Here is a 125,038-nt window from a genome sequence, read left to right as displayed (position 1 = left end):
AAGATGCCCCTGAGACAATCCAGCACATAACAGCAGGTTGTAAGATGCTAGTAGGCAGAGCGTATATGGAACATAACCAAGTGGCCGGCATAGTGTACAGGAACATCTGTGCCGAGTATGGGCTGGAGGTCCCAAGGTCAAAATGGGACACACCTCCAAAGGTGAGGGAGAATGACCGAGCTAAGATCCTGTGGGACTTCCAGATACAGACCGACAAACAGGTGATGGCTAACCAACCGGACATAGTAGTGGTGGACAAACAGCAGAAGAAAGCCGTAGTGGTAGATGTAGCGATCCCAAGTGACAGCAACATCAGAAAGAAGGAACATGAGAAGCTGGAGAAATACCAAGGGCTTAAAGAAGAGCTAGAAAAGATGTGGAAGGTGAAGGCAACAGTGGTCCCCGTGGTAATCGGCACCCTCGGGGCTGTGACCCCCAAACTGGGAGAGTGGCTCCAACAGATCCCAGGAACAACATCAGAGATCTCAGTCCAGAAGAGCACAGTGCTAGGAACAGCTAAGATACTGCGAAGAACCCTCAAACTCCCAGGCCTCTGGTAGAGGACCCGAGATTGAGGAAGACACACCACCCATAGGGGTGAGACGGGAATTTGTTGTATATATATATATATATATATATATTCCCAGTACGCTCAGCTGTACTTTCTGTCTAGTCCTAATTAGCAAATCTTAGCAATGCTAGGATGCTAAACTAAGATGTGTTAGCATTGTATAAGCAAAGCTTTATACACCACAGCTGCAGACATGTTTCCTACACCTTGTTTCCACAACTCTGGTGTGTTAACATGACTCAAACCCTAATCTCTAAATTTTTTTTTTTAATTCAAATCAGAATTTCCTTTTCAAGCATATTGACATGTGTGCAGCAGAAATATCCTCAAATCACGGTGCAGCCTGCCTTACAGAAGACACTGACTTGTACTAAAACGTACTTTTGTTTAAACTGTCCAAGTTATGACTCATATTTCTGTCATGTGCGCAGTACAGTCCTTAACAAAACAAAAGTTTTACAGTCACTGCTTTCATGTGTTTTTTTCCCTAAAAATTTACCAATCTCGAAAAAAATTAAACTCTTTTGGCTCTTGACTCATGTGACTCACTGAGACTTCATGGTGACGTCTGTCTCCTCATACAGCAAGGGCAGAACTGCACCAGACAAATGCAGAAACAGCTAATTTTTCTGCTTATTTCTTCAGTATCCTGTCAGTAAATTCATTATCTGTCTGGGTGTTGACTCCTGAGTATGCAGTGTAAAAAAACACTGCAAATAAAAATCACTAGTAGAAGGTTTGGCTCACAGTAACATTATATTAAGTCAAGCACCACACAGATTGGTTCGGGTGCCATCGTTTCTTTTTTCAATGAGCTTTTGAGCATTTTATTTTCCCTCTACATGCAGAATCTCTGTTTTTGTTTTGATACCACTTTATACAAATAATTCTACAGTTTTTAGAGTGAAATATGTACAAGATAAGCACATTAGAATTATTGCATGTTTTGGGGAGACATTTAAATAAGAAAAAGATGTTGCTACTAAAAAGAGGAAGTGTGTTTCTTCTGTACAGCAGTTAATAGTTGACGTCTTAAAGCTGATGGCTATAACTATGTTGTGTTCTGTGATGAACAGACCCACATATTTGTGACCTTGTACCTAGGTACTGATATGTCCTCACAGGCGACATAACTGCTGCTGTTACTGCCAATATCCTAATTTGCTATAAGTTAGGGATTACTGAGAGAGAGAGAGTGGTGAGCCCATACTTAGCTAGAGACTGATCAGAAAAGCTCTGGTGCTCTCTCCCATTTCTTCACACCAACATATGGGGTATATGTTATACTTCGATGGTCAAAAATACATTAAAAAAACAATACTGTGTGATACCAACAGAAGTCATCTACAGTGCAGATTCATTGTCTGTATAGTCTAATGTCATTTCTAGTTTGGCACAAAAAGCATGCACTGACATTTCATTTAGGCAGAGTTTGGACTTGAGCCAGCGTAGGTTAGGCCCAGCCTGCCATTATGTAAGAAATGGCAAAGACTGTGCATGCTCTAAAATGAACGACAGGTTCCCGCCAAGATCTCTTTATAGGATTGTCTTGAAATGAATGGGGCTGAGCAGCCTGTCAATTCCCCAGTCCCACACTTCCATTGCCATGTCATGCAAATACCAGGCTGACAGTGGCTATGAAGTTCATGAGCACTGATTGCTGCTCAAGCTCATCAATCAGAAATTCCTGTTACCCTCCCTGCTCTGAATGGATGGATTCTGCTGGGGGTGTGTGAAAGTCAGATGCTTACACTTAACATAGCCAAATAGCCACGGTAATAAGGGATTAATCCTTACATGCTCCCTTCAAGTATTAGCAGCCAGGACACGGCGAGTGAGCATTTGTCTTATTAGTCAGCTTTGTCAAAGACGGCAGGATCTCCAAGAAAGCTGAGTAAATATATCTGTCCCTCGTCTACACAAACCAGAGAAGTACTGCATCCCTACCTACAGCATCCTTACCTGATTTTAGTATTTTTCTAAGATACATGTGTGAGTGTTCATATAATCTTTAACTGTGTGTCTGTCTTGTTTGTATGTTTGTGTATAGCACCATATAATACTCCACCAAGGTGAACCACAAGGTTGCAAGTAGAGAACACAGTCAGCTCTGGAGAGGGACACAAACAGCGACTGCATGTGAGACAGGATTACCCTGTTTCCATGTGAGCATGTGACTAGGCTGCCCTTAGACAGACCTTTAGCAAAAGACAGGCTAAATCTGTTGAGGAAATCTTTAATGTAAACAATTGGACAAGCTTCTGTGGTAGGCACATTGGAGGACGACAAATTGTAACCTTGGAATTTTAAGCTTCTGTTTCTGCCAGTGTTTTACAGAAAGTAATGATTTTCTTTAAGGATGTCTGTTCCTTTAAAAGAACAAAACAAAAGAATTAAATACTGAAAGGCCTGTAATATCAGATATTTGGGCACAGGCAGTAGTTTATGTTTTAAATTTACATTTGGTCACATCAGGGATTGTCAGTGAGAGAGATAAAGCTTTGGTTTTTCTGTGTGTGTTCAGGTACTTTAGATTCAAGGTTGGTTTTTGTCACAGTTACAAGCAGTGACAGTCCAAACTTGCATTTTTTTGTCAGCCACTTTCCTGTTTCCTGGCCAGTTCAACCCCAGGCATCAGAAAGCAGTTGTCCTGCTGACAGAGCCTTTGTTCCATGCAGAGTGAAACCATCACTGAAACTCAGGGAGACTTGGCTTTGAAACACACTTTGCTTTAGCAGACTGAAGTGAAATGTTGCTTCTAAGGCTGATGAGGAAATATGCAAGTAAAAACATAGCCTGCATAGAAATAAGGAATAAAATGTCTTTTGCTCTCTGGTTATTTCAAGTGTGTATTTCTTTAATAAAATTGCACAACAAAATCATTTGCTTCATTTCTGGATCCATGTAAAAACAACTCTTTTGGTTTGGTAATTCTCCACATTAGTCAGTTTGCTTTCACTTCCTATTTCTGAAACGATATTATAGCTGACCCTGAAGGACTATTCTAACCGTTTAGTCAAAACAACACTGTTGTCACTGTTGCCAGTACATGATTTATCTACACTATCACTCCTAATAAACACACTGTGGTCTGTATTCTGGAACACCTAGACTAACACTTCACCTGCATTAATCTACCTGACAAACAAACATGTCTGTATGATTGATGCCCTGGATTAAGACAATACTGCACTACAGTGACTTATTAATGCAAGTCAAGCAAGCATGAGCTCCACCAGCTTAGATTACAAATATTTATCTTACATGATGTTCCTCTGCATGGCACAGTTGTGCAGTGCTTTGCTTTGAATATTGCTTTTCACTGCCCGTGTGTTTGAATGTTTGTCTGTGTCAGCCTTGTGATAGACTGGTGATCTGTCCAGGGTGTAACCTGCCTCTCACCTAATGTCAGCTGGGACCAGATCTTAATTGTAGTGTATTAATTACATGTCACTAAACTGCGGTCAAATTCTGCAGCCTTGAAAAATGATACTTTATGTGGCATGTTTATGTAATCAGCATATTAAACATTTACATTGAGGAGTTATACAAAAAATGTTGCAAGTGAATGTAGAACAATATATGAAAGTCAGGTCAAAAACATCACGTGAGTCATCAACCATTAAGCCAGTTATCATCAGTGAGAGAGACTATGACTTTAAGAAGTTGTTGCATGGAGAAGCTATTAATTTTCCACTAAAATTGGGGGGTTACAAGAACAAAAACATATAGCTAATATCACATTTGCTTTCTTTTTCATTGGCCTGATACTGTATCCTAATCATAGTGATAGTTCTGCTACAAAAATAAATCCTGCATTTCAACACTGCCTTAAAAACAACTGTGAGTAAATAATGTTTGGGTTATAAAAAACAGTGTTGGCCTTTGAACCCAGTTTCCTGTGTTTATAGTTGATAAGACCCTGTTCCTAGAGTCTGATCATTTCTGGACAACTGCTGTGATGCATTCAGGCTAGCCTGACTTGACAGTGACATACAATGTTGTTTTCTCCTTCAGGCTCCAAGTGGACCTTCTCTCGTCACACCAATAGGGCATCAGTTAACTGAATGATTGACTCAATGAGTGCTACACACACTATACAGGAGATGCTGCTGAAGTAGGTCTGGTGAATTAAGACGTTTACTAGCTTATATCTTGTGCTTGCTGGAACATACTTAATCTACTTCTGTCTGCACGCTGTCCAGTGTATGACTGACTAATGTGCGTCCTTTGATAATCCCAATCCAGGCCCTCAGAAGCATAAACATGGAGGAGTCACTGATCCATTTTGAGCTGTGGGACGTGTCTTACATAGAAAATATTAGTTCTCAAACTGGGGGCCCCTTTCAGCAGTCTCCTAAGTTCCATCTGCAAAATAAGGAGTGGTTGTGAAAATGTGACTTTCCCACTTAATCTTTTAATATTTTAATATGAAATTAGTTTATGGTGCTTATCCACTGCAATAATGCTGACAGCATGTTTTAACATATTAATGAAGTAAAACCTGTAAAAGCCTTTTTTTTTTCTGAACAAATTTATAATATAGAATTATAGCACTGTGATTTCCTAAAATACATTATTTCTGAAGTACACAAATCTGCTCCATGCTTACAATTTATCTGATTATCACTGACTTAAGATGCACAGTCAAATCAAATATTAGAAGTCAAGACAAAATAAAACTAAAAACACTATAGTTTGAAGGTAGAAGATGATGTCACTTAAATTATGTTCACAAAGATGAGATGACTCATGAAACAGACAGATCTAAATTAAATCTATTTATCAAAGGTTTTAAATATATTTATCAAAGGTTATATGAACAAAATAGTATACAGAGCAAGATACCATTGATCAAAATACAATAGATTATGGTGTTATGCAAAGTTAGAAGAGTTAAATGTTTGTGTGTATGTTTGTATGTGTGTGTGTGTAACTTGTTATCAGATGAGCTTCATCACTCATCCAAATATGAAAATCCTGCAGGGGACTGCATCAGGTTTTGCAGCATTTGTCCAGCCTTTGGAAGCTCTCTCAGTAGCAAATAGTATCTAAACAGACCATAGACTATCAGTGGAGACAGATTTCCTTATTTGGTGTTGTTAAAGGCTGATTCTGTAATGGTTTACATTTTCTAGACAACAAACTACATGTCATGAAAGAATGGCAGACTGATTCACTGAAATCCCACGACACACACACACACACACACACAGACATACAGACACACACACAGACACACACTCACAATCAGTGCTCATTGTTGGCATCAGTTCATCCATTTGTATCAGACCAAACCCCCTGACCAGCCCAACTTTTCTTTTTCTCTGACTTGTACCAAGTGTGTGTTTGTGTGTGTATATGTGACATGTCCTCATCTCTCAAAACTTGGCTGTGTGTGTTTGTGGGCAGGGCAGTGGGAAGTGGAAATTTACTGTGTCTCACATTGGTACCTGAGTTGTTTGTCACAGTGAGGCTGTGTCCAATGTCCACATTGCATTTAATTGTCTTTAGCTTAGGGGCGGGCCCTGCTGTCAAGTCCATTTCTTGTGATCTGTATCGGCATAACAGCATTCAGTACAGAGGAATGGTGACAGCTGACACAGAGGAGCTCTAGAGACAGAGACAGCCATGAAGGAAATGTAAGTTTTCTGAATTGCTTTGCTAGAAAGGAGATTTGATTTTTTTCAAGGTTTTAATGAGTTTAGTTTTTCCTCTATGAATTGGTTTAAAATAGTCAAAAGCTTATTAGTGCTTTGGTTGATACTGTAAAAGTTCCGTGGCATGTTACATGGTTAAATAGAGAAAGAACTAAGCTTATAGTTGTCTTTTGAAGTTAAAAATGACAAAGAAGAAAGTACTTAAAATGCTCACAAATGAGGATTTTAGCATTCAGTAAGTGATGTGCTGAGATGTTTTTTATGAGGTTAAGTAATTCCTGGTGATGTATGTCTGGGTTAAATCCCAAGGACAGTTTGCATTAAGTCTTATCAGACAACCTCCTAACACCGTGCAGTCAGGTGAAAGCATTTGCTGAGCCAATTAAAAGGAGAAAAGAGAGAGAAAGAAACAAGATATAAAAAAAAAACATAATGAGCAAGAACGGATCCAGTTATGTAAGGCGGTTTTAGAATTGAAAGCAGTTCAAGTTGACTTGTTATGCATAACAGGGAGAGAGAAAACCTGGAAAATGATGGGGGGTGTGCACACAAAGGGATGAATGGGTTGCTGTTCAAGCATTGATTAAGTGAGGAGACACACAGTTCCCAGCAGGAATGTCAGTGGTGTCAGGGAGTCTTTTTCTTCATGTTATGGGAAGAAATGCCCAATCCTTAGAGGTGAATGTTATTCTTACTGATGTAATGATTATTATTCTGCTCTAACTTGGAACTAAGTAATTATTGTAATTGCCAACGAGAGCAAAACCCATGCATGGCTCTTCTTTTCAACTTGTTCTTTTATCTGAGCTTCAGTGAACAGGTAAGTTTGAATTCATTTTCATGAAAAGCAAACAATAACACAACACAGCAAACCTTTCCCACCCATAAAACCCATATATACACAAACACAGTGTTTTATTACAGCTTTTTTATTGCCCACTTCTGTTCATTATCGTATGTCAGCTGGAGGCTTAACTCACATTTATTCTTGACGTGTCTTACGTAGTTTTTCCTGCCCGGTTAGAGGGCTGTTCTTCTCCTTAGCTCATGCACAGGAATCATACACCTCAGTAAGTGGTTTACATTTTAAAAACTGCACTTAAGCCGTTGTTTAAGCATCAGAGAATGCTAAAAGATAAATGTTCCCTCAGAATCAGGCCAGGTCTTAAAAGCATGTATTGTTAAATGACGTTCCCTTCCTTTTCCTTCAGTGTGACAATGTGCCCCCCTCTGAGCAGAAAAGAACACGCTGTGACACAGAGTAAAGCTGGAAAACACAGAGCTACATATTTAAAAAACACTGCTGTGAATATTTGGAAGAAGTACAGTGGCTACATTCCCTGTTTGATTGTCTCAGTATACTGTAAAATTACACAAAATGTGTCTGTGTATTTTATCACTAACTTCCATTACTAAAGTCTTTGATGTGTGTTTGATACATTTGTTTTATTCTATGTTTCAGTAAAAATCAGCTTCAAACATTTCTCTCGTCTGACATCCATGAATCGTTCTTTCAGATTAGCATGATTAGCAACCTGGTACAATATGTCATGTCATCACACAGCACACGTAACCCAATTATGAGGCAGCATTATCACACTAATGCACCTATGTCTTATTTCTCTCACCTCTCTCTCTCTCTTTGCCTCTGCCTCTCTCCATCTTACATGTCCTTTTCTTTGTTGCCATCCACAGCATGGCACAAAAAGAGAAGCTCCAATGCCTGAAGGACTTTCACAAGGACACCCTGAAACCTTCACCAGGGAAGAGTCCAGGCACACGGCCTGAGGATGAGGCTGAAGGCAAGGTTCCTCAGAGGGAGAAGTGGGCCAGTAAGCTCGACTTCGTCTTGTCCGTGGCTGGAGGCTTTGTGGGATTAGGAAATGTCTGGCGGTTTCCCTATCTTTGTTATAAAAATGGTGGAGGTAGGCACAAGATACACATGCCAGAGCCAAAACATTGGTGGCTATAGCAAGACGATTACACTTAAGTTAATTCCTGTATCCATCTCCCAGGTGCTTTTCTCATCCCTTACTTCATCTTCCTGTTTGGGGGTGGCCTGCCTGTGTTCTTCCTTGAGGTTGCACTAGGCCAGTACACCTCTGAGGGAGGGATCACCTGCTGGGCCAAGCTCTGTCCCATCTTCACTGGTCAGTCCAAACACATAAACACTGCACACATTAATAGACGCAGTCAGAGAAATAGAAGGTCTGCACCACAGCACAAATCCTCCCACGGATCATTTAATATTTCACACTGAGGAAAAGTCTCACTTGTCACAAGAGCAACCCTGATGTTCGTCCTGTTTCAGTCCATATTCAGCACAAAGACATTATGTTGTGTTGACCTGTGTAAATGGACCAACTTTACTTCATTGGCCTGCTCTCTGTTGTTTAAAGACAGCAAAGTGTAATATGGAGGATCATGGACAATAAATGATTTTAATATACTGCAAAGGGAGGTTCAAGTGCAGTAGAATTCATACATGCATACATGTACACACATTTACATTAAGATAAGTATGCAAATACAAACATTATGCTTGAAGGTGCTTCCAAAACAGGAACCACTCTGGATTGCAGAGCTGCCTTGTTTTAGCTCAAAGGATCTAGAAAATATGCCCTTTGTGACAGTTGTGTCACAGTGCAGTTCTTTCACTGGTCTCTTGACCTGAACTCACCAGGAGCTAATGATTCTCATAAGCACCACAGGGCCTCTAATGACAGCTGTACACAAGTGTTGGGGAACCACACCCTCTGCAGCTGCTGAGACACCATTACTCATGTTCACACGAGAGATGTCACATGAAAAGAGCGGAAACTGTGTGGCATCGGATCTCTTGCAGCTGCCAGTAGTCTTGGCTATTCAAAAAATGCTCAGGATGCCGTCTGTCCACCTGCCACAGTGTCTGACAGGGGCTGCAAAACTGGCCAATCACAGATCTTCACATTGTTCCTCATGATTTCAGATTTTTATCAGTGAAAGCATGAATGTATTCAATGCTCACTGCCACAAACATGACCACGCACACACCTATCATAGCATTTAGCTGTCTATCAGTTTACGTTTGGTATGCGGGAATGACGAGGTGGCATGACAGAAATGAAGAGTTTAAAAATACTCTGCAGCAGTGTAAGAGTACCAGGGATTTCTATGTCCAGGTTCAGGGCAAAGTCGTCTATAAATAGCAATAAAAGCACTAAGGCCATTATAACAGTAGATAGCAGAGTAAAACTGCAGTAGTTTACATCAAGGCTGAAAATCAATGTTTTAGTGGCTTCTGCATCACTTCAGCAAGTGCAGAAGATAAACTACACAATGTCAGAAAGTCAAAGCTTTAGAACAATTAGTTTTACAACAGTGGATCACACAACTCCTCTGATGTGAAAAAGTGTTCCTCACAGTGATGAATTATCACCCGAGTGCAGTGTCTTTTAGCTCACTATCTTGGTTTTCTGGTCACAGCGTTATTGTTACTGCAGTTTAAAATGAAACTATCACACCAGCAAAAGCTTATCTGTAGAATGTGACATTTTAAACGAACAAAAACCAAAATGCTATCTTGGGTGAAAATCTTGAACTGTTGTTGAAATGTGCCCTCTCTCTTCCTTCTCTTCAGGTATTGGCTACGCTTCTATTGTGATTGTATCTCTTCTAAACATCTACTACATTGTGATCTTGGCCTGGGGACTGTACTACCTGTTTCAGTGCTTTCAGCCAGGGCTTCCCTGGGCAAAATGCAAGCAGCCCTGGAACACAGAGCACTGTGTGGAGGACACTGTCCGCAAGAATAAGACCCTTTGGCTGGCAGCTAACATTACCAACTTTACCTCCCCTGTCACTGAGTTCTGGGAGTGAGTCACTGACAGCATGCTCACACACATATGTTTCATGTGATTATACTAAAATAACTCTCTTTATCTTGTTTACGTAAAGACACTGTTTACTTAAGTTCACTGCCAATTTACTAGAAACCTCATTTGTGCGGCATCTTTTGTCCCTGTAAGTCAAATGTAACATAAAGTTTGAATTTAGTTGTCAAACTAAACTGAAATACCACATTAAAATCCAAGTGTTTTTCATGCTAATGCCCTTTATATATTTAAACCTGACAATTAATCACATCAGCATTAGAATTGTTTATGCAGCACCAGACACTTAAAGGCTCCAGCTTCAAAGCTTTTCCAGGACTGGTCACAGTTTTAGTGTATTCAGACTCTGGACAAGCCAGAGCCACAGAGCAGCCTGGAAAAGTTATATGCCTGTTTGATTTAATTGTCCTTTTAATTGGTCTTTCATAGTCAGGGTCTTGTTTCTCAAATGATTTACTTCCTTGGGTTTATTTAAAAATGTGCAAGATAAGTTTCGCACCCCAAAAACTGCCATTAACATCTTTCATGCTTCTCCAGACGCAACGTCCTGAGCATCTCCTCTGGGATTGAAGACGCAGGGCCCTTGAAGTGGGATCTGGCCCTGTGTCTCCTAATAATGTGGGTTATCTGTTTCTTCTGCATCTGGAAGGGAGTCAAGTCCACTGGGAAAGTGAGTGCCCTAACAAGCTTGTAACCAAACCCTATCACTCAGAGAAAACCCACATGCTTTGAAAAGGGGTTAATTTAGTTGGTTTGAGGCACAAGCCTCTGTGCTATCCTGGAAGTTACATCTAGACCAGACTCTCTGTCGACTGTAAACATATGACTGTTGCCCTTTTTACTCCTCTCTCTGTCTGTTAGTGAGACTGAAACTGGGCTTGAGCAAACAGAACGAAGTCTGTGTGGAAAATCATTAACTCTTTAATATGCCATTTGTGTTTATTTTTAATATTTAACACAGGGTTCATTGTTGTAAAGAGGGTGCTTTAAATGATCACCTTTAACATTTGATCAGATCGCAGTTCAGAAAGTAAGAAGTCTTCATGCAGTGTAGAAATGGCTTCATGATATATCGTACACAGCATGCATCAGGGTTTACACACCCAGGCATAAGAAGAACTATTTCTCCTGCCCTTCACTTACAAAAGAGAAGCTAGAAAGGAAATAGTGTTTAATATATCTCAAGGTTGGTGAATCATAAGTTAATATTTCCTCTGTTTTTTGTTGTCCTGTCTAGGTGGTGTACATAACAGCAACTTTCCCATTTGTGATGCTGATTGTGCTGTTGGTGCGTGGAGTGACCCTGCCTGGTGCAGCTGAAGGAATCAAATTTTACCTTTACCCTGACCTGACTCGCCTAAGGGATCCAGAGGTAGGACTGAATGCATTAGTTTGGTAAATCTGTTTACTTGTAGGGATTAAACAAATGACACATAATGTGTTACATTAACAGTTTGAAATCATCAAATCTGGAAAACACTGTAAAAATCATCAACTGCTTCTGTGTCCTTAGGTATGGATTGATGCGGGAACCCAGATTTTCTTCTCTTATGCCATTTGTCTGGGAGCCATGACGTCACTGGGGAGCTACAACAATTACAAATACAACTGTTACAGGTGAGCCGTGTTTGCCTCGGGGGGGGGGGGGGGGTACCTGAAGTAGTGACAGCAACTCGTGTCAGAGACGGTTGCGTGAAAAGAAAATGGGAACTTCGGTTCCACCTGTGTTCATTAACAACCTCCATGACATATGTGTGACATAGGGACTGTTTGCTGCTGGGAGGCCTCAACAGCGGTACCAGTTTTGTGTCTGGCTTCGCAATATTTTCCGTCCTGGGCTTCATGGCACAAGAGCAAGGGGTGGACATTGCCGATGTAGCAGAGTCAGGTACGAGGGTCCAAGGTGGTGACAGCAGTGATGGTGGGCGCTGCTGTCAAAGAAAAAAAAAGAAAAAAACCCCGACAATTTGTATCGGCAATTGCACACTCCTTGAAAAAAAAAAAAAACTCATAGAAACACAGTTGTTAATCTAGTGTGAAGGTTGTGCCACCTTTTCTGAGGTCAGTTTGTATCGCCTCGGCCAAATGCTGTGTGTTTCAGCTACATCACACATTGATGTGTGGTTTAAACATTTCTGTATTGGACCATCATCATTATTACAGGTGTTCAATGGCACCTGGTGTCCTAATGTCCCACATTCAACCTGCTCATGTCATTTAGCAGCTTTACAGCTTTTTGACCTGGGAACATTGCAAAGAAGATTGGCATCCTTCTGTATAACTGTGTGCACTGGCACACTGAGGTGGTATTCCTGCACTGCACTGCGAGGCGCACACCACTGTTTCTGCCTTCCTTTTATACTCCATGTTCATTTTGAAGCATATCTTCTTTCAGCTGGCTCACTCTGTTCAGTCAAATCTAAACTCTTGCTGTCCTTAAGACTGCAACTTGAACATAATCATGTGAAACCAAACCTCAATTGTATGACAGTAATTTTGTGAAGCATGTCAGTGTTTATATACATGAAAACTTAATTGAAGCATATTTTTCAGAGAGAAATGACCTGCCTTTACCACAGCTTGGTAAGCTGAGGGACTGTTTTATGTTTGCAACTTTAGTTTATGACTTTATGTCACATACTTACTGAATTAGCTTTGCAACAATCCCTATCTGCCTTGTTTACATTAGATTTGATTTTACTTCCACAGTTAGTACAAGAATATGACGTCTACTATCATAACAGACAATGCAAACATTAGCAAAAGTGGGTTAGTGTAGGTAAAACAGTATACAAAATAAAGCAGCTATACTACTGTATGTGCAGTATGGACAGTACAGTAGTATGTGAACTACAATGGTCTGGTTATGCTATCCAAAATATAAACATGTATCATTGTGTATTGTCATTTTCAGTGTACAGGAGACAAAATGCACAGTTGAAAGTGACTGTCAATATTTGTCCTGTAAGAAAACACAAACATGAAAAAAATACTCTAAGGGGATATTTCCTTCATTCCAGTCATTCAACAACTATGACCAAAGAACGTAAACACAGTCCACGTTAATTTATCACATCTTTCACTGGCCAAATGGGATCATATTTCCTGTAGATTACTGGGAGTGTCAGACCCCACTCTGCCTCTCTAGCTCGAACTCAACATTATTTTTCCGATCCCATCACAGTATGCTTTCCAAGCTGAAATCAGATACAAGTGTTAATTCTGTCCTCTGCCCCTTCTCCCCATCCCAATCTGTTCTCCTTCAAGGTCCCGGCTTGGCCTTCATTGCCTATCCTAAAGCTGTGTCTATGATGCCACTGCCAACCCTGTGGGCCATCCTTTTCTTTATCATGCTGCTGCTTCTGGGCCTTGACAGCCAGGTCAGTGTTTTCACAATGACTCTGTTGTTGAGCTATTTAAAGGGAGTTGTTGGGCATAGTGCCCATTATTTTCACAAGGACACCTCCCAGATTAGTTAGCTCCTGACAGCCCAAACATTTAGCGTTGCTCTGATCCAGATCTAACATCTCTAAGGTATCAGATCACTGACAGACAAGTAAATCTGTTGCTGTTCCCACAAAGGTATTTCACTATTATACTGAACAGGACTGTGAGGATTATAGCCCTTTTGATGCCCTATAACATGAAGTAAAGTTTGTAGACGTTGATGGACGTTTGCCAAAAATTTAGGTAGTAAAAGTCATTATATAGTAGCTTGCAGGCAAGCTATTTGCTAGCTTTGATATGAGGCAGAGCTTTGATCAAGACATGATAATATGAGTAGACAGAACACAAGAGTGCACACAAGGGATTGTACAGTTATATCACATTTCCTGCCTCCAAGTGTAATTCTACTCTTGTGCTAACTCTTGGCTCAACCAACCACAAGATCAGGCAGATGCTCTAAATTTGAGCCCATGTAAATACCCATGCAGGCTACTGAGACATACTGTCAGTATATGTTTGTGTGGAACTTTTGACCAGAAATCCCACGCAGATTTATAGTCCTGAATGCAACGTATTGTCATGGCTCATACAGAACATACATGCCACTATTATATAAGAGCTTTTTGTTTGGTTTTCTGTGCAACAAAGGAGCATATTCTTGGTGCATGAAACACTGCACTATGATAAATAGGAACAATTTCATAATTTTGTTTTGACCTTATGTAGCTTATGATGCAACAGAGAGGCTTAGGGGATCCAGAGACAAGACAGAGAAATGGAGACACATTTTCACTGTTTTGTTTCTGTTGTGTTCTAGTAGCAACAAACCAGCGTTGGAGAAAAGAGCCTTGTTTAAATTCTCATTACTGTCCAACAAAGACAGCTCTCATTCTCTAATCACTGGTTTATAGAAGCGAAACAAGAGCTGGATGCACACAAAGAGACATCGATTTTTTTCCCTCTGAGAACTTAATAGTTGCTTTTGTCCCCCACAGTTTGTTGAAGTGGAAGGACAGATCACCTCCATTGTGGATCTGTATCCTTCCCTCCTCAGGAAGGGCTATCGGCGAGAGATCTTTATAGCTGTCATGTGTTTCATAAGCTATCTCCTGGGACTCGCCATGGTGACGAAAGTAAGTTCACCAACAGCCTCTTCATTCTTACTGCACTCATCCTGTTTAGAAAAAGAAAAGACACGCGGTATATTTGGATCAACAGCAGAGATAACACCACAGACTTTCCACTCGCTAGTTGGCTGCTGTATTTTTACAACCAAATATGGCTTCGTACCACATTCACAAATCACATCCTGAATGTTGGACTGGAACAATTTGGAATGCTGTTTTCCAGTTAACAGTTAACCAAGCTTCAGTGACCCTGTAGCACCTGCTGAACTCTGTCTTGGTAGATTGCCAGTATTCTTGCGTAGGCTACTGCTTTCACCACCATCTGCCCACTCAACATCCCCTTTCTTTCCACACATAACACTTAATTAATGCAGCTTTCTGTCTTTTCTTTTTCCAGGGCGGCATGTATGTATTTCAACTCTTTGACTACTATGCAGCCAGTGGTGTGTGCCTTTTGTGGGTTGCATTCTTTGAATGCATTGCTGTAGCCTGGGTTTATGGTAAGTGAAAACAGCTCTCTGTGATAGGTGCAGTGTGTGTTAAAAAAAGCACAAATAATCTCTGCAGTGTTAACAAAGGTGTCCTTGTGGTCTACCCACATCAGCAGTAAATACATTTTAGTGCATGCAGGGGCATGGTGATGTTGAGGTGGAATGGACATGATACTGGTCTCTTGGCCAGTTGTAACTGGCTATTCCCTGTGCCTCCCATCCTATCAGTGTCAATGAAGAAGAGCCTTCAGACAAATGAGAAAATCTCCAGTTGAAATGAAACCAACACCACATCTAGAAAACACTAGACTAAACTAGTTTATTTAACATGTAACTGTGAGAAGCCATCTAATTTTTTTATACTTCCAATAAATTATGCATCTCTCATAATATGTATAATGTTGGTTATGTATTGTAACCTAAGATTCTGTGAATTGGACGCAGCCCTATGAGCTATCGTTAATTCCTCATTCAAGGGACTGAAGAGGTGGGCCCCCCTTCATCCAAATCAAATGACTGCATCCCCTCCACACTATATATACATATATATATATGTGTATGGTTCAAACATGTTTGATATTTACAATCAAGGCTTTGACCTGATCAGGAGCAGTAAAACAATCGTGTTGACACCCAACGGAGCAGGGATCATCAGCCGGACCCTGGGCACCACTGAGACAGAACCAATGTTTGTACTAGAGACACAAAAAGGCCCTTCTGTTCAAACAGTGGCTGGTGATTGCCTGTGATAACGGCATTGCACCTGAATCACTCAGAATAATAGCACCATCAGTTTACAGTAATGTTTTTGTTTGTGAAAAAGCAGTCTTGTCCCAAACCAGTGTTGGGGGCTGCAATTTATGGAAGACCCTGAAAACATATTTTCTTTTTCAGCTCAATCATTTACTCAGTTGTACTTTTAATTTTAACAAGGAATGATTTTTATTAAGTTCTCCACATATTTAATTTGCAAAAATATTAATGTACAGTATCTAAAGCTCTCAAATCAATTAAGAGGAATAAAAAAAAATTGTAGTGATATAGAAGTATAAAGTGGTATAAAAAGAAATGAAGTATGACCACTGCATAAGGGGAACACCCTATAGAAGCTTCCATTTTAGAGATGATCTGACTGACTATTACAACGTGGCCATTGTCTAAATTTGGCCCATTGCAAATTTGCAAAGATATTATAGATTTAAAATTCATTTTACAATAATAACTAATAAATCATATAGAGACTGACAACTTATACAATAACTTTGATTAAACAGATACAAAGGTATTTAAGTTACTTATGTTGTTTTTTTATTCTTTTTGTGTTGAACAGGAGTTGATAATTTCTATGATGGCATTGAGGACATGATTGGCTACAGACCAAACCCATGGATGAAATGGAGCTGGATGATTATCACTCCTGTCCTCTGCATGGTGAGAGACCACAGTGTCACTTGAGTTTGTGGGGGGATTTGAAGATTTTGTTAGTGACAACTGACAAAGCTTGATAGCTGGACTTTTAGGGTCTTAGAGTGTGGAATGACTTACGCTATAAGCAGTATGTGTTTGTTCCCCAGGGCTGCTTTGTTTTTTCCCTGGTGAAGTACAAACCCTTGACCTACAATAAGGTGTATGAGTATCCCGACTGGGCCATAGGCCTGGGCTGGTGTTTGGCCCTGTCCTCCATGATCTGCATCCCCATGGTGATGGTCATCAAGATCTTACAGTCTGAGGGGCCCTTGATTGAGGTGAGCACACACAATTGAGGTGAGCACTATAGTTTGATATTCTGGGAGCACAATGGTGACAAAATCTTTGGACCAGCAGTCTTAAAGCTCACCAAAGATCATGCCATAATTTTTTCCATGGTCTGTACAAAAAGCAAAGTATAAAAGTAGTAGTAGTAGTAGTAGTATAGTAAAGCAGGTAAGCAATGAGGACACAACACAACTGTCTTTGGAATTTTTTCTTATGCAACTCAATGTTCATTTTTCTACTGTGATTTAAACATTGCAAAAATGTAAAATATAAGTTGTATGACAAGTTCATGGTAGTTTATGTTATCTAATATTATCTAATTCATTTTGAAATATGTGCACTGTGTATTTTCAAACAATAACTCATAAACAACATTATTAAATGCACAATAAATGTGTTTTATCAGAAAACACTGTAACAGCTCCCACAGCCAGTGGTGGTTACACAACTATAACATGCTAGCTGATTAGCCCATTATCACCAGTGGTAACTTATCCCTGTGGGTCGTCTTGAACCATTGAGAATCTTCCTTTGTTGTGATGTTGATCTTGTCATCTAATTCTTGGCAAGAAAGCAAATTAGCAGAATCCCCATTGAATAAACAATAACTTTTACATTTCATAAGTTTCACTTTGGGCCCTAAACTGCCCCATCTGTCACCTCCTTCCTGCAGAGGATCAAAGCAGTGGCAGCCCCTGCGAAGTCAGGCGTGAGCTCTCGCCCAAAAGAGTACAACGTGAAGGGCAGCGAGCTAATGCAGCCCCTGGACCCAAATGGGAACAATGGCTTAATCAAGCCCACCCACACCATTGTAGAAACAATGATGTGAGCGCTCTCTGTGAGAGGATTAAGAATGATGTGCTTTCTGTGTTATTCTCATATTTGCTAACTTAGATTGTCTTAGGTCGACATTGTTCAGTATATTCACATTAGAGATATTCTGGTTTAATTACTTTGAAGAGAGGCATATATTATTGTGATTGTCTTCTGTATTAATATTATTGATATTACAATTGTTGCTATAGTTGGCACTCACTTTCAGCAATACTTTGAGATAGCCCATGCTTAATGTTTACTATCTATCTGTTGATTATGGAGAGATGGTGAAATAGAAAAAAATATGAAGTTCTGTAAACTTAAGTCATTAACCACACAAAAAGCAGAAAACACCTAAACAGCCTCATGTGAATGTGGCAGTGTTGTTGCCCAAGTTCTTATCTCTTGTCGTCGTTTATTGTGCAGTGAAAATGAATGTAGGCCTATCTCCACTTGTGGTAAAGAGCAGCGTATGGAGTTAATCTTGCTTGACATCCTTTAAATTACAAGTTGAACAAGGCCAAATACTTTGAGAAATGCATTCGATACATCCCTTTCTCAAAAGTAACTGAGACAAAATGTTTTTAGATGTTTTTTGGCTGGTCCCGTCAGGGGTCGCCACAGCGGCTCATTCGATCTGCATGATTGATTGACGTGTTAAGCCAAATGCCCTTCCTGACTCAACCCTCCTCATTTACTCAGACTTGGGACCGACACTAAGACTGTACTGGCTTGTGGAACCTTAGTGGCTAATGGCCCCTGGTCTTCCAAGGTGGTCTCCCATTCAAGTACTAACCAGGCCCAGCTCTAACTGAGGCAAAATAATAAGAGATAAAAAAAATATGAGGAAGAAGCAAGGAGAAACAGGAAGTGACATTTTTAGAGTATTTGTACATTGCCTGTGTGACTACTATGGTCAGTCCCAGTGCATTTATTTAAACTTCTCTTTGCACTTTATATTTCATTTCACCTTTATTAGTACTATTTTTTTGTATTTGTTGTACTTGTATTGCAAGTACATCTTCAACACATTTCAGGAGGACATATTTTTAGCTTCTGACTTTTTGATATTGTAAACACAGTATCTAGTCTAGTCTCCTTGCTAAGACAGCACCAAAATAGAGTAGAAACCACACATCAGGTTCTGGTTCATAAGCATCAGTAGGATCTATGAGCTTTTTGTAAGCATCCTAACAGGTCTCCTCATTGTGCTTATTATAGCAGCAGAAATATCACTGGACTCTGGTTTCTAATGTTTGTTTTAAACATATTTGTAGAGGATGAACTGTTTATAAATCACATTTGCCTTTTTGTAATAATTTTATACTGTACATCATGTGAACACAATGACTATTTTACAGAAAACTAACATTTTTGTTTTCTAAATATTGATTACATTATGAGCCTGAATTGCTATTTCTCATTGTGCAAAATTCATTGAAGCAATGAAATTTTCTGCTTGTATAAATTACATAATCAAATTTAAATTATATGTCATGACAATATGTCATTATAATGTTCAATAATGACAGAACATGCACAGTTAAATTTAAAATTTAAATGAGTTGTTTCTCATGTACAACCATTATGCTGCTTTGTCCACACAGATCTTGCGCTACTAGGAAATTCAAGTGTACCAAAGTATTTTTCTCATAGTTTTCCCCTTTGAGGCACATGTTGGATCATTTCTATAAAGATTACAAATAAAAATCTTTTTCTTTGGACCCATTTTGTGTTAACAATTCTTTTCTTCTCTACATTTATACATGTACCTGCAAAACGGAAAGAATCGGATGCAAGTCAGTACAAGTGTTCTGTTACAAAGTCAACTTCAAAGAAGCCTGTAATCTTTTAGATTTTGTTCACAGTCTCATGGAGATGTTAATTTGTTTTATGCTCAATGAGTTGAGCATAGTGATGATGTCGCACTGAACTGCATTATATATGCTGTAGATACATTTCTGCCCACCACCTACATCATGTGCATCATCTGCACTGAGTTCCCCTACCCTCTCCTCCTCTCCTCCCTCCTCACATGTATATTCCACCATTGAATGTCACTAACCTTGTGCTCTCTCTCTCCCCTAGTTTGTGCTCTCTCCCTCTCTCTCTCTCTCTCTGTACCTTCTGCAGGTGTCCCTGGTCCTGGAGCTGTATATCGCTGATGTGCAGTTACTGGCCCCACCAACCTGCAGTGTGTATTTGTTGTTTATTGTTGCTGTTCTTTTCTCTCTGCTCTATCCACTCACCCCAACTGGTCGAGGCAGTTGGCCGCCCAAACTGAGCCCGGGTCTGCTGGAGGTTTTTTCTTCCGTTAAAGGGAGTCTTTCCTCTCCAGTGTCACCAAGGGCTTGCTCATAAGGTTTGCTGGGCTTTTTCTTTTTCGTAAAGTACCTTGAGATGATTGAATTGTGATTAGGTGCTATACAAATAAAAATAAAAATTGAACATCAATTGAAAAGACAATGAGAAATAGATTTTTTACGTGACAGTACAGCCAACAATCGACACTGTAATATCAATCAGGAACCAGCCAAATGTTTACCAGTTCCTAGTGGTAGCTAAAATTTAACCTGTTAAGGATGTTACCGTACACCCTAAAATGATTAATTGGTCTTTATCCCAAGCTCTGCAAGTGTCCTGACCTAATATTACATTTGGCAGTGGACCCCACTATTGATAACCCATATATCTTACTGTATGTTGTCCAGCTGGCCCTGTGAATTTTTCCCACTCATAACCAGGAGATTTTTCATACCTTACTGTACCACGGGGTTTTAGGTCACGTGTTGGGAAATATATTATATTCTGGAGAATACTGTCATTTTTTTCCCCTCACTGCACCTCTAAGGCACCAAGTATTTACAAAAATATTCAATATGCTTTATTTAGGGCTTCCTCTTGAAATTTGTAATTGCTTCTGCTGATCTTAGTTTCATTCCTCCAGAATCTGTATATCATTGTAGGTATTAAATTTCAAGATGATAATTAATTACACAGGCCAGGTAATGTGTGCACAGCTTTTGATTAGATTTCCATTACAACATCCTCAGTGTGAGTAACCTAACACTGACCCAAATGGAACACACTGTTTACAAGAGTCAAACTAACTGCTTTTGTAACTTTAATGTCATAAAAAAAAAATTACATTTGAGTTAATAAATTAAATAACAAAAATAAAATAATGCAACAAATTTTTCAAGTTCCTTTGACCTGACTCTTGCTATATTCAGGGAAGATGTGGAATTTAGCCAAAGAAATGTGCCCCTGCATTCAGTATCACAGCTTATATGAAGATACTACAATGTATGTGCAGTAAATAAAAAAAGCACTGCATACCATGCTATACAGTAAAATACACGCTACAATATGGTAAATTAACATAAAACCTAAAAATAGGCCTCATTATACAAGATGACATGCATCAAATTTAAAAAAAAAAAAGAAAAAAGTCTGTCCAGGATAAATCAGTCTCTAAGGCTGCACACATATATCTCACATCTTCAGATCAGCCAATATATGAAATGAAACAAATGTCTATGGAAGCAGCTTGAGCAGCCAGGATTGTTACACAAATGCTATAAAGACACAATTTCATGATAAAAATGGGAGCACTCTCAGAGATCCCACTGGAGTAAACATACATTAGTCCAATATTTTCATGTTATGAGAATGAGCTACTTGCTGTGGACAAGTGTTGTGCATGCTTAACATGCTTATTGAAAATAGCAGGAAAACCACTACTGCAGAGGAACAAACCGCTGATCAGTCCAGTCAAATGCAAAGTAAATTCATTCATCACCAGAAACTGAAAGGCATGTGATCCCTTATCTGGGAAAGGATGCGATTCATTTATGGAAGCACCAATGACAAACCACAAACCATCTTATAAGCTATTATGGTGCAATATCACACAGGTTTTAACTCTTAGATCATAATAGAGAAATGTGGGTCATGTGCAAACGCAGTGTTACAAAATAAATGTGCACAATGTGAAACTGGAACGTTTTTAAAATTTGCCCAAGAACAAATCCAGAACACATGTCTGAACACTGGAGTCCCTCTAAAAGTATTCAGAAACTATTTACCCATCAAGGGGCACCACTTTTAACAAAGGGTAGAGTGTCTTCACAAGCATTTGTGGCATTGAAATATCTAGATGATATTGGCAAGTAGCAGAGACCATTGTGTCTCTTTGGAGGTGCATTCCCTTCTCTAGGGCTGACAATGAGAGACTGACAATGAGGGCAGAGAACCAAGATGTTGCTGAAATAACTCAATGTGCCTTGAACCTGGTGTCCACCAACACCATCTGTGCCAATTTTTGTGTTTGATTTGCATATGAAGGATTCTATGGGCATCTTTTGTATACAAGCGAAAAAAATCCACTACACCCAGTGGTGTTAGTTATTAAAAAAGAACATGAAGACCATTATAGAAAAAGAAATTTATGCAGTGCGTATGTGCAGTGTTGGACTCTCCAGAACTGAGGGGTGTGTGTGTGTCGACATCCTGGCTCCGTCTGAAGCTATGACTCTCCTGTTATATAACCCTGCATGTGGCTTTGCCTTTGGAGATGGAAAGGGTGCAGGGAATGTGCCCGAAAGCCAGAGCGTGCTGTGAACTACGTCATGTGAACAGTGACTAAACTGGGCAAGAGTGAACACATGCATTTGTAACGTTGTGAGTGAGAGATGCTTTCAGGCCATAACGAGTGGATGTTTGTGTTCGTGCAGATGAGTGGATGCTGTATGTTCTGAACATGAGTGTGAAGGTCTCTCTGAGAGGTACAATGTGACAAACTAACCATGTGTGACATCTGTGTCCCAGGTCCCAGGACTAAAGCGTTTCAACAGCTAGTGTCTGTCATTGCGGTCACAGAGCGATACTGTTGGTCCTGTGTTCAGGAAAGCAGAACAGTGAGTTTAAGGGGTCGTCGCAGTCGTCAAACAGGCCGGTGTCTGCTACTGTCAGTGGATTCCTGCTAATGACCAAGTCCAGGCTGTCACCAGCCTCCATGATTAGAGGCACAGTTAGACAGCAGTCCAAGTCCCTGGTCCTCGCACGGTTCACCTGAAAGATTACAAGCAGTTAAATCATTTACCAATTACTCTACATGTTTTCCATATTGGGAAATTTGCTTATTGGCAAGAGATACATTTAATATAGATGCATTATATAAACATTTAAATCTGTCTACACTATACTGTAGGTGTAAGCAGATATAAAAAAAATATTTTAACTCCTACTGTGGGTACCTATAAAGTTGCAATAACAGAAAATATATTTTCTGAGATGTTATAATTTGTTCAGGTTATTGACAAACACTAGACATTAACAGCATGTCCTTACAATACTTCATTACTTATAAACATAAGACAGGTGGACTTTTACTTATGCATACAGGCCTAATTATTGAACTTTAGAGATGCTGGTAGCTGCAGGCTAACTGTTTCCCTCTGTTTTTCTAGAGACTTTATGCTAAGCTAAGGTAACTGCATTCTGGCTTCAGCTTCATACTGACCAGACAGATAATGTCAGTGACATTTTCTCATTTAAATGATGGAAATAAAGCTGAACTGAACTGTTGAAAGTGGATAAATATTCTGTGAATGATGTGATGTATAAGAGTGAAGAGTACCTGAAGAAGGCGGTCAAAAGGTTTTAAGCCTGCCTGGTCAGCTGGGCCGTCCGGGCGGATCATGTTGACATAGACACCTTTCTCCAAGAGTCCGTCAGATACACTAAAGCCAAAGTCATGGCTCTCAAGGTCCTTCTTTATAGTCACCTGCAAACACAGAGGCCTTTGAGATACACTATATATATAACAATAAAGGTTCATAAATACCTAAAGGGTTTTACTCATGAGCTTTGATTATGTCACTGCTGTATTCCAGCAATTTTGAATTGAACTTTTGAGAGAAATATTTTAAAGATATTTGAAAATGAATATAGCTGAGGGCCAGATATGACATTTGCTCTGAATAACAGTAAAAAAAAACAAAAAAAAAAAAACAGCAGTTCTTCCTAAATCCTAATAATCAGGGCAATCAAAAGATTCTTTCTTTTCCATCCTGAGGCTCAGATGACATTGTAGGACTGTTTTCACTGCCCTAGCAGGACTCCGTAAAACTGCTACAACAAACTGTAGTAGGATAGGACTGTAGGAGGATATCTGTATGTTCCACATCTGAAATGAACCAGGATATGATTTGTGGTTTGTTTAGCTGAAAAAAGGGAGAAACACACGTTTTTAAACATTTATCTTGTTTGGTTTTTCCATTCACATTGACACTGAGCATTTTCTATGATCTTTGGACTGAGCCTGGCCAGTGTCTAGATAAACTGCCAGGTTGATACTGAACAGACAGACATGAGCGTGGGATTGCTCTTCTCACCTAATAAAACAAAACAAAGGCATACCAGGCATTACCTCAGGTAATGTAGTATAATGAGTGATGTGTGTTTGTCATACACAGTACAAGTCCAGACAGGCCAGGTATCCACTGGGACCAGTTACACTGCACCAACAGAAGCAGCGAGTCAAATGAAGGAGGCAGTAATGGGCCAATCCTTTGGGACACTGTATTCATCAAGCTGTGAGTGCACCTGACAGATCAGTGAATTATCAAATTTTTACCAAGGGGTTTTTGCGACACAGTAAATTATACCTCACAACTCACAGGGGAATTGTGTGTTACATATCTTACTATACTGGATGTTATTTTGCTGTAACTTCCAGCAGTTGTGCATATGCGGGAAACTCCCAGTGTCTCTGACTGACATTAAAGGTCAGTGGCTGATCAGCTTTTCCCTCTTGGTGGCTCATAATTGCAATTTGAACCGTATGAGGCGAATGCACCATAAACCTAATAGTCCCCTGTAATTACTGGGTTATTTAGAAAACTCTTAGAGTTTCATTTCACTCTACATCCCTCATACCTGGGTGCCAAGCATGTATTTCATTGGTGCCTGTTCCATGCTAAAATGATACTATCACATGTCTGTAATGTAAAGCATCACTAAACTACCTTATGCAATGCCAGAGTTGTAGGAGACAAAATAGCACTGGGGTCTTCTTTGCCCCTGGATGACACATCTCTGGTCCCAGTCGACATATTCAAGTTCCTTTTGTTGTTAGACTCAGTCCGGACTGTGTTCATCTTAATAGGACTAATTTCAGATCTAAAAACAGAGTCTTCATTGGTCTTGGTCTCCTCCAGATAGAGACTAAGAGTGCTACCTGTCATGGATGCCTGAAACAGCACAAAAATGAAAGAGGTTATTAGAGTATCATGTATACAGGGGAGGAAAAACAACTTTGATTTGAACAAGCAAAAACAATCATATATAATCTCTCAGGCAGTCTACACAGAGCCTGATGAGAGATAGAGCCATTGCATGAAAGCCTTACTCAGTCAAAATGGCAGCAGGTGAACGACCTGTCTTGTCAGATTAAAAAAAAAAAAACAGATTACACTCCAATGCTTCATCTGACATGATGATTTAGGCCCTGGGCTATGAATACATGAGTAGGATGAAGTGGATTGAGGGGGAGAAGGAAAAAGGGCAGCAGGAGCACACATACCTCCAGCTTCCTGAGAATCTCTGACTGCCCGCAGGTCTCAAGGTCCTGCAGAGCCTGGGACCAGAAGCTGTCTTCCTGGTTCAGGGTGCCGTGGCAACGAGGGGGGCTGGCAAATCTATGACAATGCAGGAACCACAACATGAGAGCAGCCCTTCACTCTGGAAGCCGGTGCTGCATACAAAAGCAGCATGGGAAATGCAGTTTTTGGGCTGCACGCAGGAGAGTCCCTTTGAGAATCCCACAATGAGGGTTTACTGTCAATTCTCCCTGTTGTGGCAGCTCAAACACTGAGGGGTCCAACAGATCAGACAAAGCCTTTAAAATGGTTGAATTTTACAAAAGTAACGTCACCCCAAAAAAAACAAAAGTAAAAAGCAAAATCGAAAATCATGTGACACAAAAGTTCAGAGGGGGAATAAAAAAAAGAAGTCAAGTGTGAAGTGACAGAAGGCTGATGTATCCTTTGGGCGCTCTAGGTGCTTTCTGAGGAAACGTTTTTGGTTTGGACAGGGGGGTGACAGAAAAAGATGCATCTATGTGAAAACACCAAAAGAGCTTGTGGGCATTTAGTAAAGCAGATGAGAGAGAGAATACCTAAGAAAGAAGAGAAAAGTAGAGTTTGGAAAAGCACAATACATGAAGGCATTCCACAGAAAATAAAAGAGACACCTAATGCAAAGAGTGTAATTTGCTCTGTCAATGAACCCAAAGAGCAAAAGAAAGAAATTTTTACATATATACAGTGGTGGAAATACTCAGATCCTTTACTTCAATGAAAGCGTCAATACAACAATTTCAAAATACTCCATTATAAGCAATATGTCTATATTCAGAAGTGAAAACACGAAGTATCAAAAGTAAAGTTCCTGAGTAATTTCCTACCATTGTGTGAACACATAGTATGATTTATATAAAAAAGTACTATTTGCTTTAAAAGCAAAAACACTTAGAGCTGCAGTGACTTCAGACAAAACTGACAAAGGCAGACCTGTGCACTTACCCAGGCATCTTGTCCCACTCGTCCTCAGTGAATCTCCCATCATACAGCGCTGTGTGGTGACCTAAACCTGCAGAGCTGGAACTGGTTTGACTCTTGTGCTTTGTGCGCCTCCATTCATTTGGATTAAGCAGGATATCAGATGCTTTGTGGAGGTATGTCCCTACAGAGAGAATAAAAGCCCCAAATATCCACTGGTTTAATTGGGTACAATGGCTCTTTTTTAAGATAGCAAGTGTCCAGTGGACCTCACCTTGGCTACTGTAGCCTGCATCAAACGCAGCGCTATCCCAAGAGCTCATGGCAGAGTCTATACTGGGCACATTGGCAGAGTAGATCTCTGAGTGTTTACTGGTCTTCTGCGAGTCTGTCAGCTCATCCTCTGTGTCACTTAGAAACCCTGCTTCTCTGTCTGGAGGCCGCGGGCCATCGGACTCTGGGAAGACACAGTGACTAATGTCAGCATTAAATAAGGGAGAAATCTAAGAAAGGCACGTTCTCTCTTTTTTTTTTTTTTTACCAGATTAAAACATTTAATCACTTCCACTGCGACAAATGACAGCAAAGGACAATGGAACACATAACTGGACACTGGTTCTTATCACAGGAGAATGGATGAGCAACTCACTGGGAAGGAATTAAATGGAAAAAAATGACAGACTAAAACTACTGACCAACATGTCTGGAAATAAATAGCATCAACTCAGAAATAATCTCCCAGGCAAATGGAACACAAACTGAAACAGAAAAGTGGATGTTAATGGGTCATAACGCATAACATTATGATCCATCTACTCTTTCTTTTTTGACCGGTTGCTCTTTTTTAAAAAAGTTGGAGATTCAATGAAATAAACATACGTTCTGCTTGTTTCTTGATCTTAAGGGTGACAGACTCCCCAGCCATCTGCAGGAGGTGGATGGCCTCACTCAATGGCTTTCCTTTTAGACTGACCCCATTGATGGCCAGGACCCGATCCCCAATATGGATGGCTCCAGTCCTGCAGGTTTATGAGAAAAGAATAGACAGATATACCAGATTACAGACAGTACCAACAGGCACGCTACGAAACCTGTCAGGCTGCCCAGTGGCAGAAACAAAGAGGTTTCTTGTAATAGAAAAGGATGAGATGGCCTTTGTTTGCCATCTCATTTATTTGAGAGAGAAAAAGTTTCCAAAAAGGGCCGTAAACAGTTTACTGGTCCTAGCATATTATTAAAACCTTCTCAAATGACTTCCTTGACCTGCCATTCTTCACCTCACCCCCTGCCCTTCTCTCACCTCTCTGCCAGACCTTTTTTGGTAAGGCCAGAAATGACGATGGGGTCAAAGGGCTCCTCTGTGCCAGAAATTGTGATGCCCAGTGGTCCATTGTATCTTTTCAGCTCAACTGTGTAGATTATAGAACCTGAGATCTCCAACTCATCTGCAGCACATGGGGAAACAGTAGAAACCATGCATAGGATTTTATAAGATGAAGTGAACTTTATTAGAAAACGTGTACAATAATTTGTACACATACCAGGATTGTACAGACTGATTAAGCAGTTAGCAAATTATTATTATTGTAAATATTTTATAATCAATTAATAAAAAAAAGCAATTCTTAAGAAAAATTAACATTTGCAGGTCCGTCTGAAAGCATCAAATGGAAAATACTCACATAAATTTCAACTCCCTCTAAATGATTCTTAAGTACAGAGCTTGAATAAATGTAGTTAGTCACATTGCATCATTGCTTGTATACTAGAGTGACATTTTATATCGTGAGTGATTTATGTACCAATGTTGTCCTCATCCTTTTGGATTCGAAGTTTGACCATGTCCTCTGCCTGCTGCAAGACGTGCATGGCGTCGTCCATGGTGCAGTTCTCAAGACGTACATTGTCGATGGCCAGCAGCCTGTCTCCAGGCTCCAGAGTGCCTGTTCTACCGGACACAAGAGCAAGAGGATCACAACTATTAACTGGGACTAGTGAGCTGCTCCTTCTGACTCAGTCAGAATCCTATTAGCCTGGTGTTCCAGTGGGATCTGTGTGGGTGACCGTAACCTCACCCTCAACCTAATCAACACTGAGCCCTTCTGAAATGTATTTGCTCTGCCCTACTGATCCAGTTTTGACAGCTCAATCCAATTAGGCTTAAATTACACAGTGGACTCACAAGACTATTTTATGGTGTTTATGAATAATCTAACATAAGCCTAGAAAACCTAGCTCACCCTGAACTTTAAAGTGCTGAGGAATATCGCCCTACTAATGCGACTGGCACCAGTACTGACAAACAGTTTTTGTATTAATGCTGTAAAATGACAGGACTTACCTGTGTGCTATGCTTCCCTTTCTAATGTCAGAGATGATGAGGGGCTTGCCAGGTTTCTTACTTGCTGGAAAAAAAGGAAGAGAGGTTTAAGTGTTTTGTATTTTAGGATGCATGATATGAAGATAAATCCATATTCACACATTGAAAATCACACAGTTCTGTTTTTGTTTCATGACTTGGCTTCCTATTTGTTTTTTCTTTTTTTCCTCCAGAGCTAGTTAGAGCAGAAAGGGTAATGATGGATGCTGGTACAGGCCAGTTTTATTCAGTGGTAATGAAGTATGTGCTCTCATGCTTTTGCCAACCTGATTTTCATGGATCACAAAACACTGGTTCAAAGGAGATGTACAGTATAGATGTCTGTGGAGTATTACTGAGCAACACTGCCCCCTGCTGTCAATCTCACAGCCAACAAAACTCACCACTGATGGTGATGCCCAGCTCCACTCCTCTCCTTTTGGGTAGTTTAACGTGGAAAGTGCCACTGCTGGGAACCACTGACTCTGAGATTTAAAGCAATATAATTATATACAGGGTTATATAATCGTTCATGATCTGACAATAAGTGAGTTTTCTTTTCTATATGATACCTGCAACATCAAACTCTATCTCCACTGTGACCTTGTTGGCCAGAGCAGAGTCTCTGAGCAGCTGGTGGGCTTCCTCCAAAGTGCCTTCTTCAGTTGGGATCCCATTAATGGACAACAGTCTGTCTCCAACCTGCAGCAACCCACATCTACACACAGAAACAACAAAACAATACATCATTCAAATATGTAGATATCTGGTGAAAAAGTTGTGATACTTGGATTAAATAAAAATCGTGTTTATTTTTTAGAAATAAAGCTGTTTGTTCCGTCCGTCCAACAGTTTTAAAAACCCAAACACACTTGATTAAAAGTGATAAAAACCACCTTCTCTCATTTGAGAGGCTGAAAAATTCCCACACAAGCAACAGCAAGTTTTCAAATTTACACTTTCAGTGAAATTATTCTGACCAGTGACACAGTGTATTAACTTTAACACCACATGTCACACTGACTGAATGTTTGAAATGCCATCCATAAAATGAAATATAGCCCCAGGCTTGATGTAAACACTTTTAAATTGACCTTATTTCAGGTTGAAAAACACCTCAGCGAGAAATTGTATACATGCGAAAGGAAATAAACACATGACACATTTAATCATACCACTAATTGTGAGGGCAAACACTGAAGCACTGTCAGCTGATATTAATTCACTAACCGGTGCTGTTCATTAACCTTGTGTGGAGGCTGAGACACCAACATACAGTCAGATGTTGTGCTTGAGTCACTCCTGTCCAACTGCTTCTGGACTAATCATGTTACAAGACCCTAGGGAGACGGCCCTGGGCTGCCAGCACAGACACCATCATTAATCTTGCCAGACAAGGACAGATACTATGCACTGGCCTGATTAGAGCTGTGTGTTAATTAGACTAACACGTAGTCTTGATCAATACAATACATACCAGTGTTTGGCGGGGGGGGGACTACCCAAACTATTTTGTATGAAGAAAAGTTGCAATTTCAGTGACTAAGAGGGAACTAGAATTTTACCTAGAAAAGGTTCGTATTAAGATGGGTGCTGGGTATAGAATTTACCGCTACATATGCCCCCCACCCAGTGGACGTTAAAGCTCCAACTTTAAAAAAAAAAATTTAAAAAAGTGGAAATGGTAGTTAGGCAAGCAAGTTTAGCATCAGACCCTGGGCCTGAAGCCTTGTCCTCCAGGCTATATAAAAATTCTCCAGACATGATGTATTTTTTGTGGAGGCTTGTTGGGGTTACACAGTTTACTACAGCATGGCAATACTTATTTTTACCATGGTTATAGAAGTTATTATTGGGGCATCTAAATGGGTCATAGGATGAGAGAGGCTTCAATCAGAACAGCACTTATCACCCATAACTGCATACACAGATGACGTAACCATCATTACCTATGGCACCATGTGCCAATAAGTGAACATTTACTTATGATTAGATCAAAAGACTAAAATAATAGGCAAAACTTTACACAGATGTGACCACTCAAATTTATCTTCTGACTCATTCAGTGGGTCTAGTTTTGGAATCACTGCTACATTAGACAAACGCAGCGCCAATGATCCTGCCTTTAGACAAAATGTCATTGAGACACCAGGCTAAAATTAGACTATTTACATGTGCTATTTCATTGCCAGGCTGAATGACTAGCACTAAGGCTCTCTAGTTCAAGGTGACTATATGATATTTGTTTACTTGTTAGGTGTCTCAGCACGTTACCTTTCAGCTGGGCTGTCAGGCTCAATAAAGCGGATGACTGGAGGAACGGACAGAGTTTCTGTGGCAAAGACACCCCCCTGCAGCTGGATCCCAAAACCTGTGAGCGGATCCCCCCTCAGGACAATCTCACTCGTTTCCACATGAAAAACCTGACCCCCCGGGCCAACAGAACTGGATGCCAGAGATACTGAGGGAAAGAAGGAAAGGGAAAGGACACAGAGAGAGAGATCAGTAGAGAAAGGGGCTGATAAACGTAACAAGAGCAGGATTGTGTGAGACAAAAGAGAAAAAAATGCAGGAGGGTAAGAGGAAGAGACATGCACCCACAGAGACATCATGGGAGTGGAAAGGGAATGAGTCACTGAGCAGAGTTTACATTATCATCATGTCCACGTTAGTAATCGGTCAAAATCTGTTCACACAGTGAGGAGGCATAAGTGTGTGAACAGCTCTGCTGCAATATTTTAAAAGGGTCAGTTCACTTAAATTGCACCAAAAACATTGACTCATGTAAACCAGTCATATAAAATGTTCCACTTGAGTCTTGTAAGAATTATAATTATTTTTCAAAAACATGCATTAAAATGTCTCACACACATCAGTTTACTAAGATGCTTAGCTCTGCTGTAAGTGCAAGCCACTTGAAGTAAATGGGCTGAAGCATTCAAATCCACCAGTGAATGAAAGACAGTAATAAGTAATTGAATGGCCCAATCCTCATTGGTTGACCATAGTCATAAAAGTAAACAAAAGCTTTCATGGTCATGTTACACATCATTCCTACTGATCTGAAAATGATAATTTTAAGGTCAGACTGGTTTCATATCTGACCAAAGGTATCTTCAGGTTTTTACATGTCAGAACTCAAATAATTACAGTCTTCAATCACAAGATTGTGAATAAAAGCCCTCGGCCTGGAATAGTCTGCATATCAATCTGAAATTAAAGGAGCTGGTCTCATTAAATACATTCAAAGAAAGATTGCATAACTTAATTGGAAATTCTGGCTGTAGATGTTTTAACTGATGGATGCTTTAGGAACACTGCAGACTACACTTGTTGGTACCTTGTATTGCATGTATGTTTTATTGTGATGTTTTAGTCATATGTTTTGCACTGTGCTTTATTGTATGGGTGAATAGTTATGTCTTTTTGTAACTGATCTCTGTAATGCTGCTGTCTTGGTCAGGACACACAAATAGGTTTTTAATCTCAGAGTTTATTTCCTGGTTAAAGTTAAATAAATCATTTTAAAAATAGCTGTGTTGTCCAATCACTCACAGATTTCTAATAAAGGGCAGAGACAGACCATTAAAAGATGTCTGTGAAGGATGGTCTTGTGAATCCTCACTCATGGCTCCTAAGAGTGCCCCCCTCTCTCCTCTGAGCAGAAATAAAAGCTTTGGACCTGCTTTCGAAATGGAAAACTGAAACAAATGTCTTTGCTGTGTGGTGTTAGGTTTGTGACTAAAGACTTACATTTATACTATAAGACTTCATTATTTTTATTGAAACTGTTTTAGACATGATTCAACTATGATCATTTTAGGAGGCTGCTGTGTGTCATGCAGTTCATTACATTTTGCCTTATACAGAGATGTGTTTATTTATGTAAATGAAGTAGACAAAATAACAAAAGCCATGAGAAACATTAGCTTTGGTTAGAAGTACCTAATAAATTGGCAGCAGAGAAAATCACTCACATGAGGACATTAAAAAAAACAAAAAACAAAGACTACCTGCACACAATACTAAAAACTAATGAGGAAGTGTTTATTTGTAAACTGCCCGAAATGAGCCTTTAATAAGAAGGAAAAGAAGGCATGCGGTTTGTCATACGTGAGCTCTTGTGGTCCTTCTTCCTGTTCCTCCTCTTGCTGGTTGAGCTGCGGGGGCTGGTAGGAACGATTGGAGGGATGGGGCAGGGCAGTGTGCTGCTACCCTGGCTGCTGAAGCCTGAGGTGGCTGTGGAGGAAGGAGAGAAGCCACCACTCACCAGAGCTGAAAGGAGACATAGCACTGCATGAATCAAAAGGATGGTGCAGTAAGGAGAAACCACATCACCATGACAGTTTAATCACATCCACAGCAGCAGCAGCACTCATGGGAACATGCAACAAAAATAAGAAATGCGGTAACAGTGTTGGAGTAAACCTCTTGGAAAAAGATTTAACAAATGCTCCTCCTGCTATGGTGTCTCGCCAGCAGCAGTGCTGTCACAAGTGATAACTTACATTTGCAGTGGTCCTGCTGGTTGTGTGGGTGGCTTGGGCTGCTCCATGTCTTGCTGTGGCTGGCATGTGGGGGATGGCAGTAGCTGCTGCTTTGGTCCCAGTGATGATGGTTGCTCTTCAGCACTTTTACTGCAGCACCAGGGAGGCAAAACACATCCATTTAGAAAACCATATCCCCTCCTCTGCCGTACATTTTTCTAAATTCTACCCATAAAAATCACACTCCCATTCCCACATCTAAATTTGTACCACACCACGTAGCGCCTGGAGGATAATTCAGAGCGGAGTAATTGATATTTAATGTTTTCGTCACGCTACACTAGATTAAATCCTGTGGTTTAATGTATTTTGATGAAGATCTGAGAATCAGAGCTGAATGGGAAGTGGTACAGGATCTTAAAAAAAAAATCTTACTTCTGCTTGCAAGCTTCCAAAAAGCTGAGGGCAAACTGGAGATCATTTTGATAATTTCATTTTCAAAAGAGCCTGAAGGTGCAACAACACTGAGTAAGTTGAGCACAGGCTGTGATCAGTGATATGGGCCATTGACCTTGATTGGGCACAGCTGAAAGCCAGATTGTTGATGATGCAGGATGTGTCTGGGCATCGGATTGACAGACACTTTGGTCTAAATGTTTTGGAATCTTTCTTTTAATCTTTCATATCCTTGTTGTTTTATTATTTCATTTACATTGACTTTTCCAACTTTCAGTAAAATGAAGACCAGAGATTGTTAATTCTGAGAGACATCTTATCCTCATGTTAAAGCCCGTGTTACAAAGTGCATTCAGTCAAACAGTTTTCCTGAAGCATTCAAAGGAAAATCACTGACCTTCTGTTTGACACACACCTTCATAATTAACTTTCTTTTACAGCTAAATTTGTCACTGATGTTACAGTTATCCTCACTGCTTCATTTGCAGGGGTCTAATCTGACAGCTTGGATGGGTGGAGGATTTGCTAGAAACATGGATAACTACAGTAGCGCCTTGGATGTGCCAAACTCACAAAACCTAGTTAAATCAAACCATGTGTAATCATAATAAAAGCAGAACAGCCTCCTATTGGTGAAACCTGTAAAGCTCTGGCTCGGCTGGCTTATGTTAAGATCACCTAGGGGAAGCGCTCCTAGAAATGGTGTTTTCAGTCTGTGCTGGTGGAAAGAAACATTAACTCCTAATCTCTTAGTGGCTGTATCAGTTTTATTAAATCCCAAGAGGAGATTAGACAAATTGCATCTTATAATCATGACTTATCCTTGGGGGAAAAGGAGCTGTAAAAAAATAATCTTATGATAATTTCACCATGCAATATTCAAGTAGTAAATCATTGTTGAACTGAAAATTTGAAAGACAAGATATATGTCTGTAATTTTGTATGTAAGTGATGCCTGTGCTGTACTTTGAAATGAGACGAAGTATTTCTCAGAACAGGCTATTAAATTATTTATTTGTGTCTTTAGCCATAGGGGTATGTATCATTACAATCACTCAAGTACTTCGGTACAAATTTGAGGTACTTGCACTCGAGCATACTACAAACTACAAATTACAGTGTGTCTTTATACTTTTCATTATTTTATATTTCTTTGACACATTTAGTCACTATTCATTTTCAATGGAAGATTTTTACATACAAAACATATAAAGAGCTTAAAAAGTGATGTTTTGTTATAAATTAAAGTACCTGTCAGTACAGACAAGTGTAACTGAAAGGATTTGTCAACTGATCAATCACTAGCAGAAAGTTGATTGGCAGCTGATAAATCTTCAACTCAATATTTATGCAAAGTGTCATTTTCTGGTTCTGCAGTCTTGGATATAAGAATTTGATGCATTTCCTTTTGATAGTTAATTTTGTTTTTTTCTTTCATTATTATAAAGTTTGGTTTATTAATTGAGCAAACAGGCATTGTGAGCGCAGGCCCACTTTAGATAATCCATTGAAATATTTAGCAGATTAATCCCTAATGGCAATTATCATTAGAAAAGATATTAAAGATGTTGTAAATGTAATAGTTTGAGTTTTTTGACATTTGGTTGGACAGAAACAGGTCATTTTCATGATGCAGTGTCTCCATGGACTTTTTGCGTCACCTGCAGGACATACCTGTGTCTTGTGGCCTGACAGGAAGTTTGCTCTGACTGGCTGGAAGAATCTCTAGTTTGACAGTTTCTGAAGTGTTGGCTACAAGCTGCGTGGCCTCCATCAGGGAGCAGTGCTCTGTGCTGGTCCCATCGATGGCCAGGAGGATGTCACCTATGTGCAGGGCTCCACACCTGTGAGGGTGAAACAGGATTGGCTTGTGTCAGGAAGGTTTCTGTTAAGAAAATGTCTCTAGAGCAGTAAACTACTAAAACCTTTTTCACCTTTCCACCACGCTGGCTGGCTTTATCTTGTCAATAATAATAACTTGTTTGCCTCTGTATATTGTTGTTGTGAGGCTGATCCCCAGGGTGGAAGAAGAACCTTTCACTATTTCCACCAGCAGAGGGCCCGAGGCTTGCTGCACTGCCTCTGAAACAGATTTTAATGACAGACACCAACAAGATTACTCTATGCATCTAAAAACAAGAACACAACATACATCATTTACAATCTTGAACTTCACATGTGGGCCCACTGAGTTCATATCTACATTGTTATACTTTATATTAGTTACCGAGTCACAGTTACTGAATGCAAGGCATTCAGTGCGGTTCTCAAACTCACAGTTCATTTCCTCAGTCTTCAATTCATATTAGTCAAGTCTTCTTGCTGCTCTAATGGTTTATATTACTCTCAATCACATTTATAAACATACTATTTTGTGTTTTTTTATTTGATCTGATTTTATTGTTATTTATTTTATAGTTTCAGATTCTTTCAGGAACATGTTAATCCTTATTTTTTTCATGGACCTTATCATACAGAGATAACAGATACAACTAGGATTGGGGTCTATTAGTCAGTTTCATTACGTTTCTGGTTTCAAGTTGGTAATACCCAGTTTTGTTAAGCTCCACTTTAAACAAATCCCTTAACAAATTTTTCATTCATGTCCTTTGTTTAGACACTGGTGTCAGACAGAGAGGTAAGTTTGCATAACCAAATTTTCAGTTGACTGATGAGGGTATTTGACTTCAAAGTCTCACTGAAAAATTGGATGTTGTTGTTTACTGTCAATTTTACACAGTGACCAACACATGATAATGGGACATGGTATTTTGGATGCAGTTATAAACTGGAGGTTGGGGTTTACAGTGTGTGATGGTCTTCTGAAGGACAAATAAAGTGCTGTCCTGCTCAGTTTGCATACAGTATACATGTGATAGTTGCTTCAAGTGTTTTCAGTATTGTTACCATGTTTCAGTGAAGGGGCTTAAACATTTGTGGTGTGTAACCAGAAGGCAGGAAGTCTGAATCCTAAATTTCTGCACGCAGAAAGATAATGTGTGCCAACTGTCCTGGGTGACCTAGCCCATTTTCACAGACCACTGGAAAGTGTGCAATCTTGAGAATTAGTCACCATGTTATAATCAGGCTTTTAGTTATGTAGCGAGCTCCTGCGTTTTATGACATATTTTGCTACATTCTGGCCCAGAGGTTGCAGATATTTTGATATGATTCACTCTGTATTACCACAGTAGGTCTGTGTCAAAATGGCCTAAAGAAACAATATATAGGAAGAACAATGGTACTGGCTAAATTGCTTGACATGATACTGATATGCACATATGTTTACTGTACTGTGTTGCATCCACAATTTGGCATCCACCAATTTTACACCAATTTTGTCTGTTTGGTGCTCACTTATAAAGGATATCACAGGTCTACTCAGGACTGTGTCTCAGTATGTACAATAAGTGGATCCAAAATGACCTGAACAAATGTGGTATCAGCTTTGATCACATGACATTTTATCATCACTGTGGGGATAATTGTGTATTTTGAGGCACATCAAGGACTGTGATTTTTTTTAAGGGAAGAGAAGCCAAGCTTACGGTTTAATAAAAGAATATGGACCCTGAAGGGGTGGCATGGTGGAGGGGTGTTGACACTGTTGCCTCACAGCAAGAAGGTTCTGAGTTTGAATCCCAGTTGACCTTTTGGAAATATTTAAGCTGGTAAAAGATAGGTACCCTCTCCATTGTTTATCAGTTTATTTATTGCCCTGAATGTTTTATTGTTGATGCAAAAGATTGAAAAGGACTTCAGTCGTTTCTCTTCTGAGCCAGACAGGCACACTCCCACAAGGTCCAACTTTTTTATAGTTTGACCCATGCAATACTAAATTGCTGGAGTGCCTCTTTAATGCACTGCACTGAAGATTTGTCATCTTGTCCCTTAAAATATGTAGCATCATCAGGGCTTGGGGACATAAAATGTTTCTCTATTGCTCATGTCCAACCTTGTTTTATTGAGGTCATGTTAAAAAAAATCCTTGTCTAAAAAGACTGTTCCTGAAAGTTGTCCTGAGTGACATTCTCTGCCCGAAAAAATATAGTCAAGCAGTCAAGTACCGCAATTATTCTGGTACAGAGACGTCATACACGTCTTAAGAAGACTAAACCTACCATATGATTCAGGAGAGAAGAAAGAACTACACATAATGATAAAATGCAAAATAACATCCATATACCCTTTCCTTGTTGAAGTGTGCTCTCAGGCCCATGTGACTCCCCTGGTGGGGTCTCAACCACCTCATATCCACAGAGCCAAACAGCCACATTATTTACCCTCAGAGCAATGCTGCCCTAACATGCTACCACATATTCCCTGTGTTAGTGTGTGTGTGTGTGTGTGCTCACCCATGACAGAGACGTCATACTCTATCAGGAACAGAGCTTCCTGACCGCTCTGCATCAGCATGGTCAAAGCTTCAGCGTGCTTCTCTCTGTTTAAAGGCATCCCATCTATGCTCAGTACTCGGTCTCCTGCCTTCAAAGTGCCCTCTCTGAAGAATCACAAAAGAAGAAAGAGAAAAAAAAAAAAAGAATAAATATGACTGGCCATACAAGCCTTGAAGCACCAGTCACAGTACATCATTAAACAGTTCCACATGAGTGGTAATCCCAGGTAAGATGAAGATGAAGGATAAATCAGATAAACGGCTGTAAAGTCTTTGATGGTGAATTATGTTTGCTCCAGTATTTGGGTACTTTCATTTTTCATGTGGAAAAGTGCAATGTTGTATTAGCCTAGGGATGAGCAGTGCCCTTTTGCTTTGAAGAGAGTCAGTTTTGTGCAGTGTACTGAGAACACACTAAGGCAAAAGAAATAATAATATGCACATAAAATGTTGATTGTAAATGCTTCAAATGCATTAATTTTTAAAGTTTTCTTCCATATAAGTGTCAGACTAATATTTTCATAGACAAAATATGAGGCAATTAGTAAAACACATACCCATTAGGCTATAAATCAATATAGGCATTATATGGAACACACAAGCCAAATAAATAGCTATAGTTGTATATACGCACACAAAAGTCCATGTCCTCACCTGTCAGCAGGTCCCCCGGGTCTGACATAGGTAACCACTAAAGGACGAGACCTGCGCCAGTCTTCATGGAAACCTCCTAAAAACCCAAAACAAAAAGGATAAATTATTGCTAAAAGCTAAAGTTAATTATTTTTTCCGGTTAGGTTTATAAAGAAAACATCAACCCACCTCTCATAACAAATCCAAAGCTGTTTCCTTCCTTGTGTAAACACACTTCAATGGTTTTGGTTATGACTCCTGATGGTGTCTGGACTATGAGTAGTAAGAAAATGACATATTCAGAAAATTATAACTATAATTTAAAAAGAAATGTTTACAAAGGAAAGGCTTTCACAAAAATGTGATTTTAGTGTCATCTGCATGCCATAAGTGCCTGATCATGCTGTAATTCATGTCAATGGGAAAATTAATTCTCTGTATCTGAAGATAAGCTTTAAAATCTATAAATGAAAATGACAGTTTTATGTAACTTAGAGGTGTACAAAAAACCTTTCAAACAAAGTAAGCCCAATTTAAACCTAGAAATCTAGACATTCTCTGTTTTGACCTGCAAATCACAAAATCAGGGTATTTCACCAGACTTCACCTACCGAATGGAGGCAGCTCGTACTCCACCTCCAGCACCACTCGTTCCCCGATGTTCTTCAGCAGGCTAATAATCTCATCATGGCGAAGCTTTGACAGGTTAATGCCATTCACTGATTTGATGTAGTCTCCTACATTCAGCTGGTCACTCCTGTGGAAAGTGACAGACAGACCACCAGGATTAACAAACGCTCTGCATCTAAATATATATATATATATACATATATATTTACTAGTGCTACCAATCAGCACTGACAGCAGACAGAGAGATGTCTTAACCTGCAGGGCTGACCGGCCTGTCATCCAGTCCAATCTGTTTTTTGTGTCTGTCTAAGTGTCTCTCCACCCACTAAATTAACAAGCATGAACTCAACTGTGCTTTAATGAATTAGTACAGTGTCTGTTTTTAAACCTCCATGGACTTGACAAGCAGTGGCCAAGACATTTTCAGAGGGGCTGTGTCATTCTTACCAAGCAGTGTGTGTGTGTGTGTGTGTGTGTGTGTGTGTGTGTGTGTGTGTGTGTGTGTGTGTGTGTGTGTGTGTGTGTGTGTGTGTCTTCAGTCACACGTTGCTTAATCATCATGAAACGTGAGTCTTTCACTACATTTTCCTTTCATGAGGTTGATGTTGAGGAAAATTACTTTAACAATTTTGTCTGTTAGGGAAAATACATTTCAAGCCTTAAAAAAGCTCACAATAATAATTGCCACTATACAGTGACTTAAGCATAAAATGATAAAAAAAACATATTAAATTAAGATCTAAATTTTAACATATGATCATGTCTTCTTTACTTTACCTAAAAATAAGCCCTGTTGGGTATTTTTCTGTGGGTCAGCATCATGGTGACCTAACGGCCACAGTTAGAGCGAGCTGGTGTAACTTTGCAACATGTGCATGCTTGTGGAAGCAGAATAACAAGTCTAGACAGCTTTGTGTGGTTGCCAGATTTTAACCACATCACAGAGCAGAGATCTCACCTGGCAGCTAGCCCACCTGGCCGTAGGTTTGACACTCTGGGCTTGCCATCCTTATCAGACCCTCCGGAGATGGTGAGCCCGAGGCTGCTGCCTTCCCTTTTCATTAGGTCCACTGTGGTCACTCCTCGGTACTCTTCTGCTGACAGATGCAGACATAGGCACAGATTCGCAGTCAGCACTAGTATCTGTTTGACAGGATCACCCTGTCTGAGATGCATCACATTTCTTTCTTGAATATTTCACTGTAATGTTGACTGACACACAACCACATACTTTATTTTGTCGCTTTCATGTCCTTTCCTTGGTCCATCAACCTCTCATCTCAGTGAATCATTATGACAGTGTCAGAAAGAGGAGGAGGAGGATGGAGTTGTTTTATTAAACCAATTCTAAACACTGGTACTACAAAGAAATGCAATACATAGTATTTAGTATTGAGTATTGTTTCAGACCCATATAGTAAAATTCTATCCAACTGAATTCTTAAGTGAATGAAAATGGGTTTGACATTAAGTCTGATGGAAATGTGGTTATATAGTGTCATCAGAGGACTCATTCTGTCTTGTGGTCTGTGTTATGCTGTGCTGATAGAATCACTCTACATGAGGTCTACTAAGTGCAGTTTAGTACCAATGACAGGTATACCAAACAAGCATTTTTTTCATCTTATCTAAGCATTCAAAACAGTGCAACATCAAGCAAAACACAGCAGATGCATGACCCCACATATTCATCTTTCCATTATCTACCCCTTATCTTGGTACGTTCAGGGTTGCAGGGGCACTGGAGCCAATCCCAGCAGACACTGAGTGAGAGGTGGGGTACATCCTGGATAGATCACTAGTCTATCACAGGGCTGACACTCACATTTGCACCCACAGGCATTCACCCACACAGTCGCCATTTACCCTAAACCAATCCTGCATGCCTTTGGACTGTTGGAGCCAGCTGGAGAACCTAGAGAAAAACCCACACAGACACGAGGAGAACATGCAAACTCTTCACAAAAAGGACCCTGGGTCAAACGGGATCCAAACCCAGAACTTTCCTGTTGTGAGGTGACAGTGCTAACCACTTCATAACCATGCCACCCATTCCACATACACACACAGACAAAAATCTTAGTCAGCTGCATGCTGTTCCTTCTTTGTTTAGAAGAATTGGATGCAGTATGAATCAGACAACAGATAGAAAACAAAATGAGGCAAAGTCAGGTTTGACTGTATTGTACCTGAAAGGCTGCGCCTCCTGGATGAATGTGATTGGTCAGTTGCCCCGAACTCCTTGCTCCCTTTTGAGTATGGTCCTTCATCTGAGGAGACAGCAGGGAGGTCTGGATATGCTGTTTTGAAACACTATGGTGATGTGTAGAGAAACTACACAGCAGAAGACCTAATAAACAGAACCCTCCACTGCACATCTTGACAGCTGGCTACACTTTCATATCTTGAACTAAACCCTGGGTTTATCTTAAGGGTCTTGGAGGGAAACAGTAAGCTAAGAGGCACATCCATAGGTTAGACATGAACTGAAACAAAATGATCAAACTGAACTGAGTAACCTGGGGGGTTACTTCACTCTGCTTCCACAACAATCCTATAAAACGGTCAAGAGTTTAAATTAAAATTGGTCTGTCTGCAGCAAAAACCCTCAAAAAACCATTAATTTAATATGAGAATACTTTGTGTCGAGTTAGATGTATGTGACTATTAAAGCATTGGAAGCTTCCTGGAGGAACAGCATGCAGTTAATGGACTGCTTGGGCACAGAGAGAAAATCATCATTTTTATGTAATTTACAGCAGCTGCTACAGAAAGTCGGGAAATGTTCAGCGTGCTCTGCAGGGGAAATGTGTCTGTTTTTTTTTTTTTTTTTACCCACATTGGGACCTGATTCTGACACAGCACTGGGGTGGCCTCAGAATAGCATAGGCACTGCCCAGTCATCTGAACCTCAATGCAGCCATGCAAACATGTCAGCAGTCACAGTGATGAGGAAACTCACTTGGCACATCTCTAATCCTGTCCACTCTGGATTACCTTTTCTGATGTCCAGCACAATCACTGAACATCACATTTCAAACCTAAAGAAGAGCTGTGCCAAGTTCTCTTTATAAGAGTGGAGAGGGTATGTTAGTATCTTACATAGACAGGCACCTTGAAGTCACATCAAAATTACATTTTCTAATATGCTTTAGTCAAAACCTACAACTCAGAGGTTTTCAAACTGTGAGGAAGGAGAATTGAATGAGATGAAAGGGACAGCTGATTGTTGGTGGTGTAAAATCGAGAAAAAGTTACTGTAGTGATGCTGTTCATCACCAGGAGTTACAGTCAGTTAAGGTACTTTATAGCCCTTAATGTCAATTACTGCAACTTTCATCAAAGGTTCATCCAAATTAAGGTCATAAATCTGTTAGAACTAAAAATTACATTTCTTCATAACTCCATCGAATTTTTAACTTTTCTTTTGAAAAGTACCGAAGTAAGTTGTAAGTAAATTAAGTTGCAGTTTAACAAACCTGCTACAAACCAGCAGGTATCAACAGCAGCAGGATATGCTTCAGTTTGAGCAGTTGAAATAAGACCTGTCATCATTTAAAAGGTAACATCTTAGGCCAAACATAAGTTTGACATGATAAATGACACTTCGGTTATTCTGATCTGTCTTTCTATTTTATCTGTGCTGAAGACTGAATGGGGGAAAGCGAGTTATTTGAAGGGCATCAAACCCACTCCCTTCTCTCTGTTCACATCACGTCTCCACATCTGCCCTACTGAGGCTGAGGCCTTTAGACAGCTGAGAGGCACAGATTTTTTGTCAGCTCTCTAAAACTTTTGAGCAGGCCCTGGATATGAGGAGTACAAAAGAAAATTCAGCCTTCTTGTGCCCATGGAAGATCCTAAATCCAGACCTATCTTTAAGTGACTTGCATGTTTAGTGAGGTATAGAACAAACATATGCATAATGTGGTATTTCACACTAATTAACACACATCCTTGCACAAACATCCTATCCAGTAGCTGTGAGGCACAAACATACATACTCAAAAAGTGAGTGACACATCACAAACACATTAGGCTGGGCAAAAGCCTTGCAACCATGTGGGTTCCTGAGGGCCCTGACAGTCCAGCAGCTGTCATTGCAGTCAAAAGGCAACACTAGCTCTGGGTTACGCAGACCCAATGCGCTGCACGTGACTGAATGCTACTATACCATCAAGTCAGCCCCCAGCCATCCTCCTCCAGCTTAAAATAACCATCACTCACCCTAATGGGCAGATTTGGTTCAGGGTGGAGCTAATTAATAACAGCAGCAACAATGAACCAGCTATTGGGAAAATCTGCTCTTCTAATCCTTATCTCTGAGCCAATAACTAAAAAGGAAAGGACTAAAATAAAATACTCTCCAGTAAATATGTGGTGAGTTAATTAACTCCTTATTCTATTCAGGGCACTGTATGCCATCCATCTAATAACCAATCAGAATGTAGGTTAAATATGGGGGCAGCACTGACAATGACAATGAAATCATAATGCTATTTTCAGATGTTAAACTTTATTTATAACTGGGTCCAGCCAGACCCAGTTTAGATTGCTGTATCTGCCCCAATTACACATGGCAGGATGGTATGGTATAAAATAACAGTCCACTGTTATTTTAATCTATCTCAGTATATACCACTGCTATAATTAATGCAGCGTAATGATTCAACAGGGGGTAATACATCCCATCTCCAAAATCTAGTTAATAAGTATGAATTAAAATATTTCCATTTAGATAACAGGGGTTACAAACTTGTTATAGTTGCCCCTAACATGAGTCCATGTAAGACAGAAGCAGCTCTCTGCAGGTTAGTAAATGAGCCGGGTGATCCTGCTCTAAATCCCACCAGCTGAGCTGACCCTCTTCATTCTGCATTGTAAAGATCAAAGAGCGGTGCTCTTACCAATGCTGTTCTTGGTGTCTCTCCTCAGACCACACAGCATGGCTGTAGGTCAGTCAGCGCGGCCACCCTTTGGGAAGTAACCTTGGTGATCTCCAGTAGCGGAAGGAAAGCTGAGGTAAAAGTAGGCGACCAGAGAGAGCGAGCTGAGAATCTCAGCTGCTCAGATAAAACAGAAACACCATGTTGGCTTCTTCATTCCTTTTCTCTATCTAACATTTGCTTAACCCCTGTCACTCTTTGTAAAACCAAGTGTAGTCTGGGGATCCACAGGGTAAATTCTGATCCTCAGATGTATCTACTTTGCTTATCTATTTTAAACCTGGTGATAAGAAGATGTCAGCATTGAACTGTTTTTCTCAGTCTTCAAAAATATGCATCAACTAAACTCTTTCTATAAAATCCACAGCAGAGAGAGAAATGCTTCATGTCCTTTTCTTGCCATCTTGCTGTGGTTCCATTTTTGAGCTATACTTACTAATCGTTTCTCCTTTTTCCAGAGGATTTATCATCCCTCGTTCATACATTCACATGAGCTCACACATACCCCCTCTCTCTCATACAGAGCTAGAGTGTGTTTGCTCTCTCTCCCTCTGCCAGAGGGGTTCAGTGAGGCAGGCACACACGATAGTCACTCCCTCCCTCAGCACACACAAACACACACACATTTCCCACCAACTCAAACACATTTTCAAAACCAGCCACCCACACATACACACATACGCAAACTAAGATTAGACATGACAAAACTGCACACACACCACACACGACTCTTAGCACAATTAACACCTGCATATTCATTGTCAGACTGAGCTCTGTGCGGTATCACGTTTTTCTCACATAGAGATGGCGCCCATTTTACAGAGCTTCTATCTACACAATGGTAGTATCTCACACACACACACACACACACGCACACACACACACACACATACACACAAGCATGTAAAAGGAAAGGCATATACAAAATTCCTGTGCTGAACAGCTGCCTGTTTTAGAACATGACTAACAGCTGATAATCATTCAACTTACTCTACAGTTGTTGAGCACAGAGCTGTGGGGACAGCTCCAGACTGTGGTCACATGAAAATAATTTGAGAAATTGTGTGAACCTGTCTGACCATTTGTCATGATACAAGCTTCAACGCCTGTCACTTGCTGAACCCCACTGCAACCACCACAGCAACAACAGCTCCAACTGGAATACCCTCTGATCCTTGTCTGCCTCATTTGTTTTAAACATGTAGACAAATTGCTTCCATCATTGAGAGAATGCCAGCAAAACCACACACACTCCCCCCAAGAAGAACAAGCAAACAAAAAGCAATTAGAAACTCAGGATGAATTTGTACCTTCTATTCTACAGTTGCCTGTTTAACACGTGTAAAGCGATCGCAAACAAATGTTGCCAGGTTTCTATGCACTGTTGCATGGAGCCTAATTAGTCAGGTGTTCCAGTGGACACAATACTCTTCGATGTAGATAATTTCCTCTGAGACTTTTGTCCTTAATATCCCAGCGTGAGACGATGTAGTCTTTCAGAGCGAGACTAATTAATTTCCAACAGCATAAAGAGAATGGGGAGATGTAGCTGTGTGCTGGAGTGATAAAAACCTCAGGGAACAGGGCGGCAAACGCTGGGTTATGTAAAAATGGACTGTTCTGTGCTTTCTCTAGTCTGTAGAAATCAGCACAGAAAGGCAGAAATGGAAAAGACTGAAAAGGTGCAGGACTGTACAGAAGAGAATTGTCTAGGTCTTTTTAAGTACGTAGTTTGTAAATTTCTCCATCTTCACTATTAAAAATTTCAGTGAAAACCAACCCCACATTTTTCAGCTTCAACGGACTGAGTGGGTGTTCAGGGCAGGATGGCCTAAATCTCAATCATTTCATTGATCAAACTGACAACACTGCCATCTCATGGTGATCGGCTCCAGTTGCAAGTGAGAATGTGGAAAAGCAAAATGACTAATTCACTTGTCAGCCAGCACAGATCAGTGTGTGACATCACAGTGCCAGGGGATAAGCATGTGTCACACTCACTCACACATTACTGTTCACCTTTAAGCTCAGTCAAAAGCACTGATTTTAGTTCACGAAATGTTCCCTTTAAAAGGCATGCTGCAAATATACAGTTTCAATCTCTTTATATATTCAAGGCAACTTTCATGATTTGGCAACTCTTCAGGGCTTAATTTACAGGTAAAAAATCTTTCTAACACACTACAAAACAGTTTCTAACATGTTATAATGCAGTTGTATGCAGCTATGAGGACATTGTTTGTTGTTTATTAATATAAAGTATTTTCTTTCATTTCGAAGACACTATTTTCTTGGCACACTCCTAAGTGGCTTGAAGCTGCCCTGTTGCCAGTGAGTGTAATTAACCATACCAGCACCTTGCCCATTCTTCTTAGCTGCTATTTCACCAAACAAAATGTATATTTGAAACATGTAACTTATGGATTTGTATGTTGGTGGCCAGCAACATGTCATGTTTACATATCACAACTACATTATCATGACTCTGTATCAACTTATTCAGCTTACAACTACATTATAGTGCCAAGCCAATTTGTAAATATTTATATACTGCATTTGAATGCTAAATGAAGTAATTACCATTGTTATATATTTATATATTCAAAATCTGTATAAATGAAAAAAAATACTAACATATCTTGTTTTATAATATTGACGACATCAAATGAATGAACTACTATTTTCCAGATAATGTCTTGTTTTTGAGAAGTTTTTACCTTTGGTTCTCCCTCTGATGATGCCCAGTCGACATCTGAGAGAAAAAGAGAACATCCCCCTCTTTCCTCCCCCTGAGCGTCCGCCTTTCCTCAGAGAATCTGTCTGAGGGAAGATGAAGGAAAGCTGCTTTGAAGTGAGGCGCCCCTTTCCGAACACTACCCTTGCTGACATGCTCATTTTCTAACCAATGACAAGGAAAAAATGAATTCTTTCCTCTTCCTGACACTCTCACCATCTCTCAGACTGCTCAGTCTCTCTGACCTGTCCCCCTGTTCTCCCCCTCCCCTTTCTGGAAAACTTCCAGTCCTCTCAGGTTAGTTTACCACACCCATTCCAGAAACAAGTACAGTTTTTTAAGAGGAAAGCTTCAGATCCAACATTGTGCTTGTTTTTGTCCAGTCATCATTGGTAACTCCAACATCCAAACAGCCACAAGTTGACTGGCTAAATAAATGTTATGTTTCTGCATCTCTGGCAATGTCAGTTTTGCAGGAACAGATGGCAGAGGGCTCAGGGCTGTGGGGCACAGCTTGCCTGCCAGAATGCAATGGAAACTTTCTCTGCAGGGAGCCGGCTCTGATCGTTGCAAAACAATACACAATCTGAGCTGGGCATTCAGAATTATGATTTTTGGTAACAGTCTATCTAACTTACGGCTGTAACAAGTGAAGGAATTAGATGAGTGCATCACCTGTGGAGGGGTTGTCGCCACATGCTCATACATGATGCCAAAACCTGGGTGGAGACACTAGAAGCTCACTTACTCAAAATTCATGTAAATTGGCACTCAACCAATTTCACCCATTAGTCAAAATAAGAGGAAATTGCATCATCCTAAAACTGGCACCTGGGATTTGAATTTGCATTAGGGGAAAAGTAGGACCCCATGTTTGTGGAACTTGATCCACCTTCAGGTCTATCAGTTTGGACTACCACGGCTCAAAGCTTGTGGTGTAGACAAGTGAAATGTACGTCTGGCGTGATTTAGTCTAAATTACACTGAACACTCTTTTGCCCTGTCTCAGGTTAAAAGCTAACCCAAGAAACAAAGGGGAACAGCTGGCTCAAAGTCTGGCAGTAGGGATTAACAAACCAGTTGTTGCTTGAAAACCCCAGGAAGGCGAGCAGTGTGGTCTTCGAATACACCATCGTGTTAAACTCCTTTTCTTGTCTTAATCTACACAAACGGGAAGGCAGGGTTGGTCTGTGAAATTAATAAATATCCAACAACTCAAAATACAGTGTTATAGGTTACATGTATTTGTTCTTTGTTAAATGTAGTACGTCACTTTTACTCCAGAAATAAGCAGCCTACCAGTATGATTAACTCAGTCCTTGGAAAGTCAAATTTCATTACAGCCCAATCAGTGTAGAAATCACCTAACTTCCACCATCTCAGCCAACAGACACACTAAACTTAATTAGGATTTCTCAAACATAAAATTAGATTCAACATGAAACTAAAATTTCAGACAAGGAAATTTAATTGCATTTCCCTGACCTGTGCATCAAGCCTGCTGACAATGAATGAAAATGCAGAGAAACAAATCATGAGCCATTTTCCATTTTAAAGTGTTTATTGTAAATGACAGTTTATTCGTTCTCTTCACTCCTGAGCCTGGCGTTGGGGTTGGTGACCTTGATGGCCAGCTGGGCGGCCCTCTCCACGATCAGCTTCCTGTTCTTGGAGGAGACGTTGTGGGCAATCTCAGCACAGTGAGTCCTACAAAGGGAATAAGAAGGGGTTGGTTACTCTCAAGACAGATAATGAAATATTGTCCAAGTGAGTTTGGGCTGTGATTGAGGTTTTGATTCCACAGTGTTAGCACAATTTCAGAAACAATGATCAGTGTGATTGCTGTTGCCTACACCTCAAAGATTCTAAATCAATGTGACTAAATCTGGGCTCAAATTGATTAGATTTCACTTGTTATATTACATCTAAACCTCAGTGACCAATCTGACATTTATCTCATATAGTTAAAAGACTCCTCAAAAACAAAAGACAAAATGTCCTTTTTTCATAGCCAAAAGTTAACTTAAAGTTTGTCTTTGTAACTTTGCAAACTGGAGTGTAAATAGTGTGGTCAGGGTTTTAACCATTAATTGCTGGACAGAACTTGGTTAGCCAGCTTAAATTATCACTTCAGTCGACTGAACAAAATTTTAAGTAAATTATACCTGTCCTTTTACAGTGTCCTTCACAATCTGCTATGGATTTCTTTTGGCATGTAGTGATCCGATTCCCTTCTCTGAGATTTGCTGGACACCGGCTGACTGTCCCCATTTTGTAAGTCTATATTTATTCAAAATTCTTCCTCATATTAACAAAGTCAGCACAAACTATGACAAGGTGCAAAACAAGCTTGTACATCCTTTCCTGAACTTTGCAGAGTGATGCAACTATAAAATTACAGAGGTTTGCATCGAACTGCGTTTTCTACCCGCTTAACTAATGGACGCTTCAACATTCAAAACCAAGTCAACATATTTGCCACCTTCTTGCCTCAACTCAGCTTCACTGTTATTCATATTTCAAGTCAGACTAAAAATGTGTCTAATGATAAGACAGACCCTTTCTATCTAGGTAACACACAGTTTGATGTTTAATAAGATTGGCCAAGATTTTCATAATTAAGACTACTGATATCAGCCATTATTGGAAAACTATGCTGGCTTTTGTTTATATAAACCCAAATATTTATCATGTGAAGGTAAGCAGACTTTTGCAAATGTGAATATTCTCATCAGATGTGCTTCCAGACCACAGCCTGCAGCATTCATTCTGATATCAGTCTAATAAAATTATAAACTGATTTTGACATTTACAAGACAGAATATATCAAACCTTGATATAACTCAGTACCACTTTGCTCCTGGGGTTTCTAAATATGTACAAAATCTTATTTGCTGTGGTTTTTGTGATATAGACCTACATTGACACTTTAAACTGGAAGACTAAGGAACTTCTTTCCTGGTGCTTAGGACACTGAAAAAAATTACACTGGGAAAACAATATCTCCTACCACAAACTGTCACACTTACACAAGATTGGAAATGCAAAACTTAAGCAATTTCCTTAAGTGTTTCAAATGATCAGTCTACTAGATGCTATAAAATGTGAACTGTATGTTTCCTGAAGTAGACAGTAAGCCTATGAATTGCAAATTAAACAGAATGTCACTCAAAAGTGCAGCTGCATCCGTTCAACAAATGGTCACAAAACTATAGCCAAAGTACTACAGGAAAATGATACAGCAATACATTTCTCCAGTGTTACTATACAAAATATTCAAACAATCTATGATACTCAAAATCTCACCAAGCAAAACAAACCTGTACAAGTCACACCGATAAATATGACACAAAGGCAAAGTATTCTACATGACTGCACGCTATATACATGCACAACTTACTTGTTACTCATCATGAGAACCTCAAGCTCCTTGACGTTGTGCACAAGGAACTTCTTGAAGCCAGTTGGCAGCATGTACTTAGTCTTCTTGTTGCTACCATAACCAATGTTGGGCATCAGCATCTGACCCTTGAACCGCCTGCGGACCCTGTTATCAATACCTCTGGGCTTACGCCAGTTTTTCTGTAGGAGATAAAGGCAGGATGTTCAAGGACTACTTATTGCATTTTCCTCCTACCCTGTAATAATGTTATTTATTAGCATACATTAGGAAACAAGTTAAATCTTTCAAATATTATTTCATCAAGATACCCATTCTCCCTTGCAACCATGTGTTATGCGTCAAACACTTACCGCAATCTTGACATATCTGTCGGATTGATGGCGAATAAACTTCTTGGTTCGCTTCTTGACAATCTTGGGTTTTGTCAGGGGCCTGAGGGCTGCCATGGTGACTGAAAACACACAGGCAAAAACGTAGTTTGCGACAAATTTAACACAGTTTATGGCAACGTCACTCGAACACAGTTACGGCGCCACACGCTAAGGTACTGCTGTGACTTTATTAGCCGACATCATCAACATCAATCACATGGAAAACTGCAGAGGTCCCTGAAGATAACTCGCTACAGCGTTTATGGACAACCCTGTGAAGCTACGAAGAATATGTCTGTTTTTCTGAGGAGTGACTCCAAGTGGACCTGCGTGAGCTACCTAGCGTCTATCGTGCGGCGAAATGTTTAGCTAGCTAGTCATGCTGGTGTATTGCAAACACTGGGCTTCACAGCTCGGCCTGAAAAGAAATAATATGTGTAATATCGACAACTCCTAGTTGTTATTTCGTAAGGCCTGTAAAAGGGTCACGTTGGACGTGGGGCCTCTGCTGAACACTACAGCTCCATTTCAGGGAGAGAACGCCGACAAACTCCCCGGCTGTTTTAGCAGCAGCTCCGAGGTAGTAGCTTTACAGACGGCTCAGGAAGCTAAAACGGTCACTATCGATGAAGATAGTCAGACAAAGTGTCTATGATTGATAAACTATAGAAGGATATTCGAATAATGTCATAAATATAACGGATTAACGCAGATTCGACTAACTCACCCGCCGATGTAAATCCAAAAGGGACTCCAGCGACGGCGGAAAGAAAGAAAAGGACTTCCGCTAGTGTTGCAAAGGCTTATGGGTAATGTATTTTATCAGGGCTGCTCTCCCTTAACGACTCCTATTTTCTGTAGGAATTTAGAGTTTTGTCTGAAAGTGTGAGAACAGTGAAACAGTCCGAATCTCGCGGTGCTTAACATTATCCGTCAAATGTTATGTTGTGTCTTGAACCCCTCATGAATCTGTCACAGTCACAGCCTAACGCTTACTGCGCACTTCCTGGACAGATGAGTTTTCAGATTTTTTTTCTGCACATCTGTGAACGGAGTTTGGTTTTATCGCGGAAGAGCGATTCTTCTTGTCAGAAGGGACGAAGAGTCAGCTGACTGTTCTTGCTGAAACGTGGGTGGGGTGTAACAAAAGGTAAACGATGTGATTTCTGGTGTCACATGATGATTTTAAGACTGTGCGTGAAAACTGCACGTATGAACTTTTAGACGGGTTGTGTTTTTTCGTTAGTTGTCCTCTCCTGGCGTTGAAATGGAGCGTGAGCCTCTTTTAAGGTGGGTGTCGCTTATTATTTTGCGTTTTAATTCAAATGAAATACAACGGACAGGATTTTTACTCCATTGCCTTAACTTTCATTTCCCTTTTCTAACAGCAGTCAGAACAGAAACTACGGAATAGCCCATTCCGGTTATGTCCCAGCAGCACAGGGGGCTCCTGGTAAGATCCATGGATTTGTAATTAAGCACTTAAACTGAATGTAAAGCCCTTTCGATACGACATGTCTCTAATACAATATAAGTATAAAGTATAAAGGCCGTGGTACAGCACTCCAGTGACGTCACATTGGACTAAAGATGGCATTGGCACTGTGGTACTTGAAGCACTGCACTGTTGTATTACTGAAGGGCCACACACTGTCTGAGACTTTAATGTATGTGTAAAATCATGTATATACAGTGAGGGGTGGCAGGTTATGTCAGTCAATCAAGTCATGTTGGCAACACAAGAATTCACCTGGATTTCCTGAGATGATGATGTTCACTAAATTCTCACACAATATTTCTTTAATAGGGTAGTCATTAGTGTAACACATGAAAAGTTTACTGAAGTTTTTACTTTGGTGTGATTTTAGCAATGTTTCATCCACCTGCATCTGAGTCTCCGGGGCCCAGCGCTCCCCCAGCCAGCATGTTTGACAGCATGCCTGGGTACGAAGGAACAGTGGCAGGGGGTGGAGGTACAGTATACCTAACATTCTAGTAGTCACCTTTTTTTGTAGAACACTTTGTTTTTCCTCTCACTGAACATAGTTGTCTTTGTCAATGTATGTGGGTTTGTTGACGTGTTGCACAATGAACTAGTGGTTGATCAGGTGTCTCTCTCATGGTATTGTGTGATGGATCGTCAACATTTTAAGTTCCTAAAATTTGGCACAGTACTGTGTTTTAATGCAGTAAAGTACAATAGTTTTGATGCATTCTCTCTCTCTCTCTCTCTCTCTCTCTCTCACTCTCACTCTCTCTCTATGCAAAATAGAGGTTTGGTTAAGGTTAAAGCAATAAAACAGAATCACAGACTTTCAATATCTGCTGTAGGTGGATTTCTGCCCCCTCCAATGCCTGCCTACCCTGCTCCTCAGCCTGAGCCTGGACCTGATCAACCACATTGGAAGTGAGTTCAGACTCTTTGACTGAAAATCTATCTTGACGACTTCTTTTTAAAAAATGAAACTGTATGACATAATCTCATTCCCTCTCTGCTGCCAGTATCCCATCTATAACTGAAGATGTTGCCCGGGAGGCATTTATCCAGTTTGCCTTACGCCACTGCTGCTACAGTTCAGCACCAGCAAAGGATGGTGTGATCACTAGCATGCAGCCATTCAACACATACAGGGTAAAAGGAGTCTATATGTGTGTGTCTGTGTTTGAAAGGACCAAAAATCAACAATAGTGGTTTTGGATATTCAGCACATGAATGTCTGGTACAAAGTGTGTTTTCTATACAAATGCTTTCTTTTAGTATCGCCTTGAAACCTTTACTGAATCAAGATCTACAGAGTGGAGTCACGAGCCATACAATGGTATGTTACTGTTAGTTTGGGCATTTTCTCTTTAGGATCTGTACCTAGTAATCTTTTTTATTTTGGGTTAACCTGCTGATTTTCTTTTACATTACTTGTTTGGACTATAAAGTGTCAGAAACTAGTGAGCTCATATTGATGTCTTCAAACTGCATTGTTTTGCCAATATACTTTACATGTTTAATTTACAATGATAAAAAGTAGAAAAAAGTGAAAAAGCTGTACATTTGACAAGTGAGTTGTTAGTAAATTGTCAGCTATTCAAGTTGAAATTCTCAGTCAAAGTTTTGTGTTATTTAATGTGGGTCAGGTCAGCCTGTGGACGCCTATGCCCAACCACCTCCTGGGCCTTGGGACATTCCTGCCAAAACCCCCAGTTTTTTTATGGCTGGCAAACAGATCATCAAAGTTCCCTACACTTCATCTGTGAAGGTAAATTATTACAAGACTACATGAGATAAAACTTGTTTGGAGGTGAAAAACATGCTTTTAAAGATTTTTCCTGATGAGTGACATTTGATTTACAGAGCTGTCACATGTGTTTGGGAATGGGGCGAAAACCTTGTAGAAACTGCGCCGGTTCTGGCAATGTAAGTAATTTACCCTGTGACAAAAAGCACTATTTATTGAAAAGATTAATTTAAGAACTTTAATTAGGTTATCTGATCATATGATTTTCTTTTTGCACCTGTCAGAAAGTTTGTTGGGTGTGCAATGGATCTGGTTTGCGCCAAGGACATCAGCAATGCCACCACTGCCATGGAAGAGGGAGGGAAAAGTAAGCATTACCCATTGACAGCTAAAGGAGTGAATGCACCAGTAAGATCGGTTTAAACAGTAATTTGTGTTTTTAACATAGTGGTGGTTATTAAACATTATAATTACAGTTGCAACAGCTGTCAGGGGCGAGGATCAAGACCATGTGACACCTGTCGTGGACAACAGCAGCTCCTGGTCTACATTAACCTCACTATAGAATGGTGTGTGTCCTTATTATGGTTTATCTGCCAAAAGCCTTTTCATTAGAAGCAATGAGTGCCACTTCTAAATGATCTAAGCTCAACATTTATAGTTATTTTATACTGTTAATCAGTGTATTAAACTGGATATCCTCTCCCTTGTGTAAATGCATTCAGGACCAACAACTCTGATGACTATGTTGTAGAACAGTCAAGTGGACTTCAAATGAAAAATCTTAGCAAGGTGTCTGGCAAGGAGGTTTTCAGAGACTCTCAGCACATGGTAAATGAGTGCTTCTTACTTTCTCAGTTGGGACAGCTGTTATAGCTTTACTTCCTCTAAATATGTAGACGAGCAGGCTCACAGGCTGCCTGCACAGGATGTGTTTCACTCAAGTGAGCACAGCGGTCTTCACAACTCAAATAGCATTAACATAACACATGTGCTTCACAAGAGTAACTGTGATCTCAGTAGTCTTATTGGGCTTCAAGTTGATGTTATTCATTTTTATGCATGCATCCCCAATTATGGTTGCACTGGGTGAACGTGGGTGAAGCACTGTGGCTGAGCACATCCTGTGTGACACTGATGCAGGACTGAAGGTGCTGCTGCTGCCTTCATTAGGCAGCCTATATACTGTGTACTACACATCTTGGGCCTAATGCTGACCCTGTGTGTCTGTGCAGTCCCTACAATAAGTTAAACACTAAAATGTTTATAATCTTGCTTCATCCATCAGCCAATAAATAAACCTCAATTTAAAACTGATGGTCTTTCAGCTTTTCATAATATTTTTCTGACCACCCTGTGCAGGTATACCCAGTGATGGGTTTCCCAGACCGTACAGTGGTGCTTGCTGCGCAGCGCCTTGTCAGTGAACATCAGAGCAAGTACTTCCAGACATCACGGATTATACAACAGGTATTTATAATATTTGAATTAAATATAAAAAAAGATATTATTTGGAATGGACAGTACTAATCTTTTTGTTTTGTCTATTCTTCTGTACCTTGTCTGCAGCGTCAGACCATAGAGCTGATTCCCATTACCAAGGTGACCTACATGTGGAAACAGAAATCACATATGTTCTTTGTTTATGGGAATGAGTTTGCAGTTAATGCAGAAGACTACCCTGCTACCTGCTGCTGCTGTGCAATAATGTAATATATCAGATTTTCTTACAACTTCTGTTGAGAGATTGGGGAACCATCCTGACAGGATTAAATTTAGATGTTCAAAAGGGGTACAAAGAGGCATTAACCCTGTAACAAAAAGCACTATTTAAAGTTACACAGCAGGTCAGTTTACCTTTGACTTACTACTATAAGTGAACTATTGTTAATAGTAATTTTGTTTGTACCATGCTATTTTTATGCATACATCATGGAAAGAAAATGCTTGCTGACACAATATCAGATATTAACATAGCACTGTGTATTTACTCAATCATGAACCTCTAGGCAACAGTGACTTTTTATATTCGCAAAACCCCAAACAGAACTGACAGTAAAACTATTTGCTATGAACTTCTTGCAGCAGTGCTGTTTTTGACAATCGAATAATATATATTGAAATTCATGTTTGCTGTCATGGCAAAACTGTTTTTTTTATGTGCATCTCTTGCTAAATGTTTATGATCCGGAAAGAAAAATATGTAATAATTGCTTTGCAATGATAAAGGCATTTCAATAAACAGCACTTCATAAGGTTTTGCTGTTGAACAGTTTTGTCATAAGTGGATTGAACGTTTGTGTCCAAGTGAGTAATCACAATTACCCAGATGCTTGATGACACAACATTAATTCATGACACATCTCAAAATCTCGGTGCAAATCTCGGTGCAATATCAAAGAACTGTTATTTTCAAAGGCATGTGTAAAACATAATATTTCACAACTTATGTTTATATGAACTAGCAGAAATTGTGGTGTTTAATATTTCTGTCAAGGAAACCACCTTTTTCCTACAGTCCAGACACATGCAGGTTTGGTTAACTGTTAACTATAAATAGCCCGTAGGTGTGAATGTGAGTGTTTGTTGGGCAACCTGTCCAGCATATTCCTCTCACTCAGTGTCAGTTGTGATTGATAGTTCCCTTTTGTGCCACAGTATAAATAATGTCTATTGATTATTGGAATAAACTGTTAAATGGACTATTGTATAAAAATTGACTATTAAATGAACTATTGATTATTGCAACTTTTACAAACCAAACAATCAACTAACAGTAATTAGCAGAGTAATGTATAATGAAAATACTCATTAGTTGCAGTCCTAAAGAATACATTTAAAACATAGTTCCACCTGTAGTATAATCCCTGCTTGTATGTTACTGCATGAGTAATATGATAGTCTAAAATGGTTGACTTTTTCAGCACATGATTTATATTTGTCCTGGAGTTTTTTTAGACTGTAGCAATACAATTTTTACTTGGGTAAAGGATCTGAATACTTCCTCCACTACTGCGGACACAATATAAACCATAGGCCTAATCAAATTTTATTGACCTTTTGAACTTTTGTGCTCATATGGAAGCAGCTATTTTTTACAATACTAAAAATGTTTATGCTAGTAATATGTACACTGCAAGTCAGAAGTTTGGACACACCTTGTTGAAATTTAGGAAGTTTGAATGTAGGCCTTCTCTGAAATGAAAGCATTGAACAGATACCCATTGGACATAAAAAAGGAATCATGGAATCATTTTATTTCACAAAATTTAATCTAAATTATTTGACTCAGGAAGTAGCCACCTCTTACAGATACAGTTCTGATCATAAACTACATACTGCTGATAGCACCCATTTTTAGAAACTATAAATAATCACACAGAAAAATTTCTTCAACACTCCACACTTTGCTGAAGAGGGTGTAGTCACAATGTCTGTCCCAACGCTGCTGTTAGAGAGTAATCAGCAAAAGTTGGAACACCTGTTATAATTGTTAGCGTCAGCTTTCAAAGCTGATTTTACTTGTATTGGGGCAGAACAGCTGTAAGTTGTTAACCCATAACCTAAACTTTTTTTCTCACCTCTCGCAGTTTACAGCTTACCTTTGGACCAGGTTATTCACTTGACTTAAACTGGAAAAATGCAGGTGTGTCCAAACCTTTGACTGGTGCTTTATATATATATATATATATATATATATATATATATATACACATAAAAATATAAATGTTTTTCATTGTCATGGCGAAACGCAGACTAATTATAACTATTGTTGTTATTATCATTATAGCTATGATCATGAAACGCTGTTTCGCAATGTTTTGGTGCCGTATCGTGTCGTCATTAAAAGTGGACTGTCGCTGGCTTAATGACGTGGAGAACGTGTTTGCCATAATGATAATAAACCGTGAATACAAAGCTTCAATAAAGCAAATTAAGCTTCAGCTGTGAAACGGTGGTTGGTACTGAGTTCGCATTGGAGCCAACGCGTCTGGACAGGCAGCTGTGGGTGGAGGTCTTGGTACATTTGGTAAAACCGAAGAAGAACTGAGCGGAACGAGGTAAAGTTAGCATGCTAGCTGAATAGCCAGGTTTACCTGTCATGCTGCTAGCTAACACCTTAGCTAGGGTTACATGTACAGGCAAGTGTCGTTGGTTGGAGTATGATTTTAATCTGATAGACTATGTCTGGGTAGCTCAGGTTTGTTTCTAAACATAGCATTGGAATCTAAAAGTGGCCTCTTTAAGTAAGTCGCTTGCGTTTTAAGGCTATTAGCTTCCTCGTTTAGCCACAGTCTAGCTAGCCAAACATCGCAACAGGCTGAGTTTGCTGCTGCCTGGGACAGTAAGTGTCTGCTGCTGCTACACGTGAGTGCATGAAAACATAGGAAGTATTGAAGCACTGGTTATAGTTTCCTATCAAAATCTTTAACACTGATTGGGTATTTATATGCAAACAGGAAATGTAATAGTGCTTTTGTGTTTGACAGTTGCAGCCCCTGGAGAGTTGAGGCTCCTCCACACTCTGGTGTCTGTCAAGGCATGAGTCCGTTTCTTTGCTCTTTGTTTTCAGGCTGGGCTGATGTTTTGTGTTTTCATGGATTTATCTCACGATAGTTGTACGTTAGCTGTAACTAAGTACATTTGTATTGTAGTACTTGTATACAAACCTATAAGGTATGTTGACTTTTATTTTCATTTTTTTAGCTCGTTCTCTAGTATAGTTCACATGGAAATATTTTTAGAACATGTATTTCTTTCTCACCACTACAATTATTTGATGGCTTTCTTACAAATTACATTATTCAGCTGTATTTACAGGAATGGCTGAGGGTTGATGACTTCAAAAATAGTCAAAACTGTAAATTAAATGGCATCTATTTTGGTAATTGATTATCTTTTCAAGGACTGAATCCTTCCCAGAAGGCAGGATTTGCTGCTCGTTTAATTTTAATTTTGATAATCATTTAAATTTAATTTTAAAAATTGTCAACACTAGTATTTCTAAGGTGGGCTCTCGGTAATCATAATGGTTCATTTATTGCAATCACTACTTTGCTCTAGTACTGGTTTTAATAATGAAAAGAATACATATGAAGTGCATGCCACTGTGACTTTGACAGGCAGCGCAATGGCGTCAGCATCTGCCAGCGTGGACTCCAAGGCAGAGCTGACTGGTCTGCTGGAACAGTGGGAGAGGGATCAGCAAGGCAGCACACAGGAACTGGTTAACATCCTCACCAAGTGAGTACTTTTGGTTTTTGTCTATTAGGATGAGTTCAGTGTGACTAAAAGAAGGTTAAATGTTTTCATGTGCTGTCTTAGAATATCTGAGCTTGTCGAGAAGGAGACAGAAGAGTACCACAAAGCAGACCCAGACCCTTTCGATGATCGGCATCCTGGTATGAAGAAGAGAAAAAAACAAACAAATAAATGATGGCAGGATTACTGTAGATTGAAATATTGTGCATGTTTTTGAAATGTTCATCTTGGCCACTAGGGAGAGCTGATCCAGAATGTGTCTTAGGACATCTGCTCAAGATTTTGTTCAAGAATGACGACTTCATGAATACAGTAAGTAAGGATGTACTGAGTTTAAACAGTAGTTGTGCAAAATAACGAGGTATTTTTAGTGTCTTAGTCAGAAGGTAATGATTTTTAATCATTTTTCCCTTTGTAGCTGGTGAACAGCTATGTGATGACCAGCAGAGAATTTTCCCTGAATGCAGCAGCTTGTCGCCTGCTACAGAACATCATGCCTGGATTGGAGACAGCTGTAGTCTTTCAAGAAAAGGCATATTACTTCTGACTTAATTTTGAAATTAGAGCATTATTTCTTGTGTTTTCTTGTCCAAACAGTGTGTTTCAGTTATGTCATATATTATTGTAGCCTATTTTGTTGTTTTCCAAATGCTTATACAATGTGCTGTGTTCAGTGTGTTTAAATGTAGAGTAATAATACATGTAATTGCATGCCCTCTGCTGGTAACAGTATATATTTATGTTTAGTATGCTGACATGCTCTGTTGTAACAGTTGAGTTGTGGACATGTTTTCGACTCAGACACATAAACTTTCCCAAAAATAAGTAGTCTAGGAAAATGAAAATTCTTTTAAATTCGGAATATTCTCATATTCATTATTGTTCTGCGTTTGGGTTCCTCAGGAAGGCATAGTTGAAAAGCTGTTTAAGTGGGCTCAGGAAGCCGAGCAGCCCCTCAGGATCTATGCTACAGGCTTGTTGGCTGGTGCCATGGAGAACCAGGACATTGCAGCCAACTACAGGGAGGAGAACTCTGTTTTGGTCAGTTGGGAATTCTGCAGTACCCGCTGTCAAATTTATTTCAATGAATATTGTGATAATCATAGATAAGATTTTGTAATATCTGATAAAACTGTTATCAACAGAACAATTGACATTTTATCAGTTGGTGGTGGGAAGTAGCAAATTTTCATGAACTTATTTTTTTATGCTTTACTCTCAGGTGCCATTGATGCTGCATCGGTTGCGTGAGCTGCAGGATAAGGACGCTGAGAACAAAAGAGAAATCAAACGGCCCAGCCCTAGGAAAAGTTTGAGTGAGCCTTTGCTACCTTTGGATGAGGAGACTGTTGATGGAGGCTTTGAAGAGAAGCCCTTCACACCGGGTAGAAACGGAGGTGAAAGGGCAGGGACAGGGCCAAAAGAGGATGGTGAAATTTCCTTCTCAACCATCGAGCCTGAAAGTGAGCTTTCGTTCCGTCTCAGCTCCCCTCATAAGACCAGCAGCCATGTCAACTCAGCCGTTAAAACTATGATGAAGCCCATGTCTGCCCCAGGTTCACTGCCACACCAGGGCATGTCTGATGGCAGCATTTACTTAAAAAGGAGGGCAGAGAAGGAAAGTGGCAGGACCCCAAAACAGAAGCTAAAATTCTCTTTGCCAGATCCAGAGAGAAACTTCAGCGAGCTGTCCAACAGCAGCTGGTCTGAGATGAGCCCTTGGGTGATTGGCAACAACTATCATCTGTACCCTCTGACCCCAGAGATCGAGCAGAGGCTCATCCTGCAGTATCTCACGCCTCTGGGGGAGTATCAGGAGGTTGGTCAATTACTACCAGCCTGCGTAGACTGGAGTTACAACACTTAGGTGTCATTAATCTGAATTAGTCACAATTAACCTGCAGCTACTTTGAGAATCAGTTAATTGTTTACTTTTTACAAACTCAGTATACCAATCATCTGATGAGTCTGACCTCACAAGTGAGGAATTTCTTTTCTTTTCCAGGTATTATAGCTTGGGGTTTGGACTGATGATTAATAAAACAATAATGGCCCTGGCTGGACTGTGGAAAATGATACCCAAGCTATTATAACCATTTTTTTTGACATATAGTATATAAAGGAAAAAATTATCAATATGTTCATAGTTAAAATTATGTTTTGTAGCTGCCATAGTATTTTTTTTTTTGCATATATGTAGCTGATTAGGATATGCAGTAACTGCTTTAAGTACTTTCCCTTGTCATGTTGCAGACTTACCAGCAGATGTCAGTATTGTGTAATTATGAGAGTTTCAGAAGGTTTCAAAGCAAAGCATGTCATGCTTTGTGTGTTCCTGATATGCCTTACTCCTCTTTCTACTTGCAGCTGTTGGCAGTGTTCATGCAAATGGGAGCTCGTGAGCTACTCATGCATTATATGGATGTAAAGCAGACCAATGATGTGCAGCTCACCTTTGAGGCTCTTAAGGTAAACACTGTTTCCTGTGTTTGATCCTCAGTGGTCCCAAGATCAGGCTCTTCAGTCTTATTTTTCTTTTCTTTTCAAAGTACCTTGCATCTTTGCTGCTGCACAAGAAGTTTGCTGCAGAGTTTGTGGCTCATGGAGGAGTTCAGAAGTTGCTGGAAATTCCCCGGCCATCCATGGCTGCTACTGGAGTGTCTCTGTGCCTCTACTACCTTGCGTACAACCAGGATGCAATGGAGAGGGTACCAAACAGATACACACACTACAAAAATATCCTGTGAAATATTGGTGATGTTGCCATAAATATACCAACTGGGCTTTTCTGTCAAGTTTGTGTGCCAAAAATAAGATGGTAATGTAGCTGCTAAAACATAGCAGGATCCAGTATATAGATTTATATAATTCTGTGATGAGGTCTGTCTGAAATATTGTTAACTTATAGGCTCATGTTTTTATCCCCTTTTTCAGAATTTCCCTGGAGGAATTTTGTATATGTCAAAGATAATATATTCACAAAATCATATTTGCATTAGTATCTATGTATTTGAAGGAAAAAATATATCACCCAGCTCCAGTAGCAGTTCCAATTTTTGTTTATGCTCTCCTCTCAAGGTGTGTATGTTGCCCCACTCCATCCTGTCAGATGTGGTTGCTTACACGCTGTGGCTGCTGGAATGCTCACATGCATCCGGCTGCTGTCACGCCACCATGTTCTTCTCCATCTCCTTTTCTTTCCGTGCCGTCCTGGAGCTTTTTGACAAGCAGGATGGGCTTCGGCGCCTTGTCAATCTGGTAGGACTAGGCGGAAGTCTGCTACATGTGATGCTTACAGTTACTTACTGCTTACAGTGTAAATGTAACCATCTGAATTGATCCCAGTAAACACGTATGAAGAACTGATAAACAGAGCAGCCAGTGTAATATCAAAACGTATCATAACAGATTCTTATTGTCTGCTAATGTTTTATATGAACTGACTGCTTCCAGATTAGCACCTTGGAGATCCTGAACCCTGACGACCAAGGAGTGCTGCTAAGTGATGACGAAATTTTCTCCAGCAGGCAGACGGCCAAGCACACCTGCATGGCCCTGCGCAGGTACTTTGAGGCTCATCTAGCAATCAAGGTGGAGCAGGTGAAGCAATCCCTGCAGCGCACAGAGGGTGGTGCTCCCATTCACTCCCAGCCATATTACAAGGTACACAGAGGACAAAGAATAACTGAGATTAATATTACGGGACAATTTATTCTTTAACATTTTCAATGTATTGAATGTATGAAATTATGTGTAGTTGCTCTGATTTCTGTAATAAAGTGCTGGAGTTTGTCCTTGTAGCGGTCATTTGCTTTCTTGTCTTATTCACCAGGCAGTCAGCTACAGCCGTGAGCAGGTAGTGGAAATGATGGAGTTTCTGATAGAGTACAGTCCACTCAGTCTTTACTGGGAACCAGCAGAAGTCTTCCACAAACTGTCTTGTGTCCAGCTGCTCCTGCAACTCATTTCCATTGCCTGTGATTGGAGGACCTACTATGGCAGGTATTAACATTATGGGTATTATTCTCTTGTGCAAGGAAATTGTCCAATGCCTTTTCCTTCATACATATTTGACCAGTTGCCAACTGTAGATATTAAGTGATTTGTAGTATTGTGACATGATTATTTTTCTGTACCTAAAGGAGTGATACAGTGCGTTATGCCCTCGACATCCTGAGTATTCTCACAGTTGTTCCAAAGACCCAGCTTTTGTTGTCTGAGGCTGTCGCTGTACTTGATGAAGGAGGATCCACTGTTTCCACTGTTGGTAGGTGCTGTCAGCTGACATCCAGCATTTCATGTCAGAAATGGGATCATGTTTTAGTTAATGTCATGCACTCTTAAAAGAGTCATATTAGAATATCTTCATGATGAAGTGTTTTCCATCTCACGTGAGGAAACACTGTAAAACTACTTGCATACAGTGAATAGTCGCTAACACATTCAAGCAGTGCCCCTAGTGCATTGACTAGTTTTTGGGAATATAGTGCAGTACAATTAGAGTTGGGACCCTCCACACAGTTTAATAAAATGCAGTGGCTTTGTTTGTTTTATCAAGGCTGTGCCCAGCTCTACTGAGAGCGGGCACAACTCCAGGTTTTATTTTTCTGCAAGGTTTTTCACTTAATTGTTGGCTGTTTTTCTCCCAGGAATGAGTATAGTCCTGGCAGTAGCAGAGGGAGAGGTATTTGTGAATGATGCCGAGATTCAGAAGTCAGCTCTGCAGGTTGTCATCAACTGCGTCTGTGCTCCGGACAAACGCATGTCTAGCATTGGCAAGTTCATTGCTGGCACCCCGCGTCGTCGACTGCCCCAGCAGACCAAAGCCACTGAGAGCGTGCTCACTAAGATGTGGAATGTAGTGCAGTCCAACAATGGCATTAAGGTAGAGTTAACTCATTCCATTTACCATGCTTTTGTAATTTTTTTAAGCTGTCTTTAAAACATTGACAAAATTTCACCTCAAAATCTGTAAAACCAGGTGTGTGAAACTGTGTTTTTGCCCACAAACTTGGCATCTACTCATGGATCCTTACAGGTGATTTATTGGTAAAAAGACTGGACTTATAAGTGCCTGTATTGTGGGATCTGTGCAAAACACTTATTAAAGCCTCCACAGACACATATATCCATACACTGAATGCAGTGCAGATGCCATGCTAGGCTGACCTGCAGGGTACTAAGGGTTCTGTGTAAGAACATGCCATTGGAATATTACAGAAATAACGCTAGAGAAGCGATGAGTAAGAAAAATTGGTTGTCGTTGTCTCAAGTGACATCAGCTTAGCAATTCCACAACAAAGGAATTTCTTCAGCTTGCACAGGATTGAAACACTCTGGTGCAAGTTTATGTACACCAAGCTAAAACCAATGCAGTATAATACAGCGGACCTGCAGTAAATCCACCTTCATGAAGTTGAGAATGTTCAATTTGTGCTGAAACTGTTTTTGAGAGGTGTTGATTCAACTGGAGGCTGTAATTTGGGATGCCATTCTACTGTATTGCATTATGTAGAGAGGTGTTTCTAAATGGGTGGACAAAATAATAAACACCTGTCAGTATACTGCAGTGCAGTTCAGCTGCACCACCAGCTATGTCCTTCAGAGTGATTATACAGTTGAATCAACACATCAGAACAAAAGTTGAGCATTAAAACTTTTATAAGAGCTGCATTACTGTTGAATTAGACTGAATTAGATTTATATAAGTGTACATGATAAAGTGGGAACCGCATCATATACAATCCACTTAGATTAGCAAAGACTCATAACTCTGAGAGTGCCTCCCTTTGTAAAATTCGACTTTATTGCACTCCGAAAGAGCATTACAAATGTTCTGAGCTTCCTCTGGTTGTACATCAGGTACAAATGACATTGAGGTAATGGATGTGAGTCTTTGTTAATCAGATTATTTTTTTTGGACTCTGAAGCGAGTACGAAGAACAAAAGATGTGTAACTGTCCAAATATTTACAGTATGGATCTTGTGTCAGACTGTAAAACTGGGATGTGGAAAAAAGCTGCCGGGGTGAGGTGTGTACTGCCTAAACAAAAAAAATTTCTAACATTATCTCCTTCTATCTTCTTTCTTTTCTAGTTGGAATCGTCCTAATAACGTTACTGATGTCCTCAGTTGTGCCAGCTGTTGTTATTTAACTTATATTTTGCGTCTGTCCTGTAGGTGCTGCTGTCTCTGCTAACAGTGAAGATGCCCATTACAGATGCAGATCAGATCCGAGCTCTGGCCTGCAAGGCTCTGGTGGGTCTGTCTCGCTCCAGCTCTGTCAGACAGATTATCAGCAAGCTGCCTTTGTTTTGCAGCGGACACATTCAGCAGCTCATGAAGGAGCCTGTGCTCCAGGACAAACGTAGTGAACATGTCAAGTTCTGCAAGTTTGCAGCTGAGTTAATAGAAAGGATCTCTGGAAAACCGCTGCTGATAGGTACAGATGTGTCCCTGGCATGGCTCCAGAGGGCCAGTGTGGTCGCTCAATCCAGGATCACCTTCCCTGAGAAAGAGCTGCTGTTGCTTATTAGGAACCACCTCGTGGCCAAAGGCCTTCATGACACAGCCACCACACTCACCAAGGAGGCAGATCTCCCGATGGTATGTCTGTCTCATTCGTCCCATTCAGCTTCTGCTTTCTCTCCTGTTGCTCCTCCTCCACCTGCCTCTCCTGTTACTACTCTACCCCGCACACCACGGCTGGCAAATGGTGTTGGGTCAAGACTTGGAAACCATCCCCCTCATTCATCCACCCCAGGATCAAGCCATTCACAAACCCGTCCCACCACGTCCCAGCCCACTGGGTCTTGTTCTGCTGCTTTCCCCTCGATACCCACCCCCCACTGTAGCAATGGCTCCCCGCTTATTGGCCGGATTGTTTTCTCTCGTGAGAGGCAAACAGGGTGCAGTACAGTGAGCTGCAAGAAACCTCGGGTGCTGAGGCAAAAATCTGATCATGGTGCCTTTAGCCAGAGTCCAGCTATGAAGAAGCAGTTTGACAGGCACCTGCCCTCTCCACCTGCATTAGACAGCATTATCACTGAGTATCTGAGGGAACAGCATGCACGCTGTAAAAACCCTGTCGCAACATGTCCGCCTTTCTCTCTTTTCACCCCCCATCAATGCCCCGAGCCCAAACAGAGACGCCAGGCACCCATCAACTTCACATCTCGACACACACGAAGGGTCATATATCCCAAATATGGAGGAGTGGATGGAGGATGCTTTGACAGACATCTCATCTTCAGCAGGTATGTTTCAACCTCTTTGTAGGATTTGTTAGATTTATGTTTTATTTTATTTTACACCAAATGTGATTATCCTCTGCAAGCATTTCATTTCAATCTTTTTTTCTTTTTGCCCAGGTTCCGTCCCATCTCTGTTTTCAGGGAGGCTGATGAGGATGAAAGTGGATTTATGTGTTGTGCCTTCTCAGCTCGCGAGCGGTTCCTAATGCTTGGGACATGCACGGGCCAGCTCAAACTCTACAATGTTTTTACAGGCCAGGAGGAAGCCAGCTACAGCTGTCACAGTTCCGCCATCACTCACCTGGAACCCTCACGGGTCAGTAGGCAAAATTACTAATATATTAAGAAGTTTCCATAATCTAGTTTTCGTTGTTGCTGTTACATATAATTATCCTCTAACATGCTACATATTGTAAAGTCCCAGCCATTTTCACTCTGCTGAATGTGTAGTTATTGTGATTTATGTATTGAAATGACAATGTTTGTTTGTACTATCTGAGTTTACAGCTAGTTTAAAAGCAGTGTGATTCAGCCACTTTGACAGTTGTGATTACTAAATGTCAAACCTCCAACAACCGTACATTGTGATTGGACTTTCCATTATAGCAGAAAATAACCTACATCCAGTAATTCTGAAATGAAAAATTCTTTCCTATTGTTAGCTTGTTGGGTTTTTATTTTTATTTATTTATTTATTTATTTTTCCCCTAGTAAGTTAGGATTAAGTGTACTTTTAAGGATATGTTCATCTTTTTTGTGGAAAAATCACATGATATAAAGTAGTATTACTCCAAGCTGAGTATGTTTACATGTTTTTTTTAAACATGTTTTATATTTTTAGGATGGATCTCTGCTCTTAACATCAGCCTCTTGGAGTTACCCCCTATCTGCCCTATGGGGCATGAAATCAGTGTTCATCATGAAGTAAGTAATGGCTGTACAAAGGACTGAACTCATTTATCAGCTACATAGAAAATGCGATGTTAAATAAAATAACAATATTGTCAGAAAACATGAATGACATGCCTGCTGTCTGACCACACCTTATTGATCAGCAGTTAAGACAGGGACTGTGCCTGCATGTGATCCCACTGCCTCCATGTCATGGTCTTCTCTGCCCAGTGTTAGAGCAGCTGCCGAAAGGAGATGACATACTGTTTTAATGTAACAGCCTAAAGGCTCCAGCGTTCAGTTCATGGAGCACAAACATTTGGCTTCATTCATCTGCACACATCCACACTGGAACCCAAGCAGCAGTTCTGATTGATTCAGAGTCGTTCTACAGTGTCTTAAACAATTACAAGGTTCACACTGGCTCGATTAAATGCTGTAAAATCGCTCTGTTCCTCAGACATTCCTTTCTAGGTGACCATTATGTGGAGTTCAGCAAGCTTTCACAAGATCGTGTCATTGGGACTAAGGAACATATAGCACGTGTATGTATGCATTTTGTTACATTTCAATATAAGATAAAAATATGGAAAAGCCTGGTATGATGTAAAATGGCACTTCTCCTTGTAGATTTATGATATCCAGACAGGGCAGGTGACCCTGACTCTCAACAACCCAGACCTGGCTAACAACTACAAGAGGAACTGCGCCACCTTCAACCCCACAGATGACCTTGTGCTGAATGACGGTGTGCTGTGGGATGTGCGCACAGCTCAGGCCATCCACAAGTTTGACAAATTCAACATGAACATCAGTGGTGTGTTTCATCCCAATGGCCTGGAGGTCATCATAAACACAGAAATTGTATCCTTTGTCTAACAGAAATACTGTATAGTTAGTGTATTGACCGTTTAAGGAAATTTGTTTTTTTTTTTTTTTTTTTGTTGCTGTCAAGACCTCTGTTGACTGGGAAGTAAAGTGAAGCCCACTATCTGTTATGTTTTTATCAAATGAAATGTATGGCCTTTTTGAAGTATGAGATAGTAGAGCATCATATACATGAAAAATGTTCATCCTTTTGAAGGAAAAAAATGTTGCAACATTTGATTCTTTAATTGCTAAAATGAACTGCAGAAAAAAAAGTGATTACATTGAAGAAATGTGTTCAACAGTTCATTAAGCTGACCAGAATAAAAAAAAAAACAAAACAGTTGCATCAGTGACTGAATTTGGAGTAACTCCAATGATGTGACAACTATTAAGCTTTTATTTCACTACTAAACATTAAATATTTATTGCACTTAAAATTGATTTTACTCCCCTGGGGACGGTTTAAATTGCTGTGTAATTAAATTTGTAGCAGACCTAATTGATAGAAGTGAAAAAAGATTGTCCTGGTCCTTAGCTGGAGTCTCAGTGGGATCTGCGGACTTTCCACCTCCTCCACACAGTTCCCGCTCTAGACCAGTGCAGGATAGTCTTCAACAACAATGGCACTGTCATCTATGGAGGTAAATACAGGAGCCGCTGCATAATGGGATATGTGGAGCATTTGGCATCAAGCCTACAACTCACTCCACAGTCAGTGCAAGTGTGTGAAAGGTGTGTTTTTGAGTGGAAGGCTGGTAATTATGACACAAAGTGAGCATGTGTGTATTTTGGGGGAGAGGTGTGAACAGAGCCTGTTGAGTTGTATGTGTATGTGTACGTACATGGTGCACGTGTCCATGTGAATGCTTGATACCACTGTGACTCAGAGCCATATGGACAGATGGATCAGTGTAGAACTGGCAACAGACAGAACCAGCTGGTTCAAGCCACCTCACAGGAAGAGCCACAGTCTTGCCATAATGGATCTGCCCATACAACCAACACTTGAACCTCTTGAGCCAGAACCATAGCTAACCAGCTCATTGTGCACAGTTTTTATTTTCTTTGTGCTGCTTTCTGTCGCTCTTTGTTTTTGCAGCAATGTTGCAGGCTGATGATGAAGATGACATGATGGAGATGCAAATGAAAAGTCCATTTGGCTCATCGTTTAGGACCTTCAATGCCACAGACTACAAACCAATTGGTAAGGTTTCCTGCCCTCAATTTAGTAATCGTTCCCCGAATTCTTTCACAATTGTTTGTTTGAAAACCTTTTCTGTTCTACTTGTGAGTTTGCAGTCCAGCCCGTAAGTATTTGAATCATTAGGCTTTTTTTTGTTTTTGTTTTTTCTGCTTCCATTCATTCAGTTTGAAATAAAATAATACATATTACATTAAAATGCCAAGTCTCAGGTTTAATTTGAGTTGGTTTATATCATTTTAGAAAAAACTGTGTGGGAGATATAACCTTTTTAATACATAGCACCAGAGCTTGGGGATTTAAAAGTAATTGGACAGGTATGCAGAAAATCAAAAAGTCATCATATTTAATATTTTGCCTGAAGCCTTTAACCTATTGACATAACCAGACACTTTGTATTGTCCCTAGTGAGGCTCTTGCAGGCCCTCAGTGTAGCCATCTTTAGCTCTTACTTGTCGTAGGATTGTCTGCCTTGCTTTGGCCTTATATTTAGGATGGCTGTACTGAACCATTTCAACTTTCTCTTGAGGGAGATTTTTTTTTTTTTTTTTTTTGTTTCATCAGCTTGTAGAACTTTGTTTCTCAACTCTGGATTTCTCTGTGTAGGATTTAGTGACCTGCAATCTGCCCTTTTGGTTTTAAGTCCATCATCTGTCTTTCTTTTGTGCATGAACTAATGTTGAAAGGACACGTCTCTGCTCTTAGAAACCTTTAGTAACCAAGTGTGCAGTTATTTATTTTTAAACTTTTACCATCTGAAGAGATTGTGTTAAAGGGGTTGGTTGTATGTCACACAGCTCTCTCTGTTATTGATGTCAACTCAAACTAAAGATGAGACTTTAATGCAGGTGATGTAGGGTATGCAATTTTATTTCAAATTGATGCACGTAGCCTGAACAAAGTAATCACATTTATTTACTGTAATATTTTACTTTTCTATCTATTCTAACATTTTCAGAGATGTACTGACATGTTCTTTGCTCTCTCTTCAGCCACTATTGATGTTAAGAGGAATATATTTGACCTTTGCACCGATACAAAGGACTGCTATTTAGCTGTGATTGAGGTAAATCCTTATGATCATGTGGCATTAAAATATAATTATTTTTGCCAAAGGCTGTAATAATGTTTGTACATGTAAATAAATAAAAGAAATGAATTTTCTTTCTCTGCTGTATCCGTCACATAGAACCAAGACTCTGTCAACACTGACACGGTGTGCAGGTTATATGAAGTTGGTCGGCAGAGACTTGCAGAGGAAGAAGAGGAGGATGAGGAGGATCAGGTTTAAACTTTGTTCTTTTATTTTTGTAAAGCACTGCCTCTGTTATTCCTGAGAAATGAATTGTTAATGGCCTTTTTGTCATCTGTGCACCAGGAGGACGACGATCAGGAGGAAGATGACGATGATGACGAGGACTCGGACGACGATGTTGATACCGATCCCCTTATTGCCGAGCTAGAGAACGAGAACGGCGCAGAGGACGAGGATGACGAAGAAGAGGATGATGGGAATGATGAATTCTCTCCCTCTGATGAGGAGGTGGCACGTCTTCTTGAAGAGGATGCTGACGCTGGGGATGATGATGATGAGGACGACAATGATGAGGACGATTCTGAAAATGACGACGTCGATCTGGATGGCGACAATGGTGAGTAGCACTTTGTGTGAGCCATGTGTGGAACATTAAGTTTCTATAAATCTTACAATGTTGTTGAGATGTATGGATTCCAAGCTCTATGGTGAACATGTAATATTTGCCTTCTGTTACTCTTTTCTGTTTTATTTCATTTTTAATTGAGGAAATGGTTTGAAGAGCACAGTGTAGATAAAAAAACCAGCAGCCATAACGCAGGAACACATAATGAGACTTCTGTCCATGATTGATGATGTTGCTCAAGTGAATGCTAGTAAGTTTGCCAATATGCCTACCTCAGCTAAGTGTAATCATATGATCAGCACCCAGTCATTCAGGTTGCTTCTGTTTCATAGTAAGAGCACACTGTTTTTGAAGGAATATTGTCAGTTCCTGTGGAATTAAAAATTAAAAAAAAATTGTGTGTCTTTCAGAGTATGACAGGATTTAGTGCTCTTCTCATTATGCCCAAGCTGCTTTGTCTTTGCCATTATGTCAGATTTATCCATCATGCACTGACCTCTGCAGCACCAAGTCTCAGCATCTCCTCATTCCTAAGTCTGTATTTGTCTCTCACACAAACAGACAGTTCGGACATCTCTGACCTTGAGGATGACATCATCTTATCCCTGAATGAGTGAGGAGCCATGGCTGTGTGTGACAGAGTAACTGGACATGTCGAGACTTCTTCCTCACAGACATTTGAGCTGCAGAAGAGAAGAAAAATGAGGGTAATATCAGCAAATAAGGTGGGAGATAATGCATAGCATTGTCAGTTTGAAAAAGTAGGTGTCTGCACACTTTGAGGCTCTGGGTGACAGGACCAAGAAAAACCTGACAGACAGAGGGGGGGGGGAAAACAGTGCACCCAAATTGACTTTACTGGTACGTGTGATTGTATATGATATAGTTTTATAAAACAAGGGGGCTTGAAGATGAATGGAAATGCCAGTCCAGTAGAAGAACAGAAGAAAAGTTTTATAGTATTTCATACTGAGGGCTTTTTAACTGAGCCTCTTCATTTGATATTAATTCACTCAATTTGTGAGCTTCTCTTTGGTCACAGATGTGTCTTTGTAGGACTGTGGGTCTGCATTTGTGTGACACAGGATACAATGTGGTCAGACCTGTATTTCACAATACCGCCTGGAATAATCACCAAAAAGTACTGAAGTATTGTATTAGGCAGCTAATGTAATGCACAGACATGTTGCCGACGGTTCATCAAGCATCAAACCCACTTTCAGATTTTACTTTCACTATAAACCAATGACCAAAATGCCGCATTCAGCAGGACCGTGTGTGAACGTCACCTCCTGATTTCATTGTGTAAATAGAGAAGTTAAATCAACTTGGTGCTCTTGAATTGCTGAACTAGCGCACACTGTAACAAAACTATTGATACACCTGCTCATTGTCAGCATGTGCCAGATGTACAGAGGCTTCCACAGCTGTCAACCTTTGTGTTATTTCACACCCCTTTTAAGCCAGAGAAGGATTTTCTTTTAGTGGATGTTTCTTTAAAACATTGAAAAGACTGAAAGACTTGTGCTATTGATAATGACACAGGTCCAATAAAATACAGTGTTACATTAGAAAACAAAGGACTTACCACAGGAACTTTAGTCCAACACTGATAATTTGGTAACTCCATGCATTGGAATAAAAGCCGATTGTGTTAAATCTCAAGACTTTAAAAGTACTGGAAATAGAAGACGACAGTAAAATTAGTTTATTTCAAATGTATGTCCTCTGATCGACTGACTTTTGCTCCATACGCTCAATATTATGAAAACGGATGCCTGGCACTTGCACACTTTTTGAAAGCATTGCAAGCATTTCATTATTTTTGTTTTTGCCTTGTATGTGTTTATTTTATGTGTTTTCCATAAGGAAACTTTTACATTGAGTTTCTTTAGACAGTCTATGTACAGCTTGTATGTATCTAAAGTATTTTTACTATTAATAAAATAAGAAAATTAGTTTTGTGTGCTTCTTTAATGCTGTCACACCAGAGGTGTCCTACCATTTGTTGCTTTTAAAAGGGATCAGCAAAAGTGCATTTGCAAAATGGTCCCAAGATCAAGGCGTCATCAACAAACTTGATCAGCGTTTTAGGTAATTAAATAATCAATACATTTTAAGGCAATCATTTCAAAGATTTGAGTGCCCCTGCAGTGTGCCACACCTGGAAATGTGTGAGGAGGCACTCAAAAGGTCACCACTAGCTGTCACTAAATCTTTCACATTTTAGACATTGTGACTTTAAATGATACTCCAGCAAAGACTCAGTATATTATCCATGTTTAGGAAAGTGATAAAAGCTATGCACGACTCTTTTTCGTTTTAGACCACGTTTAAAATAACATTCTCTAGATATCTTTGCATAACATCAAACTTGTAATGAAATTTAAGTTCACATTTTTCAATGCAGTTTTGAGTGTAAAAATCATGTGTAACACCTGTATGCCACAATACTTTTTCTATGTAATTTTCTTGTGAGGACAGGAAAACTATGGCTCAGTTGTCCATTATGTCTTTGCCTACATCCTGTGCTCATGCTGCTCCCACCATCTTCCCAGCAAAGACAATTACAGGATAAAAACACTGCTGCTAATTCTGGTATATGTATCCTGCTAAAGGTAATTTCCAGTATGTACCATCCATACCATATATTTATACATTGAGAGGTTTATACATTACATAATATACAAGTATGGATGTTATGCTGTGCATTTGTAGCATATGAAAAATAATATCCTTATGGCTATAACATACCGTCAAATATTTATGTACCTTACATACCCATTCAGTGACATTGCTTAGGCCTCTTGATTGCTGAAATGTGCATACAAGGATTTGCCACTAAATTTTCCTGTGGCCTCCTCCACAGTTAATAATAGAACACATTAAAATAGTCACCAGAACCATGTTAACACAGATCAAATAAGGCTCCTAAATTGTGTTTGTGAGTGTGTGTGTGTGTGTGTCTGCAGAGGCACGTGTGTGTACATGTGTACAGACTGATTATTTGTACAAGTAGCGATTTCTGCACAAAATGTTTGATCTTTTGATGTGTAAAGAAATAAAAATTGTATATTTCTGTGTGACGGTAGGTGATGGATGACATTGGAGGATATGCTTGTTATTACTTCCTCGGCTGGCTCTTATTGTCTGCTGACTTTGGAAGTAACAGATACCAGCTCTCACTGTATTAGGCAACCCCTGTTTGGAGTGAACCACTGTCTCATCCTCACACTGCTGCTGCAGTGGAGCCTGAGCTAAATGTGTAACCACCACACTTAAAAAGTAAAACATTGGCAGAAAAATTATAAATGCAAGAAGGCTTTTTCAAATATTTTTTCATCAGAAATGTCTTTTGTTCCATCAGTATTGTCACTGAAGCACATATGGAGCACATTTTCTGCAAGTATGGAACCTCATAATTTGTTTTATTTTATTTATTCTTAAATGTTTATTAGTTGGGATGTGTATTTATCCCCCACACTCCTCCATCTTTATGTATGTGATTGGAACACCGCCCACAGTGTTCCACTTGAAGTAATAGACAGATGGGAGTCAGTCACAGCGTTGCTATGATGGAGAGAAATTACCCTGCTGAATACTGCCCTCCCTCCCACACTATAAACTCAGTAGACGCTCAATATTCACCAAATCACTCTATTTTTCCAGTCATGATTGCCTTGCCCATAGGACAAGACAGCTCAATGCATTGAAATGACCAGATGTACTGAGCAATGGGTGAGATGCTGCATGACAAAGATTTTTGAAATGTGTATGCATCTGTTTAAAACCTCAGGGTTTAAAGGTGCGCTGTATTCCTACAGCACAGTGATGTTTAAATGCCTCAATCAAGATATGGGCAACACAGCTTGGCAGAGGAAGATTGTCATGGTAAAAGAATAATGGTGTTCCTGAAATGTTCACCAGTATTATGCTGTCTGTTACACACATTCTGTGCAGTACTGTGGCTAAGTGTCCTTTGCCACCCTGAAATAATTCATAGGTGGTAGTGCTGGGTTTCCATAGACTCTAATTCTACAAGTTTGAACAGTCGCAGGAAAGTAACGCATGTACAGTATTCATCATCACCCTACAGATTACAGTAGTTACTCACCTTATGATATACTGGTGTGCTCAGGTCTCACCTGGGTGTGCCAGATCACTGTTTCCTCTATACCACTGACCACGGGCAATATATGTAGTTTAAAAATAACACGGTGGGTGATTTATATGGAAATTTGTGAACTCTGTCTATTTAAACTCAAAGTTTTAGGTCATTAAAAGATGAGTAGATAAATAGTAATGGTTTTCTCCCCCACTAATGTTGGAGTATTTAAACTTTCATGAGTGGAAATAAAAGTCACAGAAAATGTCACTGAACAGTTAACATAGTAAATAACTATAATAATTATAATTAATATAAATAAATAAAATCTGATCATGTCATTTCTGGTACTGGGACTTATCACTTCGGGAACAATGTTACATATACAGTCCTGTCTGCAGATTTCAGCAGTGACAGTAAGTTACAGAATAATATCCACAGCTCTGATTTACAGCTCATTATTCTACAATACAGACTTAGGCATAAACCTCTGGTCAATAGTAGTTAGAGTTTTTGAAATACCACTTTGTTTTTTGTGAAATGCATCTAAGAAACCAGCCAGTAGTGGTTGTGATGCGGGTCTACTGGGACACAGTTTGCCTAACCTTTCCGTCACATTCAAAGGGGAAACTGGCTGTTAGGAATTAGTTGCGTCTCATCTGTGTGGGAGCATGACTGCACTATGACAAAGCAGCGCCGGTAGTGGGTCTGTTTCTTTGAAATGACTCAACCAGGAGGTGCTTCCCCACATGGTCTGGCCTGATGGGCAACACCGGGAGCTACATTATGGCCATCATCATGGCCAACAGGCTCCTGAAGCAACACACTCAAAAAGAAAAAGAAAAGAAATGTTAAAAATGCAGTTTGTGATGGATGCACCTGGCATGTAGATAGAGAGACACGGGGAGAGCGAGGGCGCACATATTTGCAAATGCTTGACACATCAGTGTTGACAAAACGAGTCATGTGACGATCGTGAAGATGGCGCAGCTGATGGTATATTGCAGTTTTCTCAGCATTTTTTGAACAAGCTCGATAGTTCGGACCGGTGAACAACATCGCGACCTATTACTAATTATCGAGCGTCTCAGCCCGTTCAGCCTATTGTGGATCAGCTGGAGCTGAGCGCCACTGGCCTGCGGAAGGGAGGGAGGAAAAGCGAGAAAACAAAGAAATTAAATAAATAAGCTTCGAGGAAAACAAATCTTCCCGTTCCGTTTGAAATGCGACTGCAATAACACCTTCTGTGGAGACCAGGAAACCGCTCACCGTGTGCGTGCGGGCGTGCGTATCTGCGTGTGCGTTACATTAGGTGGACACGGAGACTGCATCAGACTGGAGACACACGCTGGGACATAATAGAGCGGAGATATTGAGGCTTTGATGGTCCTTTCTCCCTCCCCTGCACACACAAACGTCAGGGCACCGATTCCGCTCGAGACATGTAGTCCCATGTATGAGCAGCCAGGATCGTTTGTAGCCTCCAGCTCTCATTTTTTCCGGCAGTATCATCTCACGATATCGACATAATGTGGCTTTCTCTGCCGGAGGGAAAATAACCAAATATGTGGATACCTACAGAAGAGGAGAAAATCGGAGTTGGTAAGTCTATCCTACCTTTTATTGCTAATTCCCAAACGCTTAGTTCCTAGTTTTTTTTAATTGACTTTAGCATTGAGCGCTGTGGAGGCAGTTTTTGCATGAGGAACACCCAGTTTTCTCATCGACATCCCGCATAGATTACACAGCCCGTTTTTCCCCTTATTGTGCTCATTACATCCAATGAAAAACACATACACTTATAATGGCTGAATGGTACACGGACAGTGACTGCATAGAAATTGCGTGGGCTGATACAGCCCACAACCCACCACCACAAAGATGCAAATGCAGTCTGTACAGAACTGCAGGAGGGGCATGAAATAAAGCTCCTGCTGTTAGTTTTGTAATTTTGGAAGAAATGCGTCAGTGTGGCATTTGAGCCTTTTCTTTCTCATATCTAGAAGGGGGAGAGGGAGAAAAAAACGCGATTCGTGTTGAAACCACGAGGGGGCATCGTGACTGCGTCCCTCCAACAGGTGTAGGCTGGAGTGAAACTGGAGTCTACCTGTAGACGGACAGCTGCCCTGCTGCTGCAGTGTCTGCACTGTAACACACTCTACATCCTGTGCACTTTGGTCCCTGACAAAAGGCGAAAGTGTCATTCAGATTAGCATTTTATTGGAAACAGTCTGACGTTCTAATAAACGCAATACGACACCACAGGGTCAACACAAACTGACTGCTGTGTCCCACTGTCACGGCGAAGTGTCTATAGAGTGTGATTATACTATAGAGGGTTTTCATTAGGGGGGTGAGTCATGTCCAGATGCTCCACAGCTACTGGCAGAGCTGCTCGTGCTGGCTCGCACATGATTCTTCCCCCACACACTAAACACACGCACACACAGCGACACATATAGACTTTGGAGACATTAGACTGCAGGGTGGGAGCTCACCAGCACATCACCACTTCTCATCATCCTTTGTACGTTTGTCCATCCATCCACTTTTCCAGCATAGAAGCAGTTCTTTTACAAGGGCAAACATGTTGGTTTATTACCCAGGGAAGACAAGAGGTAGTTTTACGTGATGAAGCAACAGTTCGGTGCAGCCTCCGCATCAATCCATGCGGAGTGACCTGGCGCTGTCCGTGGTGCTGAAACGCGGGGACGCAGAGCACCATGTACCCACACAGTACATACTGTACCCTGTAAGGACAGCCCGAATTACTCCGAGCAGTTCCGCCCTTAGGTAACGTGTTGACATGCGAAGTTCAATATCTCTCCAACCTCACTGTAGATAAAACCCACGCCGCTGGCCCACTACGTTAACGGACAACACAGTCCCAGAGCATGTTATCATCTCTTCTCTTCTCTCATCATATATGTCTTATTAGAGGGACCATTTTGCGTATTTCCCCATCTTTTTGGACTATTTTGTCATTGCCTGTAAATTGTCTCTCATCAGTATTCCCACACATCGATGTGAAGCAGTGCTGTGGTCTGTGAGCAGCCAGTCAGGCCTTTCTTTTTTCTTCTTCTCCTATGTTATCTTAATGGGCTCCGCATAAACAAGAAGCAGTTTGAGACCACCTCATGAAACGTTAATGCCTTTCTTAGAATCGCTGCCTATTCATTATTTTCTTCTTGGTTGTGCTTATGCAGAAATGTTATTAGTCTGTAAATCACTTGTAGAGTGGCAGCAAAGGCCCAGAGTGCATGTACTGTTGCTCAGCTCTTTCCACTCTGGAACTAAACCTGATTATTTTAATTACCAATTAATCTGTAATTACTATGTTTTTTCCTCAATTAATGATTAGTCTGCAAGATGTCAAAATGATCTCCAAAGTAAATACTTATTATGCAATAAAAATAATGATTAATTATTAAAATTATTTTACTAATCAGTGCTCAGTCCAGTTTTTTTAAAATCATGTGGTTGTGCAAGTTAAACTTTGTTTCGTTCTCTTTCATGCAGATATTTCACTGATGGATATAAAGAGCAATATTAGGTGATGTATCTGCCCACATGAAAGAGCAAAATGAATCAGCTGGCTTTGTCTGTGGACACATGGCTGTGGCTCAGACACAAACTATTGTAGCAGTACATGAAGTGATCTAGCTGACTGTGCCATCATTACCTGAAATGGTCGTCTCTGGGATCAAATGTTTTTCCTACAAAACAAAAGACAGACCTGATGTTCAGTGGGATTAGAGATTTTCATGTAGCCCAAATGAAATTAGCTCAGCCTCATTTGGATGAGCAGCTTTTGGATTCATCACAGGCCCTGGATCACAAAGCTCATTGGTTTTTCTGGTTTTCTACACATGCACATCAACACAATACATATTATGTGTTACTGTTATTGTGATAGTCATGTACAGTCATTTAAAATGTTTAATGAAACCTCCATCATCTCTTAGCAACAGCTATCAGTTATGATGACATGCTCCCCTGCCTATGTGGCAGAAAATCCTAGGTTAAGAAGACTTCAGTGCAGTAATGTGCTTGAGTATGTGAGTGTGCATCCAAGTCGTGCTGAGGTATATGACTCAGTGGGCGAAGCCCAAAGACTGTTGTGTAATTTTTAACTACTCAAGCCAAGAAAGCAGGAACTTCACGGTCTGCATGTTCACGTCACATTACTGTAAAGGCTTAAGGATGCGCTCACTGAGCAGTGCAGCTTCACTTGTACTACTTCTGATTGAGACATCAATGAAAAGGACTAAGAAAATAAGTTCATTTAAGTGCTGTGTTTCAGATGAGCACTAAAAATATTTCTTAGTACAGTGGGGCCATTAGCACTCAGATGTTGTAAAACAAAAATTTATAATAGTCAGTACTGAGGACATCTTGGTTTTATTTATAGGATAGTTGTCATGTTATTATGGAATGAGGTTTAGTTCCGGTTTTGGACTTTTATTTTGGGTAGTTTCCTGTTTTCTCCTATGTTGATCATAGGTAGCTTTGTGTTTGTTAGTATGATTTCTTTCACCTGTTTAGTTTTTTTTTTCTGAAGGTATTTATGCCTCTTGAGTTTCTTTGTTCTTTGTCGGAGCATTGCATGTGTTTTTGTTGTTCGAGGAGAGTTTTTCACCAGCTCTAGTTTTTGTTTTTGCATCCAGAACGCCGAGTGACGTTAATAGTGTTTTTGCCTGCCCACCCCCAAGTGGCGGAGATAATGTATTTTGCCCAAGCCTGGTCGATCCAGGCTTAAATAAGCTTGTGTCCTGCACTTGAGTCCTACACCTCCTCTCCTTCATCCACCACACCCCACCACCACCACATAACACATATAGGATATTTGTGCCGTTGCACACTGAGGTACTGTATGTGTCTTTCTGATTCTAAAGCAAGAGCATCAGGTCATTCATGCTATATTACTATATTACATATAGCAGTAACACATTTTTTAAGACATGACATCTTGTAAGTGTCACTATTTATACTGAAGGGTGATACTAGTGTCACTTCGTTTGTTGATAAAAGAAAATAGAGTTTATTGTAGATATAGTGAACATGTGTTTTGACATGTGTGTTTTTAGCTGTAGAGTGTAGCACAGAGTACCAAAAAACAGGAAAGTGAAGGGGAGACAAGAAAACAGGACAAAGGTCAGACTCAAAGAAACGTACTTACACGGACATCCTGCAGAGTGTATAGACAGATGTTTTATTCTGTACTATGTGCATCTTATCAAAGGTTTGGCTGTCAGTGCAAGGTAATATTGTAGATAGTGGATTCATAGTAAATATCACTTTAACAGATTCAAACCTCTGAATAGTATTACAGTTTAGAAATGGTTTGTAAGTGTGTGCTTCTCATAGAAGACAAACCTCTCAACACAGATACAATGATTATGGGGCTACAAGTCTCTTTTATCAGCATGGAGAGCTCTAAATTGTCACATTTTCCTGCAATCATCACATAAAAGCTCCTTTTATGCTGCAGCTCTGGAGTATCCAATCATTAAGATAAGGTGGTAGCTTATAGTGTTCCTAGGCTTGCTATTATAAAAGCTGTCTTTTCCCACATAACATGAACATTCAGTTTATATTAGGCTTTTTTCCTACTCACCAAGGGTGGCAGCACTGCTGGTGAAGATCAGTGGGTTAGAATAAAATAAAATAAAGACACAACAGAGGAAGAGCATTAGTAATTTTAACATAGGCTGCTTAAGTGAAATTTAGTTTACATTTGAGTACCAGTTTAATCTGATTCTAATGTTTGTTTTAAGTTACGATGCTTAATACTCAATCAAACATTACCCCCCTGTGATTCTCTGTATTAGGTGACCAGTGTGAGCCCCTAGATAGGGTGAACTTGATCACTTGAGTATTATAACTTTTTGCATAAAATAACTGAAATCTGTCTAACATAATTTGCTGTTATGAGCTATTTGCAGTTAAATAAATATTATAATGGTTTATAATGGGTGATAAATGACAATAATAAAGAAACAGAGAGACTGAAGGTAAATCCTACTTCACTGCTATTCAAGTATTGTTGCTATGTATTTCCATATATTTACTATGAATCTGAAAACTTCCACTTTATAATGAAACCTGCAACCTATAGGTTGTAGTTCTTCATGTTTATCTTCTTCTATCTAGCTTATTCTTTGGGGCTTTTCTGGCTTAATTTGAAACAGGTCACAGGGAGGCAGACAGGAAATGAGGGGCGAAAGAGAAATCGAGAGACCTGCAAAATAAGCCTGTGGCCAGACTCAGGATGTGCAATGTCAAGGAGGAATTTTAGTCCATTCTTCCTCTCAGAGCTACTTTGATGATGGCCCCGACTCCTGGTGCTCCACTGTACTTCACTTTTGGGAGGATGTTACTATGCTGCACCCTCTTCATGTAATGTGTAGCAGTCCTGTTATGGACACCATGCTCCATGTTTTTTTTTTTTTTTACCTCATTGGGCATTTTACTTTGAAAGTTTGGAGTCATCTTAGCTGTGTGCCCATCTCAAGGAAGTGCAGCCACAGTGCTAAATCATCTTCCTTCATAGACAGCTTGTATAACAGCAGACTGATGAAAACCTAAACCCTATCAGATTGCTTTGTGGCTTTTTCCAACTTCATGCTAATGAACGATTGCATAGCTCACATATGCAGATGCTTCATCTCAATAGCAAACACAACATGTTTTAACATTTTCTATAAATCAAAGTAGCTCTGATCTTTAAATCTTCTTTTAATTATTCGATAACTCTTTGCTCCAGCTTTTGATGATGCCACATTGAAAGATCTAATAACTCAGGGCCCAAACTGAGTCTGGACTAAAGTGAGTTTTGTGGTCTCAATACTTGAAATGTATTGGATCAAACATACAAAACCTCTAAACAAATGACGCATTCTAAAAATGTGAGCTGTTTTCTTAACCTTACAACAGTCAGAGAAATAATATATGGCCATTTTAGGTAGGTAGACACATATACACATCAGGCATGAAACAGTGGAGGTGTACTGACATAAGAGGAAAGAGGACAGCAGGAGTCTCCTCCTGTGCACAAAGCCCATAATTCTTACCACTGAGTTAGTGGTTACACAAGAGTGATCAAAAGATGCCATGTGGACTATGAATTCAACTGGATGGAGGGACAGTCTGGACTGATATACTGTTGCTGAGTAGAAATGTTTGCTTTTGCCAACATTTTCCATTGCCTGTCCCATCAGTCCTTCCAACATCCTACGTTCAACATGTTGAAGTCTAAAGATGAAATTTGTTGATTATGCTTTGAGGATAAAATAATGCTCTGCAGCTCCTAGGCGCAATGAAAGACTGTTTACACAGATTGGAGAGTTTGTGAGGGAGGGCTATGAGCCTGTGTGATGTGTCTATCTCGGTTGGACATGACAGCCTCATCTTGTTCAGATATGGCCTCCACTGAAGAGTTTTCAAATGATGTGAGAGCACATTTTGCAATTCAAATGAAACAGAGGCCATTAAAGAATTGGACTATCAAATAGGAAGTGCTTAGCTCTGGATGGAAAAGGGCTCGAGGCAGACTGAAAAAGTGACAAGGGGGCTCTTTAAGTCTGTCCATCTCTCTCCTTTTTAATACATCCTCAATATGCTTTACCTGAAATCTCGTGCCAAGCAGCATCAACAAGTTTGCCATTTTAAAATGACCAGATCCCTGCAGCAGTTACAGTAAAGAAAACCCTCCAGTTTGTAAATGATCTGTTGCCATAGTTACCCGAGCACAGGAACTGAGCACTAGTTACCCTCAAACAGCGCCGAACCCAAGCCCCTCCTTCTCTTCCTCCCCCTCACTGGGTCCCCTGGCTAGTTCATTAGCATAGTGATTCACACCAAACTCTCCTCGAAGAGCCACCATTTGTAGGTTTTTGAAATCATCAGTGGAGCCCTGTCAGTATTAAACAAGTTTGTCTTTACTGGGGCTGTATGTTTCACAGCTCGTGCTGCAGAGTTGCAGTGCTGCAGAGATAAAAACAGGCTCCAGAAGGTATCCTGCAGTGAAGGACTTTACTGTGGCATCTATCCCCTAAGGAATAATTATATTCTTAATCAGGGTTCAACTCAGAAGACATTGCATGCATGGGCTTAGACTGCATGATGCTGCAAAAGCAGGTGGTATAAAAGGTTTATGCTAATGGAAACTTATAATAAAGCAGCATTTAGCTATACTACTTAGCAGCTTGTGTGGGCTCTATTTTGGGAGACAGTTCAATTAACTTAACATTGCACAGAAATCAGGCCGCTTAAGAATTAATTGCCTATTAAAATGACTACCCACTTCAGGGTGGGAGCTTGTTTACAGTTCGCTAAGCAGTGACTCCTGTGTGACACCGTTTGTAGATGTGTGCATTAAACAGCATATTAAAAAGCTGCAATAGCTGTCCTACTGCAACCCCAAAACACATGCTGTGTGGAAGCACAACAGTGTAGAGGATGAACCTTACCTTAGGTCAATGATGAAACCAAATGTAGATCTTCATTTTTAATGTCATTTCTGTTGACAGTCAGCACTTACATAAAACTATTATAAGGTCAAATATTTCTTCATCACTTCATGATGTTTTTTCTCTTTCTCTGCATAGTGATCTGCAACTTCCGGTCACCAATATGTCAGGCCCTGGTCCTCGAGATTGGGGAAACTGTACAGATTCTGGAGAAGAGTGAAGGTAACAGCAGTCAGATTTCCTCTGCCAGTGTATACCTTTGCCAAATGGATAAGCACCCATTCTACTGTTAAAACTTAAGCATCATAAGCATGTTGAGCATTTTAGGCTGATTCCAGTCCCTTTACAATAATTTGTGTTTACTATTAGGCCAAATAAATAATTAAAGGATTCAGTATTTTTCAATTTCTTCACCAAAAAGTTATGCCTGGCACTGTTGAGAGGGCTTTCAAATTGCATTTGAACATTTAGAACTAGAAATATAATGTTAATACATTGTTACTCAAATACATAACTGTTAATAATTGCTAATTTACTGTTTAGAAAATTTTAATTTGATACTTCTTCACATTTTACTGTTAGTTGAGTTTTCAGCTGTTCATTTCCATATATGAACATATATGATTAAGGCCATCTCTGTGAATAAAATATGAACAATCTGAATAAGTAAAATATTTTAATTTTTGGTGTTTGGGCTTAGTGGTTGGGATAATTTGATTCATGTTGTCAGTATTCCTAATATTCTGGCTACAGCCCTGTTTTTACACCTCCTTGTCTTGATGACATTGTTTCAAGGCAATGGTCCACTCTTGAAACTGTCACAAGACAAACTGTAAAATTCTAACAACAGTATCAATACCAGTTTTACACAAGTTCATTTCATGTAAATTGTGTTGTAGCCCAGCTAAATGTTGGCTGATGAAAGCTGTAACATAACCACTGCTGGTTACCTCAAGTTAAAGGTGCAATTGGTAAAATTTAAAGATTTTGCAGCATCTTGTGGGGAGATTTCAGAATGTAACCTTCTGAGCCCCTATTTCCAAGCATGGGAAGCATGGCCTGATGGTGGACTTTAAAACAAAACACAATTCCCTATCTAGAGCCAGGACATTCTGGGCTGCTGTAGTAACATGGCAGTGTAAGATGGCTGCCTCCATGAAAGGAGACCTGCTCCCTATGTAGATTTAAAAGGTGGTGATTTTTCCTGGTGATTTTACATTAATGACAACATATATATGAATACTATACTCCATTTGTGCTAATGGAACACTCTACATATTACACATTGAACCATTACAAAGTATCAGCATCAGGTAAAATGACATGGGCTGGTTTAATGGCCAACAGGAGAGACATGCACATTTTAATAATTTCATTTTAGCTTTTTAAGTGGAAATCACACTGACAGACCTGCTGGCAGCAGTGCTCAGAATGTCAAGCTAGCCAAAACTAATGTAGGTTTGATGAGTAATTAACTCTGCACAGTATATTAAATTCATTATTGTTTTCAATGATTGTCATAATATTGCTAAAATGTATTTAAAAATATGTTTGGTACTCTTTGTACCATGTTTCCAAGCAGCAATGTGAAAATGTGTTTCACTGCAAAGTACTGAGGTTTTCTGATGTGCATTTTGATCTTGCTTTAGGTTGGTACAGAGGCTTTTCCACCAAGAAGCCTTCAATCAAGGTAATTATACTCTAACAGCATTGTGCTGAATCCTATAGGCTACTGTACATACAGTATTCAGTATTCAACAACTATCAGAAGGTATAAAATGTATTGCAAGACTCATAATAAATAAATACAAAGCATAAAACCAAAATTGAAGTGATGCAACTTGAACATTAAGCTTGATTTATTCGCGTTATGTACGTTAATTATGCAGCATGTTTCCAAACTGTTAACCAAATAAGTTGCTGGCTCTGCTAGAGTTTAAAATAGAGTTTAAAGACAATCTCCCAACCCAGTGAAGAGTCACTGCAAAACAAAGATCAAGGTTTTATAAAAAACTAATGCATTTGTGTGAATGATAATGTGATCTGAGACATGTGCATCCCTGAAATAACTTTGTCTAGACAACAAAGACCTTAATGATGATTAACTTATTGAATAGAGCTTTGATGTGGTAAAAATAGAAATCACCTGACCTGTATTTCCAGAGGTGTTTTCATAAAGTTATTACGACTTGACATCACAGATGATGAGAAAAGCTCAATTGCACATGACATGACATGTGTTTCCTGTTCAGGGTGTACCCCTGCCTTCCACCCAAAAAAGATAGGCTCCAGCAGATCCCCATGTTTGCTTTAAACCAGGAGATGGAGCACTTAGTGGCCTGAATGCTAATAACACTAAACTACTAAAAACTACTTAAAAACTAAAAACAACAATGGCAGTTAAATTCAACTGCATAATGCTTAAAAAAGTATTTTCTTGAGGGACTGCTGCAGGACAGATGCAGCAACACTTCACCTTTGAACAAAGACAGAATAGATGGATTGAATCCAGACTTTTCATTTTGTAGTTTACAGTTTTATTCATGCAGCATTAAATCCTCTGGCAATGCTCAAAACAAAGAGATTATAGGTGCAAAATGGCAAACAGTACACCGCCACGACTGCACTGTAGACAGAGAGACCCTCCTCTCCACTACACAGTAAAAGGTTATTAAATATGACTGACACATCAGCTTGATTGTTCAGTTAGGAATGTTTATGACATATGTCATCTTGAATAACCTGTAGCACTTATTCAAGTCTGGAAAGTCACTGTACAAAGGTGCAGAACAAAGATGTATGGACCGCATATCCACAGTAAAGACACTAAAGTATCATCAGAAACACAAATACCAGAAATATTATTAGAAACATGAGCAGGCAGCTTTTTTTCATGTTTACTATGTTTTAAATTGAAATGTATTATGTGATGCTACTGAAATGTTTTAAAATGCTGCCCAGTCCTGGTAAATGTAGGTGTTAGTGGCTACATGCTGTCCTTCTCTACGCTCATCAGCTATTTAAAGTTCTTACTAACACCCCTCCATTTTGTTATGTACTCCGCTGCCCACGTTCATTCGCCCCCATACTCTCTCTGTGCTGAGAGAATTAGTTGCTTTCACTGTAGCCAGTTCTTCACATCTGGCAGATTAGAATGAGAAAGATGAACTGCAAAGGTGGCACTTGGCACCACTCAGTCTCTCATGCCTTTCCTCTGCTAAGCCAGGCCACAACAGAGTTCCCACATGATTCTCTCACTCTCGTCTGTGTGTGTGTGTGCTGCGTGTGTGTGTGTGTGTGTGTGTGCGTGTGTGTGTGTGTGTGTGTGTGTGTGTGTGTGTGTGTGTGCGTGCAATCACGTATGGCTCACTTTTTTCTTTTGCATGTAGAAACTGTTAGCAGACAGCACAGCAGACAATTCACAGGACAATAGACAATACGCTTGCTTTATATTTTTTTCCTTGCAGCATTCAACATGGTTTAGGTTGGTTGAGAAAAACTGCTACAAACATAGCACCCTACTGTACAATTTGGTTATGTGTTACAGGAGAATTAAAACTGTGATCCTGTCACAGTCACTAACATCTCTGCTCCTTTTTCTGTCCACAGGGTATTTTCCCAGTAAACTATGTCCACTTGAAGAAATCCACAGTGACCAACAGAGGGTAAGCTGTATGCTAAAGTGTTTTTTTTTTAACTTGCTCTTGTGCACGTCATAGTTAGGAATGCAGTTATTCAACATTGTTTTTATTTTATTTTGCACAAGTTGGCACCCTAGATGTATAATAAATCAAACCAAAACAAAATAAATAAAAATAAATAGACAAATAAAAGTCCATGTATGTGCAAATACTGTATTTCCAGGGCTGTGATAGAAATGTTTCTGATTTAGAACATAGTTTCAATAAATAAAAGGTGCAGCTGAGTCAGATTACTTTCAAATGTTACAAAGGGACCCTAAATCTTAACAAATGAACACTATGAATCAAATGTGGAGTACCCAATTTCCTCCAAATAAAAAGAGAAAATCACATCTCTGAGACCCTTTTTCAAGAAAAGACGGCAAGTATCATTTCACTCTCTAATAATTTGCCTTTTAGTCTTAATCATACAAAAAATGAAGACGAGCAAAACAAAGGGCAGCCCAGCTGGAGTCTCACATGCACCGGGAACAGGTCTGACTTACTGCCGGCAATGTGAAGGAAGCTCCTGCTTCGGTTGTAGAGAAACTGGATGGCGACCGGATAGCCCTTAGCAAAGGGCCCCGGACCCCATGCTCCCAGAGCACCTCCCACAGAATGCCATGGACATGGAAGAATGCCTTCTTCAAATCCACAAAGCACATGTAAACTGGTTGGGCAAACTCCCATGAGCTCTATACCCTGGAGAGAGAGCTGGTTCGGTGTTCCATGACTGGGATGAAAACAGCATTTTTCCTCCTGGATCTGAGGTTCTACCACTGGCCAGATTCTCCTCTCCAGCACCCTGGCACAGACCCTCCCAGGGAGGCTGAGGAGGGTGATCCCTCTACAGTTGGAACTCACCCTCTGGTCCCTTTTCTTAAAAAGAAGGACCACCACCCCAAACACATGCCCATTCACCTCAGCTAGCTCCTCTTGATGTGGAGGAGCAGCAGCTGTACTCCTAGCTCCTCCTGGGTGACCAAGCTCTTCACCCTATCTCTAAGGGAGCACCCAGCCACCCTGTGGAGGAAGCTAATTTCAGCCACTTATACCCATGATCTTTTCCATTCAGTCATGACCCAAAGCTCATGACGAGAGGTGAGCGTAGGAACGTAGATTGACTGGTAAATCGAGAGCTTCGCCTTTTGACTCAGCTCCTTTTTTAGCACAACAGACTGGTATATGCCACTGTCAATCTCCTATTCCATCCTTCCCTCACTCGTGAACAAGACCCTGAGATAATTAAACTCCCCCATCTCTCCTCTGACCTGGAGAATGTAAGCCACCTTTTTCTGTGGCCTCAGACTTGGAGGTGCTGATTATCATCCCAACAACTTTACACATTCGCTGCAATCTGCAAACAGTGCACGCTGAAGGTCCTGGCTTAGTGAAGCCAACAGAATATCATCTGCAAAAAGCAGAGACGGAATCTTGTGGTCTCTGAACTGGACTCCTTCCAGCCCCTGGCTACACCTAGAAATTCTGTCCATAAAAATAATGAACAGAACCAGTGACAAAGGTACCCTGGCATAGACTTTCAGAGGAACAACAACAATTTATACATGGGGAAAACTCAAAAATAGAGAGAGATCTTGATGGATCAAAGCAAAACATGACAATTTTCGCCAGTGTTGTTGAATGTCGTGAAGAAGTGGCATCACTATAGCAACCAGCTGGCTTACCTTACTTTGATTTCCTACTGGTGGTGTGGATAGACACGCTTGTGAGAGAGCCCCCAACTAAACATAACCTTATAGCAGAGGGTGAGTCTTCACCAACTCAAAACAGCTTCCAAATTAAAGAAGAAAATATCAAAGTGAACAAGTTAAGCCACCGTGTATTTATTTTGTACGTGTGTGAGGGTGTATTTTTGTGCGTGTGTGTGCATCTAAAAAGGAGGGGCCTGCAGAAAAAAGTTTGGGTACCATTGACTTATGATTTCAAAATAAATCTTTAATGGCTTTAATGTAAGTTAGACTGTTTATATCACACTCTTCTCAATTCACTAAATGAGATCACGTTCTGTCTCTGATCCAATCAAGGGTATTGAATTTGTGCATCCCTAATCATAATAACAGGACCACTAAGGAAATGTACTGCAGATGGTAATAGGACCCTCATACTAACCTCTACTGTGCCTTTCTTTGGTAATGTTAGAATCTATATTCAACTCAGGTTAGCAATAACATTTGGTCATTGAAGATCATAGCAGTCATTTTATTTTTTATATTATGTTAATGTTATAGATAGTATAGATGTTAATTTCTTCTAATAACCATAATTTCCATGTTATTAACCTTAAACACTTGCTCCGCTGAATTTCCATAAGATTTACTTCATCATGATGCATATATTTAAAAATCATGAAAAATATAAAAAATCATAAAAAAATATATACCATAAAATATGATTTTAAAGTGATTGAACACCTTGTGCATATTTACAAATCTTTGTTTTTCTCTTTAAATGCATTTATATGTATAACATGTGTAAAGTATCTTTAGTAAGTAGTAACAGGTAAGTTTATTGCAGCTAATATCATTTTGTTTAGAAGAGAGGTACAAGATAAATACTGAAAACCTGTTGTATAGAGTATGAGTAGTGGTTTCTCTCTACACTACCAGAAATTTAATGATACAATTTTGAGAATAATAAGAGCTACAACAATGAAAACAATTCTTTACTGGTCGAGAACTCACCTTCTCTCATTACACAGTAATTTTATATACTGATCAATGACACTTTACCAATTTGTATCCTTCACTTCATCTAATTTCATGTCACCACTGAGGTCTGAGGATCCAGTCTGCTGACATGCGTGCACATATTGTGCACTCTCTCAGCGGCCATTTACAGTTCGCTGTCACAACAGTGAGCCATGGCTGTAGAAACCAGAATAGAGGTGAAGACAAAGCCAGGCTGCAGAGCTCTCTGTCAGCTTGAACTCAGTGATGTTAAATCTGCAGGCTGGGATCTGTGGCTCACTGTGGACTGGGAATTTGCAGTTACATCACCACCCTCCACTCGCTTTACCACATAGCAGGAAGACTCTTGTTTGCACTTAAACAATTAAAAGTGCAGACTTGGAAATTGACATTATTATACTTCCTCGCTCCAGGAGTTGCACTTTGGGAAATCTGCTTTGCTGTCTCATGGAGCTAATGAGGTGACACACCTACTGCATCTCTGTAGTTCTCCCAAAGCACCACTACCACACAGACAATCATGCTGACTTGTTGTGTAATGGACGGAGATGTTTCCCTTGTTGCGAAAACAATGATACAGTTCTGCAGCAGAAGCCAGAGTTTAGAGAGCAAGATTTGCAGCTTCACAAGAGATACAACCTTTGGTTTAATGTTTCTTTTTGAATGCGGTCATGCAGGACAAGATGTGTGTTGTGGTTTCTAATGAGCGGCTCCACATCCATTCCTCAAAACAGACATACAAAATTGCATTACTCTTCGTAATATTAACCTTGTTAATTCGTAAGGGTTACAGTCTTATCAATGTGGATTGAAGCAATGACATAGATGTACAGTTTGTGGTTTTACGGTCACCAGCACACTACAACTGATACGAGCCCTAAATCAAACTAACAGTTAAAATACACACTTTAGCTCCCAAATGATTGAAGTTAATGTGATTATGGAATGCTAAATGTTAATTCCTTACCATACTCATGCTACTACTCCAGAATCAATCAGAATTTATTGAAATGCGCTATTAGTACTCCTAAGTAATGCATTCCTACACAGTACTGCTATATGTGTTCACGCCTATGTTTTTCTGTTGTAGGCTGTGCGAGACAGTGGTGCCCCTTGAGGACCCTATCATCACAGAGACCACCTCCACACTGCAGGAATGGGGTGTATTGTGGAAGCAGCTCTATGTGGTCAGTAGCCAAATATTACAGTGCATCTCACTCATATTAAAACAAATAATGTAATAAATGTGAGATCTGATCTGACATCACCATGATTTTCAAGGGAGGTTTTGCAAGAAAAGCTTGTATCCACTGTTAGTAACCTCCAAATGCGGGTTTGATGGAAAAGGCTTTAACAGTATGTTTTTCATCCATGCACTTAATTAAACACTTGGTCTAAGTAGGTCTGCCAGCAAATTAGTGAATACCCTAAGATACAGCCCAAATGTACAGTGACAGCCTCTATAGATTTTTACCTATAGCCTGTCTTTTTGACTCTCACCCTACATTTTCAAATGCTATCTATGTAGAAACAGAAATGCTGGTTGGACACAGATAATGGCCCACAGACCTGCCATTTGCAATTTCATGCTGTGTCATTTAGACATTGATTGATCTTGGCCAGCCTCTCGTAGTTCCTGCATCATCTTAAGCTCCACCACCTTCAGTCAGCCTTTACTTGCTGGGCAAAAGTGATTACTGGAAACCTAAAGCATCCCTAATCCCGCTAAGTGTCGAGGAGGCAGACAGAAGTGGTTGGTAGGGTTTTAAGTTTGGAGCTGAGTAGATACGTTGCAGAGCTGGCAGCACATTTTTACATAACCTCTCACTGAGGACTGCTTGGGCGCTGAGCAACTAAGGAGCCCGAGGCATTGGTTGGTGATGTAACTTCCTCTGAAGCTTGACTAATGTGAAGCACTGATTTAACAGTGCTTGTTTTGGTGCTCACCCTCTGTGTGATATGGGCCATGTTGCCACAGTTGCATCCATAATAACAGGATGTAGCTTTAGCTAGATGTTGATACATTTCACCTCATTGTTGCCAATTAGAATTAATGGTATTACTTCAGGGAGCAATGGCCTAAGCATAACTGTGTATCTGTTATAATGTACATAATTAGCCCTCCAGAATAGACGTCCAAAAGGGCTCATCAACCCTGACAAAAGTCTTTGTTTTTTAGCAGCTACCAGCCTTTGAGAACATGCAGTGTTTATCCTCATTAAACTTACATGGGTATTCGTGGTGGCGCTTAATCTGTGCTTTTATGTAAACAAACCTGGGTGGTAATGTGGGCTTATCCTACTATTAGTGAGAGCAGAGGATGCCTGAATTAAAATTGTTGTCCTTGGTCGATGAGAAATTAAATTCATTAGTATGAGGAGGTCAAAGAAGATGTGCAAGGAAGTTTTTTTTTTTCATTGACAAAACCAGTTGTCTTAAATCTCAGTAGTAACTGTATTGTTCTGCTATTTACACAGGTGGCTTGTAGGTGGGGATAGAGTGGGGTTTTGTCTTGATCAATAAATCTGTCATTATTGTGAATAATCTGAATCTGATATCAAAAACCAACTTAGATGCAGGTACTTTTATTTCCTTTCTCAGTGTTCAGCTTTGTAATTGCACTTACACACAATAAATCACAGACAAGCTGAGGTAAATTCTTTGGTGAGTTTCATTATTAAACTTTAATTGAATGCTGAATTAGAAGGTGATCATGTGTCCCAGCAAAAGTCTTTATTTTTTGGCCACTTCAACAGAAGCACAAGGTGGATCTGTTCCATAAACTCCGTCATGTGATGAATGAGCTCATTGACCTTCGCCGGCAGCTGATCCAGGGTCACCTCGCCCAAGATCAGACTCGTGAGATCAAGCGGCACATCACTGTACGGCTTGACTGGGGCAATGAGTGAGTGACTCTTCTACTCATTGCATTGTATCTGCATTTGTTTTAACTATGGGCCACCAAAGAATCGAATATTTCCTTGGCATTGGAGACATACAAAGCTGGGTGAGTGGGTGTGTAATAGCATCTTCTATCACGTAAGTTTATGGTCATTTAGCAGATGACTGAATCTCAAGCAGCTTAAAGTCAATGCACATCCCCCTGGATGAACTGTAGAGCCATATTCTGACTGTTGCCAGTTTCAAACTCCATCTAGCTGAGCTCTGACAGGCATCCATAATAGAGATAAAGATGTGAGGGCTCCAGCTCGTCTGAGGAAGCTCTGTATGTGGAGGGGCCATCTGTTAGTTTAAAATAAGATTCATTGCACAATTGCACATAAAAGTACACACACATTCACTTTGAACTACATCACTGCATTATGGACGTTAGTCTGTATCATGCTGTAAGGACATGTATTAATGTGAAACACATATTCAGAAATGGAGCCTGAAAACGAGTGTATTTATTTTACCATGCGTGTTGAGGTCAGTGCTTTGTACTGCACAGCGACCTGAGAGCTGTAGGGACCTGATTTCATGGTCAAACGATCACAGCAGCACTGATATTCCTGCATGATTTGATGCGACACAATTTTAAGTGAAGGGTTACATTATGATCTACAACAGCACGGCATGAGCCAGTGGTGCAAGCCAACAAAGTACATTTATGCCAATGCTGTACTTAACCTCCTTATTGCCATAGACTCTTTTCTGGGGCCTGTCAGTGTAAACGTATGGTGAATGGTCAAATACTGTTTAAACTCATAAATCCTCATTTAACTGTAACATGCCAGCATTTCCAAAGATGCCAAATATCTCTTACAATGGAGTAACAACAAAATGATTCACAAGACAACTCTAAAATTGCACCTATGTGATGGTGCACCCATGAAAAATGGAGTCCTCTCTTTCAGGAAACAGGATACAGGAATTTAGGTTATACAGTATAAGTTGAAGTTTAAGTGGTTACGTACAGGCACTTTTCAGGTGCATTTTCATTTTTGTTCCATTGTATTTTTACTTCTCTACATCTGAAAGGGAAATATTGTACCCTGTCAAATTAATCAGGAAGCTAATAGCTTTTGATTAAGATTACTGTACATGATATATTATATTATGCAAATGTAATCACATTATTATTATTATGATTATTAAAATGATGCAGCAAGGCGTAGGCAGGATTTTAATGTCATAGATAGTTGAGATGGAGCTACATGTAACAAATACTGCTGGTTAGTTACTAAATCTGTAACAAATCATCTTATTTCACAGAGTGACCCTCTGATTTAAAATCTTTCAGCAGAAGTTCGACATTTCGGGAAACATGAAATTATTTGCTTCTACACTTTTTTGGCACTTAGCAGGCAACCAGCAAGAGTGTATCATAAACATCACCCAAGTAAAATAGACAACTGTAGCTTTTATAGTTTTTTTTGTACAAATGACTTTATGTGTTGTTTAATGAGCTTTACAGGTGCTTGTAGGTGGATTTTCTTTCAGACAGGCCTACTGCTGACTGTAGCTTCATTATTTAGTATCCATACAACAGAAAGGTATCAATCCTCATTCAATTCTCAGAAGGCAATTCAGAAATCTAGTAATCTCAAATATCAGGCAAATTTAGTACAATAAAAAGAACAATAGTTTCCTCAGACGTGTAAAATGTAGCGACATAAAGTTTAAAGTAGCATATAACAGAAATACTAAAGTAATTGAGTTGACATAATAAAGGATGGTTTTATATTAGATATAATACATAGTTTAATGAGATACATTTGGACTATTCCAGGTGATACAGAATGAAAGATTGTAAGATTGTAAGATTGTATGTATGAGGTTAACATTTGAAAGTAAAGTTCCTCTACAGGCCATAATGTGACATTGTTTGACTTGTAACCTCTGAATGACTCTTCACTACTCTGTGTTTTTGTCTTCTTCTTAACCTTCTCTACTCTAATCAACCCCCAGGCACCTTGGCTTGGACCTTGTTCCCAGGAAAGAGTTTGAAATGGTGGATCCAGAGCAGATCAGCGTATCTGAACTATACAAACTGGTATGTTGAGTGGGATTTGTCTCAAACCAATGCATACTGTACAAATTTATTAAATTAAATAGAAGGTATCAATTAAGTGTATATGTATGTATATTCTTTGGTTGATTAAAAATGCAAGTAAATATGTCCTGCTGTATGCATAGCCTGTATCTGTAGCTATGACTAAAGTGATGCTGTTTTCATAACCTCATATTTTTTACCTGATATGTGCCATTTTTTAAAAATTGCATTACATATAAGAATGTGTTGAATGTACTGACTATCAAATCATCCATATGGAAGTGACTCACAAAAGAGAGCACAATTCAGCTGCTGAAGCTGCATCATGTCACCTGTTCTTTATACTGATCCTACTGCCATATTGAATGTGTCCCTTTGCTTGTGGCAACGCAAACACGATGCAATATGACAGGGCCAGGTGAGGTGATGGGAAAATACATGCAAATTAATTTTTTATCATTATTTAAATGACTTATTTTAGTCTTGGTTTCTTTAAACCATAAACCACACAAGAGACATTTCCCATAAATAAATAATGTCTAAAATGTATTTTGGCTGTAGTGATGTGGGACTTCTAAAACTATACAGAGAGAGAGAGAGAGGAGACTTTCTGAAACAGATCCAATTTTAGAAAAATGTGATTACAGCACAGCTGTTATGAAATCTAATGTAATACTGCTGGAGACAGTTTTCTCAGAGGGATCCTTTTTGGTCAGTAGTTGAAACTCCATATGCTGAGCAAAACAGTCTTCAGCTGCCCCACAGCCTCCTATTATCCCATTGCCACGTTTCTCAGCTCTGCGCGCAGAGTGTTTCTGCACTAAATGCCCTGTCCAGAAACAACAGTGTAGCTTTTTCTTGCCAAAAAAGCCAACTGTCGATGAAAGTGAGCTTGTTTTTTGGCAGGGCACAAGGCCTTGGCACCTCTTCAGGTAGGGGAGTAGAGGAGTTCTTTTAGACTGCTCACACAGAGGTGTGTGTGGGTGATACCGGCTTTGTCCGCTCTTCTCCCACATGCTCACGTTTTGCTTCATGTGGGCTTCTTTTAGCACTGCAGGAGCAGTACTGTAGCCACTTGGAAACGTATGTAGGTGAAATTATGTCAGATTTGAAACAATAGGTAACGTGTGCCTGAAGCTGCTATAAGATAAACAGGTTTAGTGATGTGTGGGAAGAGTAAAGCATGGACCGACTGATCTGACATCTTTCCTTTGAACTTCCCCTTTTTTTAGCATGTATCCAGCAGACACTGTGGTCAGCAAAGCACAAACCAGGTACAGTCTTTTTTTTTTTTTTTTTAACTGTTGATGAAATCATCAAAGCCAAACCTCATTTCTTTTCCAAACACTGTGCCACATGTGTGTCCTGAAGTCAGGCCCCTCTGGCTATGACACTACTGTTATAACCTTTAAACATTTTTTAACATTTCACTGTTGGTTGGCTGTAATTGTGGTGATATACAAATTTCTCTAGCTGCACTTAGCATGTAGACTTAAAATCCCTTGGTCTTTTAATTATAAGGTATCAATGCAGTACTACAAAACAACCTCCCACCAGTGCTGGCAGGGTGTGAGGTTGATTCACAGTGGGGCCACTTATGCCCCAGTGTATGGTCTAATGGTACTGTAGGCCACTTTGGATAGTTGTATGCACTGAATTTGTGACATAATACCACTTTAAAGAGTTTTTAATATGCAATTTCTGGTATAGTTTTGCATGTGGACCCCAGTGACCCAATCTACAAAGCTAAATTGAGCTAAGATCCACCCATCCATTCATTTCTATATACTGCTATACTTACTAAAATAGGGCCTTAAGGGAATAAAATAAATCCTGGTTTGCTTTCTTGCTGAGAGATAGGTGAAAAGCTTGTTACCACTCTCATGTTGGTATGATAAATATGAAGTCAGTTACATTAGCTTAGCAGAAAGACTGGGAACAGTGGGAGATGCTATTTAACAGACAGACATTAAAGTGGTATCAATTTTCTCATCTAACTCTTGGCAAGAAAGAGAGCAAGGTTTTAAATGAACTCAGTGAATATGAGAACAGTTTAACCTTTATGAGTTTCTGGGGCCTTGATATAAATTTATGCCAGAAAATGAATATTAGAAAACTATCTTTCAAAATGTCTAAATATTTTCTTTAACACAGCCCCCGGAAGACCTCTCTGAATTGAGACTAAAAGACGTATTATGAAATGGACATTATCAGAGTAAATTATTCACCACTGTACTTGCACCATTGTTCAGTTAAAATCGGCTTAGCTTAACAACTTGACTGAGTACACCTCTGGTCAATATTACCACATTGTTAAAAAAATTACAATCCCTGCTCCTCATTTAAAGTTTTGTTTCTATCCAATACCAAAGCAGAATGAAGCAAATTTAACTCAAAAACAGAACCTTTACTGACTAAACTATGGTGAATACAGCGATCACACATAAACTGACTTAGGTTGCAATGGACACAGGCGTATTCACTTTTGTTGCATTGAAATGATACTTTTGGACCTGTGTTTTCAATATAATCTATGTATTATGTTTTTTTTTTATATACATATGAACAAAACCTTTAAAAAGTTAAAAACAATACAATTATTATGATATGATCCAATTTTGTGTCATTTAATCTTTTGGGGATATTGCATGTGGGTATACTCAGTTTGGTTGTATGTTTTGTATACAGAGTGGAAGGTACTTGCAGTAAGGACCTATCTTGTTAGTGGTCACTTTCTTCTTCGTTCCCAGGGTGACAACATGAGACAGCGCCATGGTGACGGTTGCCGTGTCCCCGTGTCACACCACCTCTTCATCAATCTGAAGAGCTTTACTTATAACAGCATCAGCGAGGATGCGGATGTCTTTTTCTCTTTGTACGACACTCGCGAGGCCAAACAGATCAGGTACACAGAGGAATCTTGGAACACATTTAACAAACCTACTATATGTACTGTTCACATGCAAGGTCAGACACACACACATCCACACTTTGTCTCTGTGCAGCAGATTTATTGAAGCGTTCTGTGGCTGACACTTTGAAACTATAAAGTGGCTTCATTTACAGTGAAAAGTTCATGGTGAGACTGAACAAAAATGGAGGACCAAAGAACCCAGAGAAGGTTGATCGTCTTTGTGCTCTCTTTACGGTAATGCCTTCTTCCTTCTAGCCCTGAATGCAACTATTCTGAATTTTAACACTTATAGGAATGTTCTATCATGTCGCATCCCTTTTCTCTGCAGGACCTGAGCAGTAAAGACTTGAAGAGAGACCTGTACATTGTTGCACATGTCATAAGAACCGGTACATCCAGTGAGCAAAAACATGTCCTTTGAGTTTTTTTGAAATAATCTTGTTTTCTTCATAACGTCGTCTCCTTCTTCTTTTTGTGTGCAGGTCGTATGCTGCTTAATGACTCAAAGAAAGGCCCCCCTCATGTTCAGTACAGGCGACCTTATGGTTGCGCTGTTCTTGCCATGAGTGATGTTTTTCACACCATCACAGACCTCAAAGAGGAGAAGGACTTTGTGCTCAAAGTTTATACGTGAGTAGACATGTACAACTGAAACAGAGCATTATCATAAAGATATGGCATACACAACATTTATTTCTGTACCTGTCAGTTTTAATAATTTTTAGTTGCATGGCTTCTTTACTTTTGGAAACCAGAGTGGCAGAATAAATGTTTCTGGGTTCTGCAAATGTTGTGCATGACAACCCAGTGCTCTAGTGTTGATTCCTGGTGTGTTTTGACCAGAATGATAATGAAGTGTCCCCTGGAAACGCAAAAGCTGTTCACCGTCACCGCAGGCTTGAGGAAGGACACTTGGTGTGTTGTGACTCTAGCTGCTTCTATTAGGCTTTACCACAGAGAGACACTCCTGTACATTGGCCAACCCGGTGAAGGAAGAAGACAGAGAAGTAGAGGGGATGAGACTGAGAGAGATGACGCATACATAATTCAGCAAAGGACAAAGAAAAATAACACCGAGCTCAGCATTTTCCTTTGTCAGTCAGTGGCTTGAATGTCTCCTCATGTCTGCAGTGTCCTCCTCAATAGGTCAGAGGTCATTCATGTCTCCTGGAGTATTTTCAGGATTAGTATACAGCTCAGTGTGAAATAAAGATTTCTAGAATAGAAAGCCATCGTTTCTCTCGGATTTCTCTGCTGAGACGAAGAGTTATTTCCTTCAAAAAGAAAGCAGTGATTCAGTGCTGAGCTCCCGCCAAACTGTCGGCTCCTATAATGCTCCAGTCTGTGCGTTTCCCCGTGTCTTTCCCAGGGGCCTACGGGCCCAGAGTAATGAAAAAGGCTGGTAGAGAGCTAGCTGTCAGATTTGCTTAGTGTGCTCTGCATTTGGGCTAATGTGCTGCTTGATAGCGCCTCCCCCTGCTGCTACCTTTTCTTCAGGAAGAAAATCAGCTCAGGGACACATGCTGTTCATGTAGTGCCCATGCACAGAATCCTGATCTCTCCATCTGGACCCACTAACGGTCCTATCCAACTATATTTTCTCAACAGATGTAACAATGAGAACGAGTGGTACCAGATACATGAGAACATCATCCGCAAGTCCAACACCAAGTACTCAGCTCCCAGCACCAACTATGGTAAATATGTTGTCTCTGCAGATCTGCTGCTTCATGTCTCCCTGGTATTGGTTTCCTCTTAGTGAGAATTCAGAGGAAAAAAGTAAAAAGGCAGTCAACACTGCCAGCAGGTCACAGACAGGCTGATGGATACACAGTGGATTATATGACAGATAGTTTAAATGATAGAATATTGTTCCAGAAACACTGTCCCAGATAATCCACAAAACACCATCGCCATTTTTTATAGAAGCTGATTCCTTGTCAGGAAGTAGCTCCAGAGAAAACTGTGCACAGGGAGCTCTGTGGATTATTCTGGGAAACCACTTACCCCAAGGGTAAAAGTGAGAAAACATATTTTTTGATAATATGTGTGAAATGATCTTTTAACATCTCTGAAAGGGAATTTAGACATTGTAAACAGCAAACAAGCAAAAATACTTGCAAAGAAACAGGAGCAATTTGACAACTGTGCAGTGCAGAGTTTTATTGCATAAGAGGACATTTCAGCACTAGTGTGCCTCTTCAGAGCTTAGAAACATACTTTGTCATTAGAGTATTGATTGCTGTATCCAGTGTTGGGTGATATAAAAATAAATAAACATAAATACCAGTGCTATATAGCTTTTAGAGCTAATTTATTAGCTGGGAATGCCACTACTCTCATATTTGGTATGATGCTCCAGCCTGCGGCTAATTCTTTTAGTAAAGAACAGGGTGGGCAGTCCATGGTCCTCCAGGGTCACCGCCCTGTTTGTTTTCCAAATATTCCTGTCCTTCCTGTTAAAGAAGCACAGGTCATAGCTCCTACTGATTACCTGGATCAAGTGTGTTTAGTCACATCTCACATGAGCGTCAACGTGTGGAAAGGCAAAGTGAATTGGCATCTTCCAGTAGTGGGTAGGACGGAAATACAGTAGCAGTGGCCCCCCAGGTTGGGTTGCCAACTCTTGTTTTAGAAATAAAGGCTGGAAACAGAAAACAGTGCCAATTATTTCTCTGCCAATTGACTAATGAGTTCATTGTAAGTATCTGCTCAGAAAGCTAATATGCTATTCTTTAAATTTACTGGATTACAAACTTAGACTTTATCAACATCTAATTAGGTTAAAATTTTAAATTCCAGAAAGTACACTATGCCCTGATAATTATCTCTGCCAGTTAAATTTACTTTACATTACCTACAGTAAATGTCACTCATAATAATAGTCATGATGAAGTTATATAACGTATATGTCAGCCCCTGCTTGAAAACACATTATGGCTGATAAAGCGGGTCAGTCATTGGGTTAGCTTCTCTGTAAAGGTAACTTAAGGCACATTGTGTCTTTGGTAGAGTTGTAGTGTGGAAATTTGAAAATCAGACTTTCCCAGTTCACTGATGCTTCTGTTTTTATGAGCAACTCACAGTTTAAATTATGACTCAGGCCTCACAGAAATCTGTCACTAGGTTGTCACTAGATTTGTGTGCTACTCATATTTCTCTAATAATTGAACAACACCATGCCTCCTCTCTCCCTCTGTTCTCCGCGACTATGATCACATCTCTTCATCCACTCTCTTTTCTTTTCCTCCCCCACATTCTGACTAATGTCCCTTAAATACCACCCTTCCCCTCCTTTCTTCTGTCTCTCTTCTTCTTTGTCCCTTCACACTTTTTCATTCAATTCTGCTTTCCTCCCACAACATCACACCTCTTCATTTCACCTTTCCCCCAATTTACACACACACATATTCCCACCACACCCTGCCCCCAGGCCTCATCATTTCCCTGCAGCTGCTGCGAGGTGAGCTGGAGCAGATCAGACGGGAGAATCAGGCCGTGTTCAACAGGGCCCTGGCACTCACACGCAAGCTGGGTTTCCCAGATGTCATTCTGCCAGGTAAGGAGGCGAAGAAGAGTGGGTGGTAATGGGGACAGAGATGCCCAGAGAGGAGGTGGAGAGCAAAGGCCAGATGGCTAAGAAGATTGAAAAGCAGGGAGGGTCATAGATCAGGCTACAGAAGATGCAGATGAAAGAGAATTAGGACAGAGCAGGAAAGATGTCAGAAAACGTGAAGTATAGAGGTTAAAAACAACAGTTTGAGAAAGATGCAGTAGAGAGTAAAGTGGGCTGTGATGACGATAGAAGGTTTTGAGCCATGAGTGTTTCCACTTCATATGATTTGATACTTCAAGACAACACAAATATATATTGTGCTTCTTACTCCAGCACATGGTTAGTTAACTTCTTTTAAATGAAAACCAGTGGATAAGCTGGTGGTGGTGGGTGGGTGGTAATATGCATCAGTATTATGAATCTAATATATATCACTAATTCTTAACTCATATACTTTAAAAAGGGACATTTTTTCTGCAGGATGAGCATTTTTACTTTAGTACTTTTATTTATTTAAGTACGATTTTAAGTATTGTTAAATGGTTGCACCGTTGCTTTTACTTCTGTAAATTGTGTATTTCTTCCACCACTGATATTTTGGATGCTCTCACTTTTCCACATCCCATTTGTGTGAGATTGGCATTTAGGTCATAGCTGAGTTCTTCAAAGATAACTCAAAGAGGGAGAAATGGAGAGGTGTGTGTTTATTTCAGTAGATTTCATCAGCTAACATTGCTCTGCTTTTTGTCTACTGAGTAAGTACGATCTCTCGTCTCTTCTGCTTTCCTCTCCTGTGCTTTCCAGTTAGCCTGAAATACGTCCCAATATCACTACTTGTGACTCATCTGTCCCCAAGGAAATGACTTGGATATAAATAACTATAATCTGATTTTATAAATAACTGCAATATCTTCCTCCACTGTTGCCATTGATATTTATTCCATTAAACATGACCTCACTAAAGGTGCAGAGGCAGTCATGAGTTACAGTGTGTTACAACTCACTGGGTTCACTTCTCACCGACAAGAACAATGACGTGTGGTGCACACCTTAGCCTGTACAGCAGTTTAATTTATAGTGACCACTTGCAGTTCATCCATGGAGCAGGGGCTGACATATACGTTATATAACTTCATCATTAGCATCACTCGGATGGGAGACCAGTTGGCTACTGTAGTCTGGGGATTTCTCAGATGTCTCTGTCTTTGAGTGGGTAGCATCGGACGTCTTTAATGGACTGACAATGGACAGTTAAAATCAAATAAATGCAGCAGAACCAGATATATATATATTTTAATTCCACATATTCTTCTATATTATCAAAACCTGCCACCCACAATGCACCTTATCAGTAAACAGTTGGATCTGATATTAATTTGTGGTTAGCTAGTCTTCAAAAACCTGACGTCCCACTGACATCACTTCAGGCAATTTATTACATTTTCTTCAGCTTTCTCTTGAGCTGGAACTGGCTTCTTTCTTTTTTTTTCACAGCTTTTTATGCTGTAGTTCTCCATGAGTTATCCCTTTAACTACTTGTTCTATGTCATTTTTTTCAGGTGACACACGCAATGACCTGTACCTGACCCTGGAGCGGGGAGAGTTTGAGAGGGGAGGCAAAAGCGTCCAGAAGAACATCGAAGTCACGCTCTATGTGCTGTATGCTGACGGGGACACACTCAAAGTATGACACACATGTCCACGAGTTATTAAGTATCATATCATCCATGATATGAGTTGATGAGTACATGCTTCCTCCCATAAATCCATGCGTTCATTTTGTAGGTCATTAAAAACAACCTGCTGTCTTTCTTTTCTTTTCAGGACTGCATCAGTTTAGGCAGCGGAGAGCCCAACACCAGTGAATATCGCTCTTTCGTCCTGTACCACAACAACAGTCCTCGCTGGAGTGAGATGGTCAAGCTGCCCATTCCCATAGACCGTTTCAGAGGGTCCCACCTACGTTTTGAATTCAGACACTGCTCAAGTGAGTCAGTAATGCAGCTCAGTGGCAGTCATCCCTCAGTACATGAGTTCATTAGGATGGGTTGAGTCATGCTCAGGGCTGTGTGACTATGGATGTGCAGTGGAGACAGACAGCATTAATATAGTATTATAATGTGCTTTTTTTCAGCTAAAGACAAAGGGGAGAAAAAATTGTTTGGTTTTGCCTTCACTCCTCTGATGAGAGAAGATGGGACCACACTGTCAGATGAGAACCATGAGCTGTATGTGTACAAGGTATGGCAGGTTTAACCCACTAGACACCATCCATTTTTAGACAGAAGACCAGAAATAAGAAAAGTTTTCAGACTTTGATTGCAGTCATCTCTCTTTTGAAAGGTAACACTTTAAGATTTGCAATTAAAGAATGAGAAGGGTTATAAGAAGTACTGAACCAACATTACAAAAGCATGGTTGAAATGTTTTTTTTCTTTTACTGAAAAAGGAAAATGTAAGGCTTGAGCTTTCTGAGAATTTGAAAAAGTACAATCAAGAGACTCAGAGTCCTGCCAGAAGTGCTATTTTAGCACAGACATTCAAATGTAGAAGACTGACCTATAATTAAGTAATTTTATAAAGATATTCATACTTTTTAAATGTATAAATTATTACATGATGGTGGGCATAGAAATGATCAGAGGCAAAAACCTTTAGCTTTGACCTTTGCATCCTCAGCTTTTAAATCACAAGATGGCTTAAATAATTGACCTGGCTGTGGTGCAGTGTTTCTGTGTCGGTGAGGCATCCCATCCTTTCTGTCTTTGTTGTATATTCTCAGCAGTGACCTGTCTCTGACAACATGTAATGATTTTCTGCATATTGTCCTTAGTTGTGAGGAAACTTCAAAAATCTAAAACAACCCAGGTGCCTTTTCTTTAAGCACATTGAGCCATATTGCATCTCCACACTCCAGTTTATGTAACTGTAATGTTATGTAAGTTTTTTTAGAATGATCAATTGATCATACTTTAGCAGCATGTTGTGTTTCCATACTCAGGCTAAGCAAGTTAGTGCACTAACAAAACATGAGCAACCAATATTAGCTTGCTGTGAAGTCATAAAACTACTCAGAGTAATATGCCTATGGTATGCTAATGGAATAAACACCCAACTAATTGGTTGGTGGCCGCCAACATGGGAGAACCCCACTGTTGTAATCAGACCACCGACTGAAGACCCTGGTCTCTGTGCTCAGATACTGTTTTTTTCTCTGAACTATAAAAAGGCTCCAAATCTTAATGAATTTTCTGTCTTTCTGTGTCATGTCCACACTCTAGTGTGATGAGAATGCCACCTTCAGCAACCAGGGCCTGTACCTGAGCCTGCCCTGCTGTAAAGAGGACTTCAACAGCTGCCCCAACCTGCCAGCCAACCTGCCCTTCCAGAGAAGTCCTAAAGAGACGTTCTGGGTCTCTACTATACTATGCTCCACCAAACTCACACAGAATGGTAACCTAACATCAGACATACTCTTCTCTATCAAGTTTCACTTCCTATTCCATGCAGTTTAACTCCATTTGAGTTTACTCTCGTTTCAGTGGACCTTCTGGCTCTTCTGAATTGGAAAGCACATCCAGACAGGGTGTTGGACATCCTTGGTCGACTGCGTCAGATCAGTGGAGAGGAAATTGTTAAGGTCAGTGTCTTCAGATGATGTATTTAATGATGATAACCATTTGAGGAATATCTGTGTACAGTACCTTAACTGTGTCATCAGCCTTGTCATGGCAGGGAAGGTACTTCTCTTAAAGGAAGCCTAAGAAAGAAATGGCACATGTTCTTTTCAGAATTAAAGACTTGTTTTTGGATGAATGGGCTACCCTTTATTTCTATATTAGTTACCAGCAAGGTCTTTAACGTGATGGATTTGTTGAGTCTTGTTTCTTTTTTCCTAACAGTTCTTGCGAGACGTGCTGGATACACTCTTCTGTCTTTTAGATGACAACACTGATAAATACGGACCACTGGTTTTCCAGTCACTGGTAGGAAGTTTAAAGAGGCAGATTGTACTTCGAAGTCAAATGATGTATTATAGTTTTTAGTAGTTTTCAGAGATGGTATTAACATCTTTATACATACGTTTGTTTAGGTGTTCATCATTAACCTGCTCAGGGACAGCCGTTTCTACCACTTCAGACCTGTCATGGACTCCTACATCCAAAACCACTTTGCTGGAGCTTTGGCTTACAAGTACAAGAAATATTTGCACAGTTCTTATAAGTGAAACTGTTTGGAAGCAAAAGAAGACATTTTGAATGTAGATGCCTACAACATTATATGATACTGATTCTCATCATTTCTGTAGAGAGCTGATTCGATGTCTTAAGTGGTACATGGACCGCTCAGCCGAGGTTGTCCGACAGGATCACATCCAGGAAGCTATGAGGGTGAAGTATCATACGCACTCCCTTTCTGGTTCAGTTTCAGAGTGGCAGACTAAAACAAGTTTGCCCTGGCTCCTTCTGCTGGGATTAATTATTAAGACATGGGGACATGGTCAAACAGAAGGGCTGAGAAAGAGCAACGCGATGCTACATGAGGCTCTGGGGAGTGAATTCCCTGCTGATAGAAAAGATAATGAAAGGAAGTTATCAAGAATCTCTGTAGAAACTGACATGTGCAGAGTGCAGCATTGCCAGACAGTCTGAATTTCCTTTGTGATGCGATCAGGTGAAGAGATAGTGTGTTAGGAGACCTGAAAATTGGAAACATTTCTTTTATGTATTGATTTTCAACCGCAAATCCATTAAGTGCTCAGTGCTTATTCTTTCTAAGGGAACTGATAATATGATATCACCTATACCTTCATTGACTATGTCTGTGCCCTTCCTACAACCCCATCAGGCTCTGGAGTATCTGTTCAAGTTCATCGTCCAGTCTCGGATCCTGTACTCAAGAGCCACCTGCGGGATGGAAGAGGAGCAGTTCAGAGCGAGCATCCAGGAGCTCTTCCAGTCGATCCGCTTCGTCCTGAGCCTGGACAGCCGCAGCTCAGAGAACCTGGTGTTCACGCAGGTCAGATAGTTCACACTCATGGCAAACAGTGTAACTGTGTATTGCTGTGATGACCTGCATCACCTGCTCTGTAGTCTTATTTTATTTTTGGTTATGTTTTTTTTATTTTTTTCATCTGTTTATCATTTTAATTTGCATTCATGTTTCTTTGATTCATTTGAATTTTTTTAACTTGTTTCTTTTTCATTCCATTCACTTGTTGCACTTGTTTTTCTGTGCTTTCTGTGGTTGATGTGTCAATCCCTCACCCCTGTTGTTGCCCCATCCTTGGCTTGTTCTTGGACAGTTTAGGGGTGTGATCAGCTGCATGCCTCTCTGTGGTCATGCTCCAGGGCTGTCATCCATCTCAGTAAGTCGCAGCACCCCCTTGTGTTGGTAATACGATGCAGCAAAGGCTGCTTGCCAACCAGCCTGCTCAAACAGGATGATGTATTCTTAGATAGCTGAATTTCAGTGAGTGCTTTTGATTTGGCTGTTTTCTATTATTTGAGAGTGAATATATAAGAGATTACGTCTGTATAAAGCGATAAATTGTGTTGCTGTATTAAGATCTTAATAGCTGGCTATTTTGTGTTGGGTAAGTGTCTTCAAAGGATTTTTTACATATAGATTCTCTGAAACAAGAATTCATTACATATGTAGACTACAACATGGTTCTCTGTTTTTGTTTTTCCCCCAGGCAGCACTGTTGAACAGTTTCCCAGATATCTTTGATGAGCTGCTGCAGATGTTTACTGTTCAGGAGGTAGCCGAATATGTCAGGGGGACCTTAGGGAGTATGCCCAGCACAGTGGATATTGGCCAGTCTATGGATGTAGTAAAACTGCAGTCCATTGCTCGTACAGTTGAGAGTCGCCTCTTCTTCTTCCCTGGTGAGGCAAACATGAATGTTTTAACAATGGGTTTTATTTCTCTGAAGATGCACCAACAACCAAAAATAAATGTAAGCAAGTAATGCATCTGTCTCCTCCTCTTTGTTTCTTTTGCTCTTCCCTCAGAGTCAAGAAGTATTTTGCTGCCAGTGGTTCTGCATCACATCCACCTACATCTGCGCCAGCAGAGGGAGCTGCTCATCTGTTCTGGCATCCTTGGCAGCATCTTTTCCATAATTAAGACCAGCTCCATGGTACCGTACATTGCATCACATGCACACTCAACATAAATGACTGAAAGTCCTGTTTGATGGTAAAACACTTTTGAAAATAAATCCTTATTCTCTATATTTGGTTATGACAATGCAGCTGCAGCTTTCTTCTCACAAACATAGAAGTATTCCCAGAAGTATGTTTGCATCTTTTTTGTTGATTTGCTGTTCCTATGCTTCTTCGTACTTGCTCTGTGTCTCAGGAGTCTTCTGTTCAGGAGGAGGTGGAGATGATGGTGGAGAGCCTTCTTGATGTGCTGCTGCAGACTCTCCTGTCCATCATGAGCAAATCCCATTCTGTGGAGACATCCAGAGGACAACGCTGTCCCCAGTGCACTGCTGAGATAACGGTAAGTTTCCACTCAGTGTGCCTTCTTGATATGCAATCAGTACAGTTGGAATTTGTTAATATTTTGAGTTAATTAACTTTTCCAATTATGTATATTCATATCTGTCATTTTTTCTTGTGCAGGGGGAGTATGTTTCCTGCCTCCTCTCTCTGCTCCGACAGATGACAGAGATCCACTTTCACCATCTACTCAACAACTTCCACAGCAAGGAGGAGCTGAAGGTGAGGAACCTCTGGGCAAAGATTTCAGTGTTTTGCTGCAGTTTTCTACATATTAAAACTCCTTATTCCTTTGCAGGAGTTCCTGTTGAAGATCTTCTGCGTGTTTCGCAATCTGATGAAACTGACTATTTTCCCCCGAGACTGGAGTGTCATGAGGCTTCTGACTAGTCAGTGAGTCTGCTTTTGCTTTTGTGACATGCAGTCTTTGTCCCAGTGCTGTGAAGGGAATACAGCCAGCCATTAGATCAGACTCCTTTTCAGATAATTGTGCTGTGAAGGTGACACTTGTGTTGCAAACTTTTTTCATCTATATTTGGCAGCTGCCTCGTTTTGAAAGCTGACACTATACTGTTTGCTTCCCGCAGTATCATCGTAGTGACAACACAGTTCCTATCTCCTGCACTGCACAAGAACTTCTCAGAGGCAGATTTTGATTTTAAGGTGTGTATTTGAATAGTGGCCACAACGTAAAGCCACAACATAACTTAAGCCACAACTTAATGTTTTTTCTATGATTAAAATTGTCATACTAGCATTAATTGTTTGATGTACAGTAGCATTCACTTACTGTGTTCCTTTGTGTGTCAGGTGTGGAACTCCTTTTTCAGCCTCACTGTACTGTACATCAACCAGCCGAGTCTGCAACTAGAGGCACTTGGTCCTGCTAAACGAAAGAAAGTTTTTGACAAGTATGAAAATATCATCTTTTAATTTTGTGCATTCTATTGACCCGGGTTGTATTTTTACACTTAACTATCTACTGTTTCTTTGTAGGTATGGAGATATGAGAGTGGTGATGGCATTTGAGCTCTTCAGCATGTGGCAAAAATTAGGTGTGTCATCATCCTCAGTGTCTATACATACACACACACACACACACACACACACACACACACAGCAAGCACATAAATATATCAGTGAAGTACCTGCATTTAGAACTTTAAACAAATCAGCAAAAACAATGGCTCCTCTCTTTGTGAATCTCTGCAATCCAGGTGACAACAAACCTCACTTCATCCCGGGAATGATGGGACCCTTCCTGGGGGTCACCCTGGTCCCTCAGACCGAGGTTCGAAATATTATGATCCCGATTTTCCATGACATGATGGATTGGGAACAGAGGAAAAATGGCAACTTTAAACAGGTCATTATGCCATTATTTTGTTATGCAATACAAATCGTATTCTGTGGCAGTTGTTGTGATAGAAGTGGACATCTTTTTGTCACATAACATACCCACATCTTTTAGCTGAATGTGTTCATGTGCGTCTGTCTAGGTGGAAGCAGAGCTGATGGATAAGCTGGACAGCATGGTGTCGGATGGGAAAGGCGATGATAATCACAGAGAGCTTTTCAGCCTTTTGTAAGCATCAGAACTGTGTCTAGTGATTGTCAGAATAATGCTGTTCTTCCTTCTAACATACTTCTTTGTGTTGCTTTGCTATCACACCCCAGGACCCAGCTGTTCGGTCCTTATCCAAGGTGAGGTGTAATACCTTCACAGCCCAAGCTGACAGATATTTTGATTCATATCTACTATACTAACTTCTTAGCTCCTGATCTTTAGTGAGAATGTCTTACTGTATTTTCTGTGCAGCCTGCTAGAAAAGATAGAGCAGGAGACCTGGAGAGAGACAGGGATCTCATTCGTCACATCAGTCACACGACTTGTTGAGCGCTTATTGGATTATAGGTATACTGAGATTAAGTTGCATATCTTAATGCTATTTGTTTATGTCATGCATTGAGGAAAAATAAATATCTGTCTGCGTTCAGGGATTGTATGAAAGGAGATGAGATGGAGAACAAGAAAATTGGTGGTTCTGTCAATCTTATGGTGAGACATTCATTAAAAGTGTTTTAGTCTGGATTGTAAAACACATTTATGAATATCTCTGCACATGGAAAATTCATTTTCTTTTTAATTCAATACCAGAACTTTTACAAATCAGAAGTGAACAAGGAGGACATGTATATCCGTTACATCCATAAGTTGTGTGACCTGCATCTCCAAGCCGAGGACTTCACAGGTATGGCACAGTGTTTGAGGGGTACTGACACTAAAGTGTTTTATACAGTATCATTTTTAACCTTTAAGAATGTGTTTTTAACTGGGTAGCCATGCTAGCTCCCACATATTATGTTTACTAGTCTACCCATGTTATCCTGCCTGCTTTTCGTTGCACTATGAGATAATATTTGCCAGTGCAGAACATATGTTTCCATTACTACATGGATCACAGTGCTATTTCCCAGCATATCTCTGCCCATCTTCAGCCTGAGTAGAGGTTTGATTAGTCTGATTAGTGAGAGAATCTGAAAGTTTGTGTGATTGTGCTTGGCCTTTAAAGGTGATTGTTTCGGGCCAGATACATTTTCATTAAACAGTTCTCTGTGGATAATAGATATAAGCCCTCAGGAGTCAAAAGAGGGGGGCGGCATCTTATGAAAACTGGTGAAAGTCCACCACAGCAGACTGTCACAGCCACAGAGGAGGAAGATGACAGATATATATATATATATATATATATATCAGAATACACAGGTTAGATGTTATGTAGATGTGGGTAGTTTGATGTGAAGCCATTAGACTTTACACAGCATTTTTTATGTGTCTTGTAATTCTGAGATTTGTATCATTATTGTCCATCGTATATTAGAAAAGACAAAATCATTAATTTGGGCAGGTTGTCATGGTAGATCTGATTAAGTCTAGTAATGCCATGCTCAGTCATGTAAACAGGAAATCAGGGGAAGAGTCAGCGTATATATATTTGTGTAAATGGCTCAAGTGTTCTTGCTTTGCTCTCATTATTGACAGTGCTGGCTTTATTGTGTGCATTCAAATGCAGCCAAATATGACTAATTAAAATTAACCTTATCCATCACTTATGTAAAACAGTCAACAGGCAGCTGGCAAAATAATTAAAACCTGTTTCTGAGTTGGCTGGGATTGCACATGTGGCTACTGTATGAATCAGTCTGCATAAAAACACTTCAGCCTTAAAGATGTAAATTCAACTTACGAAGTGGCATAATTTGTCTTTGGTTTTAGGTGCTGGAGAGATGCAATTTATTTCAAGGTTGCAGAAAGGCTATATTTAGTATTTATTGATCATCTTATTTTTTGTTTTATCTAAAAATTGTCCATTGCAATTTTTAAAGCCCAAGATGATGCTGTTACATTACTTGTTTTTGCACAACTTAGACATTTAAACTCAACCTCATAAAGAAAATGCTCACATTTGAGAAGCTTTGTTCGTTGATTGTTTGATCAGAAATCATAATCAATGACTAATTTCATTTAATCACTGTTCAATAATGTTTACATCATTTTTAGGATCAAGATTTTTTTCAACGTTGTTCCAAAACAGTTGAAAAACACTGTAGTAGGGAGTGAGAGTAGTTGGTATAATTGCTCTCTGCACCTCTGGCCTCTAATAGAACAAGCTTGCTGAGCTCAGGGCAGCTTGTGCTTTGTGCCACTGACTGCGCTTTGTGTCACACGCCATCTGTTCACAAAAACTGCACCCAAAATGTCTGGAAGGTATCAGTGCATCACTGAGGCCAGGCTGTGCAGACTGTGCAACATCTGTAGCTTTAAAAGTTACAGATAATCACAATGATATGCTTTCATTTTGATGACCTTTGACCTATACTCCCATCTGCAACAGAGGCAGCGTTTACCCTGCTGCTGTACTGGGAGCTGCTGCAGTGGGAGGACCGACCCCTGAGGGACTTCCTCCACTACCCCTGTCAGAGCGAGTGGCAACGCAAGGAGAACCTGAGTCGTAAAATTCTTCACTATTTCAACAAGGGGAAGGCAAGTGAACTATTTTTTTATAGCTGTATATCTTACTCCTGGTTTTTATTTGAAGGGGATGTAAAATCCCTAGTATTTCTGACCTATAGCAGCCTTTGACTGCACTGCAACTGAACATCACAGAGTCAGATGTGAAAAAGCAATACATGAACGACACAAGAGGTTTGGGCAGGACAAGACACATCAGAAAGTAAATTATATAAATTAAAATCACATTAAGCTTTATGGCTTTTTAAAATGTGTTCATCTGCAATGCAGCTGTTCCCAGCAGAATTAAAGTTTGCCTTCATTAACACTGGGATAGAGACACAATCCTGTAGTGTTTATTAAAATTATTATAACCATAGCCACAAACTGGCATAAAAAAAGTATAAAATAGCATAAATGCTTAAGTACAGGTATGTCAATGATACACCTCAGTAAATATACAGGTTTTACAGGTGAAGCAACATCATTTTTACAGTGTGAACACATAACCAGAACTGTGAATTATAAAATCAAAATCATATTCGTTTTATCGCTTTGGCCTATATCCAATGTCATGAAAGTGTTTTATGTACTAAGGCAAATATTGAATATCATGATATAAATACTGCCTTGTTGCCCTTGTGCTACACCACAATGCTAATCAGCAAGGGTCAGATGTCTGCTCAAATGTGATTTGCTTCCCGAACCACTCCTTTCTGGCTGGTATTCATCCACCAAATGAAATTAGTTGACTAGTGCTCTGTGCTTTGCAGAGGACAATGCCCTCTGGACTGTGGGAGCAGCTGAGAACGAAATAAAAGTGGCCTCCTTCATTAGCTCTTTGTCATAGCTTGTTTTTATTTAAAAGCAAAAGTAGCTGTTCTAATTATGTGGATCCCCCTGTTGCTACTGCAGTTAAAGTTCATCCTAGATAAACATATATCTAAATGTGAGGGTGAGAGAGATGAAAGAGCGGCTTTCAGGTTGGGGTGGGGTTAGTGAGCCCACTGAATTAATGAGGGAAGAGAAACTGCGCTTTGAAAATGATATATATCTGTATCCACTCAGTTGGGACTTTAGTATGAACACCTAGCTAAGACTACTGCATTGTAATACAACAGTCCTGCAAGAAATTCCTCTTGTTGATTGTAATGTTCAGTCTGTGTTAAAACTTGCTCAATGCTCAGATATTTTCTATTCCTGGTTAGGAAGCACTGGACATTGCCCCCATCATTGTAAATTGTTTTTTATCCACATTGCAAATCTGTATATTTTTATTTTTATTTTATTTTTATCTTATCTTATTGTATATTTGCAAAGTTATAATTGTACTTGCAAATTCATTGTTTATTTATTTTATATATTTGGCACATTTGTTATTGTTATTTTTTATTTTTTCTTCTTCTTTCTGATGCTTATTCTTGTGCTATTATTTCTTTATGTGTACGTCAACTCAGGTCATGGGCAGTTGTGCAAGCATTTCACTGCATATCATACTGTGTATGACTGTGTATGTGACAAATAAAAATTTGAATTTGAATTTGAATTTGGATATTTGATAATATGTATTTCTGCCAACTGTCTCAGTTCTAATTCTTGCAGTATGTGAGTGAATGTGTAACAGTCCAGTCGATGCTTCAGATCAGATGCTTCCTCCATTGAAAATATCCCTTTAATACCATTTTTCAAACTCTTTAATTGATCTGATTGTTTTTCTTGATTGTAAAGGATAAATTAAGCAATAATGATTTCTTGGTGAGTCACTGTTGGTCTCATGTACATGTGACTTTGCAGTGCTGGGAATATGGAATCTCCCTCTGCAGAGAGCTGGCTTTCCAGTATGAGACTTTATATGATTATCAGAGCCTCAGCTGGATCCGGGTAAGTAAAGCCTTGAGTGCTTCCTCTTTCTGCTGTTAGGAGCAAACAAATGTCTTCTGTGATACTGGAGGTTGAGACTTCTGGCTGTTGTCATTGTCATCCTCTGGTATGTGAAGTGCATAGAGCGTCAAGCACAATGTTGTAATTGCCTGTGCACACCCTTCTGATTCATTCATGTTTGTAATTAATTATCATTATCTTAACTCTCTAGCATGTTTCTCCTTGTGTGACAGAAAATGGAGGCAGCCTACTATGACAACATCATCGAGCAGCAGAGGATTGAACCCGAGTTCTTCCGAATGGGCTTCTATGGCAGGAAGTTTCCTTTCTTCCTCAGGGTAAGGCTAAATTTAGTCTCATCCTGCCTGTCCTGACACACTTATGATTCTGCTGATGCAGACAGCCTTCATGCTTCTCCTGATGATGCTCCTTCATGCTTCAGCAGGAGAAAATGTCAGTTGCAGGACAAAAAGATGGAAAATTGAAGTAAAACTTCATAAATAAAACTAAATGCTCAACAGTAAAACAGAAAAAAAAGAGACGAGTGTCCAGTACATTGTCCTAGTTCATTTTGTGGTTTATTTAACCAGTTCCTGTTTTGTTTGGAGAAGAATAATAAGACCAAAATGTTTTGTCACAGTTGTCATTATCATATAGAAATAGAAACTTGGATTATATTTTATAATAATTTCAGTTTTGATAAGCAGATTAATACTGTGGTAATGGCTTGCTGTCACAGGCTTTGGTTATTGTCAAAAAGTAATGTATTTCTTTTATTTGTTTTGATTTTGAATGTATTATAATATCTTGATTAGATTATTGTAACACCCTATACATAGGAATAAAATAATCATTGATCACCCACCTCCAACTGGTTCACAATGCAATGGTCCACGCCCATACGCCTATCACTTCATCGGTGTCTTGTTAAACCTTGGATAGATTTTAAAGTTGTATTATTTGTACTGAGGTTTTACGTTGCAGAACTGAAAGGATGCTAAGGTCATCTTACCAAAATATACTAGAGGCCCCACAAAGTAAATCTGTGCAATGAGGTGAGTTTTCTCACTAGGTGCCTGCAACAAATAGAACACACTCCCAATCAAAAGTTGAAGCATCAGTGATTTGAACACCTTTAGAGGAAAACTTCAGACATATTTTTTTAGCATTGCTTTCCCTCTTAGTCAACCACAGCACCATATTGGAACAAATTAAATATGTAGTATAAGCTGCTGTTTGTTGTTTATTCTCTTTATCTTCCATTTATTTATCTTCATCTGTCCTATTTTCGTTCCTGGTAAAGCGCCTTAGTTTTATATGTGTGCTACCCATCGATAGTGTTACAGAAGCAGTTCAGTAGATGCAGGAAATCTCATTCATGCATTTATCTAATCCAGCCTGGATTACCATAACATACTAGTCTCCATCTCTGTGTAATTAAAAAATCTGACAAGCACCAATGAATTTTCACACATAATACTGATTCTGCCCTCACACCACTGGTTTCCCATTTCATCCAGGTCAGACCAAAACTGCTTTTTATTACACTCAAATCTCTTTATAGAATAGCACCATCATTTTTGGCAGAACTCTCCAGACCTTAGAATCCCAAAGTGCACTATGATCACAGGGTGCAGTCTTATCTCATTGTCCAAAGATAAATAGGCAGTCAGTCGGTGGCAGTGCTTTTTCTTTCTGTGCTCTGCTGCAGTACACGTCACCTAATCAGAGAGGAGGAAAATAAAAACCACTGAGATTTTTAAATGAAAACTGAAACAGTCATCACTATGATCTATGAAGCTATGAACTGCCAGGTTTTCACTCTTATGTACATCCGGCTGTTATCTTCCTTTCTTTGCAGAACAAGGAGTTTGTCTGTCGGGGATATGACTACGAACGGCTCGAGGACTTCCAGCAAAGGATGCTGGGGGAGTTTCCACAAGCCATTGCCATGCAGCATCCAAATCAACCTGACGACACCATCCTGCAGAGTGATGCTCAGTGTATCCGATTACTTTTACTACATATAAAACCAGCAGTTCATTTTAAAATCATATGTTTTATTTTTCTTTTAAGTTAGGACTGTAGGATGAAAAAAGACTGCTTGTTTTGTCAGTAGACCAGTAGACCAACATTTGTGTATGTCATAGATCAAATAGGAATACTAAATGTAATTTTTATTTCCATAGTCAGACTCTTTCTATAAACATTTCCCTCCAGTATTGTCCTGCTCCTTCTCTCTCTGTTCATCTTTCTGTCACCTCCTTGACACTTGCTTCCTAGATTTGCAGATCTATGCGGTGACTCCAGTGTCAGATATCTCTGATGTGCCTCAGCTGGAGCGTGTGCCTGAGAGGATCAAGAGCTTCTACCGCATAAACAATGTCAGCCGTTTCCACTATGACAGGCCTTTCCACAAGGGGCCCAAGGACCGTGAGAACGAGTTCAGGGTACGGTGAGCCAGCAGTGTGGCTCTTAGTCCACTGTTCAGTGTTTCTCAAAGAAATATTGTGTAACCATCTGCAGATGATACATACAGTAACTTTTTTTTTAAATAACACTGGCTTTTCAGGTGTAATATCCACTGGTGGCCACAGGGGAGGACATTCAGGTTTCAGGCAACAATGCGTTTAAAGTTTCTAAAAGCCTGGATTCAAGAAGTCTTAAATAAGAAGGCTCAGTTTTTAAGTCAAGTATGAACACTGAACCTGGTTTTGCTTTCTGGAATTTTTGCTCTAGCTTCTCCTTTTTAGCTTCTACTAGACCTGAAAGAATCTGTTTCCAATTCAGTATAAGTGATAGAGGACTAAATCCACAGCCCACTTTCTTTGTGAAGCTGATATAAGAGGTTGGCAGATTGTCTGACTATCCCTCCTCCACAGCAGGGACAGGCAGCCATGGAACCTCAATTGAGAAATTATTATTTAAAATGATATAATGTTCAAAGATACCTGCTTGATTTGTTTACCTTAAGACAGCTGAGGTCTCATATTAACTCACATACATTGTGGACTATAAAGTACTTTTACACAGAACAGGGATTGTGGATGCACATTAAACCTGCTTCATCTGGACAATGTGGGTGTTTTAGTCTTGTCATCATCCCACGTTATTACCTAAACATCATGGTGATGATTAGCAGTGCTCAAAGTAATACATGCATTACATAGTAAAATACCATATGCTGTCATGACTTAGTTATTTCTTGATATATTAAAGCTTCTTTAGTAAGTTGCTTAATGTTGTGTTCATAACTAAAAACTGTGACTGTAACATTAGGTATTCAACCAAATATGGCTTGTGTAGCAGCTTCTGGAATTGTAACTTGGATTGTTCTGTGACTGAACTGCCAATGCATTAGTCAGAAATACTGCAAAATGATGTAATGTAAGGAAATGGCATTAGCATGAAGGAAAAGCAGACCCTGGTAGATTCACACTAAATAATACAGATAAATAGTCACTTAATAACAACATAGACCATTATATTGAAAATATAAATAAAATGCAGGTAGGCCTTCTCCTGGTCTGCAGCTTGTGATTATTTTCTTAAATTATTCATTAATCTGTCCATATTGTTATGTTTGTTTCATTTAGTCTAAAAAAACAGTCAGAAAATACTAAAATATGCTTTGCTTTTTTCTGCTAATAAATAAAAGGGTATAGGGGAGGGCTGCAAATACTGATTAGATTTAGGTTTGGTTTCTTTTACTGCACTTTGTATAATGTAAATGAAAAACTCTTTATGTAATTTATGTTAAAAGCATCCTCTGTGTAGTTTTAGTGCCTAAAACCTTTGCCCAGTGCTGTAAGTTTTAGTTCAAATTTAGCCTTTTGAGTTTTTTGTTTTATACGAGTTTCTAGTCACTCTTTTCCAAACTGCCCTAAAGCCACAATAAACACACTGTTTTGAGCGATTTCTTTTTCCTGCCAGGTAATCTAATACAGTTTGTGATATTAAGAGATGTGGTTGGTAATAAACTGTATTACCCCTGTTCTCTCCTGGTGCATGTTTAACAGAGTCTATGGATTGAGAGAACAACCCTGATCCTGTCTCGTCCCCTCCCTGGGATCTCCCGCTGGGCGGAGGTGGAAAGGAGAGAAGTGGTGAGCAGCTCAAGAATTCACTCATTATTTTATATTTCATATACTCTTGAGGGATTTCAGACATTCCTCCTTTCTTACAACAGATGTGAAATTACCTTATTAACTTCATAGAGAGTGTGTTAGATGTGACTAATATGCATACATGTGTTTTATTCCAGGTGGAGGTGAGCCCTCTGGAGAATGCCATTTATGTGGTGGAGAACAAGACCCAGGAGCTGCGGACTCTGATTAGCCAGTACCAACACAGGCAGCATCATGGCAACATCAATCCACTCAGCATGTGCCTCAATGGCGTCATAGATGCTGCTGTGAATGGAGGCATTGCCAGATATCAGGAGGTACTGTTGTAGGGCAGAGGGAGAAGACCACAGAAATAATGAATAATTAATATGTGTTATAAGAGATAGCCATCTTTTCACCCACCATCTTCTATACCAGGCCTTCTTTGATAAGGACTACATCAGCAGTCACCCAGAAGATGCAGAGAGGATCACACATCTGAAGGATCTGATGCAGGAACAGGTCAGATTCAGTACTGAACCCAGCTAGTCAAACAGACTCCCGTGATAGTGGAGTAAATGGTATTTTCAGTGCTTGTTCTATTTCTTATAACAGGTGCACATTCTTGGAGTGGGGCTGGCTGTTCACGAGAAGCTGGTGCATCCAGAGATGCGTCCCCTGCACAAAAAGCTTGTAGACCAGTTCCACATGATGAGGACAGGTTTACACCATGTGAGTCCCACACATGGTTCAGGTTTCAGTCTCAGCCATGATCATTTTTTTTTCTTGCAGACGTACATGGATATTGGGTCATTGTTAGTATTTTATTTTTGCTTCAGTGCATGTGTGAGCAGTGTAATTATTCAGAGCAGTATATGGTTGGGTCCCTGCAGGGTGTGCCCGGCGTGGATCGATTTGGCCCTGCAGGGTGCTCAGGGGTCAACTCTCCCAGAGGCATCCTCTCCTCCCACAGCCACATGAGCCCTGAGAGTGTGCGTCTCATACACAGGCACAGGTCAGTCAAACAGACACACACAGGCTGAGCTGTAATTTAACTTGGTGAACCATGAGGAAACTCACACAGTGTTCTACATAGGGTATCTATCTTTACCCATGATTGGCATGGAAATGGCTCCCAGAATGCATTGCATGAGATGCAATGTGATCAGTGTGGATGGCCCACACTAGTAGCTCCACGTGGCAAGAGTGTAAACTGTAACCAATACATTTATGGATGCAAATCTAGTCAGTCAGTGCAGAGTATAATATTAATGTAAATTGCGATTTGACCCACTCCTGAATCTAATAAAAATATAAACTGAAATATACAGTAGCTGCAAAGCCTCTACAGGTAAACATGTAATAACACATTCATGAACAGAGCGGAGATAAATTAGTCTGCAACTCTGTGTGTGTCCTGCAGCCCTCTAAACCTGCAGGGTTCAATCCGCCACTCGTCCTCCTCCTTGTCCTCTCACACCTCCAGTGAGGCAGGAAACCTCGTCATAATGACTGACGGCCTGATGGGGGAGCACCCCGAAGAGGCATTACACATGCAGGTAAGGTTTGAAATAAAAACACACAACACACATATTAATTTGTGTTGCATGGTATAAAGTGCAGCAAATCTGGTCTTTTCAGGATGTAAAACATAACATTAATACAGCAGCGCTAATACATCACAACTTAGATTCATAATTGTAGCGTTATAATGATCAGTTGTTGTTGCACACAGCACCAAAAACTAGTCTCAAATAAGTATAAAATAGAACAAATATCTCTCTAAAACAATTCAACAAAAGTCATTGTCATTAAATATCAGAACCTTCAGAACTGTATTTATTACAGGACAGCTGTGTACCTTATGGGGTACCTAATAAATTGGAAACTAGGTGTGCAGTACTTGTATTATTGTATTACTTTAGCAATGATCAATATTCAAATTGTAATAGCTTTAATGATGCACATAAAGCTATTATTAGTTTGAAATATAAAGTACAAGTTTGTTTGAATTTTCTTTCTCTTTTTCTAAAGTAAACAAATGCTTGAATAGCTTTCATTATATTTCTAATATGTTCTGGTTTGCAGCCGAGCCCGTCCTCCTCCAGCCTGAGCTCAATCCGCTCCAACTCTTCTCAGATTATCAACTCTGCTCCCTCGAGTGCCAGAGGTAAGTAACACAACTGCACACTGAAGAAAGTGAAAATCATTATGACTGCATCCTGACCCATATAATTATTTCTGTATCAGTGTACAGTTTATTCTGCCTGTGTGGTTTACCAATCACGAGTGAGAATTAGAAAAGATCTTTTAAAGATATTTCACTAATATTTCATCATATATTCAGTGTAACAAGATGTAAAATATCTTATTGTGTACAACAGTAAGATATCTCTGTCTCCTACACTAAGTAACTTTTTCACGTCTCTTCTCGCTCCAGGCTCTCCATCTTTGCCCGATAAGGCCAAACACAACCGGGAAGTGATGATACTGTTGCCATCTCACCGTGAGAGGGCCAATAACTCCATGTATTACAACATGGCAGAGAATGGACAGGTGGGGCACAAGTGGAAGCTGTGTTTTCTCTTGAGCCTGCCATTATAAAAAAGCTAATGAGCGAATGATTTGCACATTTGTTTTGTTAGAGCAACCACATGCAGCGTGCCTTACTTCAGCAAGTTAGCCCCTGTAAGCCGTGTGCTGAGCCTCACATGAATCTACCGGAGAAAGGTAACAAGCTGAAGTGTATAGTATCATGTACATGAAATGTATCACAGTGTGTGTTGATGTGTTTTTGTATTCCCTACCCAGTCTACCCCAGTGCTCCCAGCAGCTGGAGCCTGGATGGAGAAAACAGGGAGCAGGTGTCCTACATGCCAGCTTCTTCTGGGGGAGTGATCATGCCCCCTGTCCCTCCCAGGTCCTTTCCACCAGGTACTTTCTCCTTTCACCTCACAGTTATGGTTCATTTGTAGTATTGAGAACATAAACGTACATTTCAAATGTATTCCACTTTTGACTTAGTCTAGCAAATGTCAATTCAATGATTGATCTGGCTTCTGATGTAGCTGCTGGGCTCAGTTCACCACACTAAAATCTGCCAGCAGGAACTAAGCTTGTGAAAATTAGACGAGCTTTCAAAAGTTATTTATATTTACATTAGACTTTTTCCTCACTTGCATCAATTTGTATTTGCAGGGCATTTCCTGATGCACTGTGATGCGTTTCACCACCAAAACAGTGACCCTCCCCCTGCCCTGCCTGTCCGTTCTCTTCGAAAGGTACAAACATCACAGAAACATCACACTGCATTAAACTCAAACAGCTTTTTTAGCTCTGATATATTATGCAGATTTGTTGATTAGACAGAAAGTAGTTCAAAAGTTCATTCCTGAAACATGTTTTGTCATCTGCTTTTGGGTCTGTAGAACTCAGGTGTTGTTTGATGACTTTGCTGTGATCATGTTTAGTTGTTTTGCTTCTCTACATGTTCTACATGCTTTTTCCTCGTCTTTTGTCTCTTCTCATTTCTCTTCATTTAAATGTACATACGTACGTAGATAATGTGAATGTCATACTAAAATGTTAACCCAATTTGAGGTAACACAGCTGAAATGTTTATATCATGGCCACCTTGCCTTCACAAAAGCTCCTGTCTTCCAAACTGTAAACTCCCACACATTGTCTTTATTGACAGAAAGTGTATCAAACATTCACCATTGCTGATAGCTGAGTGTAGACACAGTGCTTTGTTCACTGCAGTAGTCAAGGAATTATTGCAGTCATAATCAAGCGCCTCAGTGTTTGAAATCTGACAGAATGATAAAGAAGTTGTTGGGTCTTTAACTTCACTCATTTGCAACAGGAACTTCTGATACTTTTGACAGGATGTGAAGGTTGTTGTGCAAACACTGTACACCCACTGTCTCTTTGTTACTTTCTCTCTCCAGTCTCCTCTCCACCCAATCCCTGGCTCCCCCACCAGTCCCCAGTCAGCTTTGGGGGGCAGTAACTCCACTCTGTCAGGCAGTGCCAGCAGCGGGGTTTCCTCTATGAGTGACAGTAACTTTGGAGGTCAGTATCCAGACCCTGGTCCAATCAGGAACGATGCCTTGGAGCCTCTTCCCAGTCACCTATGGTCCCCTCCTGATGAGTATCTGGCTTCTCCATATCTGCACATCCACTACGGCGGACCTGAAATTGACTCCATGGACCCTGTCCGCCCCTTCCATTACCGCAGCCCTGCTTCGCACCCACACACCCACCCACATGCTCAAGCTCATGCCCACACCGGGCTGGACAGCCACTCCCACGGGCCACTGTCCCACCATCATGGTCCTGCTCACGGCCCTCACCACATCCCTTACCGTAGGTCTCAGCCTCCAGCCGTGCCACCTAAACCCTACCTGAGAGAGGGCTGCATCCCTGAGGAGGAGCTGCCGCCTCAGCCCATCCCCCTACCACGCAGGATCTTCCACTCCCCTCACGGCCACAGGGAGGACCAGGGGAAACACGCCTGGGAGCAGTGTATCAGTGAGGAGCATGAGGAGACACAGTGATGAGAAGGTTCCAGCTACTGTATGTTTCAGTTAGAGCATTCATCTCCTCGTCTTATTCCCTTCATTTGCACTGAGTTAAAGGAGCAGTAATAGAAGGAGTCTGATATGAAGTAGCTCTAGAATGTGGTCACTTGACCCTTTCTCACGCTGTGTTTTTATTTCTGTGCATGTGAAGGGAAGATAAGAAGGAGGCATGAATCTACAGAATGAGGCACAACTGCCATCGCTGCTCTGATAGATATTATCAAAAGAACAAGATCTGTTGGACAATAAGACAGATTAACTTTGTTCAAAAATTGGTATTGATTGTACACAAATGTACAACTCGTCTGTGAGCATGTTTTTTTTCATTTGAGAATAATATGACCACAGTTTTGTGAAATATGACAACTATGATCATAATCAACATGATCCCAGGTGAAGTATAAGCTCTGAACTCCCTTAATTTAGCTCTTCATGTCATTTTCACACAAGGCAACTACAGAAGGTTATTATTCACAGTGAAGTGACTTCTCTGCTTTAAATGCTTCATATATATATATATATATGAATTTTTATTTTGATATATTTGCTACATTATAGTGTTTTCAAAGGCTTATGTCCATTATGTTTTTCAAAACACTGTTAAGTGCTCCTTAATAGTGAATCATATCGAATTGCGCACTCTAATTCATGTTGCTGCCGGGCTGTCACAAATTGCAGGTCTCTAAGGTTGGACTTGCGGCTCTTTTCTTGAACCGGCATCTCAAGGGACATGAACTTCAGTCACTGACGATTTCCCGTCCATACAATGCGTATGGAAACCTACGTGAATGTATTCAGATGAGATATTCTATTTGTACTGCACAAGCTGCATTCCTGGTTTTTGTTTAAGTGCTTTAAGTTCAGTCAATGTTGAAGAAGTCTCTGTTTGTCTCTTTTGTGTGACAAAGGTATCTGGGGAGTAAAGAAAGCGTTTGGCAGACTGAGACAGGTCCTGCACCTGTTGTGTTTTATGTTCATAGTGAATGACAGGACTTTCCACTTCACACCTCAACCCAGCCGCTGAACATTGAAAACTAATCACTCACTTTTTCCCTCCATCTTTTTCCCTCTCTATATGGTTATCAGACCATTTTAAGCAGTGAGGGCTGAACCTGGACAGCTGCAGTGGCATTGTCTTGCGTCTGATGACACTGTCTAGACCCCTGCCTGCTGAGTGGTCAGTTGAGGAGCCCACTCAGACAGTGTTGGAATCGCCTACCTGCCTTAAGTGCACTCAAATGCAGTTTGACCTCTCCTCCAGACTGTGAGAAGCTCATTTATCGATGGCCGCTCTCCTTTTCATTCTGTTCACTATACGCTTCCTAAAGGAAAAAATAGATATCTACCTACTAGTGACGTTTTTGTATGGTTTCGTCCCGCTTTGGTTTCAGATTGTTGTTTGGTTTGTAGCGCTAATACTTCTTATTATGCCTGCGGCTCTTTCTCACTCACCTTCTGTTGTGTGAAAACTGATGACGTCTTTCAGAAGAATGCTGGAGCTTGGCCTGAGAGGGAGGTTTACTTTTTGCAGAGCAGAAGAACAGCGCTGTTTATTGTGATGTAGTGGATTGGAAGGATATAGCTAATATTTTAACAATTACTTGTTTTCCTTGTTGTTGTTTTTTTTCACAGGTGGATGCTTTGTGTTACTGTACATCAAGTTGTCAGCTGACTAGACAACATCTATTTTTGTATGTGAGATCATCAGTTGTGTGAACATATTTCAGAAACCGTACCAAGACAGAAGGCCCAGGCACTGCATAGGCTGCTGTACTTTGTATGGAGATGAGGTTAGATATATACAGTATGTGAGTATCTCTGTGAGCTTGTTGGCATCAAGGATAACTGGTGACTGAAGTGATACTCAAAATATAGGTACAATAGAATTTTTCAATGTAAATTCTGTTATTGTACATACAGCAGTATTGTGAAATATTTTTGAGAATTATTGAAGACGCCCCCAAAAAGGTTTATTGTTGTTTTGTGTATATACATGTACTCCAGAGATTAATGTAATTGATAAATATGTATAACCAGTGTTTGAAAAAGGACAACTCCATTAGACTGTGGCTGTTTCCACCGTTCTTGACTTTGAGTCTTCTCATATAAATACTTTATACACTTTTCAATGTGCTTTCCTGTACATATGGTGTTAGCATGATCAAACAGTGTTTGGTTGTAAAAGTGGTTTTCCTACTCCCATAACTGCTGTGGTATGGAACTCATTAACGATGCCAAACATTAAAGACAATCTTTTATCAGCTGTAATGCTTCTTCTCCGTACCTTTGCTCTACTGTGCAGGGAGCAGCATGTGGAGGTAACAGTAGATGGCGCTGTTTGTTACTGAAATACAAGACTGTGACAGCAAAGTGGGGAGATTGCACTGTTGTATATACAGTGGGTACAGAAAGTATTCAGACCCCTTTA

At 40.0% G+C, this 125,038-nt stretch overlaps 6 protein-coding genes across 12 annotated transcripts; 4 read left to right on the top strand and 2 right to left on the bottom strand.

Annotated features, from left to right (window-relative positions):
- Window positions 1-6,034: 6,034 nt before the first annotated feature.
- On the top strand, window positions 6,035-19,463 carry LOC113145409 (sodium- and chloride-dependent taurine transporter-like). The gene is made up of 14 exons (XM_026332116.1): window positions 6,035-6,213; window positions 7,927-8,156; window positions 8,247-8,381; window positions 9,851-10,085; window positions 10,641-10,773; window positions 11,341-11,475; window positions 11,617-11,720; window positions 11,867-11,991; window positions 13,371-13,483; window positions 14,546-14,683; window positions 15,075-15,177; window positions 16,499-16,599; window positions 16,743-16,913; window positions 17,597-19,463. The coding sequence occupies exons 1-14, from the start codon at window positions 6,203-6,205 to the stop codon at window positions 17,750-17,752; spliced, it is 1,890 nt and encodes a 629-aa protein (XP_026187901.1). The 5' UTR covers window positions 6,035-6,202; the 3' UTR covers window positions 17,753-19,463.
- Window positions 19,464-21,202: 1,739 nt separating this feature from the next.
- Window positions 21,203-44,761, bottom strand: LOC113145034 (glutamate receptor-interacting protein 2-like). 5 transcript variants are annotated; one of them, XM_026331348.1, is made up of 25 exons: window positions 44,647-44,761; window positions 44,172-44,281; window positions 41,454-41,534; window positions 40,223-40,361; window positions 39,246-39,391; window positions 38,824-38,907; window positions 38,656-38,731; window positions 37,961-38,106; window positions 35,540-35,687; window positions 35,280-35,449; window positions 33,171-33,299; window positions 32,776-32,937; window positions 30,937-31,123; window positions 29,235-29,380; window positions 29,067-29,147; window positions 28,645-28,708; window positions 28,106-28,251; window positions 27,604-27,748; window positions 27,183-27,322; window positions 26,578-26,760; window positions 26,328-26,487; window positions 25,328-25,442; window positions 24,771-24,995; window positions 23,381-23,527; window positions 21,203-22,812 (listed from the first exon to the last, which is right to left on the bottom strand). In XM_026331348.1, the coding sequence occupies exons 2-25, from the start codon at window positions 44,209-44,211 to the stop codon at window positions 22,615-22,617; spliced, it is 3,258 nt and encodes a 1,085-aa protein (XP_026187133.1). In that variant the 5' UTR covers window positions 44,212-44,281; window positions 44,647-44,761; the 3' UTR covers window positions 21,203-22,614. The 5 variants fall into 5 exon arrangements, with proteins under 5 accessions (XP_026187133.1, XP_026187136.1, XP_026187134.1 ...); XM_026331351.1 differs by having other exon boundaries at window positions 40,223-40,358; XM_026331349.1 differs by having other exon boundaries at window positions 44,172-44,327; window positions 44,647-44,760.
- A 3,725-nt stretch (window positions 44,762-48,486) lies between these two features.
- Window positions 48,487-51,583, bottom strand: rpl32 (ribosomal protein L32). The gene is made up of 4 exons (XM_026332873.1): window positions 51,446-51,583; window positions 50,698-50,798; window positions 50,345-50,526; window positions 48,487-48,651 (listed from the first exon to the last, which is right to left on the bottom strand). The coding sequence occupies exons 2-4, from the start codon at window positions 50,791-50,793 to the stop codon at window positions 48,522-48,524; spliced, it is 408 nt and encodes a 135-aa protein (XP_026188658.1). The 5' UTR covers window positions 50,794-50,798; window positions 51,446-51,583; the 3' UTR covers window positions 48,487-48,521.
- A 102-nt stretch (window positions 51,584-51,685) lies between these two features.
- Window positions 51,686-56,207, top strand: ssuh2rs1 (ssu-2 homolog, related sequence 1). Of its 2 annotated transcripts, none has more exons than XM_026332872.2 (14): window positions 51,686-51,868; window positions 51,965-52,008; window positions 52,110-52,171; window positions 52,587-52,691; window positions 53,050-53,125; window positions 53,221-53,350; window positions 53,477-53,537; window positions 53,848-53,969; window positions 54,065-54,127; window positions 54,233-54,315; window positions 54,425-54,517; window positions 54,674-54,779; window positions 55,311-55,418; window positions 55,518-56,207. In XM_026332872.2, exons 2-14 carry the CDS (start codon window positions 51,986-51,988, stop codon window positions 55,659-55,661), a joined length of 1,176 nt encoding a protein of 391 aa, XP_026188657.1. In that variant the 5' UTR covers window positions 51,686-51,868; window positions 51,965-51,985; the 3' UTR covers window positions 55,662-56,207. The 2 variants fall into 2 exon arrangements, with proteins under 2 accessions (XP_026188657.1, XP_026188656.1); XM_026332871.2 differs by having other exon boundaries at window positions 52,107-52,171.
- Window positions 56,208-57,790: 1,583 nt separating this feature from the next.
- Window positions 57,791-73,044, top strand: dcaf1 (ddb1 and cul4 associated factor 1). 2 transcript variants are annotated; one of them, XM_026332317.2, is made up of 25 exons: window positions 57,791-58,009; window positions 59,072-59,192; window positions 59,274-59,350; window positions 59,449-59,522; window positions 59,629-59,742; window positions 60,114-60,251; window positions 60,433-61,029; window positions 61,578-61,679; window positions 61,760-61,918; window positions 62,289-62,468; window positions 62,664-62,873; window positions 63,043-63,212; window positions 63,353-63,477; window positions 63,860-64,095; window positions 65,391-66,466; window positions 66,581-66,779; window positions 67,305-67,387; window positions 67,815-67,899; window positions 67,985-68,218; window positions 68,772-68,865; window positions 69,324-69,428; window positions 70,418-70,491; window positions 70,615-70,710; window positions 70,804-71,077; window positions 71,648-73,044. In XM_026332317.2, the coding sequence occupies exons 2-25, from the start codon at window positions 59,080-59,082 to the stop codon at window positions 71,701-71,703; spliced, it is 4,671 nt and encodes a 1,556-aa protein (XP_026188102.1). In that variant the 5' UTR covers window positions 57,791-58,009; window positions 59,072-59,079; the 3' UTR covers window positions 71,704-73,044. The 2 variants fall into 2 exon arrangements, with proteins under 2 accessions (XP_026188102.1, XP_026188103.1); XM_026332318.1 differs by lacking the exon at window positions 57,791-58,009 and adding an exon at window positions 58,029-58,625.
- Window positions 73,045-76,756: 3,712 nt separating this feature from the next.
- LOC113145631 (dedicator of cytokinesis protein 3-like) lies at window positions 76,757-122,586 on the top strand. The gene is made up of 54 exons (XM_026332586.1): window positions 76,757-76,793; window positions 83,801-83,884; window positions 85,312-85,352; window positions 87,272-87,327; window positions 91,141-91,237; window positions 92,807-92,955; window positions 94,962-95,046; window positions 96,279-96,320; window positions 97,797-97,951; window positions 98,113-98,194; window positions 98,289-98,349; window positions 98,443-98,590; window positions 99,569-99,657; window positions 101,394-101,519; window positions 103,076-103,200; window positions 103,341-103,503; window positions 103,651-103,757; window positions 104,798-104,969; window positions 105,059-105,156; window positions 105,419-105,502; window positions 105,610-105,710; window positions 105,826-105,907; window positions 106,365-106,535; window positions 107,215-107,407; window positions 107,534-107,661; window positions 107,883-108,029; window positions 108,152-108,250; window positions 108,327-108,421; window positions 108,616-108,691; window positions 108,839-108,939; window positions 109,025-109,083; window positions 109,246-109,394; window positions 109,528-109,613; window positions 109,706-109,732; window positions 109,848-109,943; window positions 110,027-110,087; window positions 110,187-110,280; window positions 111,925-112,073; window positions 113,835-113,921; window positions 114,155-114,259; window positions 115,783-115,924; window positions 116,205-116,371; window positions 117,941-118,027; window positions 118,186-118,365; window positions 118,466-118,549; window positions 118,643-118,759; window positions 118,900-119,042; window positions 119,451-119,586; window positions 120,116-120,197; window positions 120,468-120,583; window positions 120,673-120,757; window positions 120,839-120,961; window positions 121,226-121,308; window positions 121,978-122,586. The coding sequence occupies exons 1-54, from the start codon at window positions 76,757-76,759 to the stop codon at window positions 122,584-122,586; spliced, it is 6,261 nt and encodes a 2,086-aa protein (XP_026188371.1).
- The last annotated feature ends 2,452 nt before the right edge of the window (window positions 122,587-125,038 follow it).

Source organism: Mastacembelus armatus, chromosome 7, assembly GCF_900324485.2.
Source record: "Mastacembelus armatus chromosome 7, fMasArm1.2, whole genome shotgun sequence".
Lineage (NCBI taxonomy): Eukaryota > Metazoa > Chordata > Actinopteri > Synbranchiformes > Mastacembelidae > Mastacembelus > Mastacembelus armatus.
The sequence above is the reverse complement of the archived record's forward strand: the minus strand, read 5'-3'. Positions and strand labels throughout refer to the sequence as shown.

Bases quoted from the DNA above. Each gene is read 5' to 3' on its own strand.
- LOC113145034 (XM_026331348.1), bottom strand. From the start codon at position 44,211: ATGCTGTGTGGTCTGAGGAGAGACACCAAGAACAGCATTG. The intron at 29,381-30,936 runs GTAACGTGCTGA...TTCTGTGTGTAG, and splicing joins CCTGACAGCCCAGCTGAAAG to ATGTGGGTTGCTGCAGGTTG. The intron at 27,749-28,105 runs GTACATAAATCA...CATGTGCTGCAG, and splicing joins AAAGGATGAGGACAACATTG to ATGAGTTGGAGATCTCAGGT.
- LOC113145631 (XM_026332586.1), top strand. From the start codon at position 76,757: ATGTGGATACCTACAGAAGAGGAGAAAATCGGAGTTG. The intron at 110,281-111,924 runs GTATGGCACAGT...CATCTGCAACAG, and splicing joins CCAAGCCGAGGACTTCACAG to AGGCAGCGTTTACCCTGCTG. The intron at 121,309-121,977 runs GTACAAACATCA...TTCTCTCTCCAG, and splicing joins CTGTCCGTTCTCTTCGAAAG to TCTCCTCTCCACCCAATCCC.
- rpl32 (XM_026332873.1), bottom strand. From the start codon at position 50,793: ATGGCAGCCCTCAGGCCCCTGACAAAACCCAAGATTGTCAAGAAGCGA. The intron at 50,527-50,697 runs GTAAGTGTTTGA...TATCTCCTACAG, and splicing joins ACAGATATGTCAAGATTGCG to AAAAACTGGCGTAAGCCCAG. The intron at 48,652-50,344 runs GTAAGTTGTGCA...TTCCCTTTGTAG, and splicing joins GTTCTCATGATGAGTAACAA to GACTCACTGTGCTGAGATTG.
- ssuh2rs1 (XM_026332871.2), top strand. From the start codon at position 51,986: ATGGAGCGTGAGCCTCTTTTAAG. The intron at 53,538-53,847 runs GTATGTTACTGT...AATGTGGGTCAG, and splicing joins GAGTCACGAGCCATACAATG to GTCAGCCTGTGGACGCCTAT. The intron at 53,970-54,064 runs GTAAATTATTAC...TTTGATTTACAG, and splicing joins CCTACACTTCATCTGTGAAG to AGCTGTCACATGTGTTTGGG.
- LOC113145409 (XM_026332116.1), top strand. The intron at 13,484-14,545 runs GTCAGTGTTTTC...TGTCCCCCACAG, and splicing joins TTCTGGGCCTTGACAGCCAG to TTTGTTGAAGTGGAAGGACA. The intron at 16,600-16,742 runs GTGAGAGACCAC...TTTGTTCCCCAG, and splicing joins TCACTCCTGTCCTCTGCATG to GGCTGCTTTGTTTTTTCCCT.
- dcaf1 (XM_026332317.2), top strand. From the start codon at position 59,080: ATGGCGTCAGCATCTGCCAGCGTGGACTCCAAGGCAGAGCTGACTGGT. The intron at 68,866-69,323 runs GTAAATACAGGA...TTGTTTTTGCAG, and splicing joins TGGCACTGTCATCTATGGAG to CAATGTTGCAGGCTGATGAT. The intron at 71,078-71,647 runs GTGAGTAGCACT...TCACACAAACAG, and splicing joins CGATCTGGATGGCGACAATG to ACAGTTCGGACATCTCTGAC.